At 39.2% G+C, this 124,847-nt stretch overlaps 3 protein-coding genes across 4 annotated transcripts; all 3 read left to right on the plus strand.

Annotated features, from left to right (window-relative positions):
• Positions 1-1,892: 1,892 nt before the first annotated feature.
• fgf11b (fibroblast growth factor 11b) lies at positions 1,893-67,733 on the plus strand. The gene is made up of 5 exons (XM_056247832.1): positions 1,893-2,873; positions 36,038-36,148; positions 41,621-41,724; positions 64,746-64,944; positions 66,191-67,733. Exons 1-5 carry the CDS (start codon positions 2,681-2,683, stop codon positions 66,322-66,324), a joined length of 741 nt encoding a protein of 246 aa, XP_056103807.1. The 5' UTR covers positions 1,893-2,680; the 3' UTR covers positions 66,325-67,733.
• A 19,745-nt stretch (positions 67,734-87,478) lies between these two features.
• On the plus strand, positions 87,479-91,432 carry cldn7b (claudin 7b). Its single transcript, XM_056247833.1, has 4 exons — positions 87,479-87,766; positions 90,110-90,274; positions 90,642-90,726; positions 90,862-91,432. The coding sequence occupies exons 1-4, from the start codon at positions 87,544-87,546 to the stop codon at positions 91,016-91,018; spliced, it is 630 nt and encodes a 209-aa protein (XP_056103808.1). The 5' UTR covers positions 87,479-87,543; the 3' UTR covers positions 91,019-91,432.
• Positions 91,433-102,180: 10,748 nt separating this feature from the next.
• On the plus strand, positions 102,181-109,845 carry ponzr2 (plac8 onzin related protein 2). 2 transcript variants are annotated; one of them, XM_056247591.1, is made up of 4 exons: positions 102,181-102,265; positions 102,768-102,881; positions 109,106-109,260; positions 109,699-109,845. In XM_056247591.1, the coding sequence occupies exons 2-4, from the start codon at positions 102,776-102,778 to the stop codon at positions 109,819-109,821; spliced, it is 384 nt and encodes a 127-aa protein (XP_056103566.1). In that variant the 5' UTR covers positions 102,181-102,265; positions 102,768-102,775; the 3' UTR covers positions 109,822-109,845. The 2 variants fall into 2 exon arrangements, with proteins under 2 accessions (XP_056103566.1, XP_056103565.1); XM_056247590.1 differs by lacking the exon at positions 102,181-102,265 and having other exon boundaries at positions 102,699-102,881.
• The last annotated feature ends 15,002 nt before the right edge of the window (positions 109,846-124,847 follow it).

The following is a 124,847-nucleotide window of genomic DNA, read 5'->3' on the forward strand; positions in this document are numbered from 1 at the left end:
AGATGAGCTCACAAACATAGTTAACTGACCACTACTAAATGCTTTATAACTACCCGAATTAACCCTGAATTACAGCTTAAATATATGTTAATAAAGCATTTATTAACACACTAAGTAACCATCACTATATGTCTGAAAAATAAGATGTATGAATGTACATTTAAATAGTTTATTAATCATTTACTTACACGTTCTAAGTAATCTTGTGAACCACTGAAAACTCTTAAATAACTGGTTTATAAAAAATGCAATTAATCATTTAGAAATAATAAATTGATCATTAATAAAGGATGAAAATACAATTATTAAATAAATTATAGATATGCTTGTAAATCAAGAAGAAAGCATTTATAGCTGTATTTATAAACTGCTTATTAATGTCTATTAATGCTTTATGAATGATGAATTAACTGTTTACTCATGCTTAACTAATGATTATTAGCGTGTAGTTATTATAAAGTGTTACCGCACTTTTATATTGCTCTTCATCATTTGATGAAATACTGCTGCCATTATCAACAAAAAATCTAAAAGTCTTCTTTTTTTAAACCACCCACAGACAGGACAGAGTAAAAAAGGCAAACTTTTACGCAAGAGCGAATAGTTCAATATAGACAAATACCGCTGAATCTTTTAAATAAGGCACACTGTAAGCCTAATTTAAACAGGGTAAGTCATGTTTGCGCTGAAACAATGACCTTTTAAATATTTAAATAGTCATGGCATGGTGTTATTTCTGCACATTTAGCACCTGGTTAAAACTGATTGTGAATGGTTAATGAATAAGACATTTTTTTGCGCTGAAGTACCACACACTAAAGTGGTGAAACTGTTTGTTTAGTGAATTTGTAGTGAAAGTACACAGGAATCTAGCATGTTTGTTTGTGGACGAGGGCACGGTAGAGCAGAGACTATTTTTGTCTCTACCTGTCTGTGTCACTATTAATGAGAGATAGCCACCCATCCTGACACGCACGCTCAGTGCCTGTCTGTCTCTTTAAGCAAACCGCCCCTCAGGTCCCGCTCATTTCACATGCTGTATTTGCAGAGTGCCAAGAGACTGGAAAATACACTGAGATAAAGAGAAACTGCAGTGATGTCAGAAAGAAGAATGAGAAGGAGGAGGGGGGACACTGAGGGAAGGGAAAAGAGCTTTTAGATGAAGAATCCAGAGCAATAAAGTAAATGAGAAAAAAAGAGGATAAGAGAAAAAGATAAGACAGAGAAAGTCTTCCTGTTTGCGTTAGTTTTACACCTTCAGCAAACGTGAAGCACTCCCAGCACAAGGACGGCAAGAAACTGAACGCTAAACCAATAAAAGTGGTACAATCCTAATCCCCTAAAAGTGATTGTGTACACGAGGATGTGTGTATCAGAGAGAGAGAGAGAGAGAGAGAGAGAGAGAGAGAGATGGGTGAGGGGGATAAATGTGTGTGCGAGTGTGTGAATTTGGCAGTGATAACTGACTCAGAACGCACGACTGCGATGTTCTTCCTGAGGTGACTGAAAACTGTCACCATTGGCACCTGAAGCGCGCTCTCTCTCTCTCGCTCTCTCTCCTCCTCCACTCAACCCATCAAGGACAGACACGGCAGACTGAAGAAAGAACAGTAGTGTTAACTCTCTCTCACCCTCTTTTTCTCTCCCTTCATCTTTCTGTTTTCTATCCTCCATTGTTCTCATTCATCATTCTTGTTCTTCTCTCACTCTCTTTTACATTCACTCGCTCTCTTTCGCTCACTCGATCGCGCTCGCTCCCGCTCTCCCTCCCTCACTTGTTCTCTTATGAATGTCACCTTTACTGGTGGTAGCCGCTGGATTTGCACACACACACCCACATACACACACGCTCGCTGGCTTTGGGGTGGGGTGGGGGGGGGTTAATGTAGGGGTGTGGGGAGAGATAGCGCGTGCCAGAAGAGGCAGAAGGGAAATTTCTCAGAGTCCATTCTTCTTTTGCCGGCTACCGTCCTGCGACTCAGGGCTTTGTCCGTCCCAGCAGCTGAAGCAGAAGTGCCTCTGGACGTGGGAGCACTGGATTACCGCTTGAGATTATTCTCTCTTTTTTTGCCAGCACAACTAAAGTTAGCCATAGGGACTGCAGGCTGACCATCTGGCAGTTTCTGACAGGATCTGTTCCTGATTTGAGCCGAATAATTTTGCTGCTGGTGAGCGAATAACTTTTTTGCAAGGACCAGCCGTGTGTGGGTGAGAAAGCTCATCGTTCCTGTGTGCTAAACTTTAGCTTTGTCAGTGTTTTCGTCTTCAGGAACAAGACACAAGGGGAGGGGAAGGGAGAGGAGAGAAAGAGGGGGGGCAAATATGTCGGCAATGTCGCAACAATGACTTTGTCAGCCGCTTTCTGTATCTTTTTGTGGAAATGTGACGATGTCGATTTACGTTTTAAGGATTTGTTGTGGTGTCAATATGTATTTAGAGAAACAAACATAATGAAGGACAAACCATGGACAGGTTGTGAGTGGACCAGAACTTAACCTCTTCCCTTACTGGAGGGAAACACACGGACACGTGAGGAACCTACCTGAATTCTTGGCTCTCCACGCAAGGTTTGACCCCTGACTTTATCTTTTTGTGCTGCTGGTAAAAAGACGAGTGCATCCAGAGAGGGTCTCTTAAGCAAACAGAGACCCCCCTCCTAAAGGTGAGAGGGGGGGGGAAGATGGCAGCACTTGCCAGTTCTCTCATCAGACAAAAACGGGCAGTCAAGGAAGACCAGGCCAACCGGCCGATAGCCAACAAACGCAAGCCGTGCCCCAAGAGCAACAAGTCTCTTTGCCAGAAACAAATTCTCGTTCTCATATCAAAAGTACGGTTATGTGGCGGTCGAAGAGGAAGAACAGAGAAAAGACCAGGTAGGTTTATCTGTAACTTTCTATTTCAACTTTTCACTTCTGGAACCAAATCCACCAACAAAAAAAGAAAGAAAGGTAACTGCTTTCTTGAAATACCAAAAGAGCAGAATGAAAAACTAAAGTTGCAAACTGATGTCATTCTTCTTGGCTTCTCTAATGCCACTTCACAATCACACTCAAGTTCAAACTGGCTGTGGTACAAATGTAGGGATACAACACTGAAATACAGTCTGGTCTGAAATACAGTCGTCTCTGTGAAGCAATGTTTCACAGGTCACATAAAGGAGAAATCACTAAGCTCATGAAGTTGTAGCATCATGGAATTTATTCAGACTTTTATAAGGGAAGAAGGGGATTGACTACTATTTTATGACATAAACAGAGCTGGAAGAGGCAAGCCCTTTATAAGGTGTGATTTACAGTCTTTCAAAGCGTCCCACATGCACAGGCTATTCTGGGTTGCGTTAAGACTTGCCCTTAGGATGCTAATTATTACCTCATATCTTCTATGTTCACACATGGGCAAGCATGTCTGCATATTAATACCTAATTTCAATTGTGTTCCATAAAATAGTGTTTCTCAGTAGGGCTATGAGATTGGAAGTTGGACTCCGGCCATGTTTTAGTTCCAGTAACCTTGCCAATGGCCAAAAAGAAAAAAACAGCACGCTCTCTGATTACAGCACTGATACTGAGACAGAATCTCTGCGATTGTTATGTCAACCTACAGGGCAAAAATTCAAAACAACCAATGTCCACAACTCTGACTAGCAGTTTTATTGAAACAAAAACATCTCTGTTCTGAATCCCTGCCATTGGTTGTGAGTTTTGTAATGTCTTTGGATAATAATGGGGACCAAATGCTTATGACATTTTGAAATTGATGCCATAGCCTAAGACTGAATGACTAAATACTGAATAAAAGAACTGTCAATGTAAAAACAAGATAAAAGAGAGAAAGGATAAAGAGATAAGACAGTGAGTGAGAGTGTGAGTGTTTGAGAGTGTGTGAGAGAGAGTGGGTGTTTTGTACATAAATGAAAATGATTATAGTCAGGGATATTAATCTGCCTCTTTATCCGCCTCTCTCCACACTGCAATCATCAGAAAAAATATGGGTATGAACAGAAATGAGTGTGAAAGAGAGTGTGTGCGTGTACTTCTATAATACTGAAGTAACGCTGATATCCAGTCCTACTCCTGGGACCGTGTTCTGTAATATTTACATTCCTTTGATATCTACTGAACACATTATCACATTACGCTCCAGCACCGTTAGCATAATGTGGTTTAGGGACATACTGAAATGCAAATATGTTTTCGCACATGCAAACACACAAAAACTGGCTCAGGGAACTACATATAATATTGCATTGCTAGGATAGGTGAAATTACTACTGCAAGTCTTTCCTTATACTGTTTAACCCTGTTGGTCTAGACAAGTTTATTCTTGTTAGTGCAGATTTAGTGCTGGTCTACCCCCAGAGGTCAAGGTTTGGATGGTTAATATGGCCTTGTTAGCCCCTGCTGGTAAATGTTGAATCTAAAACCAGCTGGCAGAAAAAAAGCAACTAGCTGGTGAATCTGATTGACAAATGATATCCTGTTGGTTAAGCTAATTAACAAGCTTACTAAGCAGCACATCAACATCGAAAACACAACATTTACTGGTCTTTTCAGCAGGGAAGTCCCTCTAAATGCCTTAAGCTGTGACATTTCATTTCAGAGTTGTGCTTCAAAATTCAACCCATAGCACTTTGGGTGAACTGAAGCAGCCAAAAATTGACAAATTAGTGGGCATCACCTAGCCACAGCAGTGTGGCATCATGGGATCACTGCTGCATTGTCAGGTCAGTGATCCATATGCATCCATCATAACAATGTCACGCCTCTGCTGTACCCGCAACACCCTTCACATCTGTCTCACGCACACCTGTCTCTCTGAGTCACTTGCTTTGGATGGGTTCCCTTGCAGCTCTAAAATGGCGTCGCGGTCTCACAACATCTGAGGTCGGCGCTGAGTCTACTGGTCTCTCGATCGATGCAGCTCATTAACGTATACTGATTAATCAATGATCACCCTCTCCGTTTGCCCAGTGCCCAATTTCATGCAAGGTGGAGATGGTATAGAAACGTAAACCACACACACAAACACAGACACAAAAACCATTCTCTTAATAGCAGTAGCTGTTTTACACCTTTACAGTTTTATGGAGCACTTGGCTTCTGCGGAGTGTTTGGCTTTATTCAACAACAAATCTCCTAGAAGGAGAGAGACAGCATGGGAGAACCAATTATTATCAGTAAAGGAGCGAGAAAACCCCTCACATAGGGCACACAATTTTCCTTTAACATAAAACAGCTTACAGGAGTGGATTGAATATGGTATATGAATGAATAACATCAGTCAAGCCAATTTTCTATTCTCGATAACTTTGAGTAACACCTGAAATCATGGTGATACTGCAGTGTCTAAAGAAAATATAAAAGATGGCAACTTCCCTAACAACAGAAATTCATTTCATGACTTTATTTAATAAATTAATAAGTCAAAATAAGGCACAAATACTAATTATCTGACAGCGGCTTACCATGCTTTACTTTTAATAAGGCAATGGTGAAAAACAGCGCCTGGAGCAAAACCTCTGGATAAGATTCTGCTCATATCTCCGTCACTGTGAGTTACCAGAACCTCACATAGCAAGCATATGTGCACAGCAGAGTGACTATCGCAGTCTATGGCGTGACGGCCAACTAGATGCCCAATACGGTTTAGATCACAGCACAGACTAATCAAACTTAGTCTTCAGTTGCGAGTTCTGAATGCTACAGAATGTGGCTGTCACTGGCATTAATAAACAAACAGTGAATGTAACCGTATTTAATCACTCTAAAAGTGACAAATGACAGATAGCCATTTTCTGCTGCTGTGTAAACATTGCCGTAGAGTTCCAGTGCTCTCACAGCATTAAGGTGGGAAATTAACATTTGCAACCAGCCAACTGAGATGTTTTGGTGGGGTTTCCACAGTAGTGGGTGATTTTAGCTTGTCAACCCACTCTAGTGAGAAACATTTAAGAGTGGCTTGAAAAAAAAAAAAGCTGTCGCAATGTAGTTCACTTGTTACATTCTTTCCGATTAGATCTTCGACCATATCAGGAAATGTTCATAGTGCTAATGTAAGATTTCAGCTGCCAGGATTTAGTGATTTGTACTAAAAAATGGATGCCTTATTAGAATTAAAATGAGATGGTAAAAGGATCAGAGTGGCTAGTAACAGCTGAAAGAAAAGTTTACCTGTCACCTTCAAAATTACTAACAAAAAAGAAATAATTAACAGAAAAAGAAGAGAGATGAGGTCTGCAGATGTGTAGTAAGGAGAATTCAGCAGGGTTCAGTCTAAAGGAGTCGCTCAGGGCACGAGGACGTGGCACTGGAGGAGGACAGCATTAAGCTGACCGCTGAAGATGGGCTGTCAATCTTGCTTACTCAACAACACCTGATCACACTGCACAGTGTTAGGTAGCCTCTCATCCGAGTACTGAGAGTGCCAGGGGTCAGAAAGAAAGAGAGAGAGGAAGAGAGAGGGGAAGAGATAGTAATGCGGAGAGGAAGGAAGTAGAGATGGAAGAGGATGAGGAGAGGGAGGGAAGAAGAAAGAGCAGGAGAGATAGTTGGAAAGACAAAAAGTGAGTCACTGCAAATGACAGAAGGGCATGCAGAGGGAATTCAGAGGAAAATAAAAAAATCACTGATGATTAAGCAAAAGTTCTGGCAGAGAGTTTGTTCAATTAAAATGGGGATCATGTACGTTCGCTGCATGAAGGTTGTTCATTTTTGTTTGTTAAAATAAAAGAAAACACTCATACAAATACACTATATAATAAAAAGGGTCTAAAGACTAACTTAAAGGAACATTCAGAGTTCAAGCTCACATAAGCTCTATGAACATGCTTTTGATTACCACAGAAAACAATTTTTCATTCCTCAGTTTGTCACGACAAATATTGTGTTTACACTAACACCCTTACAATGAAAGTCTATGGGGCAAGACATTGCATTGGGATAAACACAACATACAGCCACAAGACTTACACATTATGTAACAAAATTGCATACTAACCTTTTCTAAGCTATATTAAATGTATCTAACTTCTGTCATGATCATGAAGAGGGTAAACTCAGAAATGTTCGCAGAATGGCTGCTACATTACTTGAAAAAGGCTGTTTACCTAAAGAAAAATTCACCCACTCTAATTTCGCTAGTTCAGACCAACAGCTAAAATATAACATTTTAAACTTGAGATTTAGGTAAAAAAAAAAAAAAAATACACTTTTTAGTAACACACTTTTGTATATAAAAATATATATATCTACACAAACACACATTTCAGATATAAATGCAGAAATGTGCTACTTTTTAAAGAAAAGAATTTTTTTTACAGTGCTTATATATATATATATATATATATATATATATAAGCACTGTAACATTTTTTCTTATATATAAGCACTATAACATTTTTTCTTTTCTTTAAAAAGTAGCACATTTCTGCATTTATATCTGAAATGTCTTGCTTCATAATCTTCCATTTTTTTTACATAATATATTAAAAATGCAAGTTTTAATTGTATTCTGTGTAAATTTGAAATAATATTCTCTTAAAAATAAAGTACAAGTAACTTAATAAGGGATGTAACCAGTAGAAACAGTATTGATTATTAAACTGCTGGTCGATTAAACAGAATTTTGCTTGTCCTCGCTCTGAGCTCACACACAGCACTTGTTCAAATAATTAATGAATTAAGATGTAGTTCACTATTGAGTTTGTTAGTCAACAAATAAACAAAAAGATCTACTGTGAGTGTGTGGTGGGCTGGCTGCTCCCTCTAGACGATCCTAGAGGCAGAAGTGAATAAAGATGTTGGAAAAGTAAATATGAAAGAAATGAAAGACATCAAGTCATCATAATACTAGACGGTTAACACAATTGATCCACGTGTCAGGGCCGATGGGACGATGTGTGATTGACCATTTTAAAGAGTCTAATAATGTGTCAGGAAAGAGAACCCAAATGTAACTAATGGCCTCTACTGCACACATGTTATTGGTGTTAATATTAACTGAGGCATTCTCCATTCTAACAGCATTGATCTATTCTATTCTCAGCTAGCGGCCTTCCAAAGTGAATTAAAAGGTCTGGGTTTCCCTTACAAGCTCTATTAACTGAATAATTAGCACATTCTGTGTGTGACAGGTTTCAGATGGGTCACATCTAGTAACTCATATTTTAGTTTCTGAGTGGATGCACTGTAAAAAAAAAAACACTTGACATGTAAGGAAAGAATCCATAGAAAAATGGAAACGGCACTGGTAATTTGAACGTTTACAGACATATCATTTAACCCTACAACACAATGCAATGCGTAATTCAAAACATGGGTAACACATGTGGAAAATCAATATGGAAATTTAATTTACATTAACATTTACAATGTGCTTTATTTTTACTGACTTTTTGTAGAGTGTAAGATATACAACGACCGACCACTAACACAGGAACTCCAAAAAGTCTTCCCATTTGGCTGTCCTGAGAGCACCAATCCTGACAAATCTCAGCCATCTGTATGAAACGAATATCCGATTAGTTTTGCGGCTGCAACAGCAGCCAAGAGAGTTTCCCAGACTCTTTTGTTGATATTGAGGACGCCAAACATACAAACATCAGCTTATGCCGTTACACAACCAAAGATTGGGAAGGGTTTCATAATCTATCAAGAATTTAATTCCAGATGAAAAGATAATTAAAGCTGAAGGGATTGATGCTTTTGTTTTGAAGGTTTATTTCAGTGCGCGGATGTGCCGCCTCTGGGTTGGAGTGCTGGACTTAACAGATTGAAGAAAAGTTCCATCAGTCTGGAAGAGATCAGATTAGGACTAAATTTGCCTGAAAGAGATCTGAGAGAAGGCAGCACTAAGATAAATGCCACTAGCGTATGATTAGTATGAGTGAATTCATGCTGGAGCAAATTCACATATCATGTTCATTAAGCATCATTGATTAAAAAAAAAATATATAAAAAAAAATTACCTTTACAAAGCTGAATTTGGTATTTGGGGCAAAAACCTATTTTTTTTGTGGGGTCAGCAGAGCTTATATACAAGAATAAAGAATGCTTTATCTTCATGGAGATTTTTGGTTATGGTAAACCCTGCTGAGCTTTGTGGGGGAAAAGTAACTTTTCAAGTCAGGCAATGCAAGTGTATAGGTAGCAGTTTCAAGAAGGAAACAACACTGTAGAAACATTATGTTTATACGAATTAAATGTAAGCTATGTGTTTTCCTCATTTCAGAGGATTTTGTCAAGTCTCTACACAGTCTTCAGGTGCTATTAGTTTGAGTGATGCAGAAAACAAAACTTGGTACATTTGTGATATGATATATCTCAGCATATTAATTACACTACTACAAATTATATAACTTAATACAACCATAATTGTATCCCTTAAAACTCATATCCAAAATTACATATTTAAAAAACAATTCCTTGAAAAAGGCATTTCTCCATGCCTTAAAATATCTTGAATGTAACTCTACAGCTTGCCTCATTTAGTATACATTTAGTATATATTTCTTCTGTTCCAGTAAAAATAACTAAACATCCTTAAAGCATGATACATTTTCTTACTTGAGTCGACGACTCCCCATCACTATGCAATAGTGCCCGCCCACTTATTCAGCAGCTGGTTTCGGAAGTATTTTTCCCATTCATTTCTCCCATAGGGATTCTAAGAAAAGTCTTCGTCAAAGCGTTTTAAGCCATGAACCAAGCCAACCAGCTACGAGGTGAATCATAACATTACAAACTTTGATTTGAAGCAAAAAGTATATGAAAATCGGACAAAAATACAAAAGGTACAAGACTGTGTCCTTAAAGAGATAGTTCACCCAAAAATAAAAAATCTGTCATCATTTACTCACCCTCAAGTTGTTCCAAAACTGTAGGAATTTCTATCTTCTGCTGAACACAAAAGAATATTATTTTGAAGAATATGGGTAACCAAACAGTTAATGGGCCTATGTGGTTAATGGGCCTAAAATACCAAGGAAGTCAATGGGGCCCATCAAGTGTTTGGTTATTGACTTTCTTCAAAACATCATCTTTTGTGTTCAGCAGAAGAAAGAAATTTATACAGGTTTGAAACAACTTGAGGGTGAGAAAATGAACATTTTTGGGTGAACTATCTCTTTAATGGCTTTAGTGATGGAAAGAACTACAATCTCATGAAGCATTACCAACAGCATAACTGAATTAAAAACAATCGATACATTTAAAAATACTAATTTAAAAATGTTGATTATATATAAAAAATGTATTGCAGAATATGCACATATCCAAACATTTAATTATTTTGAGAGCGTATAGGGAGACTAACTTGATTACGTCATTCGCTATGCTTCATGGGAGTGGGCGGACCTAAAGAAATCTTTTGTGTGCGTTTTGCTTGTTTCAAATCTCTGATTGGTGGAATTTTCTGTACAACATCATGGGTAAAGTAATTTTTCCCCACAAATTCCACTGTTAAACACGATTATTTTAAAGCAAAGTTGAAATAATGCAGGCTGACGGCTTCAATAGAAGCAAATACTATTGATTAACAACCTAGTAGCTCACAATAAGGTAGGCTTTAAAGGTTTGTAAGTTATCTTTAAAAATTAAGTTTTTACTTCTGGAACCTGACTGTTGAACACTATTTGTTAGAGTCTTCTTAATGTTACCATTCATGTCTCACAGATCATGTCTCAGAGAGTAATGGAATTCTGTCACCTTTAGGTACTGACATAGAGCACTTGGGCTTTATTTACCCTAAAACGATGAGTAAATGCATCAGAATCGGAAACACCCCCATGCCCTCTCTTCTCACAGCCTAATGACATTGCGAATGACAAAGAATGCCTTAATAGCCTCTCTCACACAGCAGCTGAAATTGAATTTGTGGATACTTTGATTAAACCTGACAAGGACAGATTGAGTTTGACCTCTAACAAGAGGGAGACACACAAAAGATGTGTGTGTGTGTGTGTGTTAGAAGGGGCAGAGGATAAGGAGGAGCAGACAGAAAAGTTATACATTTACCTCAGTAATTTCTGAGCACTTAAGTGCCTGGTGTTGACGTCATGATCAGGCAAGGCTCCATTACTCTTGGGCTGTCATCCCAGAGAGTCAGATTGCTTTAACATCCACCACAAGTACCAGAACCTAACCAGCATGTAAAACCACCTTTCATTCAGATTTTTAACATTCAGCAGCTTGCTCTACAGCTCGCTGGTCAGCATTTATCTATACTTTCAATCTCCCTTTTTGTCAATTCACAATAAACGATGATTGAATCTGACACAGCTGTCATCTCAGGGGATGGTCCCTTGAGGTCACACAATGATGCTGACAAGGTCATGTCAAACATACAAGACAGAAAGATTGAAAAGTCTGACTGGATTATTGACCTGCAAAAGATTAATACCCATAAAAGCTCAGTAATATTCATCCAGTTGGGTCTTGTTGTGAGAGAAACATGGCATTAGAAATACTGCATCCTTAGAGGATGTGTGCTAGAGCAAGTCACATTGGTGCCAAGTTTACTTATTCCTTCCATTTTCTACTTTTGCTGATACTTCACACAGTGAATCTAACATACAGATGGAAATAAAAAGACCTGATTCAGTAGAGAGCAATGGTTAAGAACTAAAGAAAGAAAAGAGATGATGAACATAAGGATATATTTTCAAATAGATTTCAAAAAGTAAAATATGTTCTTAGATCAACAATCTTGATGGACCTGGAACAACATTATGATCAACCAATCAGATTTTACACATTTGTTTTTCCCAGGTTTGGGAATTATTATTTCAATCTGATTTGATGGGTAGTTAATGTTTAGGGTTGAGTATAAGGATTCTAAAATGTTTTTAAAGAGAACTTAAAATTACTAATGCAGTTTAGTAAAAAATCAGTTTAGGCTGAAAGAGTTTTGGAGGGTTGAACATCACAAAAGCAGCGATGTTTAATTAGCGCTTCTCCGATGACACGTTTTGTCTGTGTCAGTGTCTATTTTGTGCAAACAATATGGACAAGCTACAACAGAAAAACATGTCAGCAAAGTGTACACGCCACACCATGACCAAATAATGCTAGAATAACAATATGTAAACTTTGTTTGTGTGCAAATTCTGTTTTAGTCATCTTTACCCCATTCAAAAGGGAACAACTAATGAAGCTTTCATTTCTATGGAGAAAAAGAAATGAATATCTAATAAATTTGGGTGTTTTTGGAAAGAAAAACATGCCAAAAAGTTGTTAGGTTTTGTGCACTTGTGCAGTGCATACAAGCATTTCAAATAACATGATTAGAGGTCCTATGTGCTCACTTTTTTTATTGCAGTTAAACTAAATACTAAGTAAATTTGGTCTACTGCAATTGTTTTCCATCCTCATAGGTATGTGCATTGTGGAAACTGAACGGGTGTTTGTGGGGGAGCCTACTGTTTAAGACATTGAAGACCCCTGCAATAGAAGATAGAAAGTATAAGAAATAGGGTAAGATAAGAAAGAGAACAAACCAAGAGGGAAGATCTGATGAAGGAGGAATAAATATAGAGAGAGAAAAGAGGAATGAGTAACGTGAGAAAGATAAGAGGGGTGCTGAGAGATGCAGACTGAGAGACAGCAGAGAGAGAGAGAGAGAGAGAGAGAGAGAGAGAGAGAGAGAGAGAGAGAGAGAGAGAGAGAGAGAGAGAGAGAGAGAGAGAGAGAGAGAGAGAGAGAGAGAGAGAGAGAGAGAGAGAGAGAGAGAGAGAGAGAGAGAGAGAGAGAGAGAGAGAGAGAGAGGGAGGGAGGGAGAGGGGGGACTGGTGGGGAGTCCTAATAAAGGTTGAGGGAAGCCCTGGTAGTTTGGCCTTAGTCAGGGAGGGGAGACACAGATGCCCTTGGCTGCTCACTGAAGCAGCGCCTGTAATTACTCTGCACTCTCTTATCATTACGGGGTAAATCGGCAACTCACAGCTATAAGGCAGCACACCACATACACACAAATACACGTTCCATGCACATACACGAAAGGTCGCTTGACAGTTAACCTCTATCGATCCACTGAACACCATAAGGAAAATAGGGTGCGACTTCTGGCTCTGCTACTGTGTGACTGATCAAACCACACACACATAATTGAATGAACACATGGAGGCTTCATCTTGGTTATTGTAATTTCTGTCTGACTTGAGGAGCTGCCACATTTTAAGTAAACAGCAATATCAATGTAGCAAGTAGGCTGAAGAGGACATCCCCCTCCTTACAAAAAAAGTCCACATGATAGTGTGTGTGTGTGTGATATCGCAAGTGGGCAGAAGAGAAGCAAGAGACAAAGCCGGAAAGCACCAGCAGGAACATGATTAGCATTGCTGCATTTGTATCACTACAGCTAGTGTAGGGAATATCAATGCTTCACTAATGATGCCAACATTGCTTCATTCTTCTCCCAGTAGGGGTTGGTTGTATAGAGAGGATTGCTGGTTTAGCGAGGAATGTTGGTTTGTATGTTGTATGTTTGCTGTTTATTTCCCTAGCGTCTGTGACCCTCAAAAATTTAGAAAAATACCATGTAACAGTACGAGAATCCCTCAGCCAATCATATTAATTAAAAGTCATCGATGCATGAGATTAAATTAGACAGAGCTAGGGGTGAAAAGGGCATCACTGTAAGCTGGGTGTTGAGATAGAAAGAGAGATAATGAGAAAAATTGTACTGTTGTTTTTTTTGCAGGTCAAAAAAATGGCACAAACATTATTGATAATGTGACATCTGCAACACTGCTCTGCTAGAATATTAATTAAGTGGAAAACTTGCTTAAAGAAATCAAACAAAATCAAATGTAACTATTTACTTTTTAAATACACATTCTTAGTCCTGTGCACAATCTGCATGTTATAAAAAAATAAAAAAGGATGTCTTCGTGATCTTCATGATCAAAATGTAGTAGCTTGTCCCAATCTCTATAAAGACATCTAAAAGTGTTACTGAAATAACTCCAAAAGAGAGTTAAAAAACTCCACATAGAGCTAAATTTGACCTCCAGTAAAGTGAGGAATAATGGTGCATTCTAAAATTATTCAATTTAACTTTTCTTTTTCAAAACTAGTGTAAAGCTTTCTATTTTTTTTTGTGTGTGGTTAAGTGTACATTTACAACTATAAGAGGGAATAGGTATCCAATGTAGTATAATGAACTAGAAGTAAAACTATCATGTTCCACACAACCTCAAAATTTAAGTTCCAAGAAAAAACAAAAGCACATGTTTTAACAAGCAAAAAAAGCTATTTAAATTGCCAATGATGGAGAGTAAAAAACTCTCCTCTTGTTTTCAAAGAGGACAAGATGAAAATGTTTTAAGTTTTAAACCATTTAACATTTAACGATCATTCCCGACCAATCAATAACCATCATAAACCTACCTCAGTTCCTCTATTCTTGATGTCTTCTGCGGTGCAACTATGAAGTTTCTCACTGTATGATGTGCTGAATACAAAGTGAGCTTTGAGGAGTTCATCAATGTCAAAGACACTTGCATAGTCCTTTTTATTGCCTTCTTGTCCACGATGATGTAGAGTTTCTGTAAACTCGATTTGTGTTCCCTAATGCGGAGTAGGAAAGGCTGGAAACTTAAAGTGTTAACACAAGACACAAAGGTCTGCATGTTTGTACCAACCTGTAATGAAAGGTAAAACAGCATTGTCAAAAACAAAAACATATTCTTGCAAGATGAACAAATAAAGCAAGACTCAATCGGCACTTTCATTTACAATAAAAAAACTGCACAATTGAAAAATACCTCCAGAAACATCAACAAATGCCTGAGGAGAACCAATTTTTGCTGTCCTATTGTGACCTTTTGTGATTGGAGGAAGAAATGGCAGCAAGATAAGTTTCAACCTAAACAGATAAAATGAACATGAAGTTAAAAAACAAAACAAAAAAAACATGAAAGTTTCTCTTGCCACAATCAATGTGTGACCTCACACCTAAAGACCTCATCAAAAGTGGTCATATCCTTGCTATCTTGCAGTCAAGTCAAGTCACCTTTATTTATATAGTGCTTTTTACAATACAGAGACTGCAATACTTAATTGCAGTCTCAATTAAGTTCCACTTTTTCAAGACTGTCCTGGAAACCTACAAAGAGCATCAATATATTCTGTTCAATCTTGCATACTGCATAAAGTACTGAATCAATAGATAATACAAGTGTAAAATCTATAGGTTACATATGAAGTTATGATACCTTTATAAATAAATAATCTCTAATCATAAGCGTATGAAAAATGTGCAGTGTTAGGGAAATGAGTCTTTAAAAAAATCTTACAGAGAGAGCTGCAGCAGGTCACCAAATATTCCCAACTTCTGTGTCAGGTGGCAAACCACATATTTCTAAAACTGCAGAAAGTGAGAGGAATTAGCCAGACAAAACCATTGATAAGACTAACATTCAGTATACTCAAAAACAAAACCATTATGAACTGAAAGACGTGTAGCTTATGAGCTGCAGATGCAGTTTGTAACAGTCAAAAGTAGACATTAATTTCATGGACATCTGTGGCTGCTTCAGCAAGTTTTATTTTACAGCTCAAGTAATAACATTAATGACAATTCATTATTTACATAAAATGTAAGAATGCCTCTGGACTCTTCAAAGCAGGGAAATACCGCGTTAAAGGTTTGTTGTTAGTGACGTGATTTTAATGAGGTTAATGTGAGGTAACGTAATGGATTACTTACCTGAATGTTCTAGAAGTGTTTGTTTGAATGCAAAGACGACCAAAATGATTCTGTTATTTGACTAGACATAACAAGGTATTGTACAAAACCGGGACGTTAATTAGAAATATCATATTGCACAGTGTCAAATGGGCTCTATGCACGGCGGTATTTCCGGTGAGGGTCTAAGGATGCTGGATTACTTCCGCCGATCGTAGAGTCCAATGCTATACCGAGAATTTATATTGGTTTTTATCTATTTTTTACAGTCTATGGTTTTTATACTCTATTGACCGTTCGCAAAAGCCACGCCCCCTAGTTATTGTTACTACGCCTGTCAAACAAATGGTCAAACATGACCAGCGCAACAGATTGCCATGACGGGAAGAGGTATACCCGTGCGTGTCAGTGACCTTTTTGGGAGCAATATCTCAGCGATATCCTCCAGATCGAGGCAAAAGGGGTTACATTATGCAGTGGAGGGATATATTCAAAATATAAAAATACGCAATGAAGGAGACACGACTACTATCGAGGCTAATGCTTACTGGTCTCAAGTGAAATCTGAGAAACCTTATGACCTGTACCTCAAATGCAACCAGAACAGCCTTGAAGAAGATTTTATATGCTGGTTCAGTGGCTAATGTTTGGAGTTAGAAATATATAAACTCGCGCTGCATATTTAGTCATTTTGCCTCAGATACAGGATTATACATTCGCTTTAACAAGCAGGTTGTTCATTACCACGGCAACCGCTTGCGTGTCATGCTGAATGCGATTTTCGTGTTTAAAAAGTAACTATACATAAGAGACGGAAAGATGCAGATAACCACACATTATTTAAGGTTATTTCTATTCGTTACGATATTGATATATGAACTGATGTTGTCAAGTAAGCTTCATGCTTTCCCGTTGCGAACGTGCACTCCTCTAAACTGTAGCCTACGGGTGCTGCACTGCTAGTTGACTGCTGCTTATTTCCCCCGAGAATATCATGTTAACAACAACCCTTTAGAAAACGTAATTCCTTTGTGGATCCTCTTGATCTGCTTTCTCCATGTTTCTTTGACTAATCTCAGTGTCTCAGTCTCACGCACGCTGCACACGAGTTAACCATGTTCGACACATTTAACTGGGAGTGGGGCCGTCCACACTGTTTTATCCATTGTAGGCACCGCTCATGTTGTGTTTTCGGCTTTGGAAACGAAAAGAACACAACTCCTCCAGACAATCTCTCGGGGTACCTAGTGTCCGATTTACAAACGCCGTGGGCGCACCGCTTCACCATCTTGCTTGGAGCGCTTGGAGTCAATGTTTGACGGACCTGCTCACATAGTAACGGTTGCTATGATGTGTGATTGGACAATGGCCGTTTTGTGGGTGGGGCCTGCGAACGGTCAATTGCTATACTAAAGAAACGTTAAGGCCTGTTCACACCGGGACGAATTTCGCGCGCGATATTCGCAGACGTTTAACGCCTCGTGACTTAATAAAGGGCGCCAATGTGAGTGTGCACACCGACGCGAAAAACGCCACGCGTAAAAGCGTAATTATTTAAAAAACGCCTCGGGTTCGTTTTTTTGGTTTGACGCGCTGCGTCAAAAACTATCCGACCAATGAGATTGCCGCTTTTGCTCACGTGTCTGGAGCTTCTGAAGTTACAGTAAAACACAACTTGGGGGTGCTCAAACACAAAACGGTCGTGCCGAGCACACAAACGTAACGGCGAAGAAGATGCGCCAAGTAGCGTCTACTACACCATAGATATCCATAATAAAGGCTAGATGTCTCGTCCGCGCTGCTGGCCAAATATGGCCTTTATTATGGATATCTATGGTCTACACTGCCAAGAAGAAATAAGACGAGGAAGATGCAAGGCAAGATGAATGTAGAGCTGCTGGTCTCGTTGGTGTCAGAACATAAAGAACTATGACAAACGCGACAACGACTACAAAATAGGACTATTTCTGTTTTACATTAAGCGCCATCTAATGTCAGGGAATGAATCTGCATGTTCATCTCCCCAACCGGAAACTGAAGAGCAGCCTTGCGTCAAATGCGGAACTTATGCGTGCATATAGCCTATTTCCCTGACTGGCTCTTTAAAAAACTGTGAAACATATTATAACTAAATGATACGAGAGTGCATACATAGGTCGATCTATTATAGAAAAATGTTATATTTCATTAAATTTTCAGACAATATCTTAATTCCTTACATAAAAACAATCGAGTACTCTCTCAGCAGAAAACTAGCACCCGCTAGCATGCTAACATCTAATATAACTGGCGTAGTGACGTAGCCTACGTTGAGGCGTGGTTAGTTAGATTCTCGAAAATGACACCAACATTTGACACTCCTAATGTTGATTAATTTGACTCGGCTCTGAATTTTAAAACGTTTAACTACTGAACTTTATCCTGGGAAAACCCAGACAACTTCCGGCTAATTTAGATTTGCTCTGAAAGTTAGTCTGGCAAAGAGCTCATTGAAACCCATTTCCAGTCCGCAGAAATCACGGCACCAATCAGAAACGTTGGGGCGGGCTTTACACGATGACGATAGCACAGCGACGGTGAAGCAGATTTTGTACATTTACAAAGATGGATGCCGCCGTGGAACTATGTGTGACGGTTATAGTTGAACACCGTCATTAGAACTCTATAACCGCCAAAACCATGTTATTAAAATATATTTTTCACAAACATTTATCATAGAGAATGTTTAAATACTAATATCAGCTTACAAGGGAAACGGAGGCGAAGTTAGTGGTGCGATCGGAGGCTGCTACTGCTGGAGATGATTCGGGAGAGGTCTGTCCCCCTTTACCGGTCAGAGCGCGCGCTGACACGGAGTAAAGCCTTGTTTAACTCGACTCGTCCGCACGAGCGCGAAGGTGCGCGGGGCAAAAATGGCGCGTTCGGTGCGCAAGACCGGCAAGACCCCATTTCGCTTGCCTGTGTGCACAGGTTTTTTGTAACAGCGAGCGCGGCGCAGCATCCGAGGATGAACGACTTCAAGCCGAATCTGCCCGAGCCGTACGTCTCACAGCACCGGCACCCAGTTTGCGCGTCTAAATTGCAAAGTTTTTTTTTTATTAAGGTTTTGTTTACGGTGTGTGATTTATTTAATGGAAAGCACATTCACTTCCAGTTGTCTTGCTGTTAATTTTAAATAAACGTAGAGCAAGTAGCTAATCAGTGTCAGCAAGTTGTTCTATAACAGACGAACCAACGTCCCTCTGCATACGTCATCTTCTTCATCGCTCTGATTGGTTTTAGGCAAGGGGGTAATCCACCAGCCGGAAACTGAAGTCTCCCCGGGGGCCGCCATTGGCTAACAAGCCTTCACCTGCTGTTAGCATCCCATTGACTCCCATTAATTTTTGCGTCACTTTGACAGCGAATAACTTTACATCTGAGGCGTTTAAAGACTCCATTTGTCCATTGTTTATTTCTAAAGAAACACAACAATGTATAAAAGGCTCCATTACCTTGTATCTTCCGTTATGGCCCCGTAGAAGCCGTTTTTGTAAAAATAGGCTAACGATTGCGTCATAACACGCGACTCTGTCGCACAGTAGAGAAATTACCGTATAGACAGAAGTAGAAGCTCAGTCACAATCGGGGGGACGTGGAGGCATAAAGTCAAGGGAGAAGCCCATAGAGTGTCATAAAGTTGCTCCTGCTGCTAGCTCATGGACAGCTAATACTCACGATCTCCGTCTTTGCAAGATTCGGAAGGGAATGATTCAGATTCCTCTTGGCACAGCTACTAGAAGACGTACAAGTTGCTCACGTCACATCTACGTCTTCAAGCTCAGTTTGAGCATGCGCAGTGCGCTTGGCAATCAGGAAGTGAGTGCTTCTAATTGACTTCACTTTTCTCCGTTGAAGTCTATGGGGTCGCTGTGTCCATTTCTTTTACTGTCTATGGTTTTAGGTCTATCCAATTGCGCCCAGATGCATTTGAGCTACGTCCGTTGGTGACGCCCCTTTGGAAATGATTTGTCTATGAAGCTTTGCCAGACCCTAACTCAGTTACAACTGAGAATGGTCTGGTTTTAACCAGGCTAACTGAACTTCGGAAACACAAAACTGTAAGTACACAGAACTTACTTTATTTCCACATGTGATGATTGGATTCAGACTTCACCACCTGAGTCATGTGATGATCCAGTAACCGCGCTCTGAATGATTCAGAGACTCTTTGAACGATTCACAAGAAGGGGCTGTTTGGGGGTTAAGGGTTTACATGACAGTGACGACACCGGTTTCAACTAAAAGGTCCAGTGTGCGATTTTTAGCGACATCTAGCGGTTCGGTTGCGAGTTTACACCAAGGGCTCAGCCCACCGCTCACCCCTCCCTTTCGAAGAAGCTACGGTGGCTAAAACGGGACAAACATCGTCGTCTGAGACAGCAGAGAATAGCCAGCGTAAACCAAGTTTCTGTACCACAGTCCATTATAAACCACATCATGGATAAAGTTTCAGGTGAGGATCAAGGGTCTTACTACATAATATAATAATAGTAATCAGCTGATTGTCTCACGAACGTAACCAGCACATTCTCCCCACATAGCAAACCCATAATACAGCGAGGGAGAAGAACCACATGAAACTATGCAACTACTATTTTTTCTAACAGGGTAGTAAAGGTTTAGCTGGCTAATATAAGCTGTTACTGTGGCTGAGCTGGTTAAAGCGTTAAGCCTTGTTTAAACTCGACGCGTCCGCATGAGCCCAAAGGTGCGTGCGGCAAAAATGACGTGATTGTAACAGCGCGCGCGCCTCCGCATCCCCTAGACACCACTTACTACACACACACGATAGGCTTTTTTTCACTGATTTCGGAAACTCGATCGACTTAAAATGCTTCCAAGATCGACGGGTTGGTGATTCCTGTAACTGTTTTATGGTCAATGACAAGAGTGGCCTACTAATCAGCTATCTCACGAACTTAACCAGCACATTTATCCCCACATAGCAAAGCCATAACACAGCGAGGGAGAAGAATTAAGTTACATGAAACAATCCAACTACATATTTACACCACTGACAAGGGAAAAGTCACTACTCACGGGGTTTATGACTAGCTTATTCTAGCTTCCTGCGGCTTCTCTTTCAAGGTAGTGATGAAACGCGCTCTGTTGCGCTGTTTGTTCGCGTTCGGCTACGTTAGAAACATGACGTCACAATATGGCGACCTTCATTGAAGGGGATTCCCGCGCCTATGTAGATATAAATGCCTCATTCTAAGGTAATAAAAACATTACGGTTTATTAAGTAAGTTCTTTATGCACCACTGAACACATAGTTATGGATTTCATATTGCATTTCTGTTAATAGATACTCAAAAATGTTACACACTGCTGCACCTTTAAATCGTAAAACTCTGTATGCGTTTTGGCCGTTCGTTTACACGAAAAGGGCATTTTGGGTGTCTGAAAACGCAAACTTTTGAAAATGAGTTTCTAAGTGCAAGGTTACAAGTCTCCGTGTAAACAACAAAAACGCAATCTCTGAAGACGATGGCGTCATGCACATGCTATTACATGCTTCAGTCACATGCGTGTTTTATCATTGTTTTATCGCCATATAATGAGGCTTGTTTGAGATGAACAAAATCTGCGCAGAACCGATCACCGGTGATCAGCGCGAGATGCATGCCGGTTAGAAATGTTTTTTTTTTTTTTTTTTTTATATATATAACAACATTTCAGTCTTTCCAGTTCACATTCGTTATAATAATAACAATACAATGCGTTAAAGATAAAAAAAAACACAAAAAAAAACCACAAACAATCAAGTTACCAATAAAGAAAAATAAACTTGTGACAGATTTGTATCCCATGACAAAAATAGTTCTAGTGACATATTATCCATTAAAAATTTCTAAATGAATGTTCATTACTGATATGCATTTTTTGTCTGTAATTAATTTAAGAGACTTAAAATAAAAATCCACCTCTATCAAAAACAACTTAAATGATGGTGAAGAATTCTGGAATTTACATTAATGGATATGAAACTTGCCTAACAAAATGTAAAGGTTTATTATAGTACATAGTTTATTTTCTTTGTATTCAAAATAAGTGATAATGTTCTTCCCCTCAATGTTGATTTTGTGTTTTGTTTTACATAATATATAATTCTCAAGTTCTTTCCAAAATGCAATACTGTATGAACAACCATAAAACAAGTGGGTTACATTTTCAAGTTCATTTTTACAAAAAGTACAATTGTTATCAATATCAAGAAATCTTGAAATGTACATCTTAGATGGGTATATGTTATGTAATATTTTTAGATGTAATTCTCTAATTTTATTTGTGACACAAAATTTAAAAGGAACAAGCCATGCCTTTTGCCAATTAATATTCATAAAAATAGCATTCCAGAAAAATTTCCCTCTAGGTATTATTTTTTTGGCATTGTAGAAACATTCTCTGATATGTTTATTAGTACATTTTTTGCTTAGAATGTCAATACCATTTATGTAAAGAATGTTAGGAGTAATGCGTTGTACATTTTGCTCTACATAGCTTTTCATTCTAATATTCCACTGGGAATAGAGTTAATTACTGAGCTAAATTCTTTAAATTTTACAGGGAAAGTTTTCTGTGTAAGAAAGTCTTCATAGCTAGAAGTTGACCATTAGGACTAAATAAGTCTTTTCAGTAGATTATATTATTATCTATCCAGTTTTGTAAATACAATGATTTGTTCCTTTTAATAATATACTCATTGTTCCAAATGATAGATTTATGTGGTGAAAAGTTGTGTGAATAACATAGCTTCCAGGCTAACAGAGCTTGTTGATGAAATTTCGACATCTTAACTGGTAATTTAGAAATACTGTAATCACAAGACAGTAAGAACTTGAGACCTCCAACCTTCTTGAATATATTATGAGGAATAAAATTCCATAATGAATCTGGGACTTTTAAGCATTCCTTTAACCATTTAACTTTAAAAGTATAATTTAAATCCACAAAATCTAATAGATCAACCCCCCTTTAGCTTTAGGACCAGAAAGCAAAGCTTTTTTCAAATGGTGGTGCTTATTCTTCCATACAAATTTAACAAACATATCATTGATTTCTTTACATGTAGAATCACAGACATTAAGGGAGAGTGCTGGATACACAAATCTAGAAACTCCTTCAGCCTTAGTCAAAAGGACCCTACCGATTGATAAGTCTCTTTGAAGCCATAGGTTCAATATAGTTTTAGATTTTTTCATTTTGGGGGAGAAGTTAAATCGTTGGCGCTCTATAACATTCTTACAAACAAAAACACCGAGATATCTAATACAATTTTTAACAGGCATATTATATATGGTTTTATCGTTTGTTTCAAACAGACATAAAATTTCACATTTAGATTTATTCAATTTTAGTCCAGAAGCAGCTGAGAATTCGTCTATTAATGCTACAGCTTTTCCAATCTGAATTTTTGTCCTTTAAGAATAATGCTGTATCATCAGCTAGTTGGGTCAGTTTAATTTCCTTTCCAAAAATAGACAAACCTTGAATTATTGGGTTCTTTAAAATATGTAATGAGAGCAATTCAACAACAATCAAAAATAAAAAGGGAGAAATCGGACAGCCTTGACGGACGGATCTCAGCACTGGAAATCTTTTGGTAGTGTTTGGATATAGTATGACACAACTGTCAATATTTTTATAAAACATTTCAATTGTTGAAATAAAATTTTGACCAAAACCAAAGGTTTGAAGTGCTTTAAACAAAAAATGATATTCCACCGTATCAAAAGCCTTGTAAAAATCAAGAAAAACTATAAGGGAGTCATTATCAATGTTTTCAGAGTAGTCTAATAAGTCAAGAACAAGCCTTATGTTGGAACTAATATGACGGTTGGACATAAATCCAGTTTGAGTTTCGGCGATAATTTCTCCAAGTACTTTTTTTAATCTTTTAGCATATGAGATAATTTTGTAATCTATATTTAGGAGCGTAATAGGTCTCCAATTTTCGATCATAAGGTGATCTTTTTCCGGTTTAGGGATTAGCGTTATAGTACCCTGTTTCATACTTGTTGACATTTCTTTCCTATCTTGACATTCCTTAAATAATTCCAATAAAGGATCCACAATAATATTCCAAAAATGTAAATAGAATTCAACCGAGAGGCCGTCGTTGCCTGGAGATTTTCCTTTTTTCATTGATTGGATTGCTTCTGATATTTCTGATTTTGGGATGGGTCGTTCACAATTAGTTTTGAAGGGCTCTGAAATGGTTGGTGTATATTTTTTTAATTGATTCAATAAACTTATCACAATCATTGATTTGGGAATTTGATTTGTATATGTTACTGTAGAATGAATAAACATATTTTGAAATGTCCAAATGATTAGTGGTTATGACATCATCAATCTTGAGTGCAGAGATATTGTTTCTTTTTTGATTTCGTTTCTCTAGGGCAAAAAAGTAGCTAGAGTTCTTTTTGCCTAATTCCAACCATTTTGCTCTTGACCTAATGAAGGCTCCTTTAGCCATATTAATATATGTATGATCTATTTCTTCTTTTAGTTTCTTCAATTTAATTTCTTCTTCCTCTAATAGATTATCTTTCTTCAATAATGTATTTAGTTCGTTCATGATACTAATTTCTTTTGAAGCGTTATTATTTTTTATTTATTTACTCCGTCTCATTGCTTTTTCTCTTATCTTAAATTTAAAGTATTCCCATTTTTGTGTATGATTCATTTTAGGATCCCTAAATATCTGATTCGCTGTTCTTTTAACATCACCACAAAATATTTCATCATTTAATAAGTCATTATTTAGCTTCCAGAAACCACGAAGATTGTTTTGATTTTGTTTAGTGCCTATTAAATGAATTTTAATCAATCTATGATCAGATAAGGGAGCAAAATCGTGAGATGCTTCTGAAACAAATTGTGTGCAAGAAGGTGATATAAGCCACAAGTCAATTCTGGATTGTAGAGATCTATTCGCATTACTCCAAGTAAATTCATTTGTATCAGAATTTAAATATCGCCATACATCTACAACCGAAAGTTGTTCACAAATATATGCAATGCTTTTAAATCGTGAATGTTGAACTGTTCTCATCGGTAATCGATCTAAGAGATCATCTGGAGCATCATTATAATCTCCCCCAAGAATCAATTGTGCTTCTTTGTACTTCAGTTTAAGAGCTTCAAGTTTCTTACACAATTGTATACACATTGTTTTGGCTAGAGCTGTGTTGTTATGATTATATAATAATAATAATAATAATTCATTACATTTATATAGCGCTTTTCTAGGCACTCAAAGCGCTTCACATGGAAGGGGGAATCTCCTCAACCACCACCAATGTGCAGCATCCACTTGGATGATGCGACGGCAGCCATATTGCGCCAGAACGCTCACCACACACCAGCTTACTGGTGGAGAGGAGACAGAGTGATGAAGCCAATCAGTGTGTATATATATATATATAGGGATGATTAGGAGGCCACGATGGACAGAGGCCACTGGGCAAATTTGGCCAGGATGCCGGGGTTACACCCCTACTCTTTCGAAAGACATCCTGGGATTTTTAATGACCACAGAGAGTCAGGACCTCGGTTTAACGTCTCATCTGAAGGACGGTGCTCTTTGACAGTATAGTGTCCCCGTCACTATACTGGGGCGTTAGGACCCACACAGACCACAGGGTGAGCACCCCCTGCTGGCCTCACTAACACCTCTTCCAGCAGCAACCTGGTTTTCTCAGAAGGTCTCCCATCCAGGTACTAACCAGGCTCAGCCCTGCTTAGCTTCAGTGGGCAACCAGTCTTGGGCTACAGGGTGATATGGCTGCTGACAAGTTACAATATATAAGTTACAAACTATAAAAATGGTGTTATCCAGTTTGAAAACTAAAATAATCCATCTACCCTCATCTGAAAATAATGATTCAATAATAATACCTTTAAATTTGTTGAGGAGAATAGCTACACCAGCAGATTGTTGAGAGGCATGACAGAAATAACACTGATCACCCCATTGTGCTTTCCAAAATTTCACATCATTTTCACTTGAGTGAGTCTCTTGCAAAAGGATTAAATCTGCATTTTTTCGTCTACAAAAAATAAAAATAGATTTTCTTTTGGTGCTGTCACGGATACCTCTAACATTAAGGGATATTATTTTTAAGGAACTGAAGTGGAAGTCTGTCATAGAAAAATAAAATAAAGTGAACTAGAAGTCTGTAAATAAACAGGAAGTTGTAAAGTGTTGAGATATAGATACACAAGTAGATACTCTCAAACAAGAACTCTAAATATTGAGTACCTTATGAAATTGAAGACTCATTTCTTTCTCTTTTTAATATAAAGAAGTGAATAAATTGCTTAATTAAGCAAGTAACTGTGCCACTGTAGAAATAGGTTATTTAACTACTAGTACTCGTAGTGCAGTATGCTAATTTCGAACATAGGTAATCACATCAATATGATTGTGCTATACAGTAGACAATAAATGCCTGAGTAGGAGAACTTAACCCAAGGTATGAACATATTCCCGGTAAAACAATACATCTAATTAAACATGTAAACTTAAATTAGCCATTGTTCCTTAAGAACAATAACCTGGGTTAGCTTGAGGTAGTTAAGGGATCTTATTAATATTACTTAGCAATCAACTTAACTTAAGATCACCTTATTATTCAACTAATTAATTCTTAAACTGTATGTCTTACACCATCAATGATGGCCACGGGGCCGATCCATTTGGTCTTCTTCCCTTCGTCACGGGCTTGTTTAACCATTGGCCAAAGTTTGTTCCTGCACTGTCTCTCCGTGTAAGTGAGGTCCTCTGCCATCCGTAGATTTTTCCTTTTCAACACATCGGAGTTGAGGGAGGCTCTCCATACTTTGTGTCGGAAAGTGCGCATGGTGAATTGCATGATAATGGGACGTGGTTTGTTGTCATCTTTATTTCTCCCCACTCTGTGTACAGTGTCTACCAGGAACCCAAGTCTGGACTTTTCTTCTGGAATGATCTGGGCGATTATTTCCAGCACCTCCTTTCTCACATCTTCGTTGCTGTATTCCGGGAGATTAAGCAGACGGAGATTCCATCGTCGGCTATATCTCTCAGCCTCCTTCTGCCGCTCCTGAATTGCAGTCGCTCGCTCGTTCAGCTTCTTCACGATGTCATCTGTTGCCTTACAATGCATCCCAAGGTCTTTCATATGCTCCTGCATGACAACAATCTCCGCCGTGTTCTTGTTCACCATTTCTTCAAACTTGGAGAATCGGTCATTCAGTCCGTGAATAGCATTCAGGATATCAGCATTGGACACATTTTCCAAAAGGGAAACTTTTTTCGAAATTTCAGTGCGGACCTTCTTTGGACTGGGGCTATTCAGAGGGGTTTCAGGAAGAGGTGAACATAAGTTTGGGAAAGCATCAGACTCCAGGTCCATTATCAGTCCTCCCTTGCGTCTTGCTTCTTTTTTGGCCATATTTTCAGTGCTAATCTGTCACGTTGCTAACTTCTCTTTTATTAGCTAGCCGGTTCACTGTTTCATAACGCGACGACGGAAGAACTTCACTTTTTTCAGGTTAAATATTCCTACTGTCCGTGCATAAAATACAAAGGCAACAAGTCACTTCTCAGAAAACAATCTTTGAGTCCATTAGGATAATTCTAAAAGTTTGGTACTTTGAAAAATTCACGAGCTCACAGGAAAGCGTCTACCCAGGTCGCCATCTTGGCCCGCCCACAAACACTATAGACTCGGTTAGAAATGTGTCCGAGTGTGGTCCGCCTTGCTCTGATGTCATGCCGACGTATATTAGTTTGAACTAAAGTTAAAAGCAGTATAATGTGTAACATATATTCCATGGAGGGATAAACAGAGATAAAGCCCTGCCCCTGATAGGGAACATGTATACACTAATGCAATAGATTACCACAGCGTTGTGTAACAGGATAAAGTGCATTATTTTACCTAATGCAATATAATACCTGGCATACACACACTTAAACTCACTGCTTGCTTCTACTTAATGGAATGGTTTACTTAAAAATAAAAATGTTGTCATCATTTACTCACCTTTATGTTGTTCCAAATCTGAATTTCAAGCTTCAAAAAGGACACCATTAATCATGTATAAAACATGTGACTTGTGTGCTATATTCCAATACTTCTGACCTCCTTTGATATATTCAATAAACAGTTTTGTGAGGATTAGACCAAAATTGAAGTCTTTTATTCACTGATACTTTTCCCCTTAAGTGATCTGTTAACTGTCGCAATTTGGATCAGTCCTATTGCAATTTTTCAACGAATCATAGCTTCAGAACGACTAGCTTCAGAAGACTTTGAAAATGAAAGACTTATGCAAAAAAAAATCCTAAAGGGGGGCCTTTAGGATTTTTTTGCATCCCTGGAAGCATCAACACACTTCCATTGTAATGGAAAAGAGCAGCCAGAACAGTTCTTCAAAATCTCTCCTTTTTGTTCCACGGAAAAAGGGAAATCATATGGTTTTGGAACTGTGAAATAACTGTAGAGATTAGAAGCTGAAAGACAAATAATGACAGATAAAATAAATCCAACATAAACAGAATTCAAGCATTTATTTCTCCAATAGCAGCTTACAGTTGATTTGCTAAATCCTTGCAAACAGTATTTGATCCAGTGCATGTGAGTCTGAATGAGTGAGAGAGAATAAAAGCTGGTCCTCACAGGCAGGATTCGGCACAGCACACCAACCGTCACTTGCTGTATCTCCAGCGTGGAGTTGGCAGCAGCTCAGTGGTTTCTGACAAAATTACCATCTGTAACAGCCTGGAAATGGACACTGCACACTACCACTCCCCGCACCTCACCTCCGCCAGATAAACAGCACACGGGGGGGAAACCAGAGCGGTCACTTTTTTTCTTTCCTCATTTTCTCTCTCTTTTAAGATTTGTACACAGAGATGGATCTCTTTTTCATACAGTTCTCTATAATCCAGCTCCCAGAATAACATCTTTCAATTCTCTTTTTCTTATTTTTTTCCGTTTGTTATTAGTATCACTCATTTTCAACCTCTTTTTTTTAAATTCACACAAACGATTATCTGTATACACAAAGCTACCTTGTTAGCCAATAATATGAGCCTTAAATGCCATCCCAGCTAACACAATTATGTTCTAAGAAATGTTTTCTAAGAAAAAATATATATTTCTTGATTATATGAACATTAAGGGACATTCCATTTGTATCATTTTGCAAACATTACGTGAACGTTACTTTTGTATGTTCTTTAAACATTCTGAAACAAATTTAAATTGTTAACCCTCATCCTTCCTTTTGTAACAAATCCTTCCCTCGCGGGTCATAATGACCCGAAGCCCTAAAATTATACTTAATCTTTTTTTTTTTGGTCCAGAAAGCTTATTTTATTTCATTTTGATAATATTTGTTCTATTATTAATGCAAATCTTTTGGAGATTTTTTTTTATTTTTTTATTTTATTTACCTTTAAATTAATACATTTGATCAATAAATAATAAATAAATAGTAATTTAAACGCATTCCTCACATTCTTTCAAATTAAATTCAAAGTAACTCACAATTTTCATGCATAAACCTTTTAATTCAGCTCAAAATATCTTACATTGGGTGTCTTTGCTAGCCTGGCAAGCCAGACCTAGCCTACATCAAGATGTTAGGTCTGGGAACTCACAATTGACCTATGGCTAAGCCACGCCCCCAAGCACGATGAGCCAATCACAGTGCGCATAGCTAACCCAATACACTCGGACATTCTCTGCTTCCACATCCATTGAAATGCATTGCAGTTAGACAGTTCCCTTATCGAGTCGGTCTCTCGACATTACGTATGGGGAAATCCATTTCTCCTCGAATTATGAAGTCTGATTTGAATAACTCTTTTGCTTGCAAATAGCCAATAGCGATCCCGCCATCACCTGATTGGCTGACACTCCTCAATATAGGTGACGGCGGGCGCCAAAAACCTCAGAATCTTTTTTCTTCACTCGAGTCTGTTTCACCGTTGATGTACGCATTCAGAGCGGAGTATATTAAGGAGTTTTTATTTCCCCTCCTGCGTTCTGGTGGATTATATTATGTCTCTTTGTCGCATGTGCGGTGGACCCATCGAATTCCCGGACGCACACAAACTTTGTGTGCTGTGCCTGGGTCGGGACCACGCGGAGGCGGCGCTCGAGGGATAGGGATGTCCCGCTTGTGAGGAGCTTCCCATCAAGATCCTTCGTACAAGGCTGGCCGTTACACGTAGCAACGACCTTGTGTCTCCTGCCTCTCCCCAGTCTGCCGCCGTCAAGCCGCGGACTGGGAGACGGCAGAGAACTCCATCCGTGGGTTCTGTCGAGGCGCTGACGTCGGCCCAAGGCCCTCGCCATCCTCACGTGGCAGAGCCCGTGATTTACTCTGAGGCCGTTTACCGCCCTCCTAAGGAAGCGCGGGAAATTATCTCGTTTGGATACGACGATGACGACGCCATGTCCACCAGTGCCTCTGACCCGGGAGCATGGTCCGAGTCTCCGTCTGAGGGCGCCCCCGCCTCTTTGGATGCGGAGCTTATGGCCATTCTCACTGAGGCGGTGGCAGATATGGAGCTGGAGTGGACAGCGCCCAAGGAGCTGCCGTCGAAAAGATGGATGGACGGTTCCTTCCTCGGCGCGGGCCGTCAAGCTGAAGGCCCGCGGAGACCCGCCCCCTTTTTCTCGGAGGTCCACGAGGAACTCACCAGATCATGGTGCTCCCCTTACTCAGCCCGAGCCCATGCACAAGGTACCCAGCTACTAACTACAGTGGAAGGGGCAGAGAAATTGGGCTTCGTTTTTATATGTTTTTTCTTGTCATTTTAAGTTTAAAATGGTCAAACGGTGTACATGGGGTACATGCAACTCCGACACTAGGTATCCCAAGAGGCAGGGCGACGGTGTGTATTTTTTACCCTTTCCCAAGCCACATCTCAACCGAGATAAGTATCTGCTCTGGATAAAGTTGGATAAAGTAAAGGTAGACCACAACACCAACTAAACGTGGATAAATTAAACAAGAATTAAACAAGGATGTCTACATCTGTTCTAAGTCAATAACCTATATTTGAACGTTATATTTAACATCTCTAACGTAACGTTAGGCTAACGTTAGCCTAACATTAGAAAACGTTGACGTTAGCTTCTAGCTGCGTTGTACATCATGTCACTTAGCTTCATTAACGTATCTTTAAATAACCGAGATAACAAATGTTAGCAATGTTGTGCTGAAAGATTCATATAAATACTGCAGTGCATGTACAATGCTGGTCCTCTATTTTGTTGTCTGAGATGGTGATGGCAACGAGATGCGGTTTATCACGTTTACACTGTGACATGTAAATTTTTGCCTGGAGCTGAAGCTTTTCATCAACCTTCTCAACAATAAAATGATTAATATAAGCCTCCAATGAATAGTTAAGGCCCTTTTGGTGACTTCGAGATGATATATAATCTTTCTGTCTCCAAAAATCATCAATTACCTCCTGTGAAATGTCTCCTACTGTGACAGCTGCCATAGCGCCTGTCACCGAATGTTGACTGTTTGTCCGAGTGAGTGGAGGGGGCGTGGCTTAGCCATAGGTAGCAGGGAAATCGCCTATGGAAATCACAGCACAGAACCGTCACAACTCTGCCGTCATTGTGTTAAGCCCGCCCACCAACTCTTGGCCTGACCAGAGTTTGGTTTTTCCACTTCGAAAGCCAACGGAGAGTCGATAGACCACACTGGCCGCTAGGGTGCGTCTAGATTTCTAGGCTGTGTCTTTGCCGATCTCTTGTGGAAAAAAAAATAATATATCCACTAGATGGCCTTATAGCTCTATTTGGAGCAAATGAGCTGTTCCTCTTTGTCCTAAAGTCAGTTAACTTCAGTATGCATTCAGATACACATGAAGACATTATAAAATAATTTTTTGGTAAAGTTTTAGCATTTTTTGTTAGAATTTTAAGTGTTTTTAGACCATTATTAAAGACCAGATAACTTTGAACGAATGTTCTATTAATGTTACTGGAATAATGTCTGTTCATACGTTAGACAAAGTTCTGAGAACATTCTTGTTGGGATATGACTGCACAAGTCCAAACACTAGTATTACTAAATATACTGAGAGCAACCCACCACTTACTCATGTTCCTACGCAGAACTAAATTAGTAGAAAATGGCATGCTTCATTAAATGCTGTTAAACACCATATGTGTTTGTGTGTGTGTTCTGTCACTTTGCTGTGTCATGCTGGTTTTTGGATGTGATGATGAAGAGCCATGATAGCCACAGTTTCCCGCTGTTTAACAGTAGTGTGGGATGCTGTTCGCAACCCGTCGGTTTATGCTGATACTCTAAAGTGAATCATCAGTGTCGCTGTTCCAGTGGAGGGCAGCTGAGATTCTGATTAGCACTGTCATGCTTCAGCTGTCAAATGAGGCTGTAAGTGTATACTTTATGGCTGTCCAATACATATAGAGCCATTTTCTCTAATGAAATTATGTCAAATGCATCCCTTCCCCCACCTCGCTTGGCAAATAATCACATGCTTCCTCTTTTTTGGGGTTGGATAATGCATCATATTATTACACCACATAGGTAATTATTAGAAATTGAAGGAGAGGGGGAAAGACGAAATTAAGAGACGAAAATAAATGAGTTGGAAATATTGTAGTCATTTTGTCCGCTAACTCAGAATTGTGATGCTGAAAGAAGCTGGAAAGCAGCTCTGCAGTATTTTGTAGAAAATGGTTTTGCAAATTGCAAAGTAATTTCATTGCAGTGTATTTAATTAATATTTGTTGACTGAGGTTATTGTCTGATAATGTAAAGTTAACGACTTGCTTTATACAAAGGAATTATCTGCTAGGTAACATGCATAAATAACTTAGATTGTGTAAAAGTGATGCAGGTGTATTCCCTTATGCTTATCCACTGGTACAACAGAAAAGGTGTGTTCGACTTGAAGCGGCGCTGCGCAGACCGATCGGTGTATGACATCAAAGTACCGCGAGAGCAATTCAAAAACATACGGAGCTGTGTACTCTCGGACAGTGTCAGTGAAGAGCACCTTGAGATGCAATATGAGACATGATGAAGTAAAATCAAGGTAAATATCACTTAACAGAGTATTTTTATTGTGTGCCATTACAATCAAGTCATGCAAAACATATACAATTTTAAAAGGCCATTTCTGCCACAAAATGTTGTCTTAAATGACGTGGAAACGTTTAGGCTATAACATGCATGACAGAATTTCTCATGTATTTAGACTATTGGACATTTTAGTTGACAGTGAAAAGGTTAAAACTGTGTTTTAAGAGAGTTTATGTTGTAGTCCACAGGGTCTAAAGTGCTTCTAGTTGAAGAAACACCCAATACACCCGACTGCTCGCCTCGGAAGTAGGAGCTTCTCATGTGTACTTGAAAGCAGAAAAATGTCCTATTCCTACCAACACTCACTTCTTGCTGATCTCAGGCTAGAGATAAAACTGTAGCAGCAAAACTAACACATACACACAATCAGACACACACAAACCTGAGCTTTGCAACCTCTTTGTGTCAGTGGAATTTTTATCAGGATTTGCGTGGGTGAAATCAATACGGGCTTTTACCGGGTCTTGGGAAAAGTTCAGCAGATTCCACCTCAGTCCTCTGCTTTGCCTAAGGTGTCATGACAGCAAAGAAAAGTGGAAGGAAACACTTAAGAACACACACTCACTGTGCAGGACGTGTAGCGGAAAAAGATCTTCATTAACTTGTGATTGGATCGCCCGATTAACCATTAATTACAACAAAGCAGTTCTCACTTCATTTCAAGTTTGACATGATGAAGCATGATGAATTTGAGACTGATTGTCTTTTTAACCCACCGGCTCGACATTTATACAATACAAACCTTTAATGTCCTTCGCAGTGGAAACTAGCCAGCCTATCCCTCCAGATAATCGCTTTTCTTCCTTGAGAGATTTCTTTCATTTGAATTTCACTGTGGGGAATGAATCAGCTGGTCCTAAGAAACTGTGCTTAACGTGGTCACTACATTAACTACAACTACACTTCTCTTTTTTTTTGGAACTACAGGTAGTCTGTTTACAAGCAATTTTCTATTTAGCTTTCCTTTTGCTTGTTTCTAAAATGAACAAACTTGGCCGGGGGGACTGCACTAATAAAACATTCAGCTTCTGTTCTTTTCCTCAAGTCTCATAAATAAACGTGCAATGCGTATAAATCTTTAATAGAGTTGCATACACATTTTATTTCCGAAAGTCCTGAAGTGACCAAAGCTTGTCTAAAAATAAAGATGGGGCTAACGTGAATACAATGCTATAGGGATGGACTGTGAAGCGTTCATGGTAAAATGGCCACAGGGAATGAGGGAGCAAACATTGTCTTCAAGCAGTTATACATGAGAAAGTGTAAATGTCAAGTGAGTTACTAAATGTTCATGACTAATGGATCATCTGCACCATATGTGAGGCCTGCGAAAGGTAGCCTATTCTGATCTGACCCTACAGGTCATTTGGAGGCATCTTCGTGTGCATAAGAAACAGCTGTGCTCTAGATATTGATGCTAAATTAGGCCAGTAGTTCTTAACTGGTGGGTCGTGGCCCAAAAATGTGGACAGCAGTGGAAGAAACAATGCCACATGCAAAAACCCTAACTGTATCAGTGCTTAATGATTAGCATAGCAAAATAAATAGACGTGTGATGTGACCTTTTAAAAAGGGAGCATACGCATTCAATCAAATTCTTAAGGATTTTGGCAGAAATTCACAGGTTGCTTGACACAACCCATCATCCTTGAAAACCATGAACAAAACCGCAAAGGGTAAAAGAAAATCTGAACCAAAATACATTAAAGTTCACTTGCAGTAACCACATTTGCCTATTGTCCGTTTGTCTGTCATGTTAGTTTGTGTCTTGTAATTCATTCCCCATCGGGCTTATGCAGCTCTTGATTACATTAATAGGTTAAATTATTACAAATCTTTTTGTTTAATTTAATTGCCAATGTAAAATCTGGGTCCTGAAACAAAACCTGTTAAGAGACACCGCATTAGTCATTGTAGACTAGTTAACTTGTGCAAACGTGACCCAAAAAAGTTTTTGGACGACCACATTAAAAAATGTAGGAATTTAATTGCATTAGATAACCCGCAACTGAAAGCTAATCTTCTCATGACTTTTCCTTGCCATTTTGGCAATTACTTTTAACCAACTGGTCCCAAGGTGATTTTTAATGGATGTATGAAATCGGTTCCCCTCAAGGAGTCTTCGCAGAGTATCCAAAGGTGTTAACAGTTAATTTGATGAACTACATGTTTCAAAAAGTTTAACTACCAGAAAGTGTTGCAATACTTTTTGTACTTTATATTATATTGTATAATTATAAACCCATTTTTATGTTGTGAAATGTTTTTCATGAAAAGTGTTGTGCTAAGTTTCTATAAAAATAAATGCTTTGGTTTAATATTTGATCTAACACAATGGCATTCATACATTTAAGTGTGACTTATGTGACTTAAATGCAGTTTATTGGAGACATTATCTATTTACACAACCGTTCAAAACACTGTCTTCAGTCACATGATCCTTCAGAAATCATTTTAATATGCTGATTTGGTCCTCACAAAACATTTGTTATTATAATCAGTGTTGAAAACAGTTGTGCTGCTTAATATTTTTGTGTCAACCATGATACAGTACATTGTTTTTCAGGGTTCTTTGATGAACATAAGGTTCAAAAGAACAGCATTTATTTGAAACAGAAATATTTTGTAACATTATAAATGTCTTTACTGTCACTTTTCATCAATTTAATTAGTTTTTGAGGGGAAAAAAGTATTAATTTCTCAATTTTTTTTTACTGACCACACATTTTTGAACAGTCCTGTATTCAATTGTTTTCTTTCATGTTTTAATATATGTTTACATCAGGAAGTTTGGTCTGAATTCCCTGAACTCTCAGGAAAAAAAAGGTACAAAAGCTGTCACTGGGGCGGTACCTTTTCAAAAGGTACACTTTTTGTTCATTTTAGGTACTAATATATACCTTTAAAGTACCAATATGCACCCTTTAAGTACAAAAGTGCACCTTTTGAAAAGGTACCGCCCCAGTGATGGCTTTTGTACCTTTTTTTCTGAGACAGTGTCATACTAAATATGTGCACAGCATTGTAGTATTTAAGTACATCTTGTGGCACTGTTAATGAATATACTCTGTGTAAGCTTTAATGAAGCGTTAATGAAGTCGCAAACCGCAAACTGGGATGTTTTCTCCCCGGACTAATATTGTGTGTCTGTGATTGTGTTTTCTCTCTGCAGAGCCACAGCTAAAAGGCATCGTCACCCGTCTGTACAGCCAGCACGGCTACTATCTGCAGATGCTGCCGGATGGCACCATGGACGGCACAAGGGACGAGAACAGCTGCTTCTGTAAGCGCGTGTTCTTTCTCACTTGTAATTCACACCTGACAAGCCCAGTGTGACCTTTGGTTGGTCAGTTGTGGGAACTATTGAGTTGTGTCTGCGTGTGTCCGTTCCTGCGACTGCTAGACAGACATAAAATGAACTTTTGTTGTTCATGTCATTCATTTCCTCTGTCTTACAGTCTCCTCACGTACATGTTCCGTCTGTCTGTCTGTTGTAATTAATTTGAAAGCCTGTGTTGGCATATGTCCCTTATGTCAGGCCTAAGGTGTATAACCCATGGTCACTGGTACAACTCTGGGGATTCACACTCAGCTGAATTGAAGATCACATGCCGTGGTATGAATATTTGTCTCGTCTGGAATTAAGGCCAAACCCGATAATTAGAAGAGGATTTTCACATATTCTTGGCCTTGTTGTGTATTTTAATCAGATGTCTGGAATTTATTCAGTTTTTATGATAATATGGTAATTGTTGTTTTAATGATGTCTGAGCTGACATTAATTAGTATGTCACTCACATTCCCCTGTACTACTTTTTTTTTTTCGGTACTAAGTGGATCTGCATTTTGAACTAATGAAGTGATTGATTCAATAACCCATTCATAAAAACATGGGCTGCGTCCAAAATCACATACAGTACATGTCTGAGTAGGTACTACATTTGAATTTGAATTTACTTTGTGACCGTTAAAAAAGTATGTTGTATATACTGTGAATATGGATAGTATGAATGAAATTTTGACGCGCTACATCACCATGTTGTTACTGTCACGTGACCTACCAGCGTCAGTTGCGTCGCTTCACTGCCATTCATGTCCCAATTCAGAGGCTGCATCCTTCGAAGGACGCAAAGGTCCTATGAAGGTCGGACCGAGCGTTGTTAAATGGGACGGTGCAGCCTATAGGATTGTTCTTGTGGCCTAGCAACTGTGACAGGTGCCATTGACAAGCGATGCCATTGACGTTTTTTGAAAGTTATATTCAACTGTCTGAAAAGAAAAGAGGATTCACAGTCTAAATATTTTCCATTTATGGTCCATTTATGTACATAATAAAGAGGATAAACTATCTACAAAATCACATAATTGGTAAGATATGTCAATATTTGAAGAACAGATTTAAAGTGTTTTTTTGAAAATTCGAGTAAGTTGAATCCCTGCAGTACTTGCATTTAAAAGTGTAATCTGGCATTTTCTCTAAATAAATATCCAGTCATTGGCGCACTATGAATCTTGGGATAGGCTTGGGTCCTAATCCTTGGATCCACTCGTTCTATGCTGCGCGGCACAGGAAAAGGACGCATTTGTAGGCCGTGTCCGAAGGAGCCTTCTTCGCACGCATTCGTGCATGCATTCATCCTTTGAAGGATGCAGCCTCTGAATTGGGACGCAGCTATAAATCCTCTCCCATGGCCTCAATGCTTGCACATTCCTATAGCTCATCCTGGGTCGACATTTTATTCGATAACATTAGGCAGTTTTGATTTATTTGCTGTTTAATGCTGGTGATCGCGTTATTTTACATATGCATATGATTGCATATGATATCGCTCGTTACTGCATCTTCTTCGCATATCTTCTGATCAGGAAATTCAGTACTCTTTCAGAAGATGTGTAATAGCACCCCCTACCATATAACAGGGAAAACACGGAAAGCCAGAGAATTCCATCAATGGTGGGTAAGTGTTTTCTCACAAATGACGGAAATTTCCGTCATTGCAGTGGCAAAAGTCTTTTTTTTTTTTTTTTTTATATGTAATATTCAATATTTAAAAAAAAAATCATAGTATTATTAATGCAATTGTAATTTCAGTGTAAATATGCTTATGCCACCTCTGCATTAAATAGTCTGTGTAAATACATCTAAATGCCATCAGATGCAACTTCACAAAAACACGCAGCAAAATATTGTCTAATTATGATTATTAACAAAATAAAAATAAAACAATTTATCATTTTTGTCAATATCACACACCTTAAACATAACAGTGTATATGTTCTACAATATATCTCTCATATTGATTATCAGCTAATATAATTTTTTCCCCCCCATTTATCAGAATCCGCTTATATTGGCTATACCTTCACCTTTGTCTATGCTCACTTATTCTTTATAAACACTAATAATTAAATAGCATTGTTAAATGCAAGCTTAGAAAAAAGGTTCAATGGCGTTCTATATATAGAACGATAGGGTTCTTGTTTCACTTTTAAGAACCAGTTATGCCAAAATGTTCTAGGCCTATATAAGGAGAAATGCCCTAAATGATTACATAATACTTCAATTTTTAACAGGTTATTTCCATATTTTCTAGTGATACAGTATGTTTACAAGTGGTTTAATTCATAGTCTTAAAATGATCCCATGATGGGAAAGGTTTATATGAAGGGCCTGACAGAACCCTCTAAGGTTCTAGAACAGGGGTCTCCAATCCTGCTCCTGGAGGGCCACTGTCCTGCAGAGTTGAGCTCCAACCCCAATTAAACACACCTGAAGCAGCTAATCAAGGTCTTACTAGGCATACTAGAAACATCCAGGTTGGTGTGTTGAGGCAAGTTGGAGGTAAACTCTGCAGGACTGTGGCCCTCCAGGACACCCCTGTTCTAGAACCTATTTTTCCTAAGAGTGTATAATCTTTAGAAAATTTCTAAATGAATACCAATTTTTCATACTGTACACGTTGAGATGCCCACATTTACTTGTAGCATTTAAAAAAATAGATTTTTAGTTTTTAATGTTTTATTTGTCATTAATTTAGAATAAATTAGTATAGAATTTTAATTTCGGTTTAAATTAATGGTTAAATGGTTGCTCAGAAGTCATTCATTTTTAATTAGTGTTGCCTTTTTGAGGCTCACAAGCAACTATTGGCAATGCAAGTTGAGCAGAGTTTTATTTTATGTAAATGAGAAGTTATGCAATGCAGTGGCTACCAGTGGGAGTGCTTGGTATTCCATTTCTGAAAGTTAAAGGGATATTTCACCCAAAAATTCTGCAATTAAGTACTCACACTCATGTCGTTCCATACCCATAAGTCTTTTGTTCATCTTCAGAACACAAATGAATCTTGTGTTGATTAATCTTTTTGATGAAATCTGAGAGCTCTCTCCATAGACATCTACGCAACTACCACTTTGATGCTGCAAAAAAGTTCAGAAAGAGATCGAAAACTGGGGTTTAGTCCAAATTTTCCAAAGAGACACGGTCGCTTTATATGATGAACAGATTAAATTTAGGCTTTTATTCACATATAAACATTCACCAACTCATACATCAGTTATGGTAAACGGAAAATCAAGCATGTTCGCTTGATGTGCGAGAACCAATGGGGATCATTCCCATGTTACGCAGCAATTTTGAGCTTCAGCAAGAACCAATGAGGTTCATTCTCGTGTTACGCAGCACGTTTGAGCTTCAGCAAGAACCAATGGGGTTCATTCTCGTGTTATACAGCACGTTTGAGCTTCAGCAAAGACCAATGGGGTTCATTCTCGTGTTACGCAGCACGTTTGAGCTTCAGCAAGAACCAATGAGGTTCATTCTCGTGTTACGCAGCACGTTCGAGCTTCAGCAAGAACCAATGGGGTTCATTCTCGTGTTATGCAGCACGTTTGAGCTTCAGCAAAGACCAATGGGGTTCATTCTCGTGTTACGCAGCACGTTTGAGCTTCAGCAAGAACCAAAGTGTTCTTGTGTGTCAAGAAGTTTCGGTTGAGCTTCTGTTTATGTCCACTGATCAATGTTTATGTAACAATGTCTGACTCGGTTGAGTAGTTGAATCCATATGCGGTGTTTATTAAACACAGTGACTCAAACAATATAATGTTCAAGACAGGAAGCATGGACAGTGAGCATGCACAGGTTCGAATAACAGTAGCGACAGTCCAAACAGCAAACTGATCAAAGTCCGTAATCCAAAAAACCGTAGTCAAGAACAGGCAGAGAAACATACACGTGACAAAAAAACAAGATAACAGAAATGCTCAGTAAAGCCAGGGTAAACTGGCAATACTTCACAACATGATGAACAAACAACATGGCTTATAACAGATAAGAACAGGAAGTGATGCAAGAAGAACAGGCCGTAGTCAATACTCAGGCGATAGCTCCCTCTGGCGGTTGGAGGAATGGATGGCGGATGCAGATGTTACAGTTTAAATGTGAATAAAAGCCTAAATTAAGTCTGTTTATCATATAAAGTGATCGTGCCTCTTCAAAACAATTGGACTAAACTGCTCAATTCATATGGATTAGTTTTACGATCTCTTTATGAACTTTTTGAAGCGTCAAAGTCGTAGTTGCGTAGGCTGTCAACGGAAGGAAAGAAAGCTCTCAGATTTCATCAAAAAGAACTTAATTTGTGTTCTGAAGAAGAACAAAAGTCTTACGGGTTTGGAACTGCATGTGGGTGAGTAATAAACGACAGAATTTAAATTTTTTGGTAAACTATCCCTTTAATTCTTCTGTACAGGTTCAACCTGAGGTCTCAATGGCACAATCTTTTTTTATGTTGAGTCACCATAACATGCTGCTCTAGAAGGGAAATAGACAGTAAGGAGAGAGAATGTGATGTGTCATGAGCTCTTGTGCCTTATGTAGCTCTATGTGAGTTTTGTGTGTGTGTAACGGATTGAGAAGTATTTTATTGGGATGGCAGTTGTCAGGGTGCGCTAGTGTATAGCACATTCCTGTCTGGGTTGTCAAGGACTAGCTTACATGTCACGCTTGTCTATTGAAATGACTGTCGCACATATTAAATAACCATACTACTGCAGCGTCCCATGAACGGTGTGACAGGGCGGTCTGACATGAATCCTAAACACTTCACGCCCAATGAGGTGAATTTGATGGTGCTAAATCGTTACAATAATGTCCAACAGCAATTACATACTGTCATACATCTGTCAAACTCTGGCAGGGAAATCTCACTGAAGACTAATTGCAGAAATATTGACCTTAGTCTGTGAGGGAATATCTCTCTCAGTCTTTCACTGCCTCTCATTGTCATTTATTTAGCATGTTTTTTTATCTCTCAGAAGCAGTGATGTTCCTTGAATCATCCATATCAAATGCAATCCATCTTTCTATCAAGGACAACAGACGTAGGACAGATAGTCCCTACTGGATACCTTCCCCCACCTCATGCCATTATCTTTGCCATCCCTGACAGTTTTACATCCTCTCTTCTGTGTCTTTCTCGTCTTCATCTCTGTTATCCTGTTTCATCCTATGTTACGTTGTCTCTAGTCTTGCAAAGCCAGACATTTGACTCAAGGAAAAAGAATGGTTGTCATTGCAGCTTATTCTTCCCAAGAACCGCCCACTTAGACAGGAAAAGACAGTTTGATTGACAACCACCCACAGTTTTCAACCTGACAATTCCATTCTCTCTGACACCTGACACTGTTTGCTATTCTTCATCAAGTATTTTATCTATTTCTCTGAGTATGAATTCTTCTTGATTTCATCCCACAGCACAGTTCAACTTGATTCCTGTGGGTCTGCGGATAGTGGCGATCCAGGGAGCGAAGACTGGTTTCTATCTGGGCATGAACAGCGAGGGATATCTCTACACCTCTGTAAGTGACTGAATGCTCTTTTAAGGATTGATGATCATCATAATTAGAATAATTATGCAGGTGCCCTCCATGTGTCTCCACAATAATGATTCACAGATAATTGACGAACATGCAGCTTTTAGAGAGGTAAATAATTATGCAAACATTTTAATTACTCTCCTCATATCAAAAGAGTTTGGCCAAACAAACTGATGTGAAAGAAGATGGCGTAATTAGGATGATGCGGACACTTTCCTTGGTGATGAAAACGTCAGGCTTAGTTTATGGCGTGAAAGTACCAATTCTGGGCCTTGCGTTAAAGATTTTGGACTCTCTCCATGGTGCTGAATTTCCAGGTTGCTCTCCGTGGTGCTGTATTTCTCTGGTTATATCATTGGGGTACAATCCTGTTCCTGCGGGTCCACCATCCTACAGAGTATACATCTAATACTAATGAAACACACCTAAACCAGGTAATCAAGGTCTTCGGGAAGACTAGAAAGGTCAGGTTGGTGTGTTGGATTAGGTTTGAGGCAGCCCTCCAGTGGCCAAATTGGGCACCCCAGGGCATCAGAATCTTCATGACTGATTTTTTTTTATTTAGGAGCTCTAATGTCACAACACCAAATAAAACAGTTCAATATGCAGTTCTGTACAGGTAGACTACCGTTCATAAGCTTAAGGTCTGTATGATTTTTTAAATGTTTTTAAAAGAAGTCTCTTATGCACACCAACAGTAAAAAACAGAAATATTGTGAAATATTTATTTTTCTACTTTAATATATTTTATAATTTGTTCTTGTGATGGCAAAGCTGAATTTTCAGCATCATTACTCCAGTCTTCAGTGTCACATGATTCTTCAGAAAACATCCTAATATGCTGATTTGGGGCTCAAGAAATATTTCTTATTATTATCAATGTCGAAAAAACCGCTGCTGCTAAGTATTTTTGTGGAAAACATGATAAAATATTAATATTTTTATATTAACTATAATATAAAATAAATTAACATAATATTAATATAAATAAAATATTTCAGGGTTCTTTGATAAATCTAAAATTCATAAATTAGAAGGTAAATTAAAAGAACAGCATTTGTTTAATTAATGGAAATCTTTTGTAACATTTATAAATGTCTTTACTGTCACTTTTTAAATGCTTATTAATGCATCTTTGCTGAATTAAATGGTTAAATTGCTTTACTTAGCCCAGACATTTTTGAACTGTAGTGCATCTAGCCACAAAACATTTTAAAAAGATTAATCTCACTTGAAAAGCAACAACAGGATATCTGAAATCTTGTGGTTCTGGAAACATTTCAAATCCTGTTTTAAATGTACTAGATACCCTATAGTCATTTTGGATATGCGCTGTCAATGCTCTCAAAGGTCAATCTTTCCCATAAAAACAATAACAAAGAATTAGCCCATGCAGTGTGTCCAATTACCCAAATTGTGCTTGAGGTGGAGTAGAGTGGAAAGCAGCAGCATTAGCAGGCAAGGTGGAGCAGATATTTAGACTGTGTCACGGCCAGAGCAGGATAAAGAGAACAGAGAGCGTGATGAGACGGCTCTCAGATATTGAGTGTGTGTTTGTTAAGCTGTGTATATGTGTGAGTGAGTGTGCATCCCAGAGCTGCCGATTAGAATGGGGGGATGAGAGAGCTTTTGTCTCCTGCCTCTCTGTGAACTGAGAAATGAGGGGATTTTCTTCTCAGAAGTGGAGAGCGGCATTTGGTTCAAAGGCAACTGACTCTAATTCAGAGCCTGTGTAGCTTACCGATGCGCTGCAAGCCTTGGGACATTCTGCCCTGTGTTGCTATCCTAAGACCGTCCCTCCTCCCCACCCCTTTTTTATGTCTTAGGTCCGTCTATCCTGTCCCTGTCCTTTTCACCGATTCCTTTCATTTGGACTCATCCTTAACAGATTTGTCCTTTCCGTGCTACTGTAACCATCTGAATTTGTCCTGTCATTGCCCTATTCCAGTCTTTGGGACTCAAACAAATGTTATTTTTGCTTGCAGTCGAATCAGAGATCATTACATTGAATTGTGTGTATTTTAATCAATGTCAGAGGGGTTACGTAAGCAGATTAATTTGGGAATGTTTACAATGCATGCTGCTTAATCATACTGGCTTTTGTTATATCACCATTGCGTCTGTGTGTGCATAAGATTTTTTTAAGCATATGTGAGGGTTTAAATGCGAGTGCAAGTGTGTGTTTGATAACCATCGACTTAGAGAAAGCGTGTGTAACGGAACAGACAAATGTGTGAGAGAGGCTCAGAGACTCGGAGGACACAGCCAATGGGGAAACACCTCAGTCCCCGGGGCATTTTTCTCTTCCGCATGCTCCCATTCCCCTCCCCTCCCCTCCTCACTGCAGCTAAAGAGAAGGTCATTCATAATATGCCACTATATTGTCAAGCTCTATAAGTATCTCATTGTAATAAGCCCACGTAAATTAGACGAGCTGCCTCAGGGATTGTGCTCTTCTGCCACATAATGGATTTCATACATCCACTTGGGCAGACATTCTTCATGTACTCATGCAGCATTTGGTGCAAAGCCTGTAATGACCATTAAGGTTTAAAATGCACCGTCAAATCTGGAAGAGGCAATTCAGCTGAATGATTTAAAAGGTTAAAATCCACAGAATTTGCAATTATGACAACATGCCATTGTCATTTACTTTTGAATATGGCACATCTATTGAATAAAAATGCTGCGAGTTAGACTTTTCATGGCTATCTCAAAGTACTCTCCTTTTACAGTTAAGTCTTTTAATGGCATTATGTAAGGAACAGATGTTTTATGGTAATGTAACCTTACTTTTTATAAATTAATAATGATACTCTTAACTGGCAAAATAACATTTTGGAAGACTGATGAAAATTGTCTATGATGGTTATTTTCATCCCCTAATGTAATTAGAATAGATTTAACTTGAATTTGTTCAATTTGTTCTGTTTAATGAAAAAGAAACATGTGCTGAGCAACAATTAAACGGTTCAAAAAACAGTATTAATAATTAATTAGCCATGACAGTCTGAATAAAAATTATTTTTAGAATCCTACACTCATAAAGTGAATAAAGGTTGCAAAAGTGGGTTTTCGCAAAGATGCCATAGAAGAGCCATTTTGCATTCCCCAAAGAACCTTTCAAAAGTTCTTAAAGAATCGTTTTTTCTTAGTGTGAAGAACATTTCAATAAATTATCTAAACAGTCTTTTTTCATTTTAAAGAACTTGTGCAATGAAAAGTTTCCATGGATGATAAAGCTTTTTTTATGGGACCATAGATCCCAATAAATAACCTTTATTTTTAAGAGTGGAAATGCATTGGTCAAGAACAGGGAACCCCAATATTCTGCCATCATCATTACACTTATTATATTTTCTTAACTGTCAAGCTCCAAAAAGAAAAAGAAGCATAATCTAACCCATATGATGATATATTCATCTATATATATTGGAATAACATGAGGATGAGTCAAATATGACAGAGATCGGCACTGAGCTGAAAGCTTTCCAGCAGCCTTCATTGTTCTGCGTCTTGAACTATCCAGGCAGCAGCTGTGTAGCCCTGGAGAGCGATGGGGAACGGACTACTGAGGGAACCTCCTCGCTATTGGTCTACGGTTATATGGGCATCAAGGTCTGTGAGATACCTGTTGTGGAGTTATGAAAATGATTTTCTGATAAAAATAGAGCCTTGTCCCGTCCTGACCCATTTTATAGACAGTATGCTCTGGAAAAACCCTCCTGGGCTGAGCGAGAGAGGGTGAGAAAGAGAACACGAGAAAGATATGAGGAGTGGGAGGCGCTGACACAGTTGTACGGTTCCTGACAGAAATAGTTATGGGCCTGTTGCCATGATCAGCCATTATTCAGACGACACAGGCTTCGATTTAAAACTACTCGATTCAAACTAAGTTTCTACCAGATAACTTGCAGTATAATGGCATTGTCTGAGCACAATAGGTGCATGTGTGGGTGGGTGTGTGATTTGTGTGACCTAAGACAGGATGTGTATAGTGTGTGTTGTGGTGCCTTCACCTCAGGTTTGATAAATGGTTTCTATAGACTCTCTCCCCTACAGATGGTATTGAGATTCCGAATGCTTCCGTCACTGAGATGCAATCACACCCGCAGACTCAAAAGAGAGACATGTGGTTTGTAAAGGTAAATGAAAAGCCAGAGACGTACCGATATGAATCCAAACTAGAACACATGCAATTGCTTTCAAACACACCTCATTCCCAGCGTTCCCTCACAAGTCGACGAGGGACGGAGAAAGAGAGAGAGACAGAAGTGTAAGTGATTCAGTAATCTTCTCCTTCCCCCTCGCAGGTAATGAACTGCAGATTGTAGCTGTTCATCCCCATAAACCCTCTGCGGCATTTTAAGCTGCCTCCATTTCCCATAAGCCCCCTTATGAACCCTAGCTTCAATTGAGTATCTTGTTACTCTGTGGCCTTTCTGTCTTTGCACAAGGTGATCTCATTAGTATTCGTATTTCGTAGGTATATTAGAATGTGTTGATAGACACTAATATATACTATATTTCATGTATGTACATACAGTTTAGAGACACACTAAGCTTTCCATGTCTTCTGACAACTGGTTGGAGCTGAAATTTCGGAGTGAATGTGGAATTAAAGCATTCATTGACTACAATGTAATCACTTATTCATATTTTGTTGGTTCTCCCTTTATTTATTTTTATTACAGCAGACATTCTTCTGGGTATTGACTCACTAAACATTGCGTAAAAACTTATTTAAAATCGTCCTTAAAAGTTGAGCTTCATTGGAAGACCTGCTTGACTTATCACAAATCAGGTTTATAATTTCCCAAAGGGTTTCAATGGCTTTAAGGTCAGGGGACTGAGGAGGCCACTTAAAGACTTCAAAATGCTGAGCATGAACACTTTCATTCCATGGTAATCAACTGTAGTTCAAAACATGTCCTGTGTTAAAATGGATATTTTGTATTTTTACTCAGCCTATACTCAGTGGCAAGTCACTAACAGCTGATTTGTCTAACAGTTCATTCATCAAAAGGTCAAGTCGAGTGCACTGCAATCTCATCCTGTGTTTTATACTACACATTTTGGAAAAATACAGTTCATCCTAGCAATCTGTGCATGCATCCTATATACTGCAGAAAATGTAAGAATAGTATTTCAATTCTAAATATTCAGGAAAGCGAATGCATTTCACTCATTACAGATTCACGTGTGTCATTGGTGTCACAACAGTTCCGATCAATCTTTCGACATCACACAACAAAATGAAAACACGAAGTCAAATTAGGCAAATGGGTTCACAAATCAATGTGGTGGTGTTAAACATATGTAATTAACCTAATTTATCACAAATACAATATAAACAACCTATTCGATTAATCGTTGAACCTTAATAGATTCGTAAACATTTGAAGTCTTTACATTTTAGAAGCTGTCAGTACTTTGATATTGTAAGCCTACGTGTGCTCCACACTTTACATACGAATGAAAAAAGAGATCCATTTTCTTTGCCACATGCTCATTAGTAATACTTCCTGGTTGTCCCCCCAACGACAGCCCTGTTCCAGATCGTTCATTAAAACAGGAGATGCCGTCTTACATTCCATAACATAATTCTTATTGACAGGGACCCTCAATTCATCACACAAAACAAAGATAAATGCCATCAGCGGTGGAATAGCCCCGCCCACCCTCGCCAGCTGCACAACCATCAGTAAACATCACCATAGGAAGAGCGTAAATTGATTATGGCCTTGCCTCTATTCGTTTCATCCATGCATTGATGTTTCCTAATGTACCTCTGCATGCTTTATAGACTTATGTAATGTTGTATGTCACTGAACATCTGCCGAACACACAAACTAACTACAGTGAATGCTGTGGGAAGACACATTACACATATGCACACACATGCATTCAAGCGCAAGGATTAACTGAGCCATAAACATATTGGGTAGAAAAAAAAAAAAAACACGCACTCACTCATGAAACGTAAGCCCCATTAAGGAGCTTTATGTTGAGATATGATCACGGACGAGACTGGCCCCAAATGACATACAGACAGAGATTACTGGACTGTAGGGGCCACTTCCGGTCACTTCAACTCCCACACTTCCATGAACCAGTAAATCATGTAAATGAACTCGGACACTGGTATAGTCAGACACAGAGACATAAGGACCTGGCTCAACCTAACCTTAACCCACCCTAACCCAACATCACTACGGGTATTTATGAATAACAACAGAACTGATATCTTTATTTCATTATTTTTTTACATTATGATAAATACTTTGCTTCTTACATATACGTGCAACATTTCAACCGCAAAATAAATTATAAATGTTTGCTAGATTATGTTCATTACCTGTTTAGCGATGTTTGTTTATGTTGACATATGATTAAATAATGGTTTGTATTTTAAAGAACAACTTCCGTTAAGAGAACATAGTGCACATCAATGCTCCCTGGTTTCCACGGTGCATTGTGGGACTTTTAGGGAGCGAACGTTTCGGTGAACTGGAAGGATTTTGCGACAGCCCTTAAAATGGCCGACTCCCTGATGCCCTGACTTCTGAACTAGAGAGCTGATTGAGACGCAGCCTACATCTTTCTCTATATAGAGTGCTGCAGGGATGATGTAGTTTAGTTAGCCAAAACCTGGAAAAGGGGTTTTGATTTTAGCACTTCTGGTTCCACCATCCCAGTCAATGTTTTTTTTGGTTAAATGCTTGAAATAAGGTCCGTTGTTAACACAAGCTCGAGATATTTTCGTGATTTATTCTACAACATAATATACACAATACTCGTCTTGTAAAAGGCGGTTGCTAACAAGTGGCTAAATGGGACTACAGAGGTTGTTGTAGACATTAAACTTCATCAGCTGAACAGGTAAACTATACTCACTAGTCCGCTTTCACAGCCTCGTTGTGTTTATAATCGTGCTCTAGCAAGCGATCATAACTACAACTTTCAAGGAAAATGTTTTGAAATAAAAACTGAAATAGCGACTGTGGTGTAGTTTGTTTATAGCCTACAATTAGCTTTTTACTTTTGTTGATAGTATTTAGTTTTTTTTTTGTTGGCCAGAGAGTTTATTTTATGCAATAATCCAATAATCCATTCCGATGGAAAAATCCTACTGGCTTTTTCTCAAGGGATCCAGGGTGATGCTAACTTATGGTTTGGCATACAAAATTTCATCATCACTGCAGCACTCTATTGACGGCCATTTAAGAGTTCCTGTCTTTTCTGACTAAATAAGATACTAAAAGCAAATATTTAGCAAATACAACACTTTTTTTCACAGCGTGCTTATAATTCATCCAGTTCCGCTTTCTTTTTCCGTTCTCTGCCAGTGCCATAGGCCTTCTCCACTCTCAGGAAGTGTTGCACTCATTTATAGCTTGAGTTGTAACTTTGGTTTCCCAGTGTTCCTTTGTGGCCGAGACGCTCGTTTCGTGTGTTTCGCATGATCTTGAGATGAAGGGCATATTTCTCTGTCTACTTCCTGTCTCAGTGTAACGCCTTTAGCTGTAGTCATGGATTTGGGCCTAATACAAAGTTTCACTGAATAATGCATGTGTCTTTGAAATAGCATAATTGATATCAATTATTCAACCGTGTCTCCAGCATTGTGTTACGTTTCCAGAACTTCCTGCTGAGAATCTAATGGACACAGAGGTCACGTTGGTCTCAAAAGTCCAAGAAAACTTCAAGGCTGCTCTGTTGCAAAACTTTCAAAGCTTGTAAGATTGTCTCTTACGGGCATTGAAGTGATTTAAAAAAGGGCAGTAATGTATGTGTTTCCTGTCATTGGCAGTTTTACGTCACTGTTCAATTTGTCATCCTCTTTTAGTTATTGTTGTGTTTGGCGTTAAAGGTGCAACAGGCCTTGTGGAACATTGCAGATTGCTCTTTGTAGCACTTGAGCGGGCGCTGTAAACTGCCCTCGAGTAAAGCGTTTCTGAGTTTGCCATGTGGCAGTAACAAGGTTATTAACTCCACTTCGATGAGAGATAGAAACAGCACAGCAGTCGGATCCCACATCCCCCGTCTGTCAATTTCATGCTCTCTGAACCAAGAGCTGTGAGAGGAAGCTTCCAGAACGTCTTGGATTGGGACGTCATAGCTCAGGTCCCGTGGTGGCTGTGTGTGGGTGCATGTTTTGTTGAGTCTGCATGTATGGGTAGTTCACACTTTAAAAATGTAATTATTCATAATTTTTAAGCTTAGAAAAATTCAAGTAACATTATAGGCCTACAGTACATTTCTAAGTCAGTACCATAGCAATCTGTAGTCAAATATATATATACTTCTTTAAGGGATGCACGTATCGGGCGATATATGTTCATTAGGTGTTCAAGCACGAAGTGCTGAAAACCTATTGTAATTGTAAGGATTTTTATTATTATTATTATTCCGCCCTAAAACGCATCGTGCAGACCAAACCGTAAGAGCTAGAGACTTGATATTTGGGATTAAGGTAGCACAGAAATCGAGGAGAGGTTGAGAGAGTATGAGCCCGATTGGCCCATAGGTGGCGCTATAGCAACAAAAACGCGAAAGTGATCATAACTCCTAGACCCTATGTCGTAGACTCAAGTGTCGTATATCATTGGAAAGCTGGACTCTTGACTTAAAAAACGTATATCTCCGATTTCATTTCCGGTATGCAAATTTTTCCGCTATTTCCGGTTTTGTCCAAAACCTACTTTTGCAAACTAGTCCCTGGTTTTTCGCCCGATCGGAACCAAACCAGTGCAGAAATGTTCTCTGGAGTCTGAATATCAATAATTATCAAAAAAAAGTTGAAATTTCGATTTCCGGTTGCTAGGGGGCGCAAAATGAACGTTGTGGGAGGAGCCTATTTTACTAAAACGTCTATAACTCAAGAAGTAAATGAGATATCTTCACCAAACTTGACACACTTGTGTATGAGGACAGTTTGGGGTCACAGTAAAAAAACCGCGTCGATCTAACACTAGGTGGCGCTATAACATTAAAAAAACATAAAAGGGGGTGTGGCCACCTGACCGTTTGTCCGATTGACTTGAAAATTGGTATGCAGTGTCTTGGTCCAAGGTGCCATGTATGTGTAAAAGGATATTGGCGTATCTCAAAAAACATGGCCGCCATCGGCCAATGAAGTTTGAGCACCTGTGAGACGAGGTTAACGGAGGCCAATCGGAACGAAACTCTATGGGCATGTTCGACTCATGGCCCAAGAGGTCTGTAAGAGTTTTGAAAGAAATCGGCCACTAGTTGGCGCTAACGAGTTTTACGGCTCTGTAATCACGTGGTGTTGCACACATCCCCACAATATGCATATCATTTGATAGATCTCCTCATGTTGAACAACTTTGCCTCTAGAACCATTGCTGTCAATCAAACCGTTCATTAAATATTCACGAATATGTTAAAAACCTACTTTTGCGAACTAGTCCCTGGTTTTTCGCCCGATCGGAATCAGACCAGTCTAGGACAATTCTCTGGACTCTCTAGATCAATAATTATCGAAAAAAAGTTTAACTTTTTTTTTTTTTTTTATGGTATTAAAGGGTTATTTAGAAAAGGGTCGTGACAAAATGCACCCAAAAGCCTATAAATCATAAATAAAAACTCAGAACTTCACAAAAATTGATGAGCATATGTGTCATACCATGGTGAAGAAGCATGCAAAGTTTCATGGAGATCGGACAATAGGTGGCGCTATAACTGTTGAAAAGCTTTAAACCCATGTATTTCCTATGGTAAATTGCCTGTATTGGCTGTAAATGGTCTTTTCCATCTATGATCGTATAATTTTCATATCTTAATGTTTAAAACCAGTGCAGTACAATTATCTGGACTCTCTAGATCAATAATTATCAGAAAAGGTATAATTACTTCATTTGAATGGCTATAATAGAGTGTAAATCGGATGGCTATAACAGCTATAACAGCTTGGATGGCTATAACAGCCAATAAGTGGTATTTTACTGCCCCCTGCTGTCATTTCATCATACTACTCTCTAATATTTTTATATATAATTGATATTTAGACTTTATTAAATCATTATTTTAACATTTACAATCACATTTTGTCAAAATGCATCTATTGCTCTGTACTCTCTACAACAATAATTATAGGAAAATGTATAACTTCTTCATTTGGATGACTATAATAGGGTCACTTCAATATGTAGCCTTGACCGAAAGCCAATATCTTTTCAATAAATGCTCATAGCTTCTTAAAAAAAGGTCAAGAACAGCTATAACTGCTTGAAAAAAGGCTAACAGCCAATAAGTGGTATTTTACTGCCCCCTGCTGTTTAAAAAAAGTCATTTTGTCACACTACTCAACTATAATTAATATTTAGACTTTATAAATTCACTATTTTAACATTTACAATAACATTTAGTCAAAAATCGTCTATTGAAGTGACAATTGAGTCACATTGGCTCCTGAAGTTCCAAATGTCTCTATCTACATCAGAATGAGCGTGTGTAGATTAAATTATATGAAAAACATGGCCTATTGTATAAGTAGGCTGTAATAGCACTGTTGTCCACTAGATGGAGCAGCAGCATTAGATATTTTTAATCTTTTTTTATCAGCTTTCAGCATTGGCTAACAAACAAATGCTTAAAGCATTTTCTTTAATTAGTTTTATATTATTACATTGCAAAGAAATATGTGAAATGCTCATATACCATTAAAACAGATTTTCACAATAACATATCCCAAAAGTGTGTGTGTGTGTGTGTGTGTGTGTGTGTGTGTGTGTGTGTGTGTGTGTGTGTGTGTGTGTGTGTGTGTGTGTGTGTGTGTGTGTGTGTGTGTGTGTGTGTGTGTGTGTGTGTGTAAGCATGCATTATGGAGTTAACATGAAAATAATGGTTTGCTTCAGTGGAGAATACTGGAGAAACAAAGTAGTTGAAAATGAAAGTGAGCCAATAAGTGGTCTTCTACTGCCCTCTGCTGGCCACTCTTCTTATTAGTCTTTTTTTGTATATAGACACTATAAAATCACTTATATAAGAATTTCTATTATAACACATTCATATTTTGTCAGAGTTTATCACTTCAATTGTTCTTATGCTTCATATAAATGCTATCAACGTGGTAAATCATGGTAAATAACGCCAGAAACATGGTAAATCATAGTAAAAAAGGTAAATCATGCTAGAATCGTGGTAAATTATTCTAGAATGTGCTATATCATGGTAAATCATCATATAACATGGTATATCAAGGTTAACTGGAAAATCATGTTAGATTCATGGTAAATCATACTGGAACATGGTAAATCATGAAAAATCACACTGAAATGTAGTATATCATGGTAAATCATGAAAAATCACACTGAAATGTAGTATATCATGGTAAATCATGATTGCTACATAAAACTTAATGTCTTTTCATGCTTTTGTGCTTAACGGCCTGAAAGGCCTTAACTGCTTGAACACCGCTAAAATGCTGCTTGCAGCTTTAATTTTTAATGTTATTGTTATCTGCCCGATAAGAAAATTTGGCCGATAAATAATGGATTATTTCCTTCAGCTGAGACACTTCAGATGCGCACTTTTCGCCATGGTTTTGAATTCTTTGAAATATGATTGGAATCACTTCAAAAAGGAAAATACAGATAAGTGCAACGTGTGAAGCGCAAGTCTGTCACATTAAAATTCTAATGAGAACATTATAATTGTGTGCTTGGGTTTATCAGCTTTATCAGCCAGAATATCGGTTATTGGCTTTCAAATATAAATAATTATCGGTATCGGCCAAATTTTTCATATCAGTGCATTCCTAATATATATATATATTAGGAATGCACTGATATGAAAAATTTGGCAATATCATATATATATATATATATATATGATATTGCTGAGTCTGAAGGACATTAGAAAGTGAAAATGTGTGTGTTTTTTTAATTTTTTTATTTACAAGCTCATGGTCAATTTTCATGACATATTGTAAAGTCATACAACACCTTCTTGATTTAAGCCTGTTTAATTGTCATTCATGCACAAATACTTTGCCATGTGTCAGCATAAATTAGTCCATAGATTTACAAATCTACATGAAACTGTACATGGTGTGACATACAAAATATACATACAAATATTTTGCTTGACACTCTCTATGATAAATTAGTCACACCATATTATAGGCTGTGTTCGGTGTATAAATCAAATTCAAGAAAACAATATTTACATATAGAGTACTATTTTAGCATCCACACATTTTTTTATTATAATTTTAATTAATTGTATTAAATAATAATCAAATTTATTTACACAAACCTTGTATTTTGCTTTTTTTACTTTTTTATTTCTGCTTGTGTATGCAATATGTATGCACACAAATATACATTATATGTTTGTGTATGTATATGTTTATATGATAACATTTACAAAAACATTCTTCGAACTTAAAATTATATTTTAATATATTTGTCATTTTAGATATTAGGCATTTAACGGATGCTATTGGTTTTATTATGATCCAGTGGTGTGATGCAAAATCATTTTGTTTGACATTCATAATAATTTATTATAATATTATTTAAATATATTTTGGACAAAAAAAATTAAATGACATAATTACATATTTGTATTACAAATCTGTCACCATCAGCATTACGTTTTTTATAGTTTGCTATGTCATAACCTTAAAGTACACGTATTTGAAAAGTTAAGAAATTCTTCAGAGATTATAAATGCTATTTCATATTTTTATAATAGAATAAATTGTCTCAACATACAACAGTGTCTGTGTATGCCTAGAAAATTCCATATCATATTCATTTCTTTGTAGCCAAGAGAGTTACAAACTTCTCATTGTTAAAGTCCGCGTGAACTGGAAGTTGCTATCGACTTTACTTTAGTATTGTGACATATTGTAAAATAGAATAGTAAAATGAGGAAAAAATGAAGGGTGGAGCTTGATTTTAGGGCACAGCCTCACAATCTCTATAGCTTGAAGTGGTTAAGGATGTTCTGCCCAAGCTGTCAAACTGGCAGCATCAGAGAATTTACAGAGGGGGAAGCATGCTTTCAGATTTTGAATCTTTTTTTTTTATGACCAAGTAGAACAGATTCAATCAGACACTTGCATACAAAAGGAGAGAAATGGAGGGAGGCAGCGAAGGAGGAGGAGAGAGGGTGAGGAGAAGGGGAGGAGAGAGGGTGGGGCGAGGGGAAGGTCAGAGTGCTGCTCTGCATAATAAAGATCTCGGCATCGTCATCGGGATTCTCCACACGCACGCTGGATATTACCTTTTTCTCCACATGTCATTCCAACCCATTCCACCAGGACACGCAAACTGAAGGAGCATGTCTAACTCGTTCAAGAGTCAGAGCGAAAGGATTAGCTTTTTATTTAAGCCCGTAATCATGGCTACTCAATGCAAACTCTCTCACGCACAGATAGGAGCTGGTCATCTAGGTCAGGGGATTTAAAACTGGGTGCTAGGGAGACCGTGAAAAGTTTGAGGAAAAAAATATTTGACAAAAATAGATAGGGCTGTCTATGACAAAATGTGCACTTAAGATATCAATGAAACATTGAATAAATTATTTATTTTCTAAATCTGATTTAATGCCATTCCTTTCCAAAGACTTCATTGACAGCACTAGTTCTCTTACGAGAGGTTCTCTCATATTGCGTAAGTTTAGCTTACGCTACGGGTAAAGTTCATCTTTGCTCGAGATACTGAAGCCAAAATTATCCTTAATTTTGTATATATTGTCAACGCAGTGCAGCAGCTGCAGACCTAGAGCAGGCTGCCTAGCGTGCTCATTGGCTGCCTTGCGGCAACTGCAGCAGCCTACCAGTGAGCCTGGCGTGACGTCACGCCCAATGGTGGCGCTTCGCGCCCACTACGCGTCACAGCCCGCGCGAAGGGGTGTGGCTTAGCGTATAAAAGCGGGGCTTAGAGGCTGCTTCCCTGATTTTTCATCTCTTCAGCGAAGTTCTTCATTTCCGCTGGATCCGAGAGAAGCCGCCGCTGTTGAAACCAGCGACTGCCAGCAGAGGAAAGCGCCTGAGGAAGCCGGTCGACTTCTCGCCGCCTTCAGCCTTCCGTGCCAGCAACGCTATCCGGCGACAATATCCTTTTTACTGCTCTTGTCTGTTTCTGTGTACTGTGTGTGCTCGCCGCTGCGACACACACTTCTACTAAAAGAGCGTGAGCGTTCTTTTAAGAATGCCTCGCACGTCCTGTGGCTCGCTCCCGCTCTGAGCCCCGCTCAGCGCCGGAGACCGCCACGTGATTTGCGCTCTCTGCCTGGGCCAGGACCACGCAGCCCTCGCACTTTCGTCGGGAGGCTGCGTCCACTGCGAAGAGCTGTCCATGGCGACCCTGCGGGCTCGTCTGGAGCTCTTCAACGCTGAAGCTGTCACTCCGCCCTCCATTTCACTGCGCAAGAAGAAGTGCCGTGCTCAGAGGATGCCGGAGCCCGACGCGGAAGACAAACACTCGCCGGACAGGCTCCCTCGAGTGTCTCTCTCGCCTTCCCCTCCCCCCCTCACCGACGCCGTTGCTTCAGAGGACGAGGCGGACAGGGGCGCCGCGGGCGACAGCTGTTCCATCCTGGCCTTGGATAGCGAGGAATGGCCTGGATCTCTCCACTCCTCCTCTGCTTCCATCCAGGAGTCCGAACGGACACGTTCGGGTGTGGATGCCGAGCTGATGGGTCTCTTGGTGAAGGCCGTCGACCGCCTTGGCCTCGAGTGGTCACCGCCCAAGGAGCCCGCGCTTAACCGCCTGGACGGCTGTTTTCTTCAGCGCCGCCATCAGCCACCGGCTTCAAGGCCTGCTCCTTTTCTGCCGGAGCTCCACGCCGAACTCTCTAAATCGTGGAATGCACCTTTCTCCGCGAGGCTCCACTCCAGTTTCTCCGCGACGCTCTCCCACGTGGACGGCGCCACCGAGAAGGGGTATATTTCCATTCCCCAAGTGGAAGAAGCGGTAGCAGTGCACCTTTGCCCGCCCTCCTCTGGATGGCGCTCAAAGTCTGCGCTCCCCTCAAAAGCCTGCAGGACCATGTCAGCTCTCGTCGGCCGTGCCTTCTCCGCCGCCGGACAAGCTGCTTCCACCCTGCACTCTATGCCAGTTCTGCAGATCCTGCAAGCCGACCTCCTCCGCGAATGGGACGAGAAGGGCTCAGATCTAGCTGCGATCGCCGATCTAAGGAGCGCGACGGACCTTTCCCTCCGCGCCACGAAGACCGCAGCCCAGGCCATCGGCAGATCCATGGCTGCACTAACCGTCACAGAGAGGCACCTCTGGTTGACGCTCTCAGACATGAGGGAGTCTGAGCGCGCCACTTTCCTCAAGGCCATGAATTTGTTTCTGCCGTGACGCTCTAGCTCAGCCACAGGCCGCTCACGTGACAAGCCGCCTGCTAGAAGCTCCACTCAGCGTCCAGCCAAGCCTGCCGCTTCGCAGCGTCGACAGGGCGGCCGCCCTAGATCGCGCTCGGACAGCCGCCGCAGGCCGCCTTCCCCGCGGGGACCCCGGCCGAGGATTGTGTTGAAGCCCGAGCAAGCGAAGCCCTCCTAACATCAGGGGAGAAAAGACGGTTGAGTCCCACTGCGGCCGGACCACCGTCAAAATGCCATGCCTTGTCAGTCCCCCCACAGAGGGCTACTGCAGGAGATTATTTAGCAGCCAACGAGCCGGTTATAATGCCCTCTCGCCTGCACACAAACGCCGTCTTTACGGCGACCCACAGAGATCCCATAAAGAGTGTAATTTCTGTTTATCCGGCTCACGCCGCTGGTGTTTTAAGTGTAGGAAATGTGCCCACGCCCCAGTGTTCACCCCTACACACAAGCACTCAAAAACATGTGTCCCTCAGGCCCACAGAGCCCACTCTCATAAAGCTGGCAAATGCCGCTCGAGTGTTAGATGTAAACATCGCGCCCGCGAACTCGCGCTCGCGTCCATCTCATGCCCGCTCTGTCACACGGCCATTTCAACCTCAAGTAAGTCAGGTTATGAGTGTAAGTCACGTGCCCGCTCACAAGCGCTCACTCTTACTAACAGACACACTGTCTCCGCCGCTGCTCGCGCGTCACAGAATGTTCATGGCACGCTCCCCGTTCACGGTAACCGGGTCGCCTCATGTAAAACAGCCAGCTGTTACTGTCAGCGAGCCGCCGCATACAGACACCCATATGAGTCAGGCTGCGATTGTAAGTCACGTGCCCGCCCCAGCGCGCTCACTTCTGCTAATAAATGCCTCGCCTCCGGCGCCGCTCACTCGCTACAAAGCTCTCAGAAAACGTTCCCCGCTCAAAGTAACCGGGATGTTACATATGAAACAGCGTGCCAATCGCTGCCAGCGAGCTGCCGTGTCTAAGCACTCATACCGGTCAGACTATGAATGTATGCTACGAGCCCGCTCACGAGAGCTCGCGTGTACTATCAGTCGCTCCGCCTCAAGCGCCGCTCGCGCTTCAGAAAGCCATTGTAAAACGCTCCCCATTCAATGTAATCGGGTTGTTATGTGCGAACCAGCCCAAAGCGGCTGTCAGCGAGCAGCTTCATCCAAGCACCGAGGGCGCGCGCGCCGAGCCCACATCTCCGTTTCAGTTCCCGAAGCCCACAGTGTGCGGCGATCGGAACCCAGAGCAAATTCTCCCCCTATCCACACATGCACAAGCATGGGAAGCCATTCCAGGGGTTTCAGAGTGGGTGCTGAGCACAATAAGACAGGGCTATGCACTACAGTTCGCTCGCTGTCCCCCGCGTTTTCACGCTCGGACCGAGTCGACAGTGAGCGCGAAAGTAGCACATCTACTCCGCGCAGAAATAGCCAAACTGCTGTGCAAAGGAGCTATAGAACCGGTGCCGCCTTCTCTGAGCGAGTCAGGCTTTTACAGCCGTTATTTTCTCGTACCGAAGAAGGACGGAGGCCTGAGGCCTATATCAGATCTGAGATTTTTGAACAAAGCTCTCATGAGGAGACCGTTCAAAATGATTACAACCAGGCAGATCCAGGGACTGGTTTATATCTCTCATTCTGAAAGACGCATATTTTCAGATACAGATTATACCCCGTCACCGGCCATTCTTGAGATTCGCCTTCGACGGCCAGGTATATAAGTACACCGTCCTCCCGTTCGGCCTGTCCCTGGCACCCCGTACATTTACGAAGTGCATGGACGCGGCGCTCGCCCCCCTCAGAGGTCAGGGTGTGCGAATTCTGAACTATTTGGACAATTGGCTGATTCTAGCACAGTCAGAGATAGAGCTCGTATCTCACAGAACTATGCTTCTCAGTCACTTGGAAAGATTGGGTCTCACGGTCAACTGGTCAACCGGGTCGCCTCATGTAAAACAGCCAGCTGTTACTGTCAGCGAGCCGCCGCATACAGACACCCATATGAGTCAGGCTGCGATTGTAAGTCACGTGCCCGCCCCAGCGCGCTCACTTCTGCTAATAAATGCCTCGCCTCCGGCGCCGCTCACTCGCTACAAAGCTCTCAGAAAACGTTCCCCGCTCAAAGTAACCGGGATGTTACATATGAAACAGCGTGCCAATCGCTGCCAGCGAGCTGCCGTGTCTAAGCACTCATACCGGTCAGACTATGAATGTATGCTACGAGCCCGCTCACGAGAGCTCGCGTGTACTATCAGTCGCTCCGCCTCAAGCGCCGCTCGCGCTTCAGAAAGCCATTGTAAAACGCTCCCCATTCAATGTAATCGGGTTGTTATGTGCGAACCAGCCCAAAGCGGCTGTCAGCGAGCAGCTTCATCCAAGCACCGAGGGCGCGCGCGCCGAGCCCACATCTCCGTTTCAGTTCCCGAAGCCCACAGTGTGCGGCGATCGGAACCCAGAGCAAATTCTCCCCCTATCCACACATGCACAAGCATGGGAAGCCATTCCAGGGGTTTCAGAGTGGGTGCTGAGCACAATAAGACAGGGCTATGCACTACAGTTCGCTCGCTGTCCCCCGCGTTTTCACGCTCGGACCGAGTCGACAGTGAGCGCGAAAGTAGCACATCTACTCCGCGCAGAAATAGCCAAACTGCTGTGCAAAGGAGCTATAGAACCGGTGCCGCCTTCTCTGAGCGAGTCAGGCTTTTACAGCCGTTATTTTCTCGTACCGAAGAAGGACGGAGGCCTGAGGCCTATATCAGATCTGAGATTTTTGAACAAAGCTCTCATGAGGAGACCGTTCAAAATGATTACAACCAGGCAGATCCAGGGACTGGTTTATATCTCTCATTCTGAAAGACGCATATTTTCAGATACAGATTATACCCCGTCACCGGCCATTCTTGAGATTCGCCTTCGACGGCCAGGTATATAAGTACACCGTCCTCCCGTTCGGCCTGTCCCTGGCACCCCGTACATTTACGAAGTGCATGGACGCGGCGCTCGCCCCCCTCAGAGGTCAGGGTGTGCGAATTCTGAACTATTTGGACAATTGGCTGATTCTAGCACAGTCAGAGATAGAGCTCGTATCTCACAGAACTATGCTTCTCAGTCACTTGGAAAGATTGGGTCTCACGGTCAACTGGACCAAGAGCTCATTACAGCCCAGCCAGTCAATCTCCTTTTTAGGGATGGAACTGGACTCCGTGGCTATGAAGGCTCAGCTGTCGACAGAGCACGCGCGCCCCGTGTTCGACACCTGGCCGCATCTTTCCAGAAGGGCAGAACCGCCTCCCTGAAGAAATTTCAGAGGATTCTGGGCTGTATGGCCTCAGCTGCAGCAGTGCTGCAGCTGGGCTTACTGCGCATGCGCCCACTACAACGCTGGTTGAACGCCCGCGTACCCCGTCAGGGGTGGACGCGTGGCTACAAGCGGATCAGGATATCTCAGAGCTGCATTTCAGCTCTGCAGCCCTGGTTAGCGGCCAATTGGTACCAGCAGGGGACGAGGATGGGAGCGATTTCCCACCGAAAAATCATCTCGACAGACGCCTCCAACTCAGGTTGGGGCGGCCTTTTCAAGGGCAGACCGGTCTTTGGCCTGTGGTCAGACCGAGAGAAATGCCTGAAGCGCTTCCTCCCGTTCATACAGGACCAACACGTTCTAGTCCGCTCGGACAACATGTCGGTTGTGTCCTACATGAACCGCCAGGGCAGTGTCAGGTCCAGGAGCCTCTGCGACCTGGCAGAACGCCTCCTCGTTTGGGCCCAGTGCTTCCTGCGTTCGCTGAGAGCGACGCACGTGCCAGGGATCCTGAACGAGGGACCGGACAGATTGTCCAGGGACAATATCCCCCCCGGGGAGTGGTCGTTACATCCCCAAACAGTCCAGCTGTTGTGGCGCCTCTTTGGCAGAGCGGAAGTCGACCTATTCGCGTCAAAGGACAACGCTCATTGCCCAGTGTTCTTTTCAAACGAGCCCAACTCTGGCCCAGCCGCCCACTATATGCCTTCCCTTCGATCTCAATGTTACCGCAGGTAATCAAGAGAATCAGGGAATCACACAGCCCGGTGCTCCTCATAGCCCCGCGATGGGAGAACCAAACCTGGTTCCCGGAACTAACACGGCTGTCACACACAGCCCCGTGGCCGATTCCGGTGAGGAGGGACCTCCTCTCTCAAGCCTGCGGCTCGATCTGGCATCCCCACCCAGAGCGCTGGTCTCTGCATGTGTGGTTGATCAACGGATACCCGTTATCCTGCCAGAAGGAGTTATGAACACGATCACGCAATCTAGAGCCCCCTCTACGAGACGGCTATATGCGTCTAAATGGTCTGTGTTCTCCAAATGGTGCACCGGCAAAAATCTGGACTCCAGAACGGGTGAGGTTTCGCAGGTGCTCAGTTTCCTTCAAGAGCTGCTGGATAAGGGCAGGTCCCCATCCACGCTCAAAGTTTACGTGGCGGCCATCGCAGCCTTCGCTGAGTCGAAGCAAGGCCGGTCGCTAAGAAGGAATGAGCTGGTCATCCGCTTCTTGAGAGGAGCCAGAAGGATGAACCCTCCGCGCCCACCTTCGGTTCCTATTTGGGATCTCTCCGTGGTCCTAGAGGCCCTAAAGATGCATCCCTTCGAACCATTAGATTCAACGAATCTAAAATACCTCTCGCTCAAAACCGTTTTTCTTTTGGCTCTGTCATCAGTTAAACGTGTGGGGGACTTACACGCGCTATCTGTTAGCGCAGCGTGCCTTGAGTTTGGCCCGAATGACTCTAAAGTCATCCATCCCATCCAAGGTTATGTCCCGAAGGTGATTGGCACTCCCTTCAGAGCGCAGGTCATTTCTCTGTCGGCTCTGCCAGCATCTGACAGCGTGGGCAGCGACAGCCTCCTATGCCCTGTCAGGGCACTGAGAGCTTACGTTACGCGCTCAGCCCCTTTCAAAGGCTCCGAGCAGCTTTGCGTTTCGTTTGGCGGGCGAAACAAAGGTCTCGCCGCCTGGAAACAGTCCCTATCCAGATGGATAGTGGACGCGATTTCTGCTGCCTATGCGTCAAAATGTCTGCAATGCCCTCTGGGCATCAGGGCTCATTCCACAAGAGGCATGGCCTCGTCGTGGGCATGGTCCAGTGGAATTTCCATTCACGACATCTGTATGGCGGCGGGCTGGGCCTCTCCGTCTACATTTGTGAGATTCTATAATCTGGAAGTTCCCGCCTTGCAGGCCAGACTTCTATCAGTCTAATGTGTGTATGATCTGCCCACATCACTGGTGTGCAGGCTACCTCAACGTTAGCTCTCCTGGTTGAGCTGCACTAATATGGGGTGATTTACATGTACATGCAGCCCGGCGCCGCCGCTCTGCATTCCCCATGGGTGCTTATACTTATACATGTGTCGGCCCGCTTGCTGGCCGCCTGAATTTCCCACTTTCACTGTTCCCCGGGTTGGGACCAGAGTGGATGCTGGGCGCGCACGGCGTTGACAAAGTGTTCCCGTAGCGTAAGCTAAACTTACGCAATACGAGAGAACCTCTCGTAAGAGAACGTACTCGGTTACCTAACGTAACCTCGGTTCTCTCTAGAGAGGGAACGAGTATTGCGTAACCGGCCGTGCTAAGCGCCACGAGCGATTTTCGCTTCAGATCATGAAAACCAGGGAAGCAGCCTCTGAGCCCCGCTTTTATACGCTAAGCCACACCCCTTCGTGCGGGCTGTGACGCGTAGTGGGCGCGAAGCGCCACCATTGGGCGTGACGTCACGCCAGGCTCACTGGTAGGCTGCTGCAGTTGCCGCAAGGCAGCCAATGAGCACGCTAGGCAGCCCGCTCTAGGTCTGCAGCTGCTGCACTGCATTGACAATATATACAAAATTAAGGATAATTTTGGCTTCAGTATCTCGAGCAAAGATGAACTTTACCCGTAGCGTAAGCTAAACTTACGCAATACTCATTCCCTCTCTAGAGAGAACCGAGGTTACGTTTGGTAACCGAGTACGTTTTTAGTAGTTCGATTTTAGTCATATTTTTAATCATTTAGATTTCATATAGACTTCGAATTATTTTTGATTATACATTTATTATATTTATAATACTGAACGTATTTATATAATGTTCATCTCAGATATGCTAAATTAAAAGTAACTCTTTTTAGAGAATATTAATAATAACATTTTGCTTAATCAATGAAAATATAAAAGCCAGTTATTTGACCCTTGTTTAATTTTGTTGTCTTTTATAATATCACAATTCATTTCTCATACTGTGTTAATGAATTTGAAAATGTGTAGCTGAATTTATATTTTAGGAAGGGGGTCCGTCCTATGGAGGTTTTCGGCATCAAAATGTAAAAGATAAATAAAAAAAACACTTAGGTTGACTTAAGGTCAACTCCTGGTAGATGGAGTCGGAGGATAGAGATCAAGTTCTTAATGTCTTAAGATTGTACCACCACAAGCTATGATGTGATTCATGTTGTGTAATAGGTCAAAGGTCAACTTTCAGGGTCATATATTGGAAGCCTGAACTTGAAAGTGTGAGGTTGGGGGTGTTGATGTCCTTCACGATGGCCATGGTAACTCGATTCACACGATTAGATTGTAATTAGTATTCCATAAGGCTGATCAGCTATTGATCTCCTCCGTCTGTGAGATTCGGAGGACAACAAAAGCTGCTTAGTTTGATGCATAGGCCAGGAGGGAGGGAGGGTGGGTTAGATAAAATGAGTGAAAGTAAAAGAACGAGAGAGCTGATGAAGACAAGTCTAAGAAAAAAAAATCCTGAGCGTTGCATAGACTAAAAGCAGACAGGCAGAAATGTGGTTGTATTCGCTAGTTTTCACTCAAGCTGCTTAATATTGGGGAAGAAAAACTCCCTGTAACCCTTTCATCCCCTTCCAGACCCCAGCATCTTCTCTGTTTCTCTTTCCCTCACTCTTCCCAAATCTCTCAGTCTCCGGTGGCTTGCCGAAAGTCTTCAGTCAGCCGTTTCTGCTCGGCTACCCTCAGTAAATCAATCCTGCTGATTGGGTCTGCTCTCTGACAGGGCAAGGACCCTGACGAAGACTAAGAGAGATGTATACATGTCGCTCCTAGTTACAGTCACCCAGCTACATCAGCTTGTATTGGTGGGAAGGGCTCTTAGCGAAAGGGAGATGAATGGGAACAGCGAGGTTATGCTCGTGCTAAATTAAAGTTTTAGGTTGAAAGCGGAGTGTGTTTTTCTTCATCTCAGGTCGTGACATTTTGAGTATCTGTAGATTTGTGGGTTCTGCTTTCAAGTTTGTATGTTTACATTAGCATTCCGGTACGTATGTTGAGTGGAGCTTCACCGCTTTTCCACTCTCAGAGTACCTTTGGGGACAGTGTAAAGTTCATCAGTCATGCAAATGAATGCAGTTGTTGAGTAGTATAATCTACCTCCTGCTCTCTGGAGAACATTGCTTTCAGAAAAACACCATGATGAGGTTTCCCCTACCCCTCTATAGACGCAGCCCAACCAATCCAAAAATATGGCATTATGTTATTTCTGTTCTCAACATGCTAACTTTGTCATCTTTTTGTGTTCACACACATCTGTGCATGCATTTCAGAACTCTGCGCTTATTAGCATATTTGTGTTTTTCATTCTTTGGCAGGAGCATTTCAACCCAGAGTGCAAATTCAAAGAGAGTGTGTTTGAGAACTACTATGTGACGTACTCCTCCATGCTGTACCGCCAAAGCCAGTCGGGACGCTCGTGGTACATCGGCATCAACCGGGACGGTCAAGTAATGAAGGGCAACCGCGTGAAGAAGACCAAAGCGGCTGCGCACTTCCTACCTAAAGTCATCGAAGGTCAGATCAGGTTTTAAATAAACTTGAGACATTTTATGATGGTAAATCTAGTCTAAAGTGGTAACTGTTTTAGAACATTCTACTAGGGGTTTAAACTGGTCATTAGCTGGTCCAAGCAGGTTTATAGACCATTTTAGACCAGCAATGTGGCTTAACTAGCTGGTGGTTAAACATGGTGGCTGTTCAAACAGCTAATAATCAACCTGGACAAGCTAATAACCTGCTTGCACTGACTAATGACTAATATCCAGCTTGCTCTATCGGATAATGGCCACCTTGGAGTAGCTAAAAAACACTTGACACCAGCTAATAACCATCTTGCACCAGACTAAACCAGCAAGTAAACAGTTTAGAGCACTTAATGACGTGCTTGGACAAGTTTGCACTAGCATAAATGCAGGTAATAACAAGCTTGCATCAGATTAAACCCGCCACTAACAATTTTACAACAGTAACTAACCTGATTGAACCAGCTACGACCAGCTAATACAGTTTACACCAGCTAAAGACCAGCTTAGACCAAATAGACCACATTCCCAGAATGCACCAGCTAATGACCATTTTGGATGAGCTTATAACCAGCTTGCACCATCTTAAACCAGCCAATAACAAGTTTAGAGTAGTTAATAACCTGTTTGGACCAGCTGATAACCTGCTTTCACTAGCTTAGACCAGAAAATAACCAGCGTAGACCAACTAGTAAGCAGCTTGCAACAGTTAATGGATATCTTAGATCAGCTAATAACCATCTTGCACCAGATTAACAACCAGTTTAGATTAGTTAATAACCTGTTTGGACCATAATAGTTTACACCAGCATAGCAGCTAATATCCAGTTTATACTAGCTTAGACCAGATAATAACCAGCATGTTTAGACCAGATAATATCCAATAACCATAATATTAATAACCAATTTGCACCAGATTAAACCAGCCAATAACCATCTTAAATCAGTTAATAACCTGCTTGGACCAGTTAATAACCAGCTTGCATCAGCATAGACCAGCTAATATCCATTTTGTACTAGTTTAGACCAGATAATAACTAGCTTGCACCAGCTAACGGCCCTCCCGATATTCAGATTAGTGGTCAATCAGTATGGGTTTTTCAGTTGCAGACTCTTGAAACTTTACATTTTCCACTGTCATAAATAGTTGCACTATTCATGAAACTATAAGTTATTTTAGTTCCTCTGTTGTTGCTTTAAATAACATCAGTGTGTCTTTGTTCTTCTCGTTCCCTCAGTGGCCATGTACAAGGAACCTTCACTGCATGCGCTTGTAGCAGAGCAGAGTCCTCCTCGCAAAACCGTAAAGACTTCAGACTCCCCCTCCCACAAGAACGGCAGGAAAGAGGCGCCCAGAGCTGATGCTTCATAGCACAGGGCGCGCACACAGGGAGGGTGAAGGACTTCAGTGACACTGAGAACTCCATTTTCCTTCATGCAATAGGGGCAGGAAGAGCTGTATGAGCGGCTGCTTGCTTTTGAATGGGGCGAGATCAGACAGCAGCCCCTGGCAATGAGAGGAGAATCCTTGCCTCTCTCGGTCGAACCAGCTCGTATATATTTCCACTGACCCGGCATGACACCTGACCCACCATATGATTCTATAATCCCCTGAAAAACATGTTTCTGTGTCCCCACATGCCCTACTTGAGTTCTATCACAGTGCCAGACGAAAAATGCTAACGATATAAATTCTAACTAAAGAATTCAATTGACTTTTCTTTCCCTACGGTTTTTTTTTGTTTGAACGAAGAGTTTGGGTGTGAGAAGGAGAGCGTGAGGGAGTGAGGTTATTATGTAATATCATCATAATGATTCCAGCAGATGAGACCCTCGCTGGTTAATTTCTTCCTGCCATCACTTTGCCAACGGCTGCTCTGTGCCAATCAGAACTATAGGAAGGAGTGCAGTAAAATTCGTTTTATTGGACCATTCAAGGAGGATCCAGTTCTATTGGTCTGCGGGTGTAGATTGATCTCTTCTGGGCCGCTGCCAGGGAAACCAATGGTATCGTCCGGAATATGTGATCGGGCAGCTTTTGAAATTAAACAAAACCCTGTTGTTCCAATTCCTTCCACTGATATTCTCAAACACAACCTGATGACGATGATAATGAGTTAAGATTGAATCCACAACCCAAACGCATCTGTTTTTGGTTTAATTGTGGCTACACCTTGTAAGATCCAAAAAAGGAAAAAAACAAGTAAATTCTCTTGTGACGACTCTATTAATGTTTAATGGCCAGTGAGCTCGGATCAGCATCCGTATCATTGGCAAACGAGTGCAGATTATTCGGGGCAGTTGTTTGATAGCTCTTTGATGGGATTCGTACAGGGGATTACATGGAGTCCAGCCATGATTGCTTGAATTATTTACTCCTTTTCTCGAGAACGTACGGCTCGTTCAAGCAGCTCGGATGAGAAATTTTAATATGCAAATTTAAATTGTGGCGAGCCGATCAATGACGCAGTGATTGTGTGCGTTTAGACGTGTCTATTAGAGTGTGAAAGAGACAGAATGATGCGAAATGAACATCTGCTTCCATTATTTATTTGTGTGTGTGTGTGGGGGGGGGGTGGCAGTCTGGGCACACGTGTAAACACATTGGCTCACACAGTTGATCATTTTAATGGTTCGGTCGTGTCTGGGAATTTTAATCTGCCTGGAGATGTTGACTGATGACCTTCTCCAGGTTTCATAATTGACACATAACCAAGAGGAAGCGCTGCGACATCCAGGACCTCTTTGTAATTCCACAGGCATCTTCCCAGTCCACACACACCACACTCCGTAAATTGTTTGCAATGTGTGTGTTTGAGTAAAGAGTTGGTCTACCATCTTACAGATGGTGCCCTTTTGTCCTTCAGAAGGGAAGAGACCAGCTCTGTGATTATGATATCAATCATTTGTGGGCCAACAGCAACTGGTGCGAATGTGGAAGGTGCGACCTGAGTGGCTGTAGATGTGACAGGTTCACAAGTTTGGTTTTGCTGTTGTTCTGTGAAAAAAAGGTCATTTGTTGATTCGTATTTGTGTTTGAATGGTCATCTCAATGTTCTTGAGCTGTGTCCTGAACACCTGGCCAGCAAAGAAAATAGTTAAAATACATTGAATGAAACTATGAGTAAGAATATTAAATCGAAGGGAAAATATTTAGGTAAATGAAACAGGAAGTCAGAAGAAAGTATAGCCGATGTCAGTGAGGGTTTGTGCATGTTGCAGAACGTTTTTAGTATGTTGAAGCATGGTACGCGTATGTGTCTCAATAAAAGTTGTCCAAGTTAAAGGAATATTCCAGGTTCAATACAAGTTAAGCTTAATTGACAGAATTTGGACATTGTGTTGATTACAACCAACATATATTTAAACTAATTTTCTTTTTTTTTTAAAAGGCAAAAATTGGGTTACAATGATGCACTTACTGGAAGTGAATATGGTTCATTTTTAAAGGATTTACAGCTGTTTCATTGTCATATACCTTTATATCAAAAGGGTTAGTTAGGCATTTTTTATGATGATGAAATCAGGTTAACATGCAAATTTTTATGTCTTGTGGCTATTCTATTAAATCAGTGAGCATGTTAGCATTTACGTTCGTTTGCATCCTTCACTTTCATTGTAAGTGCCTCACTGTAACCCAGTTTTTTAAAGGAGGGACAAAAGGAAATTAATTTTTGTGTTAAGCAACATTATGCCACAAGTGCAGTAGATTGAGTTTAACTTGTATTGAACCTGGAACATTTCTTTAAAAGGAATTGTAATGTGTAGCATGAGAAAGTCTGGAGAAAGTTTGGTTATGCGAGACGAGGTTTGGGATGAAGACGATTCCCTGGCTACGAGAGACTGAAAGTCCTGAGGGCGGCTCAGTGATTGAAGTTAGAGAGGAAGAGGAAGACACTTTAGAGGCATTAGATTATGAGGAGCAAAACCAGAAGATCATTAAGTTGGATTCTTGGAGGAGAGAGCTTGTGCTTTGGTGCTAATGATGAGGGCAAGATCCTGTTCTGTGAATTAGACACTGAATGAATTCTTGCTGATTGAGCGGAAGGTGAGGAACAGGGTCCTTTGAGGATTGGGGGAAGGGAACATTTATGCTCACGCGTGTGATGTAGTTACCTGGCCCGACGGAGACGTTGAGAACACAAGGACGAATGCGGCGCACACACGCCCCCTCGTGTGTGCTCCAAAGTCATGCTCCATTTCCTGAGCAATCTCCCCAAACCCTCTTCTGTGTGTCCAGTGGCTATTAACCTTCCCTCCAGCTCTGTGTGTGTGTGTGTGTGAGAGAGAGAGAGAGAGAGAGAGAGAGAGAGAGAGAGATAGAGCGAAGTAACGATCGATTGACTCAATAAAAGCCAAACTGGAGAGCAATAGCCCAGCGCTGTGAGCAATAATTTCCCTGTGCAACCGAGGAACCCGAGGACATTAGCAGACGATGAACTGGGAGGTTTTTTTTGTGTGTGTGTTTGGGACTTCCAGTCGGTGAGAAAGCAGCGGAGGAGGAGACAACATGGAGATAAAGTGACAGTCAGTTCGTAAACCCAATTTTGGTTTTGTCAAATGGGCCTTGCCCGCTTGATCTCGCTCTCTTTCTTCTGTCCAGACCTGGTTTTGCTGTGAAGCGGCTAGTATTATGGTCTCAGATCTCTCCTGACTCTCGCTCTCTCTTTTAAATCAGGGCAAGTTCTCAAGGACACATTGAGTCCACCCTCTGTTTCATTTGCCCTCAATTCAAGCATGCAAAAAGAGTGAGACGATCAAGGGAACACTTCTAAAATGTTCATGCTGTATTTTTGTGAAGAATAATTGATTTCATACTATCTATCTCAGAGGAGTAAAGGAGAAAAATATGTGTATATAAATCAAAGAATGATTAAAAAGTAATATTAAATGCAATCAAAAAATGATGACTGTACTGTAAATGGGTGCTTTTGGGGAGATGGACTGCCTGGTCTTGCCAAAACTGCTGTGAGCCATATGGACTGTGGACATGTACAGATTTGAGTTTCTTTTTGTATTTGTTTTTATTAAATTGTGATATTGACTGAAGCAACTAAAGGTCATTTCACCCACAGTGAAAAATGACATTTTGAAGAACTGATGGGTACTTCCTTGAAATTTGCTTTTATATTTAGTGGAAAATATGTATGAACCTTGTTTTGCTTTTTCTGACATATTTTCCCTTGTGCAAACTTGTTTTTATTTATTATTTTCTCCTTTTTCATTTTAAAGCTGTGTCATTAACAGACTAACTAATTGGACTTTTCGAGACCTCTTCACCCACACATAAGCAAAAAAAAAAAAAAAAAACTGAAACCTGAAAGCCAACGCACCTTTTCTAATCAGGTCTTCCAAATGAAACGCTGAAGAAAACAAGCCAATCCTTTCCTCCCCTATCTTCTCGTCTTCCAAAAAGCAAAGTCTTCCACTAGCCAGGGTTTGCCTGAGTGTGGCAGTAACTGCCAAACAGAACATGGCTTCCTGCATAAGCCCCGCCCTCGATCTTACACGGTGAATGCAGGAACAGGCTGATTGGCTGACAGCCAATGGAGGCGGAGCTACACACACCTGCCCTATAAAACAGCATGGAGACCTACGTGGAGACTCGAAGAAAGCTGACCATAGACTAACAGCCGGGGTCAGCTGGCCATCCCCTGCGTCCCTAACCAGCATGGCGGACGTGCTGCTCTTGAAAGCCGACACACCTGGGAGAGAACTAAGACTCTATTGCATGCATCCCACTTCGGAAATAGGAAAGGACTCCCTGTTACAGAGCACAGGATCTCCTTAGCACCCTCTCCTGACCTCCAACTTGCCATCCTGTGTACGTTTCTAGAGCAATTATGCATCTCTGGGCTGGGAGGAGGGAGAGGTGTGTCTTATTACTACATATTATTGAATAAACAGTTATATTTGTATTATTGTAAGATGTGTGATGGACTTGTGATGTTGTGTAAAATATGTGCCCCTGGTTTTAGAGCATTACCATGCATAACATCTCAGGCATGTAGGAAACAGATGGCACAGACAGCTGCAGGTACTCACAGGTGAGCAGTCAGGTGACAGGTGACAGACAACCTCTGCTCCCTTCACTTAGAATTGGCACACTGCACGGACAACACGCTCACACGAAACACTCGCTCTGCGCAGTATTTTTTAAACTTTCCCCTTTTCTATGTCACCAGACCTTGACTAATCGTCTCACTGGCCACCTACGAACATCTGCATTATGTCACTGCATTACAGGAAGTCTCGCTAATCAGATGAGGAACAGAATTAATACCGCAGGGTGATATATAAACCACAGCCCACTCTCGCTCTTGCATGCAGACTCGTTATACAATCGTAGATCATCTTCCAGACCCTTCAAGCAAGCGGAGATAATTGTCTTGAACGCCTTTACAGACCCAACAAACTCTTAAAACAAGCTTCTTCATTTGAGGATTAGCTGGCAGTTGATGGATTAATATGAGGAAATGACATGCAGAACAGGGTCTGAATTTCAGCGTGGGAGGGCGAAACGTAATTCAGATCCCTCTGCTGTTTAACTAAAAGTAATCCTAGAAACTAATTCTAGATCAGGACTCCTGCTGCGTGAATATTCAGAAATATTTCGAAGGCAGATTGCTTATCTGAGATAATGGCAGCATTTGGTTTAAACAATAAAAGAGCGAAGACTTCGAATGTATGGCATACATCATTAAAGATGGTTGCACAGTGATCATTTCTCTGTAGGATGAAGGGAGACGCAAAAAAAAACTTGAAAGTTTTAGAAAACACAATGGAAGTTTTTTTTGTCTTGTTTTCTTGTGGTCACAATCTCATCAAATGTTCAAAACTGTTGTCTGTTAAACATCGTTCTATAATCTTTCATCAGTAAGTTTGCACATTTTGTTAATTTACAAACATATTTTAAAACAACTGAAACCGTATGCAAAAAAAATCACGTGGCCTTTAAAATAAGTTGTTTTTTTAAAGTCTCTCTAGTCAATCATTTTATCCTTTAAAACTCATCTTTGATCACCAAAATGACAAACTTAAACGTGTGAAAATAATTTCTTCATGACTTAAAATAGCTTGAATGTAACTTCACACCCTTGCTTTAGGATACACAGTTCCATGAATATGCATATTTATATATAAAACGTATCCACTCGCTAACTTTACTTTAGTAAACGCTACATGATGGCAAGTGGAAATACTGGTTTAATTCAGCCATATACTGTACGTTTGAAGCAGAAACTGATTCAGAAGAAGAAGTGGAAGAGTGACAGGCTCGTCTAGAAGTCGATGTATAACTAAGTCAAGTGAAAGTATAACTAAGTCAATTAAGTTTAAAAACATTGTAGGCCATCTGCGCATCTATAATAGGTTTTGTTGAAAATAACAAAGCATAAAACAGACAGACCGAGTTCTACTAATGTATGTTTCTGTAGATGGATATGCATTTTGGCTTTCCAATACGTTACAACAGCGATAATCAAAAAACGATGGACAAAACAGCCACTCTTTGTAAACTTTGTTCAATAGGAGTGCTGTATGCTCTAATATGACCAGTCATTACGCCGTTGATAGAGTGCGAGCGCAGGTGAGTCCTGAACAGCACACGTTGCTATCTGTGTTTAAACTAAACTCGTTTAAGTGCAGATTTGTGTGTGTGTACTCATTCGAAGCGTGCACACAGGCAGCTGCTTCTCAGACAGCGTGCAAATATTGATTTGTGCTTGAACGGACAAATTCACACAAAAATTATGTCAACATGCCTGTCTTGGTAAGTATTATAGTAAACATAGTAGGTTAAGTCTTAAGTCTGCGATTTTTTTATAAAAAACTCGATTTACGATTCAATTTTTTTCAAATCAAGTAGAATTTCTATAACTCTGTGTGTTGAACTGATAATCACTCTTGTGTGTTAAACACAATTAATACAGACAACTTCATTATAAAGAAAAACAACAAATTCAAAAAATATATGATCATAATCTATGACAAAAATGCTATTATAAACTAGATTAGTGGATAATCAGCAGTAACATTTAGTCTAGAAGAATCACAAGTGCACAATAATTGTATAAAATCTGAACATTTAGTGAAAAAAACATTTAGTGGGGAACAAATAAGAGCACTAAATCTGGTAAAACGTTACACATTGCTCTTTGTATTGTTGTAAAATACATTCATGAAAAACAAGATAACAAAAATCAAAAAGATCAATTATTATATAGCCTAGTCTACTATAAAATTGAGACATGTTTTAAATGTATAGCACAACTGTTTAATGAGGCAGCAACATATGATAGATAAGACAGTACAAGAAAGGCTATTAGTAATCTTTCATTGCGCAAAAGTATTGTGATATGAAAGGCTCCAATACAGTGCGGCACAAAGCGCTTATGCGCATCCCGAGCGCAGAATGATTCGCTTGAAGCAACAGGGAGTCACAGCGCGCAGCGCGTCGAGCCCACATTGAAAAGTTCAAAGCACAAAGGAAAGACATATTGATGCGTACTGTTGTATTATACAGTATCTATCTATGCAATCGTTTATTGAGCCTTTTCTTTTAACAGTTTTAAATTTCAGTTACTGTGCGCGTGAAGAACAATTATAGTGCTCTGACTGTACACTATTGTTGTGTGATCTAACAGACACCCGGAACAGAAGTCCAGCAATATAAAGTTGTTTTATGCGAAACCATAGATCTTTATCTACAGATAAAGTATAATAACAGTTACATTAAATCATCTTAGAGAGAGTTTCATCGTGTTGACTGTCGTACCCGATCTGCGCCGCAGGGACCGTACTACGGAAACACCGAAGGAAGATTTGGCGAATGCAAAAAAAAAAAAAAAAATCGATTTTTTCCCCAGCCCTAATGTAAACAGTCGAGAAAGACAACGCATGTGTATCAGAATCAGTATTTTTGGTTCCGGGCATTAGTCTTAAAATGACAGCAGCCTTTATTCCTGTGGTCTGTTTTTAATGTTAATCAAACAACAAAAGACTAGGAAATCACTTACTGCACTTGACTGAATAGCTTTTGTAACTTTAATAATGACTCATCTTTATTTAATTTATACCGTGGCAATTATGCTATTTTATATTTGATTACTTTATTCAATTTATGTATCTGAAATCTACTGTTAGACCTATATAACCTGAAAAAACACAGTTTATTTTATTTGTTTCTTTGCTCTATTGTATTTATTTCTGCTGTTGCTTGTAGTTGGATGATTTGTTCTTATATTCTTTCTTTTTATTTGACAGTAGTCCTTCTTACCCTGCACATTAATCATACAGAACCGTACCAAAAACCAAACCGTGAGTAATTTGAACCGTTACACCACTAGTTTTAACCAGTTTTGAGAATGGCGTATAAACCGAGGGAACGAAATAGTAAATCGCGCTCACAATTTACTTTTTTTCTTACATGTCATGTGCGGGGCTCCGTAGAATCCGCTACAAATTGTGCTTGTTTTTTCTGCACTCATAACTACGCAAAATGTTCGAAATTGTAAGTTCATGAGAAGGTCACTCATCACTTACAGGCATAGAGCTATTTCAACTTGAGTAAGTCATAGTGATGTGTCGTTCATGAACGATTCGTTCATTTTGAACGAATCTTTAATATGACTCGGGACTACCGAGTTGTCTCAGAGAGTGATTCGTTCATTTTGGGTTGACCGCGCATGCCCATTGCGCAATTATGGTTTCTGAATCTGTAAATGATTAGTTCATCTCTCTCAAGTCTTCGGGTTCGGGACGGGTCCGAGTCTTTCGTTCTTCCTGTCAGTCCCATAGAGACAATGCTGTCAGTACCGGAAAGAGTAATGATTATTTCATCTTTCGAGTCTCGAGTTCGGGTTCGGCCGGGTCCGAGTCTTTCGTTCTTCCTGTCAGTCCCATAGAGGCTATGCTGCCAGTACCGGAAAGAGTAATGATTAGTTCATTTTCTGAGTCTTCGGGTTTGAGTCCTTCGTTCTTTTGTCACGTGACTTGTCACCGTATTGAATAGCCTACTAATTCACAACCTTCTTACAAACAAGCACGTAGTTAATGTATAATATAATAGTAGTTAATTAATGTATAATATATATAATAAAACACACCACAGATGCACACGAAACATTTAGAAAAGAGACACTGAATATAATAAGATGGAACTTTTATTTTTCAGATAATGTTTATTTCACATATTTTGTATTTTAAATCCTAAATATAAAACAATATACATTCAGACGCAGTCAGTAATACGAATCTAATGTTGTATTTGATGGGAGATACCAGCGGTCACGTGACAAAAGAACGAAGGACTCAAACCCGAAGACTCGAAGAAAATGAACTAATCATTGCTCTTTCCGGTACTGACAGCATAGCCTCTATGGGACTGACAGGAAGAACGAAAGACTCGGACCCGGCCGAACTCGAGACTCGAAAGATGAACTAATCATTTCTCTTTCCGGCCCTGCTGTATCACACACGGCACGGCCCAGCAGACAGCACAGATCAGAGTTAGACACTGACGAGTCGAGAACGACACGAGAGGAGAACACACCTGATAAATATGAAGTTGCAAAGGAAAGAACGTCTCGGATCAGGAGGTGAGGTGAACTAACAGAATTAGACTGCAATAGCCTGAACTTAAGACCCAACAACTAATCAATTAATAAAAATTTCGGTTTCTTATAATTTGGCTTTGGCTGCATTACCCTATAGTTTATTATTATTCTTTTTACAAACGTAATCAACATTTTCGTAAAAGATGTGGTGGGATATTTAACATGCCATTTTAATTATATTATGCTGAAATGAACGAAATGACTCGAAAAAAGATTCGTTCATTTTGCTGAACGAGACTCAAAGATCCGAGTCAGCAAAATGATCCGAACTTCCCACTACTAGTAAGTCACTGCAACATAAAAACGATCGCAAATGAAGGATATAAATATTGTACTTAGAAATTGCTACCTCCCCGGAGAGGGGAATTGTTTACAATTTACAATAATTTATGTATTTCAGCCTTCTTTTTGTGTTTTCTTGTAAACAAAGTTTTATAGTATTCTCGTTCTGTTTTTCTTGGTCTAGACCCAGACAGCAACATGAGGCGCTTTCCGACCAAGTAGTTACAGGAACTTAGTTATAGGAACTGTCCACTTCTAAACAGTTCTATGAACTACTCTCCCCCAAACTCGGTTTTGCTGTTTGCGTTCGCACTGGCCAAGTGGCCATAGGAACTGGTAGAAGGGGTAAGGGAGTGACGCAAGCACGGCGGCGGCGGCGGCGCCACATACAACAACAACAAACCAGCATGGAGGAGGCTATCGGAATGTTCCTGTTCTGCCTTGCCGGGAGCTTAATAACGAGTACGAACGGCGGCGTTTAAAGACTATGCTTGAGTTCTGTACAGAGAAACAAAGAAGACGAAGGCTCCAGCGTAATATGATCTTAAGTAATATAATGGAAGAAGATAGAAGAGCAGAGCACAGGAGACAAACAAAACGACGGGTAAGTTTAGCAAGCATAGCAATTAGCTGGTTGAATGCGTTATGTTATGAGTTAGCATAGCATACATAGGCGAATTGCAACAGACAGTGAATAAAATGTGTTGACACTGGGCGTGACTTATAAGTTGAACCAATCAACGTAGACCTAGGGAAAGGGAACTAAAAAAGTCCTCGCTCTAGACTAGGTACTGAAAGAGTTATAGGAACTACGGTCTGAGGAACTAAAAAATCCCCAACTTAGTCCGGTCGGAACACGCGAAAAAAAAGGTTATAGGAACGTTAGGAACTGCAAAAGTCCCTCCGGTCGGGAAGCGGCTTTTGACAGAATTTTTTGTCATTTATGACTCAACGCTTCCCCGCCGCCATTGATGGAATTTTCCGGCTTTCAATGTTTTCACTTTTATACGGTGGGGGTGCTATTAAGCATCTTTGGAAATAGTAAAGAATCTCCAGATCCGAAAACAAGCGAAGCAGCAGCAGAAACCAGCATTGGAAGCTTTGCATACATTTGTAAACTTGTCGGCACAGATCCAGCCCTCTTCTGGTACATGTGGATTCCACACAGCCCAGATGTGGGCCGGATCTGGGCTGACACTATGTTGCTGTCTGGGTCCAGACCAAGAAAATCAGAACGGAAATAAGATAAAACTTTGTTTACAAGAGAACACAAAAAGAAGGCCGAAATACATAAATTATTGATGCCATCTTGGACTTCATACTGGCAGCACAAAAAAATACACTAAATCACGTCACAAATACGTGTGATGTGACATCATTTTACACATACCCAATAACACAAGCGTGCCAGAACTTGTTTCTGAGTCCTGAGGCTGAATTTGAAAGCATCAGAGAGGCAATGAGTCATGGTTGTATCAGACCCTCACCTGCGGCAAACTTCTGCAACCCTCGATAAAGGTAAACCACAACAGTAATGCACAAATCTGTCAAGGGTGATAAATGCTCAGTAGATTTTTTTTTTCCATGGGTAAATTCTAATGGTAAGTCTTTCAACTGACCACATAAAAGCAGATTGCAGGGCACCCCGCTGCAATCTCGCCTGTGTTCACAGTGCTCTGGAGGAAATACAGCAACATGTTAGAAGTAATAATTGATCCATGCATTATTCATGGACGTCTCTCTGGGGAAGGGAAGAGGATAGCGAGGGTGGTAGGGTCAGAGAACGCACCTCTGCATGCTGCTCCTCATTACATTTGCCATCTGGGCAGAGTGTTTAGACCGGGGCTTCCCTTCTCACCCTATACACACACAGACACACATATTAGGGGTGGCACGGTACATGAAAAAACATCCGTACCGTTCGGTTCGCTTGTCTCGGTTCAGAGCGTGTGTGTGTGTCTCACGGTTCGACGCATGCGCAATGTAGCCTCGTGCCCGTATGTGACCTCAGACGTGTGTTTCTATTTCGCGCGAAATAAGACGTGTGTGGACATACAGAGGCTTGTTCGAGTTGAACCGGCGCTGCACAGAGCGATCGGTGAATGACATCAAAGTACCGCGAGCGCGACGGCTCCGTATGCTTTTCAATCACTCTCGCGGTACTCTGATGTCATATGATAAACCGATCGCTCTGTGCAGCGCCGGTTCAACTCGAACACGCCAGTAAAAGTCAGAGCCGCACGGAGTACATTTACTTGAGTACAGTACTTAAGTACAATTTTGAGGGATCTGTACTTTACTCGAGTATCATTTTTGGGGAGTACTCATGACTTTACTCAAGTACATTTGAGAGGCAAATATTGTACTCTTTACTCCAATACATTTCCAGCCATAACCGTGAGTACCTGAGTAAAAAAAAAAAAAAAAGTAAAGAAAAATCTCGGAAACCCTCAATTTGTTGTTTCCCTCTCAAACGTGATTGGATTGTGCAGGCGCCACTGATTGGGACAGCCTATCAGCAATCACTTTCAGCTTTCCGCCAAAGTCAACTCCATGGTCAGATTTTATATTACACATTAATGTAAGCCAAGCATTTGGTTTGATGTTCTTGAGTATGTGGTGTGTTTAACACAGTCAGGTTCAAATGTGGCAGTGGCGTAGCCACAAGGGATTTCTGATTTCTTAAAAAAAGGGGAGGCAAAATATATTTTTTACTGATTATGTGAATTACACTGCACAAACCAAAGTAGGCTACTACCCAGCGAATGAAGAAGGGTTGGCGCTCAGTCTCCACAGTACATAAAATATTAATTTTGTTTTATTTGATTTTTCGGGTTTGCATTTATGAGGAAAAAACAATGTTATGGACGTGTTCTCCGTTACGGACGTGAGCGCTCTGAAAGTGGCACTAAAAAATGCTTTAAAACTTTCACAGAGACATCAAACAGAAAACACAAAACCTTTCTTTAACCTGAATTTCGTAATTTGAATCAATGTTTCATCAACCAATTGCCTGGGTTTAATAAATAAGAAGTAAATAGCAGACGATAGATAAGAAACGGAGGCGCCGGCACGTGAACTGGATCTCGTCTCATAAATGAACCGAAACTCAGTGTATAAGGTAGCCTACTTGCCTCTCACAGACATGTCTACTTTTAAACAGAAAAATTCAAAACGTAAGAAAACAGACTACAGACTGCTTATGTAATCCGTATGAAATGTGCATTTCTCTCTGGCGCGTTCACTACTGAAGATCGCGAGTCAGCATCGTCAACTTCATCTAGCCGACACTGACAAAGAAAACACTTGTTTATTAACAAGTGTTTATTAATAAACAATTAAAATATCTCCTTGCTATATTTTACATATTCATAATCATTCCTTTTGCCGGTTCTTTGTGACAGCTTTTAGGTGCTTTATTGGCAGCGCCACCCTTACATGTGGTGTATGTGTGTATGTGTGTGTGTGTGTGTGTGTGTTGTCCCCGCATTTAAAGATGGGACCCCCAAAAATTAAATTAAATAAAGCAACATGGTAAAAAGATGAAAATGACTTGATTTTACTTTCAATTCCTTTTACATTCTCCAAGGTATTAACATTAACATTTTTCATAACTCCATGTAGGACGCTTCTGTGCATAAATGTAAGCACTGTGGCAGTAGATTAGTAATGCAATATTTAGAAAATCTACTCTTGTACTCTTGATACTCAAGTACTTTTAAAAACAAGTACTTTAGTACTTTTACTTAAGTAGACATCTGAATGTAGTACTTTTACTTGTACTTGAGTAAAATTTAGCAAGGGGTATCTGTACTTTTACTCAAGTAACAAAGCTCTGTACTCTGTCCGCCTCTGGTAAAAGTGGAGTATGGGGTGTCAGGTCACGTCACGCGGAGAAGTGGCAAGTGGGAGAGATAAGGAAGGCTAACCGTGGAGGATGCGCCAGCGTCGTATAAGTCCGGTGTGTGGGAACATTTTGGATTTCATGTTATGATATTTATATATATAGCAGCTACAGCGGCACTTTAAGTTTAGATAAGAACTCCAGTCATATGTTTCCAAATACTGCACTTAAATTTCAAGTGAAAAAAGTGTATCCTCACTCTCAGGGAATAGAAGCATTGTTGATACTGTTTTTGTGTTGAGGTTGAACTTATGTTTCACTTTATGATTATGGCCTTTGCTATTGCTATAGCCTAATTATAGGCAATTATGTTTCATGTATTTTTACTTATTTAAAAGACAGAGTTTTAAGAGTTCCTCTCTTTTTCTTTTAAAAGATAAAATTTTTGTAAGAGCTACACATAAGTTGGCAGTTTGATAAATGCAAGTTAATTTCATTTTGTGTGCTAAAAATGCACATAAGTTCCTGTAGAGATAGTGATACACATTCTACTTTTTTGCCAAATAAACGAAAAGCATGTCATCAATGTCTTCTCTCTTGCTGTATCAAAATGTCACCTAGCTTATGGAAGTAAAATAATGTCAAATGTTTTTGAAATAAAAAGCCTGTTGAATTGCACTACTTGAAAAAAATAGGCATTGCATTAACCATGCTTGCATTTTTATGCATTGTATTTTTAGGGCTTGCATTTTTATGGGCTGAAATTTAGCATGGTTGAATATTTAAGCTGTGAATATTTCAATTAAAAACATTTCAAACACATTTTGTCATTATTAAAAATTCAATAATCCATATTCACCATTCATATTTCATTTCCAAAATATTCAAACTGTTTAAAAATACAACCAATAATATTCAACAGGCAATTTTCGGTCCATTTTATTTCGCTTTGCAAATTCGCTTCCACAAATTCAGTGGTTCAAATTCGACAGTAAATTCAACATTGACATCCAGGAACTGCAGGAAAAGCAGAAGATTGCCGAGCATAATCTCCATCTGCTGTTAGTCGACCTCACCAGCAGGGGGTGCAAAAGCGCTTGTTGTTGACGAAGACATTCATTCATAAAATGGAAATGATTATCTGTGACAGTATATGCGGAAAAGATGATAAACACACAAAAGCTGTGTTTATGTTTCATTCAATAACTTCATTGTTACTTTCCCTGTGTATTCTACATGTCATCAGCTTTCTCTACCATGAACAGGATTATAATCGGTTTCCCTCAATACCTCATACTCAAGGATTCCCTTTCCGTTGGGACAAAACGCTTAACACATACAGTGATATGAAAGACCAATCTTGCACCTTATTGGGGATGTAGGCTGTAGGCTACTATATAGGCTACAGGCAAGAAGATGGACTCAGATAATAAACTTTACGCGCAAAGTTTCATGCTGAGCGTTTCGTGATATACTGGCATAAAATCAACACTTGATCAATAATACTAACACTTTCTATTCTATTCTATTCTCTCTCTCTCTCTCTGCGTCTGCTAAATGACTAAATGTAAAATTCGCTTGACATTGGACATTCGCACATTTAGGGACCGTCTCTAAAGTTGCAGACAACATTGGCATGTACGTTTCTAACTTCAATCGCAAACTTAAATTTATTTGAATAAATATCAAAAATCCAAAGGGTGCGCATTATGCCTGACACTACATGAACACTTTAGAGTTGGTTTTATGACTGTAAGTCGTTCTATTCAAATGCTATTGAAGTTAGAAACGTGTATACCAAAGTCGTATACACTTTAGAGACGGTCCCTAAATGTGCGAATGTCCAACATCAAGCCAACTTAATGCCAGTCTATCACTGGGAAACGCTTAGCTGTGCGCGTTATTCTGAGTCCTTCTGCTTGCCTGTGAGTTTGGACTTTTACATTACTAGTCCATTAAGCTACGTTAAGCGTATATGTCCAGCAGGGGAATCCTGAAGTAGGCTATTGAGGGAAACCCTGATAGCCTGCATGCAGCACATCGCCACAATATAAAGTTAAGGCAACTAAACAACCAAGAGAAATATATGTCAACCTCAAAAATGTAACATTGGATCTGTATATCCGCATCGGGGAATAAAACTATGATCTCGTTCACGGTAGAGAAATATGCATGTAGGCTACACAGAAAAAAGTAACCGTGAAGGCACCGTCATAATAATCACAAATAAACTTACATTGCTGTAAATGAGTTTAATGAATGAATGACTTGCTCTAATTTTGCCGGTCTTCGTCAACAACACGCGCTTTTGCACCCCCTGATGGTGAGGTCGACTAACAGCAGATGGAGATTATGCTCGGCAATCTTCTGCTTTTCCTGCAGTTCCTGGACGTCAATGTTGAATTTACTGTCGAATTTGAACCACTGAATTTGTGGAAGCGAATTTGCAAAGCAAAATAAAATGGACCGAAAATTGCCTGTTGAATATTATTGGTTTTATTTTTAAACAGTTTGAATATTTTGGAAATGAAATATGAATGGTGAATATGGATTATTGAATTTTTAATAATGAAAATGTGTTTGAAATGTTTTTAATTGAAATATTCACAGCTTAAATATTCAACCATGTTGAATTTCAGCCCATAAAAATGCAAGCCCTAAAAATACAATGCATAAAAATGCAAGCATGGTTAATGCAATGCCTATTTGTTTTTCAAGTAGTGCAATTCAACAGGCTTTTTATTTCAAAAACATTTGACATTATTTTACTTCCATACTAGCTTTCCTCGGACATGGTCCCAATAATGTGCTTAAAGTCAAGTCAAATTCAGTTTGTGCATGATTGCATGATATAACATTTTTGTTAATACTGTATCCTAAATTGTGGACAATTACGCTATATATTATGCTGAAGTACATTTCTGGAGTGTTAAAGATTAAAAGAAAAAATAACAACAAGAACCGTACAGAACCGAAAACCGTGACCCTAAAACCGTGATACAAACTGAACCGTGCCACCCTTAATATATATAGGCAGCAAAAATAATGCATGCAGAAACAAGTCTTACATGCACACATGGAGATGCACATCCCTAACACATACATACTGGAAAGCAAATACACGCACACAGACACACTTCATACTTGTGTTCCCTTACAAGCCTATGATCTCTTGAATGATGATTTTGATCCAACATGGCATCTTCTCAAAGCTTCTCACTCTGTATGCTGCGTGCATCCAAACCTGACATCGTACACTATTTGAACTGTTCCCTGAGGCCTTTAGCTCTGCCCTGAGGCCTCCCGAGCACATCTCCTGACTCTCTCCTAATTGTACCACTTAAACTGATCGTCTTCGGAATCTTTAGACTGCAGCGATTTAAGACTTGTTTTATACTGCTCTCTAGTGGATGAAGGAGACGCTGCAGGCACATTGCAAATGAAGCCTGAGTCAGCAGCCTTGATTCTGAAAGGATGTGAGCCTACTTGTCACTTTAACCGATATGTTCCTTTAATAGTTAACATAAGGTTGATATTTAATTTTGTTATATTGACATGAGCACAAAAATACAACTTCATAACATGCTTCAAACATCCTCAATGAAAAATATGACAACACTGTTTAAAATTTTCATTAGTTAACATAATTTAACTACATTAGTTAGCATGAACTAATAATGAACTGCACTTCTACGGCATTTTTTAATCGTTGTTAATGTTAATTTCAACATTTACTAATACATTATTAACCAGTTGTATTTGTTAACATTAGTTAATGCACTGTGAAGAACATGAACAAACAATGAACAGCTGTATTTTTTATTAACTAACTTTAACAAAGATTAACAAATACTGTAACAAATGTATTATTTATGGTTAGTTCATGTTTGTTAATACATTAACTAATGTTAACAAATGCTAATTTATTGTAAAGTGTTACCAAAAATATTATATTACCTCAGATAAAAACACATATTAAAACTTAATTTGTGTTTACTGTAGAAATGCTTTCCTATCAATTGCTTATTTTGATTATAGTTTTGTTGTATTTATTGAAATTTCTCCAAAATGGTTAATATTATTATCCAGGCAGGGTCACAATCACCTTTCTGGAGAAAAAAAATCCATTGAGATTTAGATCTACAGGGTTATGAATAGGTCATATTAAAATACTCTGAATGAGAAATTATAGGATAATTTTGAAATTAATATCCAGCTTAAGTGCTGCTATCAATAAAGCAAAAGAGAGACATTTAATGTCATTTAAATGGTTGTGGTCATCATTTGAAATGAAATAGTGCGTGTGGATTTCACTATTTGTCTCAGATATATGGATTATATGTAGCCTCTTACAAAAACACACACTTAGTATTTATCCCAATGTCCTCCATTATCCTACCCTGTGAGGCCCAGGTAACATCGCCATTGATTTCACTTTTATCTCATTCCCACACATTCCCTTCTGTCCTTTATTCCCTCATTCTCTCCATCTCACCTTCATGTTCTCATTAGGATGTAAATGGACATTGTTGTTATCACCAATAAGGAAGAAAGAACAAAGAGATAAACAGGAAGTGTCTGCTGAGACATTTTGGTGATGTTAAGCATCCATTACACCGATAAAGGGAAGAACAAAACAAATGTCAGATCTCTCAGACCCTGGACTGAAGCTACAATGAAAGGCCACGACTGCCCCTAGTGGCTGAACTGAACACTAGCGGGATATTTGCAACAGGGGGCGGTAGCAAGTAGAAACTGCGTGTATGAGCAGACAGAGAGAAAGAGTTTCCATGAAACTCGTCTCCATGGGAACTGTGGGTAAGATCAAAGTGATAATAATACCACATGCTACTACAAGATATATAGCCTATGTATGCAAACACCCCAGAGCTAATTAAACTATATAAAGCAATACATGATAACATTAGCATGAGAACAAAACAGTATTTGTCAGAATTACGGGCTTCTCGGTCCCATTTACTCCCAGCTATGAATCACTATCAGTTGACAGTTTGAATTACTTGACTTGGAACTCTAAACAATTATAGGGGTGGGTCTAATATCCCCCCCCCCCCCCCCCCCCCAAAAAAAAGATGATTATTATACTGCCATGACGATGGTATTTATAGGAAGTTTGCATTTGCACACAATGTCAGAAATAAACTTCCGAGTTTCTCATGCTCTCTGAGACGGTGACTGGTAGGGTGTGTGAAATGTCTCACCAGAGCATAAGATAGTATGAGAGAATTGTGATACGTGGATGTGTGTATTGGATTGCGTGTGTGGAGGGAAATATAAAGCAGAGATCTTTATATGTATGTATCTTCAGCTTATATTCCAGGAAATGCCCAGGGTTGATGTTGTGTGGTTCATGGTAGAACCTGTTTGACCAGTACCGATACGTTAAACCCTTCCCCCCATGAGAGCAGAGGCAAATAATGCTTTAGTGAACAGTTTCACATAAACCATGAAGTGACACATGTACACACTCAGTATGTGAATCATATCTATCTTACTGACTGAAACCTGTGACATCATTGTATGATTTCTAAAGACACGCCTTTTCTCTTTCCGTGTATGTTTGTGATAATGTGGCAAAATAAACAGCAATGAAAAAATATCCTTAAGCGACAATAACTCACCTGAAAACTATTTGAAGAGTACATTTCTGAGGAACTACAGAGTGGTTAGTAAGCCTGTTTAGAACCTAAACAGTTTGGCTTTTTATAACACAGATATACATTATCAGCACATCAGTTTCGAAAACAGAGAAGGCATGTCAGAACAACACTGAAAAAATATGTTTTACAGTTTGAAAATTTAAAACGTGTTTTGGGTAGGCCTGAGTACAGGGACTAGAATGCCCGCATAAAATTTCATGCCAAAACAAATGTATAAAAAAAAAGAAAAGAAAAAAGATTGACATTATTGCTTTTTTATTCTGCTTAAAATCAATTGAAAAATGAAAAATGTTTCTCCTCATGTTTATACATTAACATTACTCTGTTAGTAGGTATAAGTTAATTTCTAAAGTTTTTTTTATATATATATATATATAATTTGCTTTGGCCTAGTACAAATATATTTGCTAAAGTAATTTTTTTTTTTTTTTTTTTTTTTTTTTTTTTTTTAAAGAAGTTTAAAACCCCAGTGCAAGGTACACCTATGCACCCAAACAATATTGTATCTATGTCAATATGCTAATTTACAAACATTGCATTTAGGTGCATTTCCTGCAGTGTGAGTTTCCTTTCTGTGGTTAGTAACCATCACTCACTCATGTCAATTGAAGTCTAAAAATAATTCCTCCATTTATTAGCTGGCCTAAGATTGTCATGACATTTCACTGTGTTTGGCACTTCGGTTGTAACAATATCATCCTTAAGAAGTATGACTCAGTATCACAACAATTTGTTTGAACACTGAATCCCAAATACCGGTAGAAAAAATGTCAACAAAGCTACCGTTCATAATATCCAATAAATGCAGTCGTGGTAAGCAAAGGAGACTTAAAAAATAAAATAAAATAAAAACATACAAGAATCGAACCGACCCCAATCTATTTAGTATTGGCCCATGTACAAATATATAAAATGTATATTTAAATGTAATTTATTCCTGTGATGTCAAAGCTGAATATTCAGCATCATTACTCCAGTCTTCAGTGTCACATGATCCTTCAGAAATCATTCTAATATGCTGATTTGGTGCTCAAGAAACATTTCTTATTATTAATGTTAAACACAGTTGGGCTGCTTAATATTCTTGTGGAAGCTGGGTTTTTTTTTAGGATTCTTTTATGAATAGAAAGTTCAAAAGGACAGCATTTATTATAAATAAAACTTTTTTGTAATATTTATTATTTTTTATAAATGTCTGTACTGTCTTTTTTTTTATCAATTGAATGTGCCTTTGCTTATTATAAGTAGGTCTATTACTTTATTTTTTAAAAAGTAAAAAAATAAAATAAAAAATAAATCGTACTTGCCCCAAACTTTTGAGTAGCAGTGTATCATGATTTCCCACTGATAATAATAAGAAATGATCTTTGAATGACATCTGAAGGATCACGTGACATTGAAGACTGGAGCAATGCCATCACATGAATAAATTACATTTGAAAAGATATTAAAACATAAACCAGTTAATTTAAAAGTGCAATCATATTTCACAGTTTTTACTGTATTTTTTATCAAATAAATGCAGCCTTGGTCTCTTAACTTCTTAAGAGACAACTTTCAAAAACATTAAAAAAAACGCAATGTTTCCAAACACTTGACCATAGCAGCTAGTATAGCCTACCAAAATTATATATATAAATAAATAAACTGCATAATGTAGCCCATATTATTTGGAGAAGGGTTTAGACAAAGTCTTATATCCATTTGAACGAGGCATTTTGACATTCAGGTCACAGAAGCTGATATAAAGATTCTATATCATCAAACGATGAAAGTAAGACAAGCTGTGATTTGTCATACTTCGATACGGTGTCGTCACGATTCACGAAAACCCCCGACCTCTACAAAATTCAACATGGGCAAAAAAAACTGAACCTAACCTAGACGAAACTCAGAATGTCTCCGCCCATAAAGAGGACGAGACTCTTAAAGCTCAAATCAGCAGCTCCTTTCATTTCAAGCAGGTGCGGCTTCATTCAACAGGTGACTGAGTCAGGGCATCCACAACGGCTCTACGCGGATTTAAAAAAAAACAAACATTTCGAACACATTCTTGTGAATTTTACCCATTCACGAGAGGACTACAGAAACCCACTGAACTGTTGCGTTCAGATATTAAATAGATATAGTTTCAGACTAGTTCGTCTTTTTAAAATCATTGTGAGAAGATGGCGAATAAAGGAATGCAGCTCCTGGGATTTGCTCTATCTGTTCTGGGTTTGATTGGGCTCATTATTGGCACAATCTTGCCTCAATGGAAGATGTCTGCCTACGTTGGAGATAATATAATCACAGCGATTGCGATGTATTCAGGCCTTTGGATGTCGTGCGCATCTCAGAGCACCGGTCAAATCCAGTGCAAGGTGTACGACTCAATCCTACAACTCGATGGTAAGTGCAAACCACCTGTACGTTTTTTTTTTTTCAAAAGCTATATTATAGACGACAACAACACCACTGGATGTCTTTTTTTAGAATAGCCTTCTAGTTATGGTTCTAAACTAAGCATTTGCTTGGTGAAATGCTATCTGAGAGGGCGCATGCGCGTACTGGCATATGATGTCTTCACACTGTGATGATAATGATACGAGTGTTCTGGCGTCGAAGGGTGCCAGCTTACTGATATAATTTATTTTTGTCGTGTCATACAGCTATGTTAGCAGAGCAAAAAAAAAAAAAAAACTTTTAAACTTTTGTCGATAACATACAAACATACTCTTGGTAATTATTTTCTTTTATTATTATTTTTATCTGTCAAATATAAGGAGCAAGTCATATTTAAAACTGTTGTGATGTTTGTCTTTATCCGTACATGAAAGCTAGCACTCTTCTTGTTTGTCGTTGCCACGCCCTATAGCAACTCGTCTCGAGTTACCACAGCAAGGACACGCACCTGTTATGCCCTCCCTCAGAAATGCACGTTTTTCTCTTGATTTTATCCATTTTGGCTAGTGGCGTTTGATGTCAAACAAATATGTTTGAGTATCTCTCACATTCTTGCAGAGATTGGTGTTAGATAATGATATTTGTTTTGATTTTATCTTTTGCTTTATGTATCCATTCGTTTTGGGTCAAAGGAAGCTCAAAGGCGGTAAAAGGGGCAGCAGACCTTCAGGATGTGTGAACAGTGAAGTTTTGAAGCCAAAGTAGTCAAAACAGGAGATTATTCATTGTATTCAGTTGGTCAATAAACAAAATAGGGTTTTAAAGGTATAGTTCACCCAAAAATTGGGGTTTTGTCATGACCCTCAAGTTGTTTCAAAACTGCATGAGTTTCTTCGTTTGAGCACAAAAGATATTTTGAAGAATGTTGGTGACCAGACAGTTGCAGTAGCCATTGACTTCCATAGTAGGGGAAAGATATACTATGGAAGTCAATGGGTGCCTTCAACTGTTTAGTTACCAACATTCTTCAAAATATCATCTATTGTGTTCAACAGAAGAAACTCATACAGTTGGAACAACTTGAAGGTAAATGATGATAAATAAAAAAAACAAAAACATTTTTTGGGTGAACTATACCTGTAACATTAGGTGAACATTCCAACTGGGACAATGCTAGTTTAGTGTTGGGTGATACGGTTGGGTTACGCTTTTACTCAAAGTAATGATTACATGGGTGTGACTCCCACCCTTCCTCCACTCGCGGAAACAGTGCTCCTGTGTCGGGTGGGGGAGTCAGGCATTGTCTTTAAATGGCTCAAACATTTTTCCAACAACTTATTAAAACAACCAAATGAGGACTCCTTTGTTAATAACCTAAACAGACAATGAAGTTATTTAAACTCAAAGAGTCTTTTTTAGAAAAACAGGGGTCTGTGATGTTTACCTTTATTTCATCCCCTCTTTACTCCCCACATCTGAGACCGATGTAAAGGAGTCATTTGGCTCGTTTCTACCTTTTGTGTTTATAGCTAAACAGTATGTTTATAGACGCTTAAGTCATTTAGCCAATTACCATATAAGTATTTTGATGTAGCTTAAAATAAAATTGACTCTTATCAGTGAGTTTGTTTCATTTTATGTTATGCACGCATAAGTACAACACATTTAATGATATCTTACTGTAGTATTGCTATTAGGGATAAACCATGAGATTTAACAGGGCACAAGCAAAAAGAAAACCCGGCAAGGTGACGTAATGGCCAGCAGCCATTTTGTACATCCTGTAAGATTTTAATATGCATTTTACTTCAGGTGACAAGCTCCTAATAAACAGTTCTTCCTAATAAATTTCTTAATAATTTGGCTTATGATACTAAAATTATGTGTTATGCTTTTGAAAGCCATGCCCATAGAGCAAAAGTAGATAGATTGTTGCAGTGAAACCCAAGTTCCCATGACTGGTTAAACCTGTTCCTTCACTGTATCTAAAGGGCAAATCGCTGCCCACATATGTGTACAATCTTCTCTCAAAGGAGGCTTCCGGTTGGAACCGGTCTTTGTTGCACCTGACTGCAGGTGTAGTGGGGGAAGGCTTTTCTCGTCAGTCAGAGAGGAACAAAAACAATCTGGCCATTTCAAAACCCTTTAGTCTGTTCATAATCTTTTTGATTCACTATTGGTGCACTTTTTGTGTGCTGAACTGGCTTCAACTATGATAAACAATTAAGGAAATATGTTTAAAATAAGCTTTTTTTAATGTTGTGGGTAGTCTGAATGTCACTGTAATGAATGTACATGTCGAGACTAAAATATTAATCTCTTTCTTCCTCTACCCTTCCCCTCTTTCAGGTGCTCTCCAGGCAACTCGTGCCCTGATGATTGTAGCGATCCTATTCACAGTAGCGGGACTGGGTGTGGCCAGCATGGGCATGAAGTGCACTAACTGTGGTGGTGATGACAGGGTCAAAAAGTCCCGCATTGCCATGACAGGCGGGATAATCCTCATTGTTGCAGGTACGTTCACTCTAATATTAAGATATTAATGTTGTTATGCAATTAAACTACAGCAGTGACAAAAACAGAGTTTCTGTGTGTGAACTAGTAAAGCATGTTCCCAAAGAATTCCTGAAATATGCAGTTAAATAAAAGTAATAATTGATTTTTTAAATGTTGAGGTTAAAGGAACTCTTTCTAGGTTTGGAATATCTATCTTCACAGTTTTGGTTTCGCATTGCTCTGAATATGACTTTGACAGATGACATGTAGAAAATGTTCACTCCCAGTCAGAGGGCAGATACTGTGTCGAAAACAAATACTGTGTAGTGTGGAATTTTTTTTTTTTCATAAGTAACTAATTTATCGCTTCTCTTCCATTCCTCAGCCCTCTGTAGCATTGTTGCCTGTGGTTGGTTTACAAGTCAAATTGTCCGGGACTTCTACAACCCCTTCACACCTGTCAATACAAAGTAAGTTTAAATGTGGCTGCCAACCACAAGAAAAGTATATGCATTTTTCCATGTGCTTCACCTTATTTTATAGTTTCTCTTTCAGTACTGAGAAGGGAAGTCACATGCTCATAATATAATACTCTATTTCTGTAGGTATGAGTTTGGTTCAGCCGTTTTCATCGCCTGGGCTGGTGCGTTCCTGGACATAATGGGTGGAGGCATGTTGGCTGCCTCCTGCCCAAAGGGTAAACCCTCTCCCAAGTACCCCAAGTCCTCCAGACCCCCCAGCAGCAGCAAGGAGTACGTTTGAGCCGCATCAGTTTTTCTCAAGCTGAAGAAGTCCATAACGAATCATGGAGCGTGGGTAGAAGTTTCCCTAGTCCGCTGATCTGAGATCTGTTATGATTTGTTATTTCTTTTATTGTGGTTGACTTGGAATAGAACAAACCGCTCAGATCAGTGTTCTCTGGCAACTTTTACTCGTGCTCGATACATCAGCCCACCTCAGAAAATAAGGTCACTTCTGTTTTTCTTTCTTTTGATAAGCACAAAGTCTTTTTTCTTTCTATTTACAATCCTGTTGCTGATGTGAGTTTGGAAAGAGGGGGGGGTTCTTCCCCAGTGTGTTCCTCGATTCATGAGACTGCCATGTTTAGTGAAAATGAAAGAGGGTGACATGCTCAGGGAAAAATCATCACTCGTACCGCTTAGTTACACTGCATCACTGCTGTAAAGCTTTGTCCTGACCTCATCATCTCCCTTGCTTGCTGTGTATTTCATCTAATGAATTGTGCCAGACACTGAGGGGCATGAGAACAACTTTCATTTAATGTGTATATATATATTTTTTTTTTAAAGAACTAAGGCATAAACATGCACATTTCTGGTTCACTTTGCTTGTCCCTGTGTCATCAGACTACCGCTTTTCAAACGATACTTCATTTTATCAAATCAACACCCTCTGAGGGAAGTTTTGTTTTGACTTTTTTTTTTTTATAGAAAGGAAGTAGAAAATAACTAAAGTCTAACTCGTTTATGTAAAGTAGTGTTATACTGACGGTGCTTACATGAAACTGTAGGTGAAAAACATAAGCTTGACTTGGTTTAGATGAAAAGATAAAGGCACTAAACTTCAAATTTAGCAGATTGGTCGGTTTCTTTTACTGAGCAACATGATCAATGCTTTTTCTTTTTTTTTTCTTTTTCTTTTTTTTTATTCAAAGAAATGGCTCTTCTATATGCAAGGTGAAACTTAACCTTAGCTTTTGTGCTTTAGCTCCTCAGTGTCCTCCTTGTTGCATGTGCACATTTATAAAGCCAATGTTGCAAAATGTTTTGATACTCCTTTCTTGTATTTATACACACCACTTACTGGTCAGGAGAAAAAGGCTGTAGATATTTATTCAATTTTATCACAGCTGGTTACAAACTAGAGGTCACATGGATTACGTGTTTTTTTATTTATCTGTCCACATTTCTTTCCTTTGTTCTTTGTGCTTGGACCACTTGAGATGGGTTGCCCTCAAGTCTGTTTAGGAGTTAAGGTAAATTTAGGTCACATGTATATTTGTGACCGGCTTATGCAAATATTTAACTTTAAAAAAAGTTTTTGACTGTTTTAAGTTTGTTACAAATTACAAATTTTATGTAAATAAATTTTTTAACAAGACCTGTCAATTTCATGTTCTTTGTGAGTGTCTGATATCTGTGGCAGTTAACCTATATTAGTGATTTGCAAATACCTCAGTCTTGGTGAGTCACGTAGTCCTCTGCTTTCTGTTTCGGCATTATTTGCATGTTTGGCTATCGCTGCAGACGTGTCTTAATGTAAATTATCCTGTAATGGGAGAATATGAGTGAATGGAAAATGGGTCAGTACATTTTGCTGTGGGTAACAATTACTAGGTCGAGCCATTATTTCACGAACGTCCTATTATTGGTTATAATACAGGAAGTAAGAACATGATAAATAAAACTTGTTTACAAAGAGAATTTGCGTTTAATCAGCTATAAATATATGGGACAAAATGTAAGGTACTTTTTTTCCTCCTCGTTTGGGTGTTGTGCTCTGCTGCCACTTGAGAGATAATGCCTGATAATCTCCTCGTCAGTCAAACGCTAAACTTCAGACCCCAAAAGAAAGCCAAAATAAAAGGTTGGAAGCAGGGTATCCGCGGGTCCTTAAAAAGTCTTAAAAAGTCTTAAATTAGATTTTAAAAATTTATGGCCTTAAAAAGTCTTAAAGTCTTATTTTGACTTATGAAAGGTCTTAAATTTTCAATGGCAATTTGAGTTAGACATATCTAAATGTTTTCCAAATTAAAACTATCTAATTAGCGTACTTTTTTATTTATTATTCGTTCTTTGTGGATTTGCTCGTTCACGTGACATTTCGCGTCACATTCGCGCCAGCATTACGTCTGTCTCCTGCACGCGAAACAGCAGGAGAGGAGAAGAAAGCTGGTTAATTTCAGTTCAATTGTAAGTTCATTCTTTATGTGCGTAGTGGTGTGCGATGTGTATTGTCTATTATGATATTACTCATTGTTTTACTTTAACGTTAACTATGTACGAGGGCGCACTGCGAGCCGACATCGCATTTGTCTCTCATGCTTGCTTTCACTGCGTGATGTGTCAGTGCAGTTATAGGTATGTTCCCTAATAGACGTATAAAGTTTTTGTATTTTATATATCATATGTTGTTATCATACAATATTACATCAGCAAGAGGGCTGTTTTCCCGTGCACAATAGCAAATATGATATTTATTTTATATAACAGTTAAATTAACATTGTTACATTTTATAAACAATATTGTCAATATTGTTTGTTTTCCCCTTATTTCGCTGACGAGAATTTCAAAAGGAAACCGTAGCAGATACTCAATGCAAAAGACAGCGATGATTTTTTTACTGAAATCCGCGTTTTGAACGAATCATTTTAACGATTCAATGAACAATCACTTGCAGTTCCTGAATGAATCAGCCGTTTGAACAAATCGTTTGAATGAATGACTCCCTGAGACAGTGACTTGCCGCCACCTACTGGCGGGTTTAGTTTCACATTTAAAGTACCCTGTAATTAAAATGTTACAATTAGAAATCAGTTCATATTTAAATATTGAATTAAGAATTAAAAGAATTGAATATATCATAGCTTTATTTATGCAATTGTAAATGGAGTATAAATATATTAATGCCAGTTCTGATGCTGCTTCTGTGTCTCCTCTGCACTGCAAAGATGGATTTTGATTTAATGATTTAATTTAACTGGTAACAGTGGTATTGTGTTATTATTCTAATATAATTTAATTTGAATGTTAGAATTTGACATAAAAGGTGATGCATACCTCTAAGTAAAAAAAAAAAAAAAAAGTCCATATATGGGTGAAAATGCCCCTGGAACTCAATTTAAGGTTGCAAATATTGCCCTTTAATGAAAAATGTTAATTCCTTTCACTGCTGTGAACTGACCACTGCATAGAATATGAAAAATATGAATATCTTCATGAGTCAGCTGTCAACAACAGGCCTAAACCAGCCATGGTACCAGTACACAAGCACAATCAGTAAAATATCATCTAATTATCATCAACAAAACTTTGAAAATATTGAGACTTTTTTTTCAATATTGCGCACCCCTAATGTAAGGTATTAATTTTGATTTCTTCAGGTCTTAAAAAGGTCTTAAAAAGCCTTAAATTTGACTTTAAAAAGTGTGCAGATACCCTGGGAAGGCTTATTCTTCAATCTTCATACATATAAGTTGGTCTATATAGTAAATATGGTTTACAGCATTATACCGCATGGTTTCATTTATAAACGAGTCAGTAACAATAACAAAATTATAGCCACTGGTAAACGTTATAGACGCTTGACAACACAAATCGCGTTTACCCGAGGAAACTAATATTCCACTTTTGAATTTGAATCGGATGAAACCATATATAGTCTTTGACGAAACATTTTAAACATAAAATGCTGTCAAGATTTCCCACAAAATATCAAAAAGTCTGTTTGCAGACGTGGTATGGGTGATTTTGATGAGTTCATGGCGCCAACTTAAAACGATATGGAACCTCAAATTTCTTACAAACGTAACCCACCTTCTAGCTCAGGTTTTCCTAGAGATTAAACTTGTAGATTTTGAGGCAGTTTGCAATACGTAGTCTAATGCCAATAAATGGTTTTAAAAAAGAGCAGCAGTAGGAAAAGCTAAAAAAACCAAACGCAGAACTGTTTATTTCTAATGGGTTGTTGCCATCTAGTGGCCAGAAATGGAACAGATTGACACTTTTGACTCACAAAAACGAGCTCAGCTTTATACACTTGTCATTTATTGAGTATGTCAAACTGATTTACACATTAATTATTTTTTGCATGTCCCTTTATCCAGTGCTGAAATACAGAATGCAAGCAACACATAAAACAATATAAATGTTTCATACGTGCCACAAAATCATTCAGCCAACTGATCGAATCAACTTATTACATAGTTGATCAAAAATGCATACAAATAATTTATCATGGTACTAATCAGGCAAGTGCATAGCTTTTCAAAGTGATAACTGACGCAACGTGCAATGTTTCATAAGGCATAAAAACATGTAAAGCAGCTAGAGATGCAAAAGCCTTTAGGAAAGTGATTCTCAACCAGGGTGGGCAAAATGACTTACGATTATGTACAAAATAAGGAAAAATTATTTTAAAGAATTAAAAAAAGTTCAAATTCATCTACCTTAAATAAGTTAGTTTAGTTCTGAAACCAATGGAAATTAAGCATAGCCTATTATTATAACCTATAGATAGTTTATGTTAATAAAAAAAACAAGCTTTGAAATATATCTTAGTGTACATGTGGGTGCTTGAATAAGGTTGAATAACAAAAGGTTGAAAACCACAACTCAAGGAAGCAGCATATATTTCCAACATTTCCTGGTTTTAAGAGACAAACTGAGTACAAATACAAGAACACTGTGCTATTCTTCTCACCAACTGTTTGAATAAATAAATAAAGTGAAGGACAACATCTTTTTAACAGCACAAATCTGGACAGAGTGGTCTACAGTGGCTGGTCTTTACCTTTGGTCTGAAATATGTTGATCAGTCTACACACATTTCTCCTTCCGGGAGGCACGAGTGTCACACACAGAGCTCTGATCTAAGAAGCTACTACGCAACAAATAACCTGTGTTGGCCTGTTGTATGCTGACAGCTGCTGCCATGCGACTAGTAAACTACAGCTGAAATGCATGCGGATCTCGTGTGAATCTGATACTGGGAGAGGTGTCTGTCTTTTCTCCTGCTGAAAGCGTCCCGACTGTCCTGTGGCAGAAGGAAGCATTTCACGAATAGCTGGTCCAAAATATTAAGAATCTGGGGAGGCTCAGGATGGCTCATTGCTGAGAGGGACAGGTAATGGTCCATTGTTGTTGTTGTTATTATTGTTGATGACGTCATCCAGGTCTTCGTCCTCTATAACCACTATGAAATAAAATTCACATCCTACTTTAAACAGAGTCGAAAATTCGCAGTTACAGTGTGTACAGTGTATAATAAGCAGAGACGTTAATATATAAATATTCCATTAAATAGATCATTTCATAAAAATTGCCTTTTGTGTCTCTCTTGAACCAGTGTAAACAATGATTTTTTAACAACGATTGAAAAAAAAACCCCATCTTATTAGGCTATATATATGTAATAATTTGTCAGAGTGGAAATTTTGAATTGTCATCTTTTTGAATTTGAAATAGGCCTAAATTACTTTTGAAAATTGTATTTGTAGAAATATCAACATTAGGTTATTTTCCTTATAAACATCTTAGTCAGTGGCATGACATTTAGCACGAGTGCAATATAAAACTGTTACCTTGATTTTGTATAGTAAATAGCTGATAGTAAATAGCTGATTATTAACAACTGGATGCTTGTAGAAATATCAGCATTATATTTTTATTTTCAATAAACACATTGCAATATCATGACCTTGAGCACAAGGCTAAATAAGCAATAAAACTGTCAACCCTGTTATGAACCTTTTTTTTGTGTAGGTCTATGTATCTCTATCCCAACAAAATTTTAATTTAGCTTGACAGTCTCAATGCAATTGACTACTTTTAACACTTCATAGATCTTCCTAAAATAAATCTCAATATATAAAAATCACCTTTACAAAAGGAAAAGGCACTAATTTCGTGGAGTGACCATCCTAAAGATGGGGTAATAAATCATAAAGTATCCATATCTAAGTAAATGGAACAAAAACATACTCACCTCTCTTTGACCGTCCAATCTGTCCGAGTTTGGGGGCCCTCTGGCCTAACCTAAGCTGGGGGGATTCGGGGCTCAAGCAGTCCCTGTTGAACTCATCACGCAAATGTTTCATCTGACACACCGAGTCAAGGGGACTCGGTTGAAGTTGCTCCAAGGGCGGCAGGAGCTCGGGCATATCCGCTGTGTCAAACAGCCCTGCAGCCGGAGTTTCTTCCCGGTTTCCAGCGGTGACTGTGTCCGCTTCCCCGCTGCTCATCAACGCCTCTTCCGCGCCCGTGTGCTCCTTCTCCTCCTTCTCCCTTCCACCGCAACAGTACAGCATTCAGAGTGTATAGGACGACGACGAAACGGACTTAGCGAGGATACGTTTGTCGTTGTCTCTGCAGTGAGCTCGTGTTTCATTCCACTTCGTTATTCAGGCGGAAAACTGCAGAATTCAACTGCTCTTGACCAGCATCCCTCGGTAATGATCGTCTTAGTGTTCTGTGTGATCCTCCAGTCAAACGATGCAGTGGACCGGATGGCGTAAAGCTGCACTCTCTGACAGTCACATTAGTCATTCACACACCGATACATTATAGTGGAGTTAATAAGAAACCTCAATTACAATAACGCATCACTTTATATTAGGTGTTTTTAATTCAGTGTGTGTGTGTGTGTGTGTGTGTGTGTGTGTGTGTGTGTGTGTTTGACAATGGAAGTCAATGCAGCCTTGGCCATATGGAAATCAGGAAAAAGGAAAAAGTCGGGGGGACTGCCCCTGTAACCTCACAAAATATCACAAAAGGTTTTTTTTTGGTTGATGTTTTTTTTTAATGATACTACAAAGATTCCCATTGGGATAATAACCACATAAATAGTAACAGAATATTGTCAATCTGCACTGTCTAACTCTTCACCTTTCTGTCTCCTCTCACTGTCTTTATGAAGAAATAAAATATAAACAGAAGCATATCTCTCACCATATTATGTTCTTATAGTAAACAAGCTGTTATTTGTAAAATTTGTACATTAATTACATATATTAAAATATTATTTTATTAGACAAATTCATATATATAGCCTATATATATACAACCCTCTTGCTGGAATTCTATGAGAAATTGCACATTAGGACCCTTCAGGACTAGATCCATATTCCAATTTTGTCTTTGGAAGAGCATTTCGTAAGTCAGGATATCCCAATCCAACACCCCCTTATGTCATAACTCTTGTATACTGCCCAGCTGTACTCCAGCTTACAATGTACCGACTTTAATCCTGGAACCAAACTAATAAATCCGTAGAGAAAGTTGTAGGCCTGCTCATCTTCAATCACAATCTGTCTCTGAGATTACTGAAAGGGACAGAGTTCATCCTCTGCATCTTTAATTAATGCTTTCAGTAAATACATTTAAAGGTCCCGTTCTTCGCGATTCCATTTTTCAAACTTTAGTTAGTGTGTAATGTTGCTGTTAGAGCATAAATAATTCCTGTAAAATTATAAAGCTCAAAGTTCAATGCCTAGCGAGATATTTTATTTAACAGAAGTCCCCTCTTACAAAGCATGTCAGCGAACGGCCGGTTTGGACTACATCCCTCTACTTCCTTTTTTAATGACGTAACTAGAACAGTTTTTTGACTAATCTCCGCCCACAGGAATAGACAAAGAAAGGGGCGTGGTCTTGTTGCGCTCCTACGGAGAAGAAGCACTTCAGCTGCACATGCATCTCCAATTTATGGTAAGAGGCGTGACCTTTCCAGGCAACGTACGATAAGCTGCTGTCGAATCACAACACAGGAACCGCTGGCACAATCAGAACTTGTTACGTATTTCTGAAGGAGGGACTTCATAGAACAAGGAAGTCATCAGGCCGTTTTTTTGGACAGTGAAAACAGCGGTATACAGATAAGTAAATTGTGTGAAAAAAACTGTGTTTTTTTTACACGCGAAACATGAACACATGTTATATTGCACACTGTAAACACAATCAAAGCTAAAAAAAAAACATGAAGAACGGGACCTTTAAAACGCCCAGAAAAACTCCATATTTGTCATTTTTTGCCCTCCAGGTCAGCTGGGCAACTTTCTAGAAGAGCTGGATGTGCTGCTCTCCTCATTCCCTGAGGATGGCAGCCCATAGTCTTCGGAGACTTCCACATACACCTGGAGAATCCTTATGCTGCAGATTTCCCTCGATCTTTCGATCTTCAATGGCTCACCAGGTACTCACAAGTCCGACAACCAGTTTGACCTCATCTATACACGCAACTGTCAAAGAAAACATTTTGTTTAAAACATTTCTGATCACTTCCTTATCACTTTTAATTTACACCTTTTTTCTTATCACCAACCCCCTGCTGGTCTAATTCAGACCTATGCTCCATCTCTCCCTCACACCTTTCCTCTGTTGTGTCATCCTCTATTCCCTCCCCCAGCCAATTCTTATCACTATATGTTAATAAGACCAAAAACACTTTATTTTCCACTCTAACATCCGGTTTAGACTAAATCCGTCCTCTCTCCTCCAGGCCAGCATGTGCTACTCCTTCAAATCCCATGGTTATCCAATGTTCTCTGTGAGCACTTGACCAAGCTCAAGGCAGCTGAAAGAAAATGGCACAATTCAAAAGATTCAGCTGACCTCAGTAAGTATCAATCTTTGCTTTCAGGTTCACACTGCAAAAATTTCATATTTTCACAAGATCAACAGTACTTTTGACACACGCACATTTTTCAAAACATTCGATTCTCTCCTCTGCCCCCCTTCGTAACCTCTTACTTCTCTTTAACAGCTGATGACGTTGCTTACTACTTCACATATATCTTCACTTCACGGTTGCCTGGGGAGGGAAGGTATTCAAAACACATCATCAGGTCACTGGGGTACCCCAGGGATTAGTTCTTGGACCTCTCCTCTTCTCCATATGCACTACATCACTGGGACCACATGATTTTGAGGATTATTTGTTGACTTGAAAATCTCCAGATAAACTGTAACCTGCCAATCGCTTTAGATATTTGCTTATGACTCTATAGAAACTCTAAAAGCGCTGAAAACAAAAGCCACATCTTGCAGATGAACAGACTCTGTTAAAAGTTGTGCAATGACTCCCTGGGGAGGGAAGGTATTCGAAATACATCATCAGGTCACTGGGGTACCCCAGGGATTACTTCTTGGACCTCTCCTCTTCTCCATTATACAGGCACATGATTTATCCTACCATTGCTATGCTGATGACACACTTTTCACTTCAACCAGATGATCTCACAGTATCTACACAGTTCTCAGACTACCTGGCAGACATCTCGGCATGGATGACAGAATATTACCTACAACTCAACAAAGACGGAGCTTCTCGTTTTCACAGCCACCCTGTTAGTCCAGTACAACTTTACCACCCAGCTAGGTTTATCAACAATAATCCCATCATGTTCAGCCAGGAATTTTGGGGTAATCTTTGATGATAAGCTGATCTTCAAAGACCACATTACTATATGATCATGCAAGTTTGTACTGTATAACTTCAGGAAGATCAGGACCTTCCTAACTGAGCATGCAACACAACTTTTTGTCCAGGCCTTTGTGTAATGCGCTGCTTGCTGGACTTCCATCATGTGCAATCAAACCCTACAAATGATCCAGAATGCAACTGGACTTCAACGTACCCAAAAGAGCCCACATCTCATCGCTGCTTATCTCACTGCATTGGCTCACAAAACATTGGTGCTTGCCTACAGGACGGCCACAGGCTACACCCTCCTACCTCCACTCTCTATTACAAGTTGTGCCCTCAAGGAGCCTCCGGTCTGTAAGTGTACAGCACCTTGCATTACCATCAGGCACAAAATTACTCTCAAGAATGTTTATATTCAATGTTCCTTGCTGTTGGAATGATCTTCCAAATCCTATCTGGACAGCCGAATCCCTGACAATTTTCAAGAAACAGCTGAAAACTCATCTCTTCCGTGAGCATTTAACTGCAGCCTGCTGAATAATAATAATAAAAAATCCATTTCACTATTCCTTCACTTATGCTCTCACCGTTCCTTAATCCCTCCCGATTCTAGCTTACTTTCCTGAACAATGGCTGAAACTTTGTATTAATAGCACTTCTCGTGTTTATTGCCTCATTAGCTTGTTGTATTCCTCAATTCAAGTTGCTTTGAATAAAAGCGTCTGCTAAATAAATAAATGTGAATATGAAACAACTAAAGATGCTGCATCATGGGAAAGGTGACAAGAATGAAAAAGACAAGAGGATTGTATTAAAAAAACGTATAAGGGAGAAGATAAGCGAGGATTGTTTGTTGGCATACCTGCATAAACTATGTGACTTGCCAAATGCTTCAGATATTTCCTCATGACTCTATAGAAACTCCATTAGCACTGAAAACAAAAACCACATCTTGCTGATGAACAGTCTCTGTTAAAAGTTGTGCAATGACACTCATCGTCATTTGAACATTTCTGCATGACGTTAAGATATGAGTTTCAGCAGGTCCGTTCTTAATATATTGCATTTTTGATGAGTGAGAGGCACTTAAGGGAAATGTTTAATGGATGCTACTGCTAACATGATTCCTTTACTTCAGAAGCCTGTCATCTGATGAATAATCTGAATGACAAAGTCTTCAGGTTTTGTCCTGGTAGAGATGTTGCTTTGCTATTTCTCCCCCGTGACTATCTTTGAATTTAAAGTCATAACATTTTTAAAGATTATTTTGTGCCTGCACACTAAACACACTAAACCAGAGAATGTCCATTCAACGACTGATGGAGAACAGGTGAAACAAAGGGCTATATATACACAGACAGACAAAGCTTAACAAGATAACAGGGGAGGTATGGCTAATAAGAAACACCTGGCGAGACTAATCAACATTAAACCTACAAAGAAATGCAAAACATGAAGCAAAAGGAAATAACTTGAGTCCAGAAACACACAAGACAGGGGAACACAGGTTGGAATCATAACACTTACTGTCTGAAGCTGTGTTTATTATGTGGTTTCAATGATGATGTTGTTAGTTTCATTCCTTAAGGTATATTTTCATACATTAAGCATGTCTGGATTCTTCATTTGCAATGGAGCAATGCAGTATTGTTCTCCACCCTGTTTTGAGTAATTTTTAAGTGTAATGCTAAAAGGATGCTGCTGTGAACGGGTCAAACAGGTTAAGGAGGTTTTCCTTTAGAGCAATGTGATGACTTTTTTTTTTTTTTTACCCACTCAGTAAAAAGGCAAGATTGTGATCAGAAACAGCAGATACTTTCATTACGCTGGACCTGCCAACACAGGTGAGAGATTTTCTACAGCGATATGCAGAATCAGAGAATCTTTTCATTGCACTCATCTGCATTTTTACAATGATTATTTAACCTTTTGTTTTAGGACTTGAATAGTTTAATAGTTTTCACTGTGCCTGCATTTCAAATATTCAAAAAAATTCAAATATATAGAATATTAAATTAAAATAAGGGTCTACTTATGTAGTAGATTAATATACTAAAATATTATGTAAACACCTTACAGTAAGGTTTCCTTTGTTAACATTATTTGACTGCATTAGTTCACAGCATTTATAAATTGTAATGTTAATCTTAACATTTACTATAATACATTTTTAAGTTTAAAAGTTGTATCTTAACATTAGTTAATGCACAAACTGCATGAGCATTTTTATTTACTAACATGAACAAAGGTTTATAAATGCTGACACACACACACGCACACAAACACTCTCATTGGTGTGTGATACCTAAATCATATCATACTTCTCTACCTGTTGTACATTTGTAGCTGTAAGCATGTCCAACTCCATGGTAGTCATGCAGCCAAAGCCTGTTATGATCTCTAGTCATTCTGATCAGTGGGGATCAGAAATCTGTGACTGCTGTGATGACATGTCTGAATGTAAGTAAAGTTTAGAATAAAATACAAAGGTTACACTGTAATTCTATGGTCCACTTTAGACATTCTACTAACTATAAGTAGCTTTGCAACTACATGCCAACTAACTCTCATTAGAGGATCAGTAGAGTAGGGTGTTGGGGTTTAAGTTGACATGGGGGACCATCAAAATAAAGTGTTAGCAGATATAAGCAGACTGTCTTTCTCGATTAAAAGTTAGTTGACACATAGTTGCAAAGCTATACAGTTAGTAATGTAGTGGAATTAAAGGGGAAAGTTCACCCCAAAATGAAAACACTCATTTATTTACTCAACCTCACGTGATTCCAAATATGTTACTCACGGTCTGGAAACACTTTATTTTAAGGTGATGTAGCTACACGTTCTTACTAGTCTATATTAATAGCAGTAAATTATGCACAATTACAAGTAACTAACCCTAACCGTAACTTTATAGTAGGCTGTGTAGTCTAGTTAATTAATATTACTCAGTAGCTACTTAAGTAAGTAGGCTACAATATCCTCCTGAGACCCAGAAAAAAAAAGTTTTTTGAATTTAGTTTTTTTCCATGTCATCACACTGTTTAGAGCACAATAAACAAATGGTAAAAAAAACATATATATAAAGTGGTGTAGTGGACGCCAGGACTAAGTTGTTTAAAAAATAAAATGACATGAAATCATATGTACAGGCAAAAACAATGGGATTTTTTTTTTCAATCACCAATACATTTTGGGGTTTCAGGATTTTTTCAACCAAAATTTGTATAAAGATTATTCTCAACTATGTTATGAAAGAAATAATGGAATGAATTGATACACCATTTTACTTTTCGCAATATGTGGGTAAAATGGCCATAAGTTAAAGGGGCATTATGCAGAAATCCCGTTTTTGTCAAACAGCGACCCCTAGAGTTACTGTGGAGTACTTGAATTTAATGTTACTGTCGTAAATACCACTCACTCAGAGCTTGACATGCCCTGTTACATAGTATACAATAGTACATTGTGTTTAATTTGTCGTTTAATGAGATATAATATATGTTGTTAGTGGTGAGAATTTTCACGTGATTAAATACATAGATCCGACAATTTTAATGGTCCAGAGGCAGAACTTTTGCCAAGTGTGTCAGAGGTTCTGGGTTCTAATCGGTACTAATAGTATAGTTTATTTTCCTCATCAAAACCGATTGTTTATTAGTGGTTGTATTTCAAGCAGGGACATGTGTTTTGTGCATTAGATTTTGTGATTTCACCATAACAAAATATAGAGAGTCTCTCAGTCCCCGCAACGGATTCAGGCGCGCGTCACAACAGAACACTGTAACTTATCTGCACCGCTGATCGCAGAGGCAACGAGCACTTTGGTCACTTGATTTCAAAACTAACACATTTCAGATCGCCTCTTATTTAACAAACGAACGAAATGAATGCTCTACTAGAGTTACCTGGAGATGTTTTATTTGTTTGTAATGGTAACGTTACATCCGTGCCGCGAGAAGTTTCAATGGGGACATAACACACCCGCAAATTATGCCTATGCTCGTGTCCGACTCCTCACTCGGTCAGTCTGCCGTTTCCTCTTTCTCTGTTCCTCCGACAATGCTTTCCTAGCTTTCTGCATCTTATATGCCGGCTCAGCCATGACGATAGTGTGACAAACTCCATCCATCTATACCTTGTTCCTGTGTGTATGTGTGCAGTTGCCGTAAAGGAATATGTTACATCGCGAGAGCTGATATCACGCGATACTTCCTGACGCGGCCCGCCGCACCGAAGTTGCAAGTGAGATTTTTTCGCTCACAGGCACCAGGGGGGGTCGAGACGCCCACCATTCAACCCGAAAGAAGTTATATAACCATTTCAATAACTCTGAAGCTGTTCAGTTAAGCTAAAAAAGCTGCATAGTGTCCCTTTAATATTCCCATTCAATGCAATGTATCGATACACTGTATCTAATTTGCACATTAATGTGTTCTTGGAGCAACATTTAATGAAAAAATAAGGGTAATAATTGGAGTAATAATTGGCAACATTTTAATAATATCTAATATTTCATAGGAATATTGATGTATAATTTATTTCCATATTCACTTGTTGTGTCTCCCAGAATGCCTGATAAACATGATTTTAGTCCTGATGTCCTCTACAGTGCACTCTAAAAAATGATGTGTTGGATTTACTTAAAATATATATGCACCATTTTTGCATCATACTTTTTAAGTAATCCCAACTTGGAATAATTTTACTTAAAATTAACAAGAAAACCGTTGTTATATGTACTTAAATATTTGAGTTCACGCAACATTCTTTACTTAAAAATATATGCATCACGTTACATATATTTTTAAGTAAAGAATGTTATGTGAACTCAAATATTTAAGTACATATAACAAAGGTTTTCTTGTTTATTTTATGTAAAATAATTCCAAGTTGGGATTACTTAAAAAGTATGATGCAAAAATGGTGCATATACATTTTAAGTAAATCCAACACAGTGCAGGCCATGTGAGATCAAAACAAATCTTAGTTCTGTTAACTTAACATTTAAGCCCATTTGTATATTAAAATAAGACAATTAAATGAGCTGAACCAACCATTTTAACTTATTTTAGATCTTCAGCTATTGGTCTGCTAACTGCACTGCTCCAGTACATTTTATGTCTTAAAATAAATTAAACATGCAAATCACACACAACAAAGCATTTAACTTTATTATTTTTTTATTTTTTTGCCAAAGGTTTGAAAGCCTGAAACCACACATGAAATGTAACAAAATGTGGCAAATCGACAAATGGAAAATCACTTTTAACAGGTCAATTTTTCACCTTTGCAACACTTCTCAAAAGATTTACATTTTTCCAATATTTACTTTTGCAACATACAAAAAACCTCTTAAAGGACAATTCCGGTGAAAAATGAACCTAGGGCTAATTAACACATGGTTACCGAGTTGATCGTTCTCTGGGATGCATTTTCATGATAATCGAATGTACGTAGAGTTTTATCTCTAAAAACTGTTTAGCTTATAACACTAGTATATGGGGCATAGAATAAGCAAAAGTAAATCGCTAGTTAATAACACTAACAAGGCTCAAAATAGCCCCACACTAACACGGTAGCATAATGAGGGTCCCAATGCAAACCGAAGCATTGAGAACTTTGTAAGTGTACAGACAGTTTAATAAGAAGATAATTAATATAGACAGTACATTATGCGTATACAGGCAGGAGCCATCTTGGAAAACAGTCTCGACCAGTCGAGCCACGAACGCCGTGCTAAGTGAGATGAACTGTGACTTGGAATCTCATATGGTCCGTTGTTTCCGGAAGAAACTATTTTAATAAACAGATATAATTCATGCATTTCCATGTAATTAGTTTCACAAACGTAATTCCTATCGACCAGCTCACTTAGCACAGCGTTCGTGACTCATCACCTCTATGCCTTCCAGCGTTACCCCAGTCTGTGAAGGATCATCTGCTGAGCCACCTTTCGTGATGATCCTCAATGTGAGATGTTCCAGTTCCTCTTCATTCCTATGAGTATATAAAAAAAAAAACAGGAAATCTGCATTTACTTGCAACATCACTTGTTATTGTTCAGACTGTTGCAAAAAATCAATTGCATTCAAACACAGAATGAGAAAGAAATGTACCTTTATATTTTAAAATAAAATAAATCTCTTACAGCCTCTTACATTTGCAACATTATAAATGTCTATACTGTCACGTTTTTATCAATTTATACTTGCTGGATAAAAGTATTAATTTATTTTATTTCTTTTTAAAAAAAAGTTCTAATTGACCCAAAACTTTTAAATTGCATCTTAAAATATATTCAAATAGAAAACAGTTGTTTTAAATTGTAAAAAATAATAATAATCACAATATTACAGTTTTTGCTGTATTTTGGATCAAATAAATGAAGGCTTGGTGGGCAGAAGAGACTTATTTTAAAAACATTAAACAATCTTACTGGTTGTGTGTGTGTGTGTGTATATATATATATATATATATATATATATATATATATATATATATATATATATATATACAAATTTTTTTCTGGTTATCAAAAATATATCTAAAAAGAAAAAACAATAATTAAATGTTACAAATTAGTCCATTATTAAATGCCTATAAATATAAAAATGAGTCTATTAAATAATATCTATTAATTTAAACAAAACAAGTTAATTAATGAAGACTTTTGTCCAGAGGTTTTGAACGAATCTCTTCAAAACATTTTAACAGTCAGTCACTACTGGAATAGCCAAACAGTAAATAAAGATCTACAATCTTTGTTTGAAGCCAAACTTTTGCTTAAAGGGTATTAACTTATTTTGAAAATAATTTTAAAGGGTTAATAGACAGGGTTGTAGCTGTCATTTAGGAATAATATTGTGTTTGAATCAAGATCGCCATTATTTAATGATAAATCGTGCACACGGAGCTGTAGCCAATGTGTTTTCGAATGTAATATTTGTATGTTAACGAACGTTACCAATAGGCTAACCCGCGCCCAAGGCCTGGACGCCCCCCTTTCCCGCGATCCATTTATAGATATTAGAGAATAGAATATATGGGAATTTGTAAATATGGAAAGTAAAACATTTTTAATCCGAAAACTCATAGCCTGCATATAATAAATGACAACTACATTTCGTTAATAAAGTAGGCCTACGAATTTATCCGTGGGGGAAAGCGCCGTCCGAATTGTCCTCTTATGGTGTGTTCAAACCGAACGCGAATAGAGCGTCAAATACGCGTCTATCGCGTCTAGTGCTTGAATCTGCTCGAGTTCAAATTTTTCAACTTGCGTGGAAGACGTTCGCGGCAAACGCGTCACCCAATTCGCGTCATTCGCGACGCCCGGCGCGAATGATGTGTCTATTCGTGTCTTTGCATTGACTTTGTAATCTACTCGCGCAAATTATTAAATTCGCGTTAGGTGTGAACACACCATTAATACATACGTGCCAACGTCATGGTCATATATTTCGAAAAACACAATAAATACTCTGACTACTATAAACACTTGACACTTGATAGCCTATTCGATGGAAGCACACTCGCTTAATAATTCAAATATACTCTCGTGCAAAGTCACTCATTTCATACATTAACTTGTAGACTACATAGGTGTTCGTAACACGTTTCTAATTGTTGATGCAAAATTCGTAGCAATTCTGAAATTCAGTTTAAAAGTTAGTTTCTTGACCAAAAATGCAATAAACGATTGAGTGTACCTTAAGTTAAAAAAAGTTAAGCTTACCTCTTTTCAGCGTCTTCACATATGTGCTTCACAAAATGGCTCCAATTTTTGGCTGGAAAGGCATCACGGGAAATTGCATATCACGTGGCTTGTATAGTTACTTAAAATGTTATGCTCGATTTACTTAATTTTGAAGCAATTATTATAGTAGTTGACATGACTTATGTTTTTTCATTTTATTTATGCATACATTTAAGTTCACCTAGTTACTTATATTTTTGTGTTACACACAGTAAATATGTTAAGTAGAGGTTGGAAAGTTATGAATACTTAATTTTTTGTGTTAAATCTAATAACTTTTATAAGTAATGGTTGTTCAGCCAACGAATCGTTTTTTAGAGTGTGGACACGTTTGAAATCAATGCCCTGTTCTGTAACAGAAAGTATTTTTTTTATTTGAAACCCCTTAACATTTTCCTGAGATGTTGTTTTATGAAATACAATTTAAAAAAGTAGTACAATTTAAATTATAATTACAATATATTATCATATTTCCATAAGAATGCTACATTTGATCACTAAATTAATGTCAGACATTTTTAAAGACCAAGGAGAAGTTGTTTTCATGGTGAAACCTCCAAACATTTGGTATCTCTGAAAAGCCCTGAATGTGCTCTTTACAGGACACCCATGTTGTGTCATGTGACATGTATGATGTCAGAGAAATTCACTAAAATATAATGTCCACTACAGTGGACAAAAGTCTATTCTTGGGTCCCAGGAGGATATAACTACGTAACCTTAAAATGTGTAACCGACTTTCAGTTTTCTACACTCGGTGTGGTCATAGATCAGAACCATCTTAAAGTTACACAGTTCCACTGAAGCATCCTGCAGAATGAACTTAATTTTTTTTTTTTTTATCTTCTACTATCTTTTTTCCCAGGCTACAACACGATGATGTAATGTATTGTAGGCTAATAAATATGACCTGCCTTTCTGTAAACAGGCTGCTTTGCTTTCTGGTGTTTCTCGTGTTACACGTGCATAAATGCCAAGAAATACGGTGAGTGCTTATGTCTCCCCCTGCTGGACTTCTGCGGGTGCGTCCCACCCATAACCATGTCCATGAGGGTGTCAATGCGCCAGCGTTATGGCATTAAGGTGAGAATCACTTTTCTATCGAATTTACTTTACATTTAGGGGAGACGGCTGGCTAGTTGTCACAAACTAAATCCTTGCCAAAAGTGCAATCACACAAATGTTTATTTCCTATAGCAGTTTAAACGCATATAGCCTAGTTTAAACTGAAATTTGAGTTTGGAATTTACAAAAATTTAGTTAAAGACCAATCATATATTTTCTATAGCTATTGTGTAACAAGTGAAAACATTAAAACCACACTGACAATTAGTAGTTCAACTGAGAAATTGAACGTTTCTCATTCTTCTATTTTTTCCCCCCATAAATGCAGGACAAAGAACGTTTTTTTTTTAAATTATTATTATTGTCGCAATTTGCCATATACACAAACGATGTAAAAATGAGTGCAATACTAGTGATGTAGACTTATAAAGACATTACGGCTATATTCATTTGCAGGGTGATATGTGTAATGACTGCCTGATGGCCACGTTCTGCAGAGGATGCGTTTGGTGTCAGATGTCACGAGAGATGAAGACAAGAGATCTACAAATCACTCTTATTGGTGCCAGGAATTTATAAGTGGAGTTCCTAAATAACTGCCGGGTCATATGCAATGCAAAATCAAAATTGTGAGAGAGCCTAAACTCGCAATTCTGAGAAAAAAAAAAATTTGTACTTTAGGCCTATAACTCGCAATTGAGAGTTTATGTCTCACTTTTCTGTTAAAAGATCGAAGATAAACTTGCAATTGCGAGGGGGGAAAAAATAATCAGAATTGCAAGTTTAGCTAGCCTATATCGAGTTGAAGCTGCTTCCTCGAACCCCTCCACTGCTGACAGCAAGCCAAATCATTTTACTTTAGCTTTTTGGGCAAACGAACTCGCGAATGTCTTTTGAAGTAGTTATAATGTGTGTGTGTGTGTAGCCAATATACTACTACTAATAAGAAAAATCATAAAGAAAATATTTCATGTATTGAATATATATCATTAATTGATTTGGTCATTTATTGATATACGTTGCTTTTATAGGAGGCTTATTTTAATGGTGATTTTTATGTAAATCCCTGATGTAATTTGATGAAACGGAATGAAATTGAATAAATTTTGTAAATGTCTGTATTGTCATATCTTTAATGTCAGCTACTGCGTTTCTAATCTGCATAATATCATGACAAGTTTGCCAGATTATTGTAGAAATGATGAAAGTGAAACAGGAAAAAAGTTATATAAGTTTGAGTTTATGAACGTGCAATGTAAAAATATAATTATATTTTATATATATATATATCTAAAACATATATTTTACTCTAAAATTGCTTGAAAATAAAAGCCAAAAATCTGAACTAGTTGTGTTCCAAATTGTAGGTTGATGATAAAAAAAAAAAAAGAAGAAGCTTTCAGTAAGATTTTATTAGGGCGCAGTACCAAACTTTTTCACTAGATGAACCGCTTCCTTACTGACCATATAAGGGCGCCTCCATTTTCATATATGTTTGAGTGATCTGAACCATGTGTTTTCATACGATTTATGAAGTAGACATCCTATTCAGAAGTAGTATGGGTGGTTTGGCAGTATTTGATTTGAATTCAACCTCTAATAAATGCATAAAAAGAGCACATATGTGCGTTATAGCTCGCAGCTGCATCACAAACCGAGAATCCATAATATTTTTCTTTATATTTAAAACATTTTCAGACCTTTTTTTTCTCAAAATTGAATTGGTGTTATCTTTTGAACTCTTGGCATGAGAGCAAACTGAGGTTTCTACTAATCTTTCATGATTTTTCATGTTTATTGCCATTTCAAAGTAAAGGCCTAAACACTCCTAATGAGTATGAAATATTCTTGTTGCAAATTGATAAATTACTACTCCTCTGTAATTTTAGAAAATAGCCACCAAATATGACTATAGATTGTAAGCTTTCAAATGATATATTGTATAGTTTGTCAATGTTATTTAGGTTTCTACTAAAATATTGTTTTAAATATATAATGGCAAACGTCTGTAGCAACATTGAGAATGGACCAAACACAATTGAAGCTTTCAGACATAACCAAACACAAGATGCTGCATATTCCAGATTATCCCCAGGCACTGGAGCCAAGAGACCCTTTTGTTGCTTAACTGAAGGAAGGACGTTGTCAATGTTTTATAATTTGGCAAGAACAGATCTGTTCAGAAATGGTGAAACAAGAGGCCCTAACAAGGAGTCACCTGACCCCTGCGACTAAACAGACTGAACCATTCAGCGTCCCGAGCTAGTTTTCCCCTCATCAATTATTACACCTCCTTAAGGCTGAAAAAGGGGACTTGCATACAAAATACCCTTTGTCTTGAAGACAGCCATTTGCGAAACTAAACCCTCACGTGGTACACACCACGGATGCACAAATGCTGACCATAAGGATACCCACACACACACACACATAAGGACTTTCCTCCAATTCTCCAATACCAATAAAACTCATCCCAGAACAATTCTTGACTGACCCAGAATCAAAATCATGTAACAACAATTATATATTGTGTTTACAACCCCTGTATGTGTCTATTCTGCTTAGATCACATCTAAGTCATGTAATTGTTTTAAATATTAGAGATACTGGAATGAAAGTGTCGTGTTTCCTATCATTATGCTCGTATGTTTTTAATTCAAAAGATGGCTCGATTGAAATCTGTGTAAAAATGTTTATGTTCTTAAAATGGAAATTATGTCTAAACTGAATCCTCTTGTTTCGAGCTGATGAGTAAGCAGACCACAGAGAACACATGATTCGCGATGAGAGAAGGGGGGGGATAGAAAAGACCCCCTCTCAAATGACCATATAGTATCTTATTGTCCGAATTCCAAATTCCTCCAGGAGGCGGGACAAACATTTTGAGTTTAAAATCTTAGACCCGGACACAGAATGATGCTCTTGTGATCCTCGCTCTTGTGATGCGCTCTGAACGCTCTCTGGAAAAGCTCTCTGGACTCGCTCTCTAAGCTCTTGTGATGCCCGACGCCGGGTGGAGCCGACGATGGTTATAGTAACCATGTAGACGCAGAGACAAATGACCCAAATCAAGATATGGGTTAAAACAGATTTAATTGAAGCCATCTCGTCACACTTTCCTTTCTTTTCTTAGTTTGTTTCTTTTCCGTTAAAAGTCTCGGTTCTAAGTTAAGTGTTGCTGCAAAGTTTCGTTTTAACGTTTCAACTGCAAAACCAGCTTTCAACTTCAAAGACTTTCATTCATCCGCGCCAACACACCACGTGACTGGCTGTCCAAAGTCTATCCAGGCACATGAGAAGATCAGCCAAGCAACGGACCGGGGAACCCCCTTCACGACAAAAAGGGAACCCCAAAGCAAGGACAAGCAAGTACCTCCAGACTTTTAGCTCAACTTGCAGGTGCATTTTAATATCAAATTGAATTACCCGCCTAAGAAACGATAAAAGGGTGAAATTAATTATTGATGGTTCGTTCAGGTCATGTCTTTTAAGTGCATTTAGAAACTTGGGATCTCACCATCTAACTCCTAAAACTCATTCTTCCTCACTCTCTGTCTTTCTTCGACTTGTATGAATGCGTGTGCGTGTGTTTGTGTTAGATATTTGTTTTGTGTGTTAGTCATAGGCTTATAATCAATAAAGTATTGTTTGTATTTGCAAAGAGAAGCATTACTTGTGTTATGTGCTTACCGATTTATTGTCTTGAACTTCGATCTAAGTTACCTATGCTTTGACCCTTGATTTATTTCTTAATTTAGCTGTTAGCTGGGAATTAGTCTTTCTTGGCCAAGAAGATATTATATTTCCTAGAATTAATAATTGTTTATGCTTTCCGTTCATTGGATGAACTGATAAACTGATCATACTATTGATTTTGCTACAGTAAATTCTGAAAATAATTCAATTATTAATTATTGATCATAATCCGTTATGAATAATAATTAATTATATTTATACGTGCGTACAATCGCTACATTATTTATGGTGGAGAATGCGGGCAGTTTAACCTAAATTGTAAGCATATACGAAGTAATTTTTCTTTTCATTTTGTGCGGATGAGAGATCCGAACCTACGAAAGTCTGTGTGTGACGTATGGAGAGCGCGCAGCGCGCGCCCTGTTTGAATGAATGCTGCTGCTTGAGCGAATGCACCCCAGAAAGAGCTGTTAATCTGTCTGCCTCCATATGTTTTTATTTTTCAACTGCAGTAAAATAACCCAAGATATAAAATATCACACAACAATAAGGTAAGAATATTGAGCGTGTTCCTCAATTTCTGAAATACCTTGATTATAGCTTACTGACGTCTGCGTGTTCCAGCGTCTTTCAAAGCTATACGTGTGTGTGTATCAGCCAGAGAGCTCAACGAAATTATACTGCAGTAATTAAAATAACCATATGAGAACGAAGATTCTCCTCACAGAGCGATGAGCGTGTTCCTCATCTAACGTTATATTTATCTGATTGTCAATGCGTGTTCCATTGCAATCCTAGTCATAAACAGCTGTTTGTCTATGTTTGCTTGTATGTTTGTGCCTGTTCAATGAATTCTCGGGTAAACACTGCGTGTGTCCGAATGTAATTGAATAAGAGTCATTTTAAAATTGTGTTCAAGTAAAGCTTGACGTGGAACTTAACCAACAGTTAATGTTAAGAACCCTGTTGTTCGTGTGCTCAGATAAACTTGCACAGAGACGATCCGCCGAGGTCGCCATCGTTCCATCTGTTATAACGCAAAGCTGTCGCTTGCTTAAAGTTAATATCACTCTTAACAAACTGAGTGAACCCCACGTCGTAAAACCAGCTAAAGCTACGAGTGGTGTATTTTTGTACAGTTTGAAATGCGCCGACATTTCCCGTAATATGATCGACTGTTACTGTACATGCATATTCTATGAACATTGTTGAAATGCGCCGACATTTCATGTAACATGCGTAACTGTTTCCTAACTGTTGCAATTCACATGTTTACCCACTAGCGTTCGTTTCGTTGCCATAGTTACGATCGTGACACGGAAGTCTTAACCAACGCTTCCGGGGGAACTCTGACCTCTCGCATGATCAGAGCCACAGTGTAAACAAACCCTTTTGGTGGCTAAGCTAGCTAGCCCTTTGCCAAGCTAACCAAAGCAGTTGTTTACAGTGAGGCCTATATGCTAACGCCTTTAGCATTATTTACGGTTATCAGTAGTATTAACCTCAATGGTTAAATAGTGTCTGTTTGAACAACGTTAAAGTGATTTAACCATTTAAACACCTTGACTTTCCACCTGTTGGTCTTTTCTTCTTTCTTATTTACCTTTCCCATATCTCACTGAACCCATATTTTCCTTGAAAAGGAAGTCGTTTGCAATTATTAATTCCTTTACCTGCATTTTACTTGCAAAAGAAAATACTGGTGTATGATTATTAAGTGGCAAATTCGAATTTGATTTTTTTTTTTAGGGAATTATTAAATTTAAATTCTATTTTTCTTAACAGGTAATTTCTAACGATTTCTCGATTTATTTTTAATAAATCTAATTTCATAATTTCTAAATTTCTCTTTTAGATCTAATCACAGGCGAATAAGTCTTAAACTTTGAAAGTTAAGAACTTATTCCACCAACATTTTCCCTATTACAAAATATTGTTAGACTCATACTTGCTTCTTATTGTTATTGCGTTGTATCCTCCTTTTCTCATTTATTTCAGTTGTGGTTATAAACTTAACCATTCTATTTTACTTATTCATTTACCCCTTTATTTAATTTCCCTTTCTTATTTTGTCCACTATCATTATTACTTTCTTTCATCTTCATTACCTCTTCCTTTTTGCTTGGATGTGACACACCTGAGCCTCAATAGGACACATTGGTATCTCACTACGAGTTTCAAATAAATCAGAGATAACCCTCTCTTACAAAAGTTTATTTGTGAATGTTTAGTTGTTTGGCAACTGTCAATTCTATACTCGTAGTTCGACAAAGGCTCCAGCCATTTGTGGATCCAATCTCCTTCCCTCCTTTCCCTTCTCACATCTTTCCGGTGCTGTCCTGCTTTATTCCATCCCATTCTTCGCACTTGTAGGGAACACACCTGAGAGAACCATCAATCGATTCAAAAGAAAGAGAAAGACAATCTTTCCAAAGAAATCATTAGGTATTTGATTTTTTAATCAAACCCTCTCTGTTCTCCTCACTCTCCCTGCATCTGTGTACGCAATTTACAATTTGACATCTCATCCAAGATCAATTAACAGAGACAAGTGTTGAGCAACCGTCGCCTTCAAAAGCATCCCTGCTGTAAGCGGCCCAACTGACGGTGTGTGGTGTCAATCCTGTCAAACTCAGAAAAGAGGTATCAGCATTATTATTGTATTATTTTTCGTTGTAAACGTAAACAATAATATTGTTTAACTTTCTGGAAACAGATTTTCTTTAATAGGAAGCATTTACGAGAAAAATAATATCTCTCCTAGTTGAGAATTTTCTTTTTTAGTTTTTTTTTTTTAAATTGGTTTTTAACCTCTCTCTCTCTTTTTCCCTTACTCAGTTGAGTGACGTAGTCCTCACATCACGAGCTGAAACCAGCTTTTCATTGATAGAAAATATTTATAAAAAATATTTCTCCCATTGAAAAAAAAAAAACCTTTACACATTGAGATTTGTTTTAACCTTTTTCTCTCTCTTTCCCTCACTCAGTTGAGTGACGAAGTTTCCCCATCACTAGCCTACCTGTCTACACTGAGACCAACAAGTAGACATTACAACATTTCACTATTAGTGTATCGTCACTGAAACGACACTTAGCTGTTCAACCACATATAGGCCTACATTCCACACAGGTCTGTGTCAGTCTCTTCACCCCAGCGTACCAACATGTCGTGGACGACGAACCCCAGTGCCCAAAGGGACGACGTGGACGCCTGGCTCAGAGGCATTACAGACTGCCTCACACCAAAGACAATTGAACTGTTATTATTTTTAATAATAATCATAATTCTGAGAAGATTCCTGACACATGATTCAAGCCAGAACCACAACCACGTGGAACTAACCAAAATAACCTGTTCCTTAAGCAATGCCTTCACAGCCCAGCTGAAACTAAGCAACAAGCACATCACCCACCTCCAAGAGGAGCTGACACGTGCCCAGAACCGCATAGACAAGCTGGAAGTGAAAGTCCAGGACAACTTCAAGTGTCAGACCACTGAGTTCCTGAGAGAGCTGATGCACACTCAACACTGCACAGACCAGCTCAAAGTGAAAGCTCAAGACAAACTCAAAGTGCCTGATGAAGCGGAGCAAGAAACAAAGAAACAAGTTGACAAGCTCCAAGAAGCCTTTGCAGTCACTGAACGTGACAAACTAGAATTAAAGACTGTCCAAAAGCACCTGGTAAACCAACTCCAGTCTGCTGAACATCAGCTAGAGAAAGCCAAAGCTGACATTAAAGATAAGAACTCTGAAATTAATGCTCTGAAAGACCACCTGGAAAGGTGCAGCGCTGAAATGGACCATCTGACCCAACAGCGAGATGACGCCAACGACGAGCTCTACGCGGTCAGAGATGAACTCCAGCACATTTTCCAACAGAAACCAGAGCCAAGAAGGGAGAGACCTCCCTCAGCATCACCCCTGCTGAGCAGAACAGAATCCTCCATCCAAGAACTGGCATACAGTGAAAGAAGTGAATGGCCACAACCAAAAACGTCACAGGCCTTCACCCCAGAACTCTTCCCTGCTAACAAACGAAGAGAGCTCATCCAGGCAGACTCCAAAGCTGCACAGGGGATGACCTTTAAAGATCTCAACCAGCTGGTGAAGAATATCACTCAGTTCAACCCGAACTCCACAGAGGGTCCCGACATCCAGACCTACATCAGAGATATCAACTTCCACCTAGAGGTGAGACCACATATGACTGACAGAGACAGATTCTACCTCCTCAGATCCACATCCAGTCCAGAGGTACGAAGCTTCCTAGACAGACAACCTGCTCATGTCAAGTCAAACTACCAGCTGCTATGTGAGACACTGATTAAAGAATTCACAGGCCCAGAGTCGGAACACGGTGTGTTAATCGCTATGGAAACCAAACAAGGTCGACAAGAGACTCCCCAAGCCTACTACTACCGCTTTCGACAAGCCTACTTAGGTGCACATAACAAACCTGAACTTGAAGAGGATGTGAACTTCAAAACCCTCTTCCTGAGAAACCTGCACCCCGGATTGAGTCATCATCTTGGCATCATGGCCTGCCCAGGCACAATGACAATTCAACAGCTACGTGACCTGACACACAAGGCCTACATCAAACAAAAGATGAACTCAAAGAAAGGTTTGAAAACATCCACAGTGTCAAACTCCATCAGCCAAGACACAAGCCTTGCACTGGAAGACACCCAGTGGCATGACAATACCACAGTCCTTCGTAAGGAACACAGAGAACGTGACTCCAATGCCGATGACACCTACCACACTAACCGCATGGAAATGCCATGGGACCAGCCATGCTTCTCAAGTAACCTACAAGAAGGAAACCACTGGAAACCTAACTGGACATCCAAAGGCCATCAACCAAGGCATCCAAAAGCACTCCATGTGGGTACTCAACAACGAAACCCACCTTGGCACCACGCAGTTAAACACAGCACTGAGTATGCCCAAGAACCAGACAGTTTACCCTCAGAAGACATGGAGCAACTAATGAGGCAACTGAAAGTGTTCATCGGAAATGAGGTAAACATGGATGACGAACAGGATGGCGATGGAACGGAAGACCACCGTTTCATCTGATACACCTTCATAATGAACATGAAGACCACTTGTTCTACAACAACACAGAACAAAGTGGCCTCTCACAGTCAACCACTGACAAACACCCAGAGGTACCAGAAAACACCATCCTGGCTACCCATCACTCATAAAGAAACCACCAAACGAGCTCCAAACTCAAGAACCATGTGTGTGCTACAGCAACAACAGTATGCACAGAAGGTCAGAAAGTCTGTCACAACCAGAAGGCATCATCGGAGGAATGCAACAACGGAGACCAAGTTTCGCACTACATCTTCACACATCCGTGCCAAACTACCTCCCAATGTCTGCCAGAGAACTTCCTGCCTTACTGGATTGACCCCCAGCAGCTCACAGAAGAGCCCTTTTCCAAGGCAAAGATGCAACAAGCTCATCAAAGCTAAGCCATCAAGCAAAAGGGGGGGAGCAAAACAGACTGAGACAGATCTGACCATACATACATACATACATGCACTACACGACACCCCTAACATACCCACTTACATACAGAAGTTAACCACCTCTACCGTGCAAAACATTCAACAAATATGTTTTTCCCCACAGGTAGAAACTAACTTCAGAAACTAGCTTAACAACTTAGCTACACTTACCATAGGAAACATGGTAACTACCCATCCAACAAGTACACCTGAGAACACCTCTCATTACATCATGATACCTGACACCTTAGCTGCGCAACCGTAGTTATAAGTCATATCAGGAACACTCAACTGCTTTGTTTTGTTTTACTTCTTCCTTCCTTTCCTTCTTCTTTTATTAGGTAAAATGCCTGTCCACCCCATAAGGGTCAAGGTCACAATAATAGGATTGACACACCACTCCTATATTTGTAAGTCACCTTAAAACGAATGTGAGCCAGAGAACTCCCTGCATCATTCGTATCACAAATTGAAAGGTAAATTGGTCTAAACCTAGAACAATTTAGAAGAGAATAAAACAAACAAATCAAATTTAGTCACAAAGTTGATCAATCACCGTACCAAAACAAAATAGAATAACGGTCCTAAAATTGAACTAAACTTTATTCAACGTGATTGACTATATTGAGAGAGTGAACCTGTTTAGGCCTAGGTAATCTAATGCCCTGCACCAGTAAAGTGACCAGTCATGGAGGTGTTGTCTTGTTGTTTGCTGTGTGTGTTTGCTTCCTCTACCCGTTTCTCCAGCGTTCAATGATGTCTTCTCCTCAACCCATCATCGACCGAAGGGGGGATATGTAGCAACATTGAGAATGGACCAAACACAATTGAAGCTTTCAGACATAACCAAACACAAGATGCTGCATATTCCAGATTATCCCCAGGCACTGGAGCCAAGAGACCCTTTTGTTGCTTAACTAAAGGAAGGACGTTGTCAATGTTTTATAATTTGGCAAGAACAGATCTGTTCAGAAATGGTGAAACAAGAGGCCCTAACAAGGAGTCACCTGACCCCTGCGACTAAACAGACTGAACCATTCAGCGTCCCGAGCTAGTTTTCCCCTCATCAATTATTACACCTCCTTAAGGCTGAAAAAGGGGACTTGCATACAAAATACCCTTTGTCTTGAAGACAGCCATTTGCGAAACTAAACCCTCACGTGGTACACACCACGGATGCACAAATGCTGACCATAAGGATACCCACACACACACACACATAAGGACTTTCCTCCAATTCTCCAATACCAATAAAACTCATCCCAGAACAATTCTTGACTGACCCAGAATCAAAATCATGTAACATAACAATTATATATTGTGTTTACAACCCCTGTATGTGTCTATTCTGCTTAGATCACATCTAAGTCATGTAATTGTTTTAAATATTAGAGATACTGGAATGAAAGTGTCGTGTTTCCTATCATTATGCTCGTATGTTTTTAATTCAAAAGATGGCTCGATTGAAATCTGTGTAAAAATGTTTATGTTCTTAAAATGGAAATTATGTCTAAACTGAATCCTCTTGTTTCGAGCTGATGAGTAAGCAGACCACAGAGAACACATGATTCGCGATGAGAGAAGGGGGGGGATAGAAAAGACCCGCCTCTCAAATGACCATATAGTATCTTATTGTCCGAATTCCAAATTCCTCCAGGAGGCGGGACAAACATTTTGAGTTTAAAATCTTAGACCCGGACACAGAATGATGCTCTTGTGATCCTCGCTCTTGTGATGCGCTCTGAACGCTCTCTGGAAAAGCTCTCTGGACTCGCTCTCTAAGCTCTTGTGATGCCCGACGCCGGGTGGAGCCGACGATGGTTATAGTAACCATGTAGACGCAGAGACAAATGACCCAAATCAAGATATGGGTTAAAACAGATTTAATTGAAGCCATCTCGTCACACTTTCCTTTCTTTTCTTAGTTTGTTTCTTTTCCGTTAAAAGTCTCGGTTCTAAGTTAAGTGTTGCTGCAAAGTTTCGTTTTAACGTTTCAACTGCAAAACCAGCTTTCAACTTCAAAGACTTTCATTCATCCGCGCCAACACACCACGTGACTGGCTGTCCAAAGTCTATCCAGGCACATGAGAAGATCAGCCAAGCAACGGACCGGGGAACCCCCTTCACGACAAAAAGGGAACCCCAAAGCAAGGACAAGCAAGTACCTCCAGACTTTTAGCTCAACTTGCAGGTGCATTTTAATATCAAATTGAATTACCCGCCTAAGAAACGATAAAAGGGTGAAATTAATTATTGATGGTTCGTTCAGGTCATGTCTTTTAAGTGCATATAGAAACTTGGGATCTCACCATCTAACTCCTAAAACTCATTCTTCCTCACTCTCTGTCTTTCTTCGACTTGTATGAATGCGTGTGCGTGTGTTTGTGTTAGATATTTGTTTTGTGTGTTAGTCATAGGCTTATAATCAATAAAGTATTGTTTGTATTTGCAAAGAGAAGCATTACTTGTGTTATGTGCTTACCGATTTATTGTCTTGAACTTCGATCTAAGTTACCTATGCTTTGACCCTTGATTTATTTCTTAATTTAGCTGTTAGCTGGGAATTAGTCTTTCTTGGCCAAGAAGATATTATATTTCCTAGAATTAATAATTGTTTATGCTTTCCGTTCATTGGATGAACTGATAAACTGATCATACTATTGATTTTGCTACAGTAAATTCTGAAAATAATTCAATTATTAATTATTGATCATAATCCGTTATGAATAATAATTAATTATATTTATACGTGCGTACAATCGCTACACGTCCCACCTGTTTTTTTTTTTGTTTTGTTTTTTACTCTGAACAGAACATAAAGAAAAACAACTTGGATTCAGTTATGACATGATAAATGTGTATGAGAAAAGAAATGTGTATCGCTTCCCATCATATGTTTGCTTTTCCCATTTGCTATTATTGTGGGATTTTTTTTTTTCTTTTTTCCCCTTTTTTTTCCATTTGTGTTATACAATAAATTATTGATAATTTTTCTGGGACTTTCAATTGCATGTGTCTAGTCTAGAGAGATGTGTTTGTGTTTTAGGGACTTGCTCTGAAATGTAGTCATGGTTGCATATCAAACTCTATGGTGGATTTAAAGAGGTCATATAATGGTACATGCACTTTTACAAGTTGATTGTACTGAAATGTGTGTTGGCAGTGTCTGTACACAACCATCATATAATGATAAAAATCCATCCAGTGGTTTTGTTTTAATCTCCTTATATGTTTTCCCCTGCCTCAAATCGAGCCGTTCGAGCCTGTGACGTCACAAGCTCGCATGCCCCTCCCACGATTGTTGATTGACAGGAGCGTTTCAACACAGACCCGCCCTCGCTCATGAGGGAGCTGTCAATCATAGTCTGCGCGGACCGGCGCGGTCATTGTTGATATGCTGGAGCACTGTCTATGAGCAGAATGGCGTCTAAGCGATTGTGGTGTTCTGTTCTTGGGTGTAATAACGAACACAGCAGTCATTTTAATATTCCTAAATCCGAACCGCTGAAGACGCAGTGGCTGAGTTTGTTTTCGAAGGGAATATTCCCCACGAGCAACGTCAATGCTTTCATGTTTGTGCGAATCATTTCACACCAGACTGCTTTATAAACGAAGATCATAAAGCTGGATTTGTTAAGAAGCTGCTCATGAAAAAAGGACAGAGGTGGAAAGAGTAATAAAATATTCTACTCAAGTAAAAGTACTACTACTTCAATTAAATTTTACTTAAGTACAAGTAAAAGTACCTGTCTAAAAATCTACTCAAGTAAAAGTAAAAAGTAGCTCATTTAAAATTTACTCAGAGTAAAAGTTACTGAGTAACTTTTTTAACAGCGGGGGTGGGGGACTCTCCCGTGTAGGCTTGTAATGGTATGAGATTTTCACAGTATGATAACGTCTCAGAAAATATCACGGTTTACAGTATTAATCAATTATTAAATAAATAAACTGTATTATTAAATTATGGGTATTATTATTATTATCATCAGTTAAAATGAGTTAAATTAAAGGGTCACTTCAGGATTTAGCATTAAGCTTTGTATCAGTAGAAAACCTGTAGTATTTTTGAATTACCGTGCCCCCCCTCCCCCCTCCTCCTCCTCCTCCTCCTCCTCCTCCCCCTCCTCCTCCTCATATCCCCTGATATGAGAGATTTATGTATTTTTAGTCTGGAAAAAATCCTCCGATGACGCAAAAATCGTCATTTTGCGTCATCTGAGGATTTTTTGGCCAGAGGCTAAAGACTAGAGTCAGTAGAAGGGGCTGTCCCGCATGTTCTCAACCCACCCATAGAGGCTGGGATCTCACTCACAGAATGTACACATAGTGTCAGCCATCTTTGTTTGGAAGCTAAGCTAGCAGGCTCTTGTTCTGTGGAGAAAGCGGAGTAGTAGGGGTTACCATCCTCTTTTTCCCAGACGTCGAGATCGTCCAAAATGTCCGGGATTCAGCTTCTGCTTTCTGCAGTCGCCATTCATTGTTTACATGCACAGCTTTTGTTTCAATCTAACTGAATTCATTCCGATTGGTGAATCTGAATGTAGTGTTTACATGAACGCTAAACAAGTGATCGGTTGATGTGTGTTTTGACATTGCTAAGAAAATTCCCGCTCCTCCGTGAGGGCCACGTTCTCCCGCGGCCCTCACTCGTCCTGCTCATCCACAGTAAACATAATGAATGGCGACTGTAGAACGCAAAAGCCGAATCCCGGACATTTTGGACGATCTCGAAATCCCGGGCAGACTCATCACGGAGACTCACTAGTAGCCTAGACTTGTTTAACTACTGCGCTCTGTTACCGGTAGGCATGGCCTCCTAGGGCAGCGAAGCAATTGCATTCTGGGAGTTGTTGTCTTTCATCCACATAAGCCAAAAATACATTTTCTGGCTTTTCTCAGCCTAGAAAGCTCCAAATTCAAAAATAATTTCACATTTCTTCAACATAAATGACCCATTTTACATACACATTCATCTTTCCAGAGGTGAAGTGCCCCTTTAATGAAAACAGGATTTTTTTTTGGTTGAACAAATGCTTTTATTATAACAAACTTGAAACCATTTGTTTGTTTTGTTTATTCAAATTTCAATAAAACATGTCTAATCAATTAAATTTGATAATTAATAATGAATTAGATTAACAACTTATTTTTAACATTAATAATTTATTAACATGTTGAAAAATATTGTTCTATGAAATTTTATTCAGAAAATTAATGTTTCTTTTTATGATTTAATCCAAATATATTATCAAAAACGGTTGTAATCAAATGTAAATTTAAAATTGTGTCCTTTTATTTTTGGGGGAAGCACTGCGAAAACAGATTTACTAAATTAAACCATGGACAAAAAATATATTCCTTTAAATAATGTTTAAATAAAATGTATTATTATTGTTGTTGTTATTATTATTATTTAGAGAAGTAGGCTACGTTCTATTGTATGCCTATAATAGTAATATATTTCTGTCCTAATTTCTCCTAGTAAAACCAAACTTTTATTTTGACGGGTTGTAGTGAAGACCAAAAGTGTAAAAAAAAAGTGTTTCAAAGTGTATTTGACAATGGTTTATCTCAAATAAAATTATGAAAATGCTCATTAGGCGTTCTCTCAGAGCAGCTCTGGAAATGTTCATTTATTCATATCCTCAAATTGTTTGTGAGACGCTGAATGTAACGCGTACTTGAGTATGTAGTAGACAAAGCGGCGCAGCTCAGCAGAAATAGGGTTATATATTTACATGCAGTATTTGTGCTTAGCTTAAATATTCACAGACCATGTCGCGATTGGATTTATTGCACAGTTCTACTTTCCATGTATTCAGGGTGCGATTTGTGAAAAAAACAGAGGGGGGGATGTTTTGAAACATTTTTATTCATAAAAATAAATCATGAGAACATGAACTTCATCACTGCATTTGCAGGAATTGTAAAACAAAAAAAAATCTTATTAACTCATGAAGTAGCCTAACGCAATATTTTTTACTCTAATAGCTTCCCACACATATGAACTGTGATCATGCACAACGAAAAAACATGCAAGAATTAAATCAATAGATTAATAGGGTAGTAGCTATATCAGCCTCTGCTGAACCACGGATTGGTTGCAAAGTTAAACCATCATAGCGGAAACAGTTTTACTGCTGCTGTTAAGTTAAAGTAGGCCTAATAATGTTAACGTTACATCGCGATGCTGAGCTACAGTGAAATTATAGAAAAGACAGATGCATTATTTTTATTATAGTCAATTCGCCTCATTCGCGCCGCAGGACCTCTAGACGCCAATAGTAACCGACTGCAGAACCGCAGAACCATATGTCATAGCAGTGTGAGGACGACAGCGCCAGCCTGACAGTCTGATGCCGGAAGTGGGCGTGGCCAGGCATTG

The sequence above is a fragment of the Rhinichthys klamathensis genome, unplaced genomic scaffold (genome assembly GCF_029890125.1).
Source record: "Rhinichthys klamathensis goyatoka isolate OS25496 unplaced genomic scaffold, OSU_Roscu_1.1 h1tg000050l_1, whole genome shotgun sequence".
NCBI lineage: Eukaryota > Metazoa > Chordata > Actinopteri > Cypriniformes > Leuciscidae > Rhinichthys > Rhinichthys klamathensis.

Excerpts from the sequence above, each read along its gene's own strand:
- fgf11b (XM_056247832.1), top strand. The coding sequence starts at position 2,681 with ATGGCAGCACTTGCCAGTTCTCTCATCAGACAAAAACGGGCAGTCAAG. Across the intron at positions 41,725-64,745 it reads AGGGATATCTCTACACCTCT|GAGCATTTCAACCCAGAGTG; the intron begins GTAAGTGACTGA and ends ATTCTTTGGCAG. Across the intron at positions 64,945-66,190 it reads CCTACCTAAAGTCATCGAAG|TGGCCATGTACAAGGAACCT; the intron begins GTCAGATCAGGT and ends TCGTTCCCTCAG.
- cldn7b (XM_056247833.1), top strand. The coding sequence starts at position 87,544 with ATGGCGAATAAAGGAATGCAGCTCCTGGGATTTGCTCTATCTGTTCTG. Across the intron at positions 87,767-90,109 it reads CTCAATCCTACAACTCGATG|GTGCTCTCCAGGCAACTCGT; the intron begins GTAAGTGCAAAC and ends CCCCTCTTTCAG. Across the intron at positions 90,727-90,861 it reads TTCACACCTGTCAATACAAA|GTATGAGTTTGGTTCAGCCG; the intron begins GTAAGTTTAAAT and ends CTATTTCTGTAG.
- ponzr2 (XM_056247591.1), top strand. The coding sequence starts at position 102,776 with ATGTCCAACTCCATGGTAGTCATGCAGCCAAAGCCTGTTATGATCTCT. Across the intron at positions 102,882-109,105 it reads CTGTGATGACATGTCTGAAT|GCTGCTTTGCTTTCTGGTGT; the intron begins GTAAGTAAAGTT and ends TTCTGTAAACAG. Across the intron at positions 109,261-109,698 it reads GCCAGCGTTATGGCATTAAG|GGTGATATGTGTAATGACTG; the intron begins GTGAGAATCACT and ends ATTCATTTGCAG.